We start from the raw sequence: 110,948 nt of genomic DNA on the forward strand, positions 1-110,948 counted from the left end.
GCTTATGTCAAATCAGACGTGGGAATTAGCTGAATTACCAGCAGACAAGAAAGCGCTACACAACAAGTGGATTTACAGGATCAAAGAAGAGCACGATGAGAGCAAACACTACAAAGCAAGATTGGTTGTCAAAGGTTTTCAGCAAAAACAAGGTATTGACTACAATGAAATTTTCTCTCCAGTCGTGAAATTATCTACAATCAGACTGATGTTGAAAATTGTAGCTACAGAGAATTTACATCTTGAACAGTTAGATGTGAAGACAACTTTCCTTCATGGTGATTTGGAGGAAGAAATCTATATGAGGCAACCAGAAGGCTTCATAGAGGCATGCAAGAAAAACCTGGTATGCAGGTTGAAGAAGAGCTTGTATGGTTTAAAACAAGCTCCTAGACAGTGGTACAAGAAGTTCGATAGTTTCATGAGTAGCAGTGGTTTTACCAGATGCCAAGCAGATTATTGTTGCTACATCAAGAGGTTCGACAATAGCTTTATTATTTTATTGTTGTACGTTGATGACATGCTCGTTGCAGGCTCAGACATGCAAGAGATTATAAACTTGAAGCAAAAATTGTCAAAGCAGTTTGCTATGAAGGATCTGGGCGCTGCAAAGCAGATTCTTGGGATGAGGATCAAGAGAGACACAAAGTCGGGGACTTTGATATTATTACAGGCTGAGTACATCAACAAAGTACTCTCCAGGTTCAACATGCAAGATGCTAAACTAGTAAGTACACCTTTAGGTGTTCATTTCAGACTCTCCAAAGAACAATCACCAAAGACGGAGGAAGAACGTGAACACATGGTGAATGTGAGGTATGCCTCAGCAATTGGAAGTCTGATGTATGTCATGGTTTGTACCAGACCAGATATTGCTCAAGCAGTGGGAGCTGTTAGCAGGTACATGAATAATCCGGGCAAGGTACACTGGGAAGCAGTCAAATGGATCCTCAAATATTTGTGGGGTACTACAAACAAAGCACTTTGTTTCAAAGGTGGAGATACGATACTGACAGACTATGTAGATGTTGACTTAGCCGGAAATGTCGACATCAGAAGAAGCACTACAGAGTATGTCTATACTCTAGGAGAAACTGCAGTGAGTTGGGTTTCTCAACTATAGAAGATAGTTGCTCTCTCCACAACTGAAGCAGAATATGTCGCTGTTACGGAAGCCATCAAGGAGATGGTCTGGCTCCAAAGTTTCTTGGAAAAGTTTGGCAAGAAGCAAGAAAACAATGTCTTGTATTGCGAAAGTCAAAGTGTTATCCATCTAGCAAAGAATCCGTCTTTTCATTCCAGGACAAAGCACATACAACTGCTATATCATTTTATCCGGCAGACATGTTGAAAAAGACGGTGACTACGGACAAAATGAAGTTATGTTCAACTTCAGTTGGAATGCTAGAATAACAAGACCAGAAATGTTGCTGCATTGATCGAGGTGTGAAGACAGATTAAAACCAGTCTTCGAGTGGGAGATTGTTGAAATTAAACAATTAAAACATGGGCGGCTGAATATAATTCAACAATTTGGGCAGTTTTTGTTGAAAAATTATAAAGGGATAAACACCAAATTGAGTCATTGAACTTTATGGTATTTATAAGAATATTCCTCAAGCTTCAACTATAAATATCATATCCCATTTAACTTCAAAATCATCCCAAAATCCCAAAAATCATTTCTTTCTCCAATACTAGAGAGCTTTCTTGTGAGTAGTGAGTGTTTTGTAAACACCTGTAAATTTTATCTCTTAGTAAAAGATATGCAGCAGTCCGGAGACGTAAGCAAATTGGCTGAACTCTGTTATCAATTTCGGGTATTATTTTTCCGCTTTTATTTCACATTCTCACTAATCTGGTTATAGGAAAATTACTCGTTCTCGATTATAACCCAACACTATTGGTATTTGTGACAGCATTGGTGTTATCATTGGTTGTTCCATTTCCAGCTTTCTTCGGTAACTCACTTTCAGTTTTCTTCACCTCTCTCCTCGCCTTCCCAAACTACCTCAGTAACTTATATTAACATTAATGGAAAAAGATAATATGAGAAGATATTAGATTAGCAAGAATACTGTTTTTCATATTTCTCATAGAAAGATGTACAAAACTGTTCAAGTAATTTTACAGTGATTAAGTTTGGCGTATCCATGAGAAAAATTAATTGCATTAGAAAAAACCGTAGGCAATGAAGGAACTTCAGAAGAGTATACCCTCGATGAACAAATGTAGCATGATGATGGAAATGATAGAATGAATAAACAAGAGTCGAGATTAAACCCTTTTTTCGACATTTAAAATCCCCAGAGCTGGCGATGAAATTTTCTATATGGATTTACTAACAAAAAATTAACAGCAATCTTGGAGAGACGCTAGGGATTGAATTTACCTTCTCCTCCACGGGCATCAATACGTGTCTTCAACACTTTCCTCGTTTTAGGTGAATTTGGTGCACCATCAGTCACCTTATCCTTATTTAGATAAGTTTCAGGAAGCTGGCTTTCAAGCTTAACTGAAGAGGAATTCTTACCATTTGCATCTTTGCTGACAACTGAGATTTCTTCCCCCAATGATCTATTGGATTCTCCATTCGTAGTTCTCTCTTCCCTTTACTTCATCTTTGTTTGGCTTGTCTACAACCAAAATGGGCTTCTCTGGAGCCAATGTTTTAGAATTTTGTTCTGAATCTAAAAATTATTTCCTTTTAGGGGGATCAGGTCAAGCTATATTCACTGCATCTTCAGCTGAGAAATCAAAAACTACCCTCCGCTTCTTATTGCCTTCATTGTAAGTTTTCCTAACTTTAACTTCTTGAGCATCAATTTCACATAATGAGCACAAAGAAGTAACAAGTAATTCTATAAATATAAAAACACTGTCGTGGAAAAGCAAAATTTTAAATAGCACCACTAAAGTAACTCAAGCTCTAGACGGTGGAAAAAAATTTGCTTTCTAGATTATAGAATGCACTTAAAATTCAAATACGAATGTAACTCCAGCAACAGAACAAATGGAAACAAACCATTGGAGTTTTGGATGGAACCACTATTATCTGCTGGCGCGGTACAGGTCTTTGGTTTAGTAGACGCACGATCCCAGAAATTTGCTAATGAACCTCCATTTCCAGCAGAGCCTTTATCATTCTGGCCTTTCTTTTATTAGAAGGCAAGGAAGTATGTTTTCTTTATCAGAAGAAGTCTTGGTGGCAAGACCATGGACTCCATTGGTATTGTCGCTTTTGATATCTTTAGTCACAATGGGAGGCTGCTGAGCAAGCTTGGAGCTTGATTGCTGAACTTTATTTTGTTGAGATGGTAAAGTTGCATTGGTATCAGTAGAAGCATGTTTGGACAGTCCTGAGATTCCCACACTATTTGGCTTTGCAGTCACAACCCTTGCAGTAGTTCTATCAACATTGCACTTCACAAATGAAGTTGAAATCCCACAGAATCTGAAGAAAACATATAAGGAAAAACGATACAGGTTACAGACAGAACTTTCTTAATGTTTATCTGATCAAGGAACTGACATGTGAAATCCTGCCAAGACTCGATGATTAAAATGAGCTAAACTCTTGAACTCACACAATCACTCCAATCACCGGTAATAAGTATCATACACGAACTATTATTTATGTATTATTATGATATATGGATTAACATTATCAGTAAGTGCCATATCAACCAATAAAAATTCATATCTTCTATATAATACACAAAATGATAATTCAAGTACCATAGATATTTACAAAGTACAACATTAGATATTTTTATTAAAATATAACTACCACATTAAAATTTTTATTAAAGCACAAGTATCAAATGTAACATTACCCCCATTTATATTTAAGTTTGTACCGTTTTTTATATTAATTTTGTGTATTTCAACGACCCCAAGCTTGAAAATTTTGTGGCAACTTGGAATCCCAAAAATCAAATTTGTGATTTTTTAATTATTTAAAAGTTGATGCAATTTATTTTAATAGTTTTGACTAAGGATGATACGCAGCTTGCAAATGCTGATGTTCAAACTCAGAACTTTGGAGATAATAACATTCTCTTGAACTAGGCTATAAATAAGACGAAACAAATTGCGAGCTATTGGAGATCGACTCGGTTAAAGCTCGACCAACTCTCAAATCAAATAAATTCGACTTGAATTCTTAAAGAACAGAAGTAAGCTACTTTATACCTTACTTGAAAAACTCACTTGCAACTAGAAAAATATATTATTTATTTTTTTTGATTTTTTATTTAAATTATTAATATATTAACGATCATCTGTTGTTATTTTCTAAAAAATATATAATATAATATTTTCATTTACTTAACGCTCAAGTTTGAGTTTCAATCGAGTTAAGTATGAGAATATTTCAAGTTTAAATTTTTTCGAGCTCGAGCTTCAATTTTTGATTTCGAGTTTGAATCGAGCTTGACAATTTTAAACTCATGAATTTTCGAGTTGAGATGAGTTCAATTTTATACTTTTTAAGTCGAATCGAACTCATCAATACGAGTTCGACTCGACTTGTTTACAATCTTATCTTTAACTATTGAATTCACTTAATAAATACTTTACTAAGATTAATTTATCATATAAATATTTGGAGGTGTCAAAATTGTATATAACATGAAATATATTTAAAATTCATACACAGTTATAATTCGTTGGCTTGATAAAATTCGGAGGCTAAGTGATTTTTTTTTAAAAATTAAAAAAAAATTGAAATTAAAAAATTATTTATATAATATTAAAACTTTACAAGTAAAATTAAAGTATTGCCTAATTTTTTTACTTTTTAATTAGTACAAATACAAAAAATGATTTTCTAAAAGTAATTTCAACGAAAACAAAACCAATGGTTGAACGCTTAATATTAAAGAAACAAGGGACCGGGTCAAAAGTAAAACAAACATAACAGAAGGGCAACTATATCAAACACAAATACGTCACCACCAACCATATATTGACACGTTTCATGAAGTCCCCGATCTTATTCGGCCTTCTTTCCATTATGTCACCGGTCTGTTATTCATACAACTGTTTTTCCCTTAATTTTTTTCCTTTTTACTTTCCACCTCTTCAAACAAAATCGCCATCTCTCTCTGGATCTCTCTCCTCGAAAGAATTAGGCCAAAACAAAACCTTTCCAAGAACGATGTCGCGTTCGTCATCGTTCAGGAAGCCCTTGTTCCTTTCACGGAGGTTCTCGGGATCGTGGAGATCATCGTCGAAAACAGCGGCGTTAGCAACGGTCTCGCCCACGGTGGACCAGCCGGGGTTGTCTTCCCCGTCTTCTTCTCCGGAGGGGGAGGGATGGGATTCCTGGTCCACATTGCTGCCTGAGTTGTTAGGTGAAATCATGGAGCGCGTGGAGGCGAGTGAAGATCGGTGGCCTCAGAGGCAAAACGTTGTCGCATGCGGCTGCGTATGTAAGAAGTGGAGAGAAGCTATGAGAGAGATCGTTAGGGCTTCTTCCCTTGGTAGCGGCAAAATCACTTTTCCTTCATGTCTTAAACAGGTAATTTTGAGTTTTCCTTTATTTTTTTCTTCTTCCAATTTTTTGTTTTGTTTATTTTTAATTGAATTTGGGATATAATCTCATTAACATTTTAAAATTTTCCATATTAAAATTTGTAGGATTCTAAATGTTCCGCAGTTGGTGAAAATTTTGTTTATTTGTCTGGATCTTAAATTTTTGCATAAATTTATTTATTTTTGGATTATTGATTGATATATTTTGTTCTTATATCATTAATTTAGGGAATTGCATTTTCTTCTCTTTTGTATTGGCTAATTTAGGGAAATGAAGAGTCATAGAGGTACAATCTGCTGCAAATGTCATTTTTTTAACGTCTAAATTTCGGTGAAATTTTAGCCTTGTATTGTCAGCCTTTTGCTTTTAACATGATTTGCTTCTAATAGAAAGGAAGCTTATTTTTCTTGTTCTGGGAAAATTAGCCTATGAGGGTAAGGATTCTCTACTGGGCGATTCAGAAATATGGAATTCTCCCTCCCAATCATCATAAAGTTGCTTTTTGTTTTCATTTGCACAAATGAAATCTGAAAACAAAATAAAGCACATATAATTTATCTGTTTTGCAATCTTTAAATTTGTTTGTTGGCTTATTGGTATTAATTTGAGGTGTAGTTTTCAGAAATTAAGTTGCTCCTCTGGTTCTGGTTATGAAGCTAAAGTACTTTTGGGATTTAGCATTTTCAACCGATTAATTTGTTGCATGTATCGTGATTTGATGGTTATATTAACTTTTGCTAATGCAGCCTGGTCCAAGTGATATTCCAAACCAGTGTATTATAAAGCGGTGCAAAAAGAACTCGACATTCTACCTCTATCTTTCTCTTACACCATGTAAGTGATTTTTTTGGGGTTTCAAAAACAAAGCATGATGGCAAAATAAACTCGTTTGCTCACTTACATGCAAGTACTGAAGTTGAAAAAAAGGGATCAAAAGTTGAAAGGGATAATCGACTTTTTTAAGCTTCTAAATTACTTTTGATTTTTGACTGGATGGCAGATTTCTGTCTTCTGACCTAATATGTTTGCCTGAGTCAGGATGATTTGTTCTTAACCTTGAAAATATCCAGAACTTTAAACAAAGACCATCCATATTCCTAATGGTCATTGTTTTATTGCAGTGAATAAATAGAACTGGAGCTGAATAAACGAGTAAGAAAGAAAATGGAACTTCATAAAACTTAGGGTTATAAAAAACCTCTAGTTTTTCTATTAATTCAAAGAAAATAATAATAATAAGTGTGTTGTCTGTAAGCCTTCAACTTATTTATATAGGCTACCTTCTTGCAAGCAAAGTTTTAATCCTCACCCTAGATTTAAACCCTAATGATACCTAATAAACCTAAAAGTACTTAATAGCCCTAGCCTTAGCGAATATCATAAATCTAGTAATTAGTATATATTATAAAATTAAACTGAAATTATGAAATAAAATATTATAAAATTATGCTCCTGCATCAATGTGTCTTTGCCAAATTGAAATATGTTACATTAAGTCTTCAAGCAGTTATTTCCCTTGAAAATGTTGGCAGTCGGAAAACTACTTAAGTTTGTTACCTTGTGATTTCAGTTCTTGAGGGCATGTAGAAGGGTTTATTGTTCTTAGCCTATCTATTTCCTTGATTGTGATTACCATGCAACTAGATTATTTTGGTGGTCGAAATCTGCGTTATTGAATACATTTTCTTGATTTTTGGCAGCATTCACCGACAAGGGGAAGTTTCTATTGGCAGCAAAAAGATACCGACATGGTGCTAATATCGAGTATATTCTATCCCTTGATGCAGATGATATATCTCAAGGCAGCAATGCCTATGTTGGGAAGATAAGGTACGAGACTTGTATGATGTTTCAGTGATGTATTTTGTGTTATGATCCATCTCTTTCTGGATTTCTGTAGACAGTAGCTGCACTTGAATTTAGGCTATATTTTACGGTTCTTAAGAAAACAGTTTTTAAGTGTCACTGGAGTCATTTTAAAAATTATCTGAAGAGAAGCTGTAGCATTTGGTACATATGTGGGATATGGTTGAATTTGAGAGAGCATGTTATATGGTGGGAGGAGCAGTCTTTGTTTATTATGTCGTTACTATTTTATGTCATGTTATCCTAAAAATAGAGTACTTTGGAGTTCCTTTTATATCTTTTAGCTGACACACACATGTAAATTTAAAATCTTTGCAGTTCGGATTTTTTAGGCACCAACTTTACAATCTATGATAGTCATCCACCACACAGTGGTGCCAAGCCTTCGAGCGTAGATCAAGTCGCAGATTTGCTAGTAAGAGAATTAGCCCCCAAGTTCCAGCTGGCAATTTTGAGGTGGGTAAAGTGTCTTACAAGTTCAATCTCTTGAAATCAAGAGGTCCGAGGAGGATGGTCTGCTCTGTGAAATGCCCTTTGCCAGAAGAAAGGACTGACAAGCATTTAGATGACTCCGAAGCGAAAATGATTGAGAATGCTGTACCGGTCATGCAATTTTGAAGAACAAAGCTCCAAGATGGCATGAACATTTACAGTGCTGGTGTTTGAATTTCCATGGTCGGGTAACAGCATAGCATCTGTGAAAAACTTTCAACTGTCTGAGACTGTAGACCCAAGCCAAGCCAACCAGGAGGGAGAGGAGATGAGGAAACGGTTCTCCTCCAGTTTGGGAAAGTTGGGGAGGATACATTCACCATGGATTATAGGCATCCCTTGTCAGCCTTTCTTGCATTTGCCATCTGCCTGACAAGCTTTTGGTACGAAATTGGCTTGCGAATGATTTTCTTTTAAAGTGTTTATATTAATATTGAGTTGCATGTTTAATATAATTATTTCTACATAACAAGTTTTGGACAGCCTTTGGTTAATTGTACAAAGCAAATGATGTTCATGTTCCTGTTGTATCTATAAGGAAATATTGGCTGCAAAACATTTCTTATGTTAGTTTACATCAACGAGCGATTCATTGTCTTGAAATTTAAGGTCAGAACTTGAGGTCGACTGTTGGATGCAACCCCATGGTAAGATCTAGTTTGACGTATATATATATATATATATATATATATATATATATTGATAGAAGTTGGAGGTCTCATTAAAAACTCCTTTCTTATTCGTTTACATACTTAAAGTATGTTAACAAACATTGGAAGGAAGAAAAGAGTACCTCAAATTTTATTGATAATAATACCCGATACAAAAGACACCATGGAATATCCTCTCATGGTGATGAACACCATTACAACAAACACCTTAACCTCATATAACCTCATACAAAGCCACAGTCTAATCACCTTACTTCTAATTACACCACCAGCAGTAGGAATAAAATAGCGCAACTGAACATAATGCAAATTAAAAAGCAACACCAACAACCATATGAACTAAAACAAAACCACAATTGAAGAAACAAGATCTAATAAGACTTGTCTTCTTCAGGAGCCCAAGAGTTTGGTTTGAATGAAGGCTCTATCTCATGCACCATGACCTTGAAGAAGTTGTCACCAACCTTCAATTCCACCATCGTATCAATTCTCGCATCAGCCTTTGTGAGGACTTGAATTTTTGCCCGATCAAAGGATGATGGAGAATGACAACTTTCGTCGATAGCTAGTAATAAACCCACTTATCAGCAATGTTCTTGAAAGTATTCCAATTCCATGTGTGAAAAGGAACACCCTCGCAAACTAACCATACTCGACGACACTCCATTACCAAACTCTGACCAAGCTTCGACTAAGGAGAACCACTCTGCGAGAATCTTTGATTTATCGTTCTTTACACTTCTCAATGAAGCATTGTCTTCGAAAATCATTAAAATCGCATTACCAGCAGCTCTCATTAAGGTGAAGCCAGTGAGGCCCTTCGCTTGCATTTGTTTAGCGAGATGACCAATTTTGACAAAGTCCTTGCACCACCCCACTAGACAATTGCTCAACACCTGAAGTTTTTCTTCATCTAACACCTTCAACTTTATAATGATTCATCCTCGAATCATCTTCCATCCGGACTTGCGAAGAACACTGTCGAGGACTTTCTCCAATAGGAATGTCGAGGTTTGAATTTAGCGAAAGAAACACCAATTTTGTTGTCGTCGATACGAGAGCCATTCATTTTTGAGATTGCTCTCCCTGCTTCTTCGATTGATGCGAAGCGAATAAAACCAAAGCAAACTCCTTTTGAATTCCTTTTATTTGGAATAAAAGCATCTAGTACCCGACCATGAGAGCAAAAAAAAAGATCCAAACCTCTCCCAATGAATCTTCTCTGGTAAATTTTCAACAAATAACGTGAAGCATCCAGACTTGTCAACTCTGCACCCCTTTGTGATCGACTCCCTGGATCCCTCGTGTACACCATTTACTGCAGATTTTTCATCGCAGCAGACTTCTTTAACTGACACATGAAAACTAGGAGATGCTACAGAAGCTGGAATTGGCAATGGCAGTACTGGAGGAACAGGAAAACCTCCATACTTGTCAAAATTAGAATTTGTAACTACTCTTTTAACAACAAGATTCTTCCTTGCCATCTCGATGTGCAAGAAGGACTTTAACTTAGCGTCAAAAACTATTTTCTGAAGGGCATCCTTGGCAGCAACTGCAAATTTAACAGTTGACAAGAGTGCGAAACCCTTGGGCTTATCTCTCTTGAAGCTCAAATGTGAATCTTCAAAACCTGGAAGCCATCTCAGAAAATTCTGCAACTCTCTCTCTTTGACATCTTCAGGTAGACCCATAATGAAGATAGTACGAACCTCATCACGATGAGAAATATGAGATGACAGAGAATGCGCAGCTGCAGAGGGTGAAGGAACTTGAACCGGAGGTCTCATCTTGAGAGAAGGTAGGATTCCAGCACTTGGCATGATGACTGACTGTTGAAATAAAACACCTAGAGACTTGACAAACTGTCCTGGATTTTGAATGCAGATTTGAACGAAAAAATCAGAGAAATAAAATGCTAGGTAAGATATGCCTCCAAACGTGAAAATCCAGAGCCAATAACTACGATCTGGAAAAATAAGTTTTTCTCAAGAAGATCCGTTGACCAACAGTGATTATTCAAAGTAGACAACTTCGGTTTTTGTCACGAGCATCCGACGAGTACAGTGGAACGGTTAAAACGAAACTCGGGAAACTGGTGGTGGAAAAAAACGACGAAGAAAGGCAAGTAGATTTGCTCCGATTGAAAAGGAATCTAACAAAAATAACCAGGGAAAAAGGAAACGTTGTGGGTAGACGAATATCCTTGAGAAAAACTGCGTCAAAAGGATGTCGGAGTGCGGCGGCGGACGGTGGTCGAAAGACGACGAACGGTGGTTGGAGGACGATGGTCGGAGGATGGCGGACGACAAGCGACTGAAGGTGGAAGACTAATGATGGATGACGGTAGTGAGGGCTGTATAAACGACACCCATATTTTCTCTCTCCCTTGGAAATTTGAAATTTGAAAACGCCTTGTTAGAGAGAAGCTGGAGCTTCTCTCACTTCTTTTGTTTTTGTTTTGAATGATATGATGAAGGTATATATATATATATATTTCGAGATGATAATAATATAAGTGTCTACAGCAACAACAAAAGAATGTAACAAGTTCAAGTTTGTTATTTGTTAACTCTTCTTTTTGGCCGTTTGCTTTGAAGTTGGATATCTCAGTTATGTTTCTTGGCCAGTCGGGGCAAGAAATTAGAAGCATTTGGCCAAGTGCTTTCATAGATGAAATGACTGCATGGAATCCTGCTGTACTAATTTATGTATATTTTAAAGTTGTTTAAGTCATCCTTCCAACTAATTTTCGCCTGTAAGAGTGAATTTGATAAGCATAAATAGCAAAATTACAATCTCTCCTACCCATCAACTCAAGTGTTTATCTAATCATACCTTATTTTGCTTCACAAAAGGATGCAAAACATAAGATTCCAATTGCAACAAGTTCAAATGTCAAAACATATTTGACATTTGTTGGCGTTTTGAGCTGCTTAGACCAAAGGAGTGTCGATGCTAAACACAAACAGCACAGTTAATCCCAAGTTACAGTCAAGAACACACGCACTTCATTTCGTAGTCATGGACATTGTCATCACACAAACTGTTCTTATAAGCTAGCCATAATAACACGGTAGAAAAACATTCATTTAGATCACCAAGTTTTACGACTCAAGACGCTGGACGGAATTTGAGTTCAGGTTGTTCTTTCTTTCAACAAGACACTCTCACTTTTTACCTCGCAGCTTTGCCCCAAAAGCCTTTCCAGCTTACCGATTATCTGTTGATTAGGAATGGCTTTTCCAGATTCATACTCCTGTATGATCTGGGGCTTCTCATTGATCATCTGTGGGATGACCAAACATATTTCAGTTAAAGAACTTAACATATAAAAGACTCATCACACTCTTGGGGAATGCACATGAACACATGCAAGCAAGCATGGAGACGAGGGAGACCTGAGCAAGTTGAGCCTGGGTAAGTTTCTTATCCATTCGAGCTTGCATGATGGCTTTCTTTAGTTCAGTTGGCACTCGCTCATCTGTTCATGAGTTTAAACATCAATGAAAATTCACAATGGAATCATCCATGAGAACTAAGGTACAAGACTTGAGAACTGGTGAAAACATATGCAGTATGGGCGGCAGCTAGGATATACATTAAAGATACAAGTTTTATAAGAAACGATTGATGATGACCAGGTTTGAGATCATATCATAATAGCCAATTACGTAAACCCAAATGTATCTCGCTTGTTGTGGAGGAGATCACTGAAATGTGTAATCAGATAAACCAAGGATGCCATAGAGGAAAATTACAAAAGCAATATGTAGATACATTATAGAAGTATAGTTGATCTTCCAAAACTAATGGAGATATAGAGCATAAGTGATTCAACATGCATAGGACCAAAACAACCCAACTCACTCAAACAATATAAGAAAGAATGAATTAAAAAAAAAAATTCTCGTTGATGAAAAGAATATATATGTACCAAAAAGCTCCTAACCTCACAAAAGAAAGAGGAAATCAAAACACAAATAGACATACGCAATAAAAAAAATTCATAAAACAACTCTATTCATATTGCAAAATCATTTGTTAAATCCCTTATACTAACTAGTACTATGCTAGTTCTACAAGATTACACAATCTAAAACTCACTTTAAATCAATAATCAGTTCGCATTGAGAACATACATATCAATTAAATCAATCCCAACATATGCATTACTACAGAAATTATTGTATTACTTTTATGCATAAAAGTATTACCAATACATTCATTCGAAACTATTATTCTCTTTTGAGCAAAAAAATTGGGAAGTTCATACATAAATTAAACCATATATAATTCATATAACTGGATAAACAGAAAGCAACAGAATAAATTTCTTACGAGCGAGATTTTCAGTGTCTTCATCGAGCTTCCTCGTCTTCAAAGAAGTACTACTTGATGCCGCCCTGTTAGTCCCAGCATTCGCTGCAAATTCCCGTTCACAAAAGTAAGATTAATTTCACACAAAAAATAAATAAAAAGATCCCGTTAGTAAATCTGTGGATTTTGCAAAACAAAATTACATATTTTTTGATGGATTCAATCTCGGCACCAGCACGGCGGGCGGCGTTAACGACTTTCTCATCCTTCTTGAGGGCGGCGCTTGGGGCCTTTTTCCGAATGACGATGGGCTCCCAGTCTTGAGTCAAAGGTCCGGTCCCGGCCATTGTTGAGTTTGGCTATTTGGATGACAGAAAGAAAGGATCTTTTGATGTTAATAAATGGATCGATGAAAGCGAAGGCCTTCCTCAATTTATAGTAAGTATGATGCGGCAGTACAATCCCTAAAATTAGATGGATTCGTAGTAGGGCTTCCCCTCAATCCCCATATGGACTACCCCCGGGGAAGTTTCTGTTTATAATTTGTAATTCATATATATATATTCAAATATGAAATATAAACATTAATCAAAAGATTTCGATAGTAAAAGAATTATTTTATTCTTTGAGGTTTTAAGTTCGAGTACTATAAATATCAGGAGTATGAATATTCAATATCAAATAATTAAAAATTATCTTTGAACTGATATTATTTTGTACTAATTTTAGACTAAATAATAAAATTAAAATATAATAATATGATTTTTTAATTATTTATATATATTTAAGTTTACCGTACCATCTTTGGGATATTAAGATATTTGAAAAATATAATGTAACTAATTAGGGGACGTTAAATTTTATGTTTTTTCTCACCAAGTTGAACTTTAATATTAAATTATAAATATTTGAATAAAAATTCATAGAAATATTTTAATTGTTACATTATTTAATTTTTGAGGAAAAAATAAATTTAGCATATAATAATATATTAGTATATCAAACTTATATTTTTAAATAATTTTAATAACTATCATATTTATTTATATGAAATATAACAATATGAAAAAAATAATATTATGATCTCGAGTGGTCAAATATATTATTTTTTAATGTATAAGATCTATTTTTTTATAACTCAAAATTAGATATTATTTTAAATGATTACAAACTTTACAATAATATCATTTATAAACGATTAATATATTAAATACTAAAAATGCTTAAGGTAAAAATAAGTGTCTAAAATATACACAAAACATTTTCTTCGTTTCATTTTAGGTGTCTAACGTTTTTTCTGTTACATTTTTAGGTGTCTAACATTTTTGACGTTATATTTTAGGTGTCTGAGCTGTAACAGTCGTTAAAAAAATATTGTTATCTGACATGTGACAGACTTGTAAAATTTTAAAAATTTATTTTTAAAAAATAAATTTATTTAGAATTAAAAAAACCTCAAAACTTTAAAATTCTTAATTTCAAATCCATTTACAGCCATCATCAGTCATCTCTGACCATCATCTTTCGTCGAAAGATCACCTACCCGTCCTCGCTCATCTATTAACCGATCATTGCTCTTTCCTTTATCCTAAACTCTAAACCTTAAATCTCTAACCCTAAATTCAATGTGTAGAGGATTTAATTGAAATTTAATCTTAATAATCCAAGATATTGGGAGGGATGGGGGAGGGCGGAGGAGGGGAGGGAATTGAGAGGAAGGCTTGGGGCGGGTGGGGACGAAGGGGGAGGGGAGATGGTTTTTTTTTTAAAAAAGATATATGATTTTTTTAAAAAGTATTTAAAAAAAATATGATTTTTTAAAAAAGTATTATTTTTTATTAAAAGCAAAACAAAAAAAAATATAATAATGACACTTGTCACTTAACGATTAAACTTGACGGTGTTACAATCTAGACACCTAAAAACATAACATTAAAAATGTTAGATACTTATTTTTAATGAAAAATTCTTTAGAGGCCAAAAGTTAATTTTAGATATACTTTGAACCCTTATTTTTGCATTAAGTATATTAAAAATATAAAATAATTTTAACTACTCAAATTTATTAATATTTTACTAAAGCGAACTTTTTATATATCATTATTATTATGTTTGTAATTTTGAGTAAAGCATACATAATAGAATTGTGAAGCATCGGTATGAAAATAATTCATTATTCTAAGAGTATTATTGTATAAAATGACGGGAATTGTGTAATACCTAAAAGTTTAAAGATAATAACATTTTCACCATTAAAAAAAAAAACAGCTACTATTGAAAGAGGTAAATTAAAAGAGAGGTAAATTATTCACAGCCGATATAACCAAATTATTCCCATTAACAAAGTATATATTTTCTACGCTAAATAAATAGATGAGTGATTTTTCCCACAACAACACTCAAATAGCTGGGATAAAATCTGCAAGAACCATTGCAAATTGAAGTACCGAAAGTACTCGATAGGTGCGAAAGCATGTCCATTTCAATAGCTGGGTTAAAATCTACAAGAACCATTACACATGTAATTTCAATACAGGATACAATAAACATTTGCAAACACTAACCTCAAGACTCTCAACTCAAACACTAAGCTAGTTTTCTTCTCATGGATATTGCTTCCTTAATCTTTCCTACCAATCTCACCTTCCAATATTGCATGCCTTGTCAAGACAATCTCCTTCACAAGATTCCTATAAGTAAACGGTCGAACCGCTGCTCGCAGAAACAGCTCCGGCGGGATTTTACTCTTCTTAATCCTCTTCCTCCATCGACCGATCCCGGCCTGCTTCCACTCTTCGGGTCTCACTTTTGCCCATTTACCTCTCAGTTCAGTTTCATCTCCATCTTCCATAACCTTTTCCTTTCTGTCAGCTTGCATTGCCCCCAATTGCTGCTTGTAGAATTCTGTAGATATCTCAACACTTCGTTTTGCAAGCTTTTCCATCCTATCAGAGCTACTTAATGCCTTCTGAAATTCTTCCTCCCAGTACTTTTCATCCTCTTCTTCCTCAGATTCCTCTTCGGTCCCAAATTCTTCATCTCCGTCATCTTCAATGTCCACTACCACATCATCTTGATCCTCTGCGGCACCTTCATCTTCATCCTCATCATCCTCAATCCAATCTGTGAACTGCACCTCACCGGAATCTCGATGTCCACTGTAGTCCTCATCGTCATCTGGTGCATCACAACCCAACTCCATCTCCTCCAACTTAGCCTTCCATTCCTTAGTATAGGGATGCAAAAGACGCACAGGATGATTCTCCAACAAAAACCCCAAACACCTGGACTTTCCTTCTTCACTCAAATTCTCAAACCTTTCACCACATCATCCACAAAAGCCTTTTGACTCACCTTCACAATCTTACACAACCCTTCGAAATAACAACACATATCCACACTCCCATCCTCGTTTTCAACCTCAAACAAGTAATCCCTTTCCGTTTTCGGATCGAGAAACGGTACCAATGCGTTAAAGAACTCATCTTGGCCCTCAAATCTACACTGGTAAACAGGCTTCTTGACATAAATGATATCTGGTCTCATCCAAGCTGCACATTGGGTAATCAATGATCTAGCTTTGTTTCCTAATCTTCCCATCAAACTCCACTTATCTAACCTCTCAGTTTTCTTTGCTTCAATCACAACTTCACTAACTAAAGTCCATTGTTCCCAAGGCAATTCATTTAATCTCCATTTTGGGTGTCTAACAAAACCCAGAAATACCTAAAACCAACATTTTTATCCATCGTTTCCAATCTTTTCCCAAACTCTGAAGCCATCTCGAACTGCTCAATCTTCTCCCATTCCTCATGGTTCTTCACTTCCCCGATCATTGTCACCCTTTCATCCGAAAACCGCCCTCTAATTGGTTCCCCGACAACAACCCCACGCCATGAATACGGACCAAATTCGCCATACTTGTACCAATCAAAGGATGTTTCAAATTCGGGTCGTCTTTTTCCATGAACCGGACCATCCGGTCATACCCGAGCCCGATTGCTTCCAGCTCATCTTCGGTGAAGTTATCAGCATAGTTACCTTTTCCCGGTTTTTTTGACCGGTAAAATAGGGATTCGGCTCGCTTTTCCGATCTTCGACGCGCGTTTTGCTTCGCGGCGCGCCTTATCTCTCCATTTCCTTCGAGTCTACCCGATGATTGGCCAACCGATTTCTTCTTGCTCCGGCCAGCAAATGCACGGATGTCTCGGTGGTGAACCGAAAGAATGGGCGGGTATTGGCGCAAAAATGGGTGGCATTGTCGGGGAAACGAAGCGAAGAGACAGGGCTTAGGGGAAGGAAAGAGAAAGAAAGGAGGGCTTAGGGTTTTAGAGAAGGACAGATTCTGAGGATACATTTCTTTTTTTTGCGGCGAAAATCGCTGGAAATTTTTGGATCATTTTTTAGGTAATAAAGACAGAAATACGCTGCGTTTTAGGCAATAATTCCTTTGAGATGGTTTAAGGCCCATTTAGTTTTCCCCCTAATAACAAAATAAAGCTCAATTTGTTTTTAGGAAAATGGACATTTTTACTGCAGTATCACAAATTTAGAAATTATTTACAGATTTAACATCCGTTTTAGATTATTTTTTGAATTGACATCATATTATGATTTTATGAATATGGGATCAAAATGAAAGGAAAACAAAATACGTGTAAAAAATATGAAAATATCATACGATATTTGATCCAAAAAAGAGAAGGATGTGTGATAGTGTCAAAAATAAGTATTTGCTCATGCTAGTTGAGTTAGATGACAACAACACATGTCTACGAGTATTGTCTTCAACCCCTCAATGTGTGTAAGTTTAAAATCTATATTTAAGCACTTTAAAAAAATTAACATTTAAACAATGTTAGATTTGAGAATCTTATGGTCAAACATGTTGATATTGAGTTGTCAAAGATACGCTTCTTAAATTAATCAACCTAGGTCTTAAACTTTGTCAGTTGTTTTCTTTTTAAATAATAGGGATTCGAGTATCCAAAATTGTCTTTGACTATCGTACTAACGTAAGTATGATCAAGATTTATAACATTTTTGTACTAATATGCATAATTATATAAATACGCTTATAAGGTTATTTGATTGTTTCTTTTGCTCTTCTCTGCGTTCTACGCGTATGAAGAATGTGAATTTGATTTGGAAACAAGGATAAATTCCGTATTTGAAGTATAAAGATTAACTTTTGCGAATAAGATGAATGCATTTTTATTAGAATTATTATTGTGTGTCAATGTTGGTTATGTTTTAAGTATTTGTTCATTGTTAAATCAACGTGACTTGTGCATTTTTGCCAAAAGTAAATCTAAAAGAAAAGCAGTAAAAGTAACTATTAAAGGGCATCTTAAATTTTTGGGTTGGGGTTGTTAAGCATTGTTTGGTGAGGGAGGAAGTGATGGAAAATGAGGAATTAGGAATGGATTTCTTTGGGAATTTTAGCTCTATTATTACCATTTAAATTCAGTCTTTGAAGTGTATAGTTAGACACTGCTAGGTGATACATAAAAGACATACTTATGGTCTATGCATCAAATGCATATATGTCTATGAGTGTGCTAAACATGTTATGTCCGTAATAGGCCTGATGGATATCAAAGAAGTTTGCGGGATTGCATGTGTGCTGGAACCAATGTATTCTGAAATGTAGGTCGTTTGAATTTGTAGGGATCTAATTCCATACGCATGACATGGTTACAATTAGTTTTTAAGTGAGGCGGAAGGGTTTCTTTTCCATTACCAAGTAGTTGCAGATGGTCCTTGTCTTGATTTGGATTCAGTTCCTTCTCCTCTAAATGCTTTTTTATTTTATAGGAACATGATACTTTCATACTGTTACTTGAAAAATGGTTTGTGCTGGTGATTAGATGACTCTAAGGCTCCCTTTGGACGGACTATGAGATTAGTCACTACAGTGGTGAGATTGAGTACTGTTACCTCCAGTTGAGAAGGGCCCAGTTGACAAAACTCACCATTTTGTTGTTTTATTAAAACACCAAAGTATTGATGAGAGTTGAACACATTTAAAATGCATATAGCTCTTATGGGTCCATTTGCCAAACTCACCATTGTGTTGTTATCCAAACACCAGAGTATGGGGAGTTATTGTAGGCATGTAAATGAACTGAACGTTCAGCGAACCGTTCATGAACAGTGCGGCGGGAAGTTCGTTTATGTGCGTTTATTTATTAAATGAACGAACATGAACAAGATTTTGTGTTCGTTTAATTAAATGAACGAACACCAACATAGGTCTCGTTCGTTCATTTACGTTCGTGAACGTTCGGTTATGTTCGTTTATGTTCGTTCGGTTATCTTCGTTCATTTATGTTTAACCCAATCTTCTTAAATCAATTTTGGTGACTAATTTGTAAGTATCTTAAAAATATTAATTAATCTGATATTCTGATGACCAACTCCATAATTAACCCAATTTTATTTGGAGATTAAATCCAATATGTTAACTCGTGAGGCACCTCGCACCTATATTCATTTTCTCCCTTTTTCCCAAATCCTAGTGTTCATTGGAGAGTGGAGACGATCGGTGAAAGCTTCAAAACAAGTTATATTATAGTGCAATCTGAAGTTTTACATGTCTGTTTTCATCTCTTTCTCTGTTTTATTTGGCTTAATAGTTAATATGTAAAGTTATTGAGGGTATCTTTACATCTAAAACTCAAGAAAACATCATATTTTTTTCTAGAAATAGATGGGAAGATAAAGGTAACAATCAGAAGTATATGAGCATCAGTAAAGAGAAAAATATATAGAATTTGCCAGAAAACAAAACAAAGGTTTCTATGCAATTTCTGTAAAAGAGTAATAGCGGAAGTAATGGGTTTTCCAGGAAGAACCCATTAATAAGTAGAAAATACACTTTGACAATGAACTTTTGTTTTCATAGTTCTTGTGTGACATTTAGTTGTGGAGTAGACTTTAGGTACGTTAAAATTTTGAATGGTGGTTTAGCAATAATATCAGTTAGATATGTAGCATCGGAGGGATTTCGGATCTATGTTATTGCCTTATAGTCCAATTTGTACCGTTCAAAATCTTCATGCTGTTAAATTTTCTACTCTGCCAATGGAAATGACCATTATTAACAAATCTCACTAAAGTCTGACATTGATGTCACAAAACTTTTAGTCGGCGAATTTATTAGAATAGCGTAGTGAAAAATGATTGTTCATATATAATCATGGACCACTAAGATAAATGTTATAGTGTTAAATTAAAGTCGTGTGAATCATTTAATATCTTTAAAAGATCGATCGAAATATCTGATATCTTTAAACATTTCATCACTGCTAATCAGCTCTTACGCTATTTATCACTGTAGATTTGGTTGATTTGCATTGTCGACTATTTTTCATGAAAGAATGATGGAAGGTATGGTCTCCAACGTTTATGTTCGTATTCATTTATGTTCGTGTTCTTTTATTTTCGTGAACGAACATGAACAAAAAAAATTTTGTTCGTTTATGTTCGTGTTTGTTTATGTTCGTTTATTTATTAAATGAACGAACATGAACATACCTCCGTTCTTGTGCGTTCGGTTCGTTTACAGGCCTAGGAGTTAGGAGCGAAAATTATCTTGAAAGCTGTGCATTAGGTTTCAGTGGAATCCAAATGGAGCCTAAGCTGTTAAGAAATGATTTGCTAAGGCAGTTATCTGTTTTCTATGTCTACTGCAGTTCTCAGTTTGCTCTCCAATCATATTTGTAAATTATTTTCCAAGATGTTGTTGGTCGACCTGCTTCCTGGCTCTTTGCATATGAGAAAGTAAGTTTGAATAAGTTGTTAAGAAGTGTTCTGCTAAGGCAGTTATCTGTTTTGTATGTCTACTGCAGTTCTCATTTTGCTCTCCGATCATATTTATACATTATTTTCCACGAAGTAGTTGATCAACCTGCTTCCTGGCTCTTTGCCTATGAAAAGTAAGTTTAAATCTTTCTAAGATGTTAACTTTCTGATTTTTTTAAGTTCTGAACAATCTTTATATTTCTATCTATCTTACAGGTGAGAGTCTTCTATGCAGCGAGACTCTTTCTTGGTCTTCTATCTGTGATTTCAGATGCCACTTTAGTGATAGCAGTTTCCAGAATGTATGGAAAACATCTTGCTTTTTATGCACTTGCAATGCTTTGCTTGGCTAGTGGTTGTTTCTTTGCCAGCACAAGTGAGTGATTCCTCTAACCCATCTTTGTCAATTTCCAGAATACAGATACAAGTACTACGATCATGCTTTACCGTCCATGTTTCAAGCCATATGAGAATGCATAACAAATTCAATTTTCCTTTGTTACTGTGAGCTTTCTTTTCCCCAGGTTTTATGCCTAGTTTATTTTCTATGTATTCCATGAGCCTCTCATCAGGGCTATTTCTTCTTGATAAACCGGCACAGGCCGTAGCAGTTGCAGCTGTGGGAGTAATCCTAGGTTGGCCATTTTCAATTTTGGCATTTCTTCCAGTCACGTTATTTTCTTTATCTAAACAATTCAAACAAGCATTTCTTTATGGAACGGTCACCTCAATTGCTCTTCTTGTAAGCATATTTATACCCAATTTCGGTTAATATCTGTAAATATTCTGGATATATTATTTTAATAACTCAATTAGTTATTTACATAATTTGTAATCAGTTCATATTTAGTTTTTCCATATGTTTGTGAATGATTGAAGTTCTTTCTCCAGGCACTCCCCATACTTGTTGATTATTACTACTATCAGCGATGGACATCATCTGTTTTTAATCTCCTAATGTATAATGTCTTGGGAGGTGGTGAGAATCATTTGTATGGGACGCCACTTTTTTATCTAAGGAACGGGTTTAACAATTTCAACTTCTGTTTCATCTTTGCTCTGCTTTTCCTTGCTATTCTGCCAATTGTAAGGAAAAAGTATGCCCCAGACCTGCTTATCGTGGTCTCTCCACTTTATATTTGGTTGACATTAATGTCTCTGCAGTTGCACAAAGAAGAAAGGTATGGTTAATCTCTATTATCATAACCATCCTTACCATTCATTTTTAGTGTTTGTTGAAGATCAACTGCAAGATTAATATAACTAGCCAGTTGAACCAGGAACTAAAAGCTCCACTGATTCAACGTCCAACTACTTCATTAAAAGCTTGGCGCTAGTAGTGAGGAAACAAATGTAGCATATCTGTTATCGCCTCTTTGCATGTCCTGTCTCCTGAATTAGTACAATCTTTAATTTCTCCTTTTGAATAGTTAATCTGTTCTTGAAAGAAATTCGTACCTTGTTTGTTCTTTCGTTGGATTGTCATTTCATCCTCCATCTTTCATGGTTTGAGATGTAACAGTCCATTATATTTACTTGGCAGTGCAGATTCCATTATCCAGTGTTCCCTCTTGTTTGTCTTGCTGCTTCAGCAATCATCGAGAGCTTACCTGATATTGTCCGAGACAAATAGTCCCTATGATAAATCTACTATAGTTGTGGTGGGAATCTTCTACATCTATTTGTTTTCCCCACACCTACGACACTAACCCTGATTTAAGTGTTCTTGAAATGTTTATTCAGATAGCTAAAGTTCTAAGACCAGGGGCTCTCTGCCTCATATTATGTGCCTCGCATGCACGTACGTTTTCATTGATCAATGGTTATGCTGCTTCTTTCAAGGTTTACAAGATCTTGGATCACTATGATGATGCAGGAACTGGTAATGATTAATCTTTATATGATTCAGTAAATCAAAGTTTTTGTGTCGTATTGCATGTCAGATAGAAGTTTGTGTGTATTTTTTAGATTCATCAGGTTCTGTACTTTGTGTTGGAAGCGAGTGGCACCGGTTCCCATCATCGTTTTTTGTTCCGGATTACGTCGGTGAGGTGAGATGGATTAATGACGGATTCCAGGGTCTTCTTCCTTTCCCTTTCAATGCAACGCCGGGTGGGACTTCAGCAGCACCGCCATACTTCAACAATAAAAACAAGGCATCATATGAACAATACGTAACTCCTTCCACTGAACTAGCCAGTTTACATAGAATAGCCTTAATCTTCATGCTTTTAGATTCACATATTATATGCAGCTTGAGGATCTTCAAGCTTGTTCATTCCTGGTCGAGCTTCAACTTGACCGGCCTTACCATCATCGTGGAAATGACCTATCGACATGGGCACCAGTATTTGTATCTCTTCATTTTTCTTCGTTTTTATGTTGTTTTTGTCACGTGATTTATTGAAATTGCACCTTTTCAGGCTGTTGCAGCATTGCCTTACTTGGACAGGGAACTATCACCCGCCAAGTATCGGTCATTTTTCATCCCATACTTGTGGGAGCACAAGAATGTATTTGGCCTGTACAAACTTCTGAAAAGAATATCCAAACCCAAATGATAAATCGCGTGTTACTTACTAAAACACTTCATACTTCTTAAAGGTATTCGTATTTTACGCCAAAGGTGCATTTAAATACGAGTAAAGAGATGTCATCCTCCAAAATCCAAATACATGAAATCTTAAGAAGATTAACATATACCTTTCCGACTCAGCAAAATCAAACATAGTTTTAGGAGTATCCTCACCGGCCAAAATTGCTCCAATAACGTCTTAGAAAAAACTGATCATATACAGTGCCAAAGATTTATTTTTTCAACTAGAGTGTTCGTTACTATACCTTTGGAAGTTGCTTGGATCATACGATCACTTTCGGAAGATGCTTGGATCACCCAGTGACTTTCGGAGTGTTACCAACTATCCATGTTGTTGTGCATGCATGAAGTCTGAAGAAGATGTCTTGCAGTCCAAACGACTTTTAGAAGTCGTCGTGTGTTTCAGGTGACTTTTAAAAATCATCGTGTATTCCATGCAATTTTCAGAAGTTGTCATATATTCCAGACGAATTCTAACAGGTACCTAATAAATATCCTAATTAAAAAAAATAACTTCTCATGCACTATATATGGATATATTTTCTCAATACATTATTAAAAAAAATTTATCCCATTAATCGCTTCGAATTGCATTTATTTTCCGTCCTCTCATTTATACCGGGTGTACGAACATCCATGAAATAGACTTTACACCATTTTTCTTTTATTTTTTGAGTTCTCTTTATCACTTCATTTGTTTGTCAATTTGACTTGAATTATGGAGTGAGAAAATAAAATAGTTCGAATAAGATGCAATAAAATTTATTTTTAAAGTAAAGTTTTTATTATAGTACTTTATGATAAAAGTTGTCAAAATTATATGATGACTTTCAGAAATCGACATAATTTTTATTCAAAATCATGTTTCTCTACATCATCTCTATAAGAAAGTTGATAAGTAAATTATACACTTTTCAAAATTATATAATCCTGATGATTTCCACTAAATTATAACAAACATTTTATTTCAAAAAGTAATTTCTACTAAACCTTGTATAAGTGTTTTTTTTTCTTACTCCATTATTCAAAAAAAATTTCTCGGTTTGTTTAAATGAATAGTTCACAACTCTTTCATTTATCATTTTTAGATGTTTTTGTAATCCGGTTATCGTTTGACTATTTTTTTTTAAAGTAGAAATATAATATTTTCTTCCGTTGAACAAAAAATCATCAGCAACGTATTGCCACATACATACATGATAAATACATTTATGTCTATCATAAGCAAAACATAGTGGTGATTGACTAGTGACAGCCTAATGAGCGATAGCGTAAACAATTGATGCAACGACGGACAGAGATGGATCATTCTGACGTCCCAAAACATCTGACATAGAAGAAGAAAGCCGAAGTGAACAAATGAAAACGAATCCTCATTTAATTGTAGTATCGTCTGACACATATATTCAATAACCAACATAATGTCATATGCAAATGAACAAAAGAATCAGACATAGGAAAAACAAACAACCATGAAATCTCGAAGAACCATAGGCCATGAAAAATACTAATTGAAGAAACTTGCACCGAAAATCTAAAAACATCGATAGTTATGATACACTTTACTAGAATAAAGGTCAAGAAAAAATATTATTTTAAATACATAAAAATATCACTGTAAACTAATAAAATCAAACCAATCAATTAAAGAAAATAAAATGATAAGGTAGCTGCTGGAAACTACCACCGCTGCCTGCGATGAAAAACTTATAATAACCGCCAATAAATGTTGTAACTGCAGCAGAGGTTTTTAGGATTTTAGATACTATTCCTGACAAAAAAAAACATCCTTATACTTACACTTATACTTTAAATAGTAATTTACATCTAACAGTATAAATAGTAATCTATATCTAATTGTATAAATAGTAGTGTAGATATACAGGTATAATTAGGATCAAATTTACACTTCTACAGAACTTCCAAATTTTTTTGAAAGATTTTTAAATAAACGTGCATATATTAATTACATATTTGTAGGTGCCGTTAACATCTTAATTCAAGTGATACAGTTGAGTGATTGAAAGTTTTTACTCAAACATCACATATACAATAATTTATTCTAAAGCGTAGATCCCATTTGGACCATCGAGAATTTTTTTTTAATTATATAAAGTTATAAGATGATCATCTAATTATTTATATATTTTAATCTTATTTATTTTTATTAAAAGTTTTATGTATATTATCTCCTATATTTAAAAGATCATTTTATAATTTTTAATAATCGAAAAACTCAATAAAATAATATCTTATAATTGATAGATGATTTATGTACTTATTCTATTTTCTATTAATACTATGATTTCATCTCTCTATAAATTTATAAATTTATATTTTTTAAAATTTTTAAAAATCCATCATTTTATCATAATATTATTCGTTCATCTCACATCATGTCACACAAATAATTTCTTGTATTTTCCTCCCACTTTCTCAATACCCAAACAACCTTTATCGCTCTAGTCCAATATTTATAACAAATGGGTCCCCCCTAAAATCTTTTCTCTTCCATGTTACCTTATCTTAGAAACACACTTGGGACTTCAAAGTCCATACAAAGATTAGAAGAAAAAAAAATATAATTGAAGAAATTGTAAAACAGAAAAACAATGTCGGACACCGAATCCGAAATACGTGATCATAATCAACAACAAAATAAACCCACAAAACCACCTTCTTCTTCTTCTTCTATCGTCCTTGCACTCTTTTCCGGTTCCTTGAGAATTTTGTTTCAAAACAAGCACATTTTCTTCTCAATCCTCCTTTTCTTGGCCCTCCCTCTTTCCTTCCTCCTCTTCTCCCTTTCCTACACTTCGCGCCCTCTCAAACGCCACATCCTCCACCTCGAATCTGCCGCTTTGCTTACCGCCTCCAACTTCGAATCCGGTCACCTCTTGAAAGAGTCCCGTGAAGAATCCATCTCCCTCCTCCGTCTCAAACTGCTCTATTCCTTTCCTTCATCCGTTTTCTCTCTTCTATCCTTCATATCCGCCGTCCATGTCGCCTCCGTCTCCCCTCCCCACCGTCCTTCCTTCCTCTCCACCGCCGCTGCCATCAGACTCGCTTGGAAGCGCGTAGTTGTCACCTCCCTATGTTCCTACTCCCTCTTCTTCCTCTACATCCAATTCCCGCAGCTCTTCGCAGCCGTATTGCGGAACTACCCTCGGGCCAGCCTACTCATCTTGGTGGCCGGATCGGGTCTCGAAGTTTACTTAATGGGATTATTGGGTTTAGGCCTGGTGGTATCGACGTTAGAGGAAAAATTCGGGTGGGAAGCAATTCGGATCGGATCGGTTTTAATGGCGGGGCGGAAGTTCTACTGGTGGTTCGTTACTTGCATGTTGGTGGGTGTGTCGGGATGGATTGGGAATCGGTTTGAGAAGCTAACGGACGGTGATGATTACGTCATGTCCGGGGTTTGGACGGTGTTCATGGGGTGGAAAACGGCGGCTTTGTTGTGGTTTTACGGCGTGCTGGTTATCTGGAGTTGTATTGCTACCACAATTTTTTACAGCGACGGTAAAAAGGGACTCAATACGAGGTCAAATGATACAGATTGTACGGAGTAAATTTTGTTTTCCTTTTCTCTTTTCCTTTATCATCTCAGTAATTTTTTTTATCTTTGGCAATTACAAATAGTTTCCTACTATATATATATTTGAATGGTTCGTTCTTATTTTGAGCTAGGAATTTTGCTATGCTTTTTGCGAATTATTAAGATGCTACTTCCACAGCCAACCAATACCTTTACCATTTATTCCAGGCAAAATGTCAAAATTAGTTCTTAACATTATTAAAATTATCATTTTTGTCCCCTATTCAATTTTTAAAACATGTTAATCCGCAATGTCTTATTTTAAGGTAAAAAAATACCTAACATTTTCAGAGACCAATCTTGATATTTCAGTTGGGTATAACTGTAGTTGAGGGAGGACCAGTCATGATGTTCCACAGATAAAAAGCCTGAAAACGTAGTGTTTTTCATTCATCTTTCCAAAAACATTAAATATTCTTATCGACTTTCAACGTCCACTCCAACAATTATCTTAAATAAAAAAATTATTTATTCTAAACAACATAATTTTTTTTTCACCATCTCATCAGTTTTGCAACATAAGTCGTTAAGAATAGAGCTCGAAAATTTAAAATTTGTATGAAAAGAAAATTTAAAATTTGTGACAATGATAGAAATGAGGTGAAGAATATTAAAAAGACGAGGGAGAACATATGATGTTGGCGTCTGCATATCAGCGGAGTTCAGACGCTACCTTTCACTTGTGCCCTTCCGGGTGAAGCCAGTAATGTTAATAAGGGAGAGTGAGGCATTTATGTAAAGCAGATATATCTTAAATAGGTTTTGTTGTATTTAAGTAAGGGATCAATTATTAAAATAGCCACCTTTGTTTTGTTTTCGTTTATATGTAGTCATCAATTTAATAATATTAATATTTCGGTCACTTACATTAACGATTTATAATATTTTGACCATTGACACATTAAATATCATTAATTTGATGATATGATATGTTAATAAATAACTAATTTTTAATTTATTTTATAAACTTTAGATAAAATATTAAGACATAATGCTAAAATCAATCTCACAATATTTGTTCGAATGATAATTTTAACTCATATTTTTTTAGAGTACTTAAACCCTCAACATTTTAATTTTGGCCAAAGTAGCTCCTGTTGGACGAAAACCATTAGTTGATTATCGATTAACATATGTTGTTGATATGACAATTTTTTCATGTGATAAATTGATGATATGTCACATGTCATGTTATTTAATGTTAAAGTGATGATGTGATATGTGTCATACTATTAAAGTTGATTTTATATATATCACATCAATAAAAGTTATGACGTGATATATGTCACGTTATCTAAATTAATGATATGTCATATGCTAAATCACTTAAGATGATAAAGTGATAAGTATCACATCATTTAAGATAATGATATGATATGTAATACATCACTTAAGGTAATGAGGTAGTACGTGACATGTCAACAATTAAACACATATGAAAATATCAAATCAATAACATAAATTGATCGTTCGCCAACTAACTGTTTTTATTTAATAGAGACCATTTTGCCCAAAAATTAAAACTTTGGAGACTAAAATATTTTAAAAAATAGGTGATCAAGTGAATATTTGGGTTAAATATTAGGAGGTTAATTTTAATATTATATCAAATACTAATTTAACTCTTAAATTTTAGATGAAATATCAATTAACCCTTAAATTTTAGATAAATTATTAATTATCGTCCACTGCTCATCACCGTAATTGGTCATTATCTCAGCTATCATCGACTAATATTACCGATGACTTTTAGACCCTAAAATTTTTAATTAACTATTTTTTTTGTTTCATGGTCGTGAATTCTATATTTTCATAAACAAATCTCAAAATCCACAATATAGCATAAAATCTTTAATTGATTTTAAAAGTATATAAATTAGTTTATCCTATTCTCATATGTAATGGGGTGAGGAGGAGGTAAGATCGTAGGCTGCCCCCAACGTCAGGTTGAAAGCAGCTTCCACGGAAGACCTCTGACAGTCAGAATTATGAATTGCCCACTGTAGGACTCGATCCCACGACCATAAGATTAAGAGCCTTGTGCTCTACCACAAGGTTAAAAATATATCATAATATTAAATTTATCAATAATATATATTTTTTTAAAAATAGTATAATAATAAAATCCTTAAAAATATATCATTAATTTTAAAATATTGATACCTTGCTAATAGTATCGATCCTGTGAGTAACAATATCAATACTCACAATTAAATTTTCTCAGATTTCTTCGCCCATTCAACCAATATTAATACTAAAGTCTAAAAAATGTCATTTTAGATAATAAAAAAGTACCTTCAAATCTCTTCTACACATACCATTAAGGCCCTACTTTATTTGTAAAGTCTAGTGGGGCCCTATATGTCTATTTAGAAACAAGAAACAAGACTGAAGATTAAACAATATTTATTATTATAACATTTTAAAAATAATATTATTAAATTTTTAATAATGAGTAATATTAATTTATGTATTTAATATTACTATAATATTAGAATTTATGAGAAAGGTTATGCAAATTTACGAGAAAAATAGTATGATTGTTATTTATTTTAAGCTTTAAAATATTCATATTCTCATGTCATAGCAACATGTGTTCACATGTTAGTATCAATTATAAAAGATACATTAATCTTGCATACCAACTTTGTTTTCAAAGTATACAAATATAAGTTTCTCTTATAAATAATGAAAAATAATGTAATTGAAAAGAATGGAATGAAGTACAAACTTGGCTCTAATTTATTAGATCCAAAATTTTGTTGGGACTCTTCGGATTGCCCAAAATTCACACAAATTTGAAATTATGTGGATATTAGAGAGAAGTCTAGAGAATCTAAACGTTGTGGATATTGTAGAAACCCATGTTACAATAGAAAAAATACATATCTTTTATGATCTCTTAATCGTCAACTATAATTTTGTGCTATTATATTTCATATTATTGTATTTTGTGCTATTTTATTTTATATTTTGTCATTTACTATATTATAAATTTTATGTATTTTTTAGCCTTTTTTTTATTCTTTTAACATTTCACTATCACAAACTCTAAACCTATATATTATTATATATTTTTCAATAATCTATAAAATTAATATATATGTTCTTATATTTTTATTATAATTAAAATATAATTATAAATCTTTAAACTGTAACATTTTAACCCAGTCCCATAATGGACATAACAACAATGGTAAAGTTACATGAGAACCTTGAATCAGGCCCGACCCAATACATGAGTGAGATGGATCTTAGCACAGGACAACATATTTGAGGGGAGCATAATTTTTCTAGTGCTTATAGTGTGTATATATATTTGGCCCAAAAAAATTAGCCCAAAACACCTGATCGTTTTAGGTAATATTTGTAACCTTATAGGTTTAGGGTTTATTAGTGTTGATATTGTTTAACTATAATTTCTATTACATTTTTGTTTTAAAAAAATATTTATGTTTTGTCTATTATACGATACAAGTATAGGGGCATAAAATTATTATCTCGCCCAGGGCATTAAAACTCATTTGATCGGCCTTGCCTTGATTTTTTATTCTTTAAAATAATATTGGGAAGAGCTTGTGTCTAGGGCATTAAAGCAATTATTTATTTAGAGGCTAATTTATTCTTTCAAGCGAATGAAGTCGATAAATAGATTAGGTTATACATTTCATTGCATCTTTTCATTCATTATTTCTATTTTTTTCTCATTTAATTATCATTTTTTGTTTGGCAAGATAAATTTTATTAATTAAATAAACCTAAATTAAGAGTCTCGTTAAAAACCTCTCTAAATCTAATTGAAGGAAAAGAGTACTCTTAACAAGGTACAAAGTACAAGTCCACTTATGCTTACAAAACGAAAACACCAAAGCATGCACGGCCCCTCCACGACAATCCCAAGAGCTAATTTCACAGCATATCCGAACATAGAGCAAGACTAAGCAGACACCAAAAATAGTGTACTAGCAACAACCCTGTGTGAGGAGAAACCATTTGATGGCACTGAAATAATCGAGCATCATCCAATAATCACAAAATAAGAAATCACCCGAACTAGTCTAAATAAAAGCAAAACATAACAAAAACAAACAACATCCTGAGTGATGGATCAACTCTGTAGAACTCTTCAACCTTGCTACTGACCAGCCCACTCGGACAGTATTAACACAGCAGCATACAATATTAACACAACAGCATACAGTATTAACACAGCAGCATTCCTGCAAAAAAGGGTTAAAAAGCCACCCAAGGCACACCCTAGAACAAAACAGCATGCTTTGTACAAATGTGGTTTGCTCATTCCAGCCTTTGCCAAATGATCCACCATAGTATTACAATCCTTTGTAGAATAAAAACGATTTGAATCCTCCCAATTAATCGAATCTTCTGGTCAATCTCTTTAAAAAAAAACTCCTCATTTCCAGTCTAAATTCCAAATTATACACTGCCTGCAATCTTCTCTTTTTGCTGCTGAAATGAGTGCAAAAAAATTGATTACTATCATTTTTTTTTGCTTTGAAGTTTGACTGCACTACGAAAGAAAGCAGAGTTCTCATCCCCATTTTTCATCCAGATTATAATGATGGTATTTCATTTGGAAGTATCTCTTAAAGTTACTTTTTATAGATAATGAATTGTTTTATAGTTCAAACAATTAAAACGAGAATGAAGGAGTCTTGGTCTCTCTCAACAAACCCTTAAAAATAGATAATTTGAATAGCACCTGTTTCCCATAATAATTGAATCTGTCCCTATAAATCTATCCTCTCTTACAAGCTTTAATAACCCAGAAAAAAGAAAAAAAGCAAAAGACACGAAGAAAGAAATGACAGAAGCTTGTATGATCGCCCTTGTTTCCTTAGCAATTTGCATATCATCCTCGTTCAATTTTGCCTATGCGACAGATGCAGCTGCGCCTGGCGCAGCTGAATCAAACAAGTTCAAAGTCGTAGGTCACGTATACTGTGACACTTGTCGTGTTGAATTTGAGACCAAGATCAGCCAACCCATAAGTGGTATATAATGAAGTCGCTCCATTTTTAACATTTTTTTTCTTTTTTTCTTTTTTACTTGAAATACAAGAAAATGTAAAGAGGTAGGTTTTGGAAAATTATAATTTGGCAGGAGCGGTAGTGAAGCTGGAATGCAGGAACCGTACCGATGGAGCCGTCACCTTTCAGAGCCCGGAAATAACGACGACACAATCGGGAGACTACAGAATCCATGTGGAAGGAGATTACGAGGATTCAGACTGCCACGTCACATTGGTGAAGAGTTCTAGGCCGGATTGTAGTGATCTGACGGAAGACTGGAGAAAAGCCAGGGTTGTTCTCACCTCGCTTGCCGGTGTCAGCGGCGACATTCGGTTTGCGAACAATCTTGGGTTCAAGAAGAAGGAAGCTGTCCCTGAGTGTAAGAAAGTTCTTACGGAGTTGGGATATTATGAGCTTCAGGATGAACTTGGACACGAAGTAGTCCCCTGAACACAACACTGAGGGGAAACTATATTATGAATTTTCACTATAATTTTCCTTCAAAGTTGCCTTTTTTATTCAACTTTCTATTAGTAAGATTACGAGAAAAATGAGTTTCATTCCCTCGCTATTATTCTTCGATATACGTGTTGTTAACAAGTACAAAAGAAATACAAGAGTTCAAATTAACACAAAAATCACAATTATTTTTCTAATAATTAGTTAATCATTCACATAAATCAACATGATTGCTATCTTGTCACCTTGGTTCTCTGTAAATGTAGAATAGTTTGTTTGTCTTACTCTATTTGTAACACTCCTTTCCGGTATAGAAGTAAGACGCGAAATGAAGATGTCACGTGCATAAATTGAAACAAAAGTAACAACTTAATATCACATAAGAATTATATAAGGAAATATTAAAATATAATCAAGAAAATTCGAACAAAGATAGATACAAACATATTTGATCGCATCGGCAAACGAACCACAAAAAGAGATCAAACTATTGAAAAACCACCGACAAACCAAAAATCATATTAGAGCAACGTGAAATGTTATCCATGAATGCATAACAGGTATCCAAATCCAATCCGAAGGTTCAGAGTAGGAAAGATCAACAACATAGCAGATAAAAACAATCTTAATCAGTCGTGACGGTGTCTAATCATCCCTTAGAAAAAAATATATAAGTGAACTCAACGACCAAATGACCGAAAAAATACCAAAAGACAGAAGTAAATGTGTCATAAAGGCAGATGATCCACTACATCAAAACATGTATTTTGCAGCGTTTTTAAGCGCCGTTAAAAACACATGCGGCGTTATGACAAACGCCGCAAAAAGCGCCGCTGAAAATAGCGCCGTTAAAGTTAGCGGCGTTTTTTTAACAAACGCCGCAAATAGGATTTGTTATTTAGCGGCGTTTGTCAGAAAAACGCCGCAATAGGCGTTGATGTTTAACGGCGTTTTTAGGAAAAAAAACGCCGTAAATGGTTTTGAGATGTAGCGGCGTTTTACTTAAAACTGCCGTAATAGGTTTTGATATTTTGCGACGTTTTTCCCATAAACGCTGCAGTAAGTTATGTTTTTAGCGGCGTTTTTATCGAAAATGATGCAATAAGGGTTGAGAATTAGCGGCGTTTCTAGTGCAAAAACGCCGCTAAATGCATGGTATATTGCGACGTTTGTAGTATACAAGCGCCGCTAAATGTTTGGTATATTGCGACATTTCTAGTTTGCAAACGCCGCTAAATAACACAGGATTTTTCAATTCTAAAAATAATGCTTGATTACCCCAAATCTATTTTTTCAACTTGTTCCATTATCCAACAAACAAAACAACTATAACATTAAACTCTATATCCATAACAAACAACATCAAATCCAATATAATAAATATAAATTTTCATTAACATAATATAAGTTCAGTTAAACAAGTTTCAATAACATTAACAGAATGCTCATAACATACATAAATGAGACTACGATGGTGGATTCTGAGGTTGCGTTTTCTGTATCATTAGCATCATATCATTGAGTCGTTTTTTCAAATTCTTCACATCTCTACTGATATGTTGCTTCTCTCTGTGCTGCCGCTGTTTCTTTCTATGCTTCCACTGCTGCTCTCTCTGCTTCCCTTGCTTCATTTTCCGCTTTCAAGTTAGCCATTTGTTGATCCATCTCAGCCAACTTTTCTTTTAAACGACTAACTTCGTGGTTGGAAGATCGAGAATCTGATGACATGTACTGTGATGAGTTGGATCCAAAATATTTGGTCGGAGTAACGAATGATCCTTGACAGCGCACCCGACCATATCTTTCAGGACCTAAAACGTCATTAATAGCTTGGTTTTCAATGTCATCATCATTAACAAGACCTTGACTCAAAGCAGTAGCATGATGCTCCGCATTTTTCTCTCTCAATTTTTCCTAATAATAAAGTGAATAATTAATTAAAATAAAAAATGTCATGATACAAATATAAATAAAGTCAGGTAAATTTAAAACATCTACCTAATAAACGTACCATAATTTCTGCAGCGTCAGCAGTCATAGGAGTGCCATCCTTCTTCGTATGTGTCATGTCGAAGAGTTGGATTCGACCAACTTTAGAACCGGATGTATTTTCCTACGTTGTACCATAATATAATTACTATGAGTTAATATGTACATGAAATAAAAAAGCTATTTCAATAATCTATAATACCTCCTCATGAGCTATACAAGCAAAGCTCTTTGATCCAGCCGTGTGCGTAAACTTTTGTTGTTGCCTGCTAGCAACACCAACATGCTCTCGGTCCTACAACGTCAAACAATCACTTTTAATGATGATTTACACATAGTTATAATTATTTCTGAAAAATACATCATACCTGTCCTTTTTTTGAACTCCAAAATCTGACTGCATCTTCCCATTGGTACCTGAGCATTCCTGGTGGGACTGTTTGCAACTTCTCTTTAAGGCTAAGATCATTCTTGAAGTATTTCTTCTTTAAGGAGCTCTTGTGGTCCCTCCATCTCTTCCCTAACGCTTGCTTCACATAATCGTCAGAGACCTCTAAAGAAAATTTCTCCTATACAGCAAATAAGTGTGCACCGTAAGTATAAATTAGTATTGAATTTCTATAGAGTATCTATTATAATGACATTATTACCTTAACAAAATCCAACGCTTGATTTTTGTTACTATTAGACATTTCGCGCCATGAATAGTAATTGATCGGTAACAGAATCGCATTACGTCCAACTATGCCTAAGTAACCTGCTAGAAGGCGTGATTCTGGGCCAATAGGTTGACCGACATCATTTCTTAAAACTTTGACACGATGTCCAGGAGGAAGTTGGTATAATTCCTTCAAAGTTGTACGTCCTCGAGTCTTGCGCGTTCCAGCATTTTCAACTATATAATAAATTATTAAATGCCAGTTTTGAAAATGAACAAAGTAGTAAATAATGTTTCAAAGATTACTTTGAACTTCTACTTCTCCTTCAACAGTTTCAGGAACTTCGGAAGACTCAGGTGCATTCGATTCCTCGTTATTTATTTGGTCATGGTTTTCAGAAGCTCGAACAACCCGTAAATCAGTTATTTTTCTCCTCGGCATGATATCTATAATAAACAAACACCTATAAATTCATATACGATCTAGGGTTTTGACATGCAGGAATAGGCTGTTATTTAAAAAAAAAATTAGGATGAATATACTGTAGGATTTGTTCATAGACTTTTAATTATTTGACAATGAATATATTGTACGATCTATGTTTTAATATTTTATTTCAAGGCAATAGTAAATTATGTTGTAATATTTATATTTATATGTAGTATTCACTGGTTAGGAGAAATAAAAATCTTGAATTAACAAACACAGATGCAAACCAAACATCAGTACAAGAATAACATTAACAAATTTAAAATAAAACAAGACTTCTAAAAGCAGACACATTCAAACAAGATCTAAACACCGAAATATTCATTTATGTTCAAAATGTGCATGCATAATCTTGCATAAAGAATAACTTATAAATTGGTCTTAGTGATAAAACATGATATTATTCTTTCTAGAGATTATAGGTTTGAATAACTGCGTTTGTAATGTGTGTGATTAATAAGTTAAGAAATTCTGGACATATAATATCTTATAATTATATCAGATTATTTAAAAAAAATAACCCCTGTTTTTTTATTATATCTCTTTTAATCATTTACTTGTAGTATTGATACTCGGCAGTGGCAAAGCTCTGTAATGAAAACCACAAACTCTTTCCTCTTTTTGTTTTCCTTTTTAGTGCCATTATTCCATTGTTTCAACCATAAAGATTAGGATTTATCGATATTTGTCTATCTTGGGAGGACTTGATTTGTAATTTCATGAAACAAATTAAGAAATCGTGAGAAACCAGAGTATAAATACATATAAACAACCAATATAAAAAGTATAAGATTAAACCCTAAAAATATTTCAAAGCTAAGGTTCAAATTATTCAAAGAAAGAAGGTTCAAAGAAACAAACCTGGTTAATGTTCCCTAAAACTCTCTTAATGGCAACAACTCAAGAAAAAAACAGTAGAGAAATGTCAAACAAAGGGTCCACAAATGTAGTATTCACTGGTTAGGAGAAATAAAAATCCTGAATTAACAAACACAAATGCAAATCAAACATAAGTACAAGACTAACATTAACAAATTTAAAATAAAACAACTGTGTATATCTATACAAATTTAAGATCTTCTTGCTCAACAACTGTGTATATATATATAAATACCACAATAAAAATCTCTTGCAGGTTAGTTTGTATTTTTTCTTTAAAAATTAAAAATAAATTATGGTTAAGTTATAACGCTTCTGTTATAGCGAAAAGTAGCTTCAAGCTCTAACATTATGGGTGTTCTGGATGAAGCCTTTACATCAACTTATTCATTCAGTTGTTAACTAAGTATAAGCAGTGTAGGTTCACATCTTCATTAAAATCAGTGTTGCAATAAACCTTTTTGCAGAATCAGCTTCTAGATATTGCATTTAGCTTTACAGTTTCTATCAGTCGGAAATCATAGAATATATTGAGAAAGTGAAAACATGTATATGGGAATCAAAAACAGTGAAAACTGGTAACCATCTTTATCATGGTATGAAAAAGTGAAAACATGTATATGAGAATCAAAAACAGTGAAAGAAAGAATAATCCTCATTCTTCAAGAAACATTTACAACATTAAGCACTATCATAATTAAATTAACACAACGGATTAAAAGCTGCCACTGAAAGTTAATTCCTTACCTAACATGTAATATTAAGAGACAAGAAATCACATCAATATGATATCAACGATCATCCAATAAAAGTAAACAAATGATATATGTAGCCTACACCACAAGTTCAAAATTTTTGAAGCTTCAAGTTGATTTTGAAACCTGAAATCGAAGCAAAATCCAAGCTTCGTTTCTCATTGTGTATCCATGTTTTTTTCTTGTTTAAAGAAAAGCCGTGTGATTTAAATTTGATATGTTCTCTCTTCAGTTCCAAAATTATGCCTCATCAATCTCATTGAATTTAAAGCCAAAACTCAATTCTGTAAAAACTCAACATAACCCCTTTTAACCAAAAAAAATTAAAGAAAAAACAGCTGATAAAGCTTAACCAAGACCCTACCTTCTCCAAGCTATTCGATAAAAACATATATTAAAATTTTTAATAAGCTCTAAACAGGTTTATTAACTTGAAACAATAGCACCTAAGCCAGATCAATTTTCCAACGAAAAGTCAACGATAAAGGACAAACTTAAAAGGTTATCTTCAAATTGTGTTCAAGAAAATAATTTTAAAAAAAAAGTTAATTTCTTTTACACTTATAGCCATGAATTAGTATGTGTGGAACATAGGTGATCGATAGATGTACTTTATGAAAAAATGACGAGTTGGATAGCATAGCTATTTACTGAGTTATGTCAATATATATGCAAATGAACTGAATGAAATTTGTATGTCAAAATGCCTATACCGGACACTTCAAACAATGCCATTTTAAAATTAAATTTGTTCAAGTGTATATGAACTGAATGATTCTCTCTATGATGATTAAGCTACCTATTTTTGATTTACACATAGTGTATAACTTTTGAATCTTCCTTCTTAGAACAATTAAATCTAAAACCCCTCAATAATATCTTTCAATAGCTGATCATGAGCAAAAACAAGCAGCAAAGTTAACGATGGCAGACTATTGTAAACGAGTAAAACCAACATTTTGCTCAGTATTAGTAAAACCAACATTTTGCTATCATTTTTCAACAAAAACAAGTTATTCAGCTGAACAGTGGAGAAAAATGAACATCTTCTCTTTTTCCAATAACTCAAAACCATCAAATGACACAACACATGCATGCATTTATACAAGCACTTCATGAACGAAAAAAAAACAAATATTACGATATCCAGAAAAGAAAATGTAACTATAGCTTCATTCAGAACAAGAAACCATCATGTGAAACTACTCTTTGTCTTTGAAATTCCCATGGAAGAACACATTGGAAAAGGTGGGTATTCTTACTTACCATATGGAGTCTGAATAGCGCAAAAGAAGTGGAGGTCCCTGCGAAGAAAAAAAATATGGCGATTAGAACAAGAAAACACTTGAGTGGAATTCCATTTGATAAAGAAACAAAAAATCCGTAACTTATAACATTTGACCTTTAAATGCCCCCTTCTTCTTTTTTTACAATAATATGTTTTTTATGCGTTCCTAGATTTTCACCTTGTCTTGGCATCATTATCAAAATCTTTTTCTTGAGTTCTTCTATAAATAATGAGACCCTTTCCTACAATGTCAAATTCATCTATAAGGTGCTTCTCATACGAGGATAAAGAGTTCTAAACTTTATCAATTGTGAGATACTTACGATGTTAAAGTATGCACAGAGATGAATTATTAGATAATTATAATAAGGTAATAAATAATATCAGGAGCAGTAAGGGAGCAATTGGAATAATATTTCTCCCTGAATTAGCAAATAGCCCGAAACTGATTAGGGAAAAAAATATGGCTCGATTCAGAAAATCCAAGATAAGAACAGAAGAAAAGAGACAGGGCTCAGAGAAGACAGAAGAAAAAGAAGAAGATATCGGACTCCCCAGAACTAGAGGGACGATCACTTTCAGATTCTAATATGCAGGCGAGGTGGAAGAGCTACACAAAAGAGGCAAAGAAGGCACTCCTTCTAGGTAAAGAGCTCGGCATTGAAATTAGGGGAGACGAAGAGGAGGCAATAGAAGAAATTGCAAGGTTAGTGGAATTATATCAAGGAAGCAAGAAATTTGACTGAAATAGATTCGACAAAAATTTACAGCGATGAAAATCATAAGTTGGAACAGTAGAGTTTCGACAGAGTTAAAATTTTCCAGGGCAGCAACGGTTCAAGCGACAGAGTTGAGGTTGAATATGACGAGCATCAGCAGGAAATGACCCTTCAAGCAACGACGAGCAGAAGCAGTTGAGTACCGGCCAGCGACGATGTAGGTGGTGACGGATTCGAATGGCAACGGGGAGTATTTGTTTTCGATGAAATTAGGTTTAGAATGAGATTTGAAGGGGGGAAATGCTCGCGCAGGATTTAAGTAACAATTGCGGCGTTTGTAATACAAACGCAGCTAGAGTTATACTCTATTGGGGCTTTTTTTAATAAACGCAGCTAATGTCCATATATATTGCGGTGTTTGTGTCTAGAAACGCCGTAACAATTCAAATATATTACGGCGTTTGGTTAAAAACGCCTCTATATAGTACACCTATTGCGGCGATTGTTATAAACGCCATTAATAAACAATTTTATTGGCGCTTTTATTTAAAAACGCCAATAAAATACAAATATTTTACGGCGTTTGTTATAAGAACGCGACTATATAATACACCTATTGCGGCGTTTGTAAAAAACCGCCGCTATTATACTACTCATTAGCGGCGTTTATATCTAAAAACGCCGCAAAATGTGTAATATAGCGGCATTTTGGATACAAACACCGCTAAATACCTTATTATATAAGATTAACATATTTAAATATTCATTTCTTCTATACATAACCTAAAGTTACAACCATACATTTTAATTAAGACAGAAGTACTTATGCATAAAACTACTTAACAACAAACATTATAATTTAGAAACATTAAAGTACTTATGCATAAACAGTATTCACCATACATTATAATTTAGAAACATTAAAGTACTTATGCATAAACAGTCTTCAACATACATTATAATTTAGAAACATTAAAGTACCATAAACAGTCTTCACCATATTGTTCAGTACAATTTAGTCTTCATTGCCCTTCGTGAGAAAAGGACGTAGGAAAGTTGTTTTCCTTGTTTGACGACGCATCGTTAAGTTTTTCCTCCGTGTAAATTCTATATGGAGAAACTCTTCATCCATTTCACCAAATAAATCTCCTACTTCCGGTTCACCAAGAAGACTCATTGCGCGCTTCAGTGCTTCACTTGAAATAATGACCTCCACCTACAATATAAAACTTGATGGAGGTGCTTGGGAATTGAATCAAACATTAAAATATATTTAAATAGATGATAAATGTTTACTTGGAGTAACAGTAGAGGCAACATCGTCTTCATGAGGATCGATACTGCTTTTGCAATTGAAGATTCTTTCACGCCACAGAGTTACCAAATTCGTTTCTAAACATAGGGTATTTATCCATTTCTCTATCATCATTCTCAATAAGCTTCGAAGGTCCTACATGCGTACGATCTATGAAATTTGAGTGACCGTACAAAAAGGGAAATATAGCGGCATAAAGATTCATAGAATTTTACCTTCAAGTAGGAGATCGGCCATGGAAGGGTATGGAGCAATATGAGTTCCTGTCGAGTCATCATCGAGTTTCGACGGTGAAATCGGACCGATAGCCTCCCAGCGATAATTTGATCCATCGTCAGAGCAAAGACGCACGTACATTCCGACGATAATTTCTCTTACTCAGGCAAGACCTGTTCTTTTTTTCTCAAATATGTTAGCTTTCTGGGTTTTCCCCATTTTCAGAATACCAACCAAAACAAAATTGAAAAAGATCATTAGTGATAAGAGTGATCAAACCGTGGAATTGTGTTATAGTTCGTCGGTGAGAGGGCCGATTTGGTCGCCGGGATAGACAAAAGACGACGTCGCTTGGAATCGTGTGAGGGTCGTTGTTGTACCAGAGAAGAAACTATGAGGGAAGAAGAGTTGAAATGATTTTAGGGTTTGGGTGGGAGAAAAGGGAGGACAATATATTTAACATTTTGTGGCGTTTTTAACAAATGCCACTGTATCACATGTTTTTTACGGCGTTTATACAAAAAACGCCGCTAAATTAACACTATATTGCGGCGTAGCTAAAACGCCGCTACATGTCTACTATGTTGCGGCGTTTTTACTATAAATGCCGCTATTGTTTAACCTTTCTGTGGCGTTTGTCTAAAAACGACGCAAAAACTATTATTAATTGCGGCGTTTGTTGAAAAAACGCCACTATATACCATCCTATGGCGGCGTTTTTAATAAAAACGCCGCTATATTTATACTCTATTGCAGCGTTTTCACAAAAAACGCCGCTAAAGTCTCAATTTGTGGCGTTTGGATTGAAAACGCTGCTATATGTAATACTTTTGTGGCGTTTTATCAACAAACGCCGCTACAGAACAATTTTGTTGTAGTGTGAAAACGTGTCATACAAACAGACTTATTAAAAATTAAAAAACAAAAGAAAATAAAGATGTAATATAATAAAATAAAAGCATAATAAATAATATCAATGATCGACAACTAACATTAAAGTTGGTGTCGACGTCGATCAATGAAAAGGCGCAAAACAATTTAATCCTTCGCATTAATGTACTGTCAAAATTCAGATAATTTTATATTTTTTTACTAGAAAAGGTTGGGAAAGAGTTGCATCAGAGTCACAAGCACAACCTGTAGCAAATACGACCTATATGACATGTACTTTTATCTTGACTCATAATTATATCATTTTAGTCCTATAATCTACTGAACTCTAGCTTTATTGCTGAATATAACATCTCTTCTTAAATTTAGAAGTAGGACACGAGTTAGAGATATCACGTGCATGAACCAAAATTATTTTGGACTTCTAACATCCAACATTGAGTATTCATGAATCATTACAATCAAAATTAGACAAATTTTATTGCAAGTAAATTCAAATCATGAGGAATTTAGAACGTTGATGAGAAAGAAAATGAAAACATTTGGGGTCATATTATAAATACTTAAAACACAAAGATTGAATCGCTAAATTTATGAAAGTTGAATCTTCTGGGGAAAATCAGGGTACTCTATAATTCATCTAGGCTCAAGTGATCAAAAATATTATTTAAAGGACCAACAAATGTCATTTTGTTATTTAATTATCTTAATATTTCATAGATTCATATTGGTTTTAACTAATTTCCTTTATTGACAATGAATTGTTTTACGGTTCAAAGAATTGAAAAATGAGAATGAAGCACGAGTCATGCTCTCCCTCAACAAACCCTTAAAAATATAAAAATTGAATAACAACCATTGACCAAAATAAAGTGAATCTCTCCCTATAAATTTACCCTCTTTTACAAGCTTTAATAACCTAGAAAAAAATGGCAAAAGCTTGTGTGATCGCTCTTGTTTCCTTGGCAATTTACACATCGTCGTCCTTCAATTTTGCCTATGCGACAGGTGCAGCTGAATCAAACAAGTTCAAAGTCGTAGGTCATGTATACTGCGACACTTGCCGTGTTGAATTTGAGACCAAGATCAGTCAACCTATAAGTGGTGCGGTAGTGAAATTGGAATGCAGGAACCGCACCGACGGAGCCCTTACCTTTCAGAGCCCGGAAATAACGACGACACAATCCGGAGATTACAGCATCGATGTGGAAGGAGATTTCCAGGATTCAGACTGCGACGTCACATTGGTGAAGAGTCCCAGGCCGGATTGTAGTGATCTGACGGAAGACTGGAGAAAAGCCAGGGTTGTTATCACCTCGCTTGACGGTGTCAGCGGCGACATTCGGTTTGCAAACAGTCTCGGGTTCAAGAAGAAGGAAGCTCTCCCTGAGTGTAAGAAAGTTCTTACGGAGTTGGGCTATTATGAGCTTCAGGATGAACTTGGACAGGAAGTAGTCTCTTGAACAGTAATGTCTAAGAAACAAAATCTAATTTAAGTAAATATGCAATCGAAAATGTTAAACTTTTTTTAACATTATAATTTTCTTTGAAAGTTGCACCTTTTCCAATGTAATAAAATTTGAGTAATTTTGATTTTCACCATTGTCGATCACGCCAAACCTCCGTCAAGCACATTGAAACACATTTTGATCACGTCGAATTTAATTGTACAAAAATTAAAAATCATCAAAAAAATTTAAGCAATCGAAAATCTCACCAGGTGAATATTATTTTTTATCTCTGAAGTACATAGTGGGAACAAGTCTCATAGTAACAAATGACCCTTCAATTTGTGTGATGACATTTTTAGTCAAATGATCAAGTAAAATATGCTTAGTGTTAATCTACTCAATGATTACTTTCTTTTTTAACACGTCCTTTTATTGCAAGATATAATGTCGATATGTTTACTTTAACTTCTACTTTTGTTGTTCTTATCCATAAATACAACTGAATTATTACAGTACATCATTAATAGTTTAGAAACGGAATCCCTAAATCTAAGCCAAAAAAATAAAAAAAATTCAACCATATTTCATATAAGTTAGCCTCAAAATATGAAAAAAAAAACTTCAACATCCATATTGAAAGTATAAATTAAGGTTTACTTGATTTTCCTCCATGATATAGCTCTATCATAACACATAACTATGTAACATGATGATGATTTGCGTACTCAACACAAGTAGAAAATTCTAAATTAGAGTAGTCAATCACCTTCAAATGGTCTGATTGTTTGTATATAAACGTATAATTCTTTGTCTCTTTTGATATCTCTAAATTTTTTTGATTTAATACAAAAATAAGTGTCTAAACTATACTTTGAAAAATGTTTTAGTGCCTAAAATATTACTTGATATCCCCCAAACATCTCAAATGCATATACAATGTCAGGTCTTATGATGATCGGAGCATACATCACGCATCCAATGGTAGAAACTATATGTAATGGGTTTTTTCTTCTTTTTGCTCTCTCTCAAAATCATTCTTCAAGCATTAGTTTAAATTAAATTTATCATTCTTCACGATAAGAGCAACACTAGGGGAACAACATTTTATTTAAATTTTTTTAAAGCTTTGTTGATACAGGTTTCTTATGATAGATCTTAGATAATTTGATGTCTATTATGATAAATCTTAATGTAAATGACGAGATATGTATCAATCATATATTTTATATCAATTTTTTTTAAATGCATTATCTCGTGGTGCATATATTTATCTTTTATTATAAGTAAAATGTCATCCACTGAATTTATAATATATAAATTGAAATAAATCTTACACCTGCTAAACTTATGATATATACATTGATCTTAATATTTTCAAAAATATTAAATAAAGATAGAAATTCAGTACGAGTAGATTTTTGTTTTCTTGATTTCTTATAGTGCGATAGAAACTCTAAAGTGTTCGACTCCGATTAAAATCCTAATTTTATGAATGAAAAATATTTGCCAAAACAAAGACTTGGAGAAATATTAGAATACTAAAACATAAGATTTTATATATGAAAATCATGCAAATATCTTATTTATCAAACTGCATGAGTGAAACTATTCTACCTAAGGGTGAGCAAAGCTTGATTCGACTGAAAAAAAATTGAAGTTATTTCAATTTCGAGTTGATTTATTCGAATTATTTGATTCAACTCGAATTATTGAGTTGGGTTTTCGAGTTCAATTCAGGTTAGAATTTAATTTTTTTTATTTAGTTGAAGGTTACTTTTGCGATTTGGTCCCTATTTTCCTTATTGATTCGGTTCCTTCCTCTTTTTGAGTCAATTTTTACCAAATTTAAAATGCATGCTCTTAAAATATTTTAGAATACCTATAGATCTTCAATTTTATTTTTTGATAACATATTTTCTATTTTTTAATTTTAGTCACTCAATTTTGCATGATTTCCTCATTCTTTCAATTTCTCTCTCATTTTAAGTTCATTATTTTTACAAAATTTTAGCCACGTGCTCCTAAACCATTTTAGAATATATATATATCTTAATTTTTTATATAAAAAATTTTCTATTTTTAAAATTTCCCCTAAAGCTTGCATGATTTTCTCGTTTCTTCAATTAAGTTATCGCTATAAAATACATATCTAACTTCAGTTCTTATTTCTAATTACAAATTTTTAAAATACCTATATAACTTCAATTTTTATATAACATCCTTGTGCTCGAACATGGGACCTCTTCCTTAAGGTAGCTTGGTTCATGAAATTTTAGTAAATTTAATTTAAAAAAATTAAAAAATTTATAAGTTATACACCTTTCATTTCAAGAATGATAATTATGTTTACATAATATTAAAAGATCAAATATATCTTTTCTGCATATTTAAAGGTAAGATTGAGGTGACAGTACAATTAATCAGGTATTAATTTAGTTGAAAATAACTCTTTTATAGATGATAATTAATATTAAAATACCATAATTTCAAAGATTTGAGTGTCATGCGATACCATTGATATGATTAATTTCTTTTGAAACCATATAATTAATTTTTAAAATATTTACACAAAGTATAAAAATATAATTACAAAAGTGCAGTCTTAGTTTAAAAACCAAATACATAATTAAAATATTATAAGTTGACTCATTTTCAAAACATAACCTTTGCATACCCACTCAATCGTCATATACTCTAATAATTCGTTGAGATTCTTATAATGATATCATTGTCTCATTGTTCCGTAACTTGCAAACATAAATACATTTCAAACTCTAAACTAATAAGCTCAATGCCATACAATAATTGTACTATACTACATGCGCTCATAACATAAATATATTGGTAATTTTAGTCAAAGGAACAATATTGTTTATCCAATGCATAATTACATATATCACAATAAATCACCAAGAAAAAGGCTCAGGTCACATAGCTCAAACAACCACAATACAATAATTAAGGATGAGGATCGAACCACGAAACTCAAACACTCATCCATACACACAAGTAGACATCATGGTATAATTTGAGGCCACATGCGTATCATATGAGTTATATATGTCTAGTCCACTAGCTTAGATATTTTGTATGAACTTGTCTCATACTCGCACCAGAACGTATTTATTGCCCTCACATGACTAACTTTGGATGAGATATAATCACTTTCGCATTAAAAATATACAGTCAGCTAATTTATTCTTCTAAAATAAATGGATAAGTCTACGTCAAAAAGCATCTTGCACTGCATCAAAACAAATTTTTAGCGGCTTTTTTTTAGTTCTATAGCGGCGTTTCTAAACGCCGCTAAAATCTTTTCGGGCACCAGTAAAAGATCCACAACAGTTAGCGGCGTTTATGAACAGAAAACGAAACAAAAGATCAAGCTCTATAGTGTCGTTTTTCTTAGAAACGCTGCTAATTCCTTGTCTTTAGCGTCGATCCTTTTCTCAAACACCGCTAATGTTATGATATTTAGCGGCGTTTATGTTTAAAACGCCACTATTAAATATGTACATGGTAGCGTTTTCTTTACAAACGCCGCTATTTCGTACATCATAGTGGCGTTCCTTAAAAAACGCCGCAAAAGAACCTGACTCTGGTGGCTTTTATTTACAAACGCCATTATGGTTAACTGATTTCGCATATATCATTTTCTACTCTATATTACCCAAATTTAATATCATGTAACATTATCTAATAACAGTAAACCTAAAATTTAATTTTGACACAAATTATGTAGAAAACACTTAGCAACGTCCAAGAAAAAATAAATAGTAAACATAGTTGCACACTTGCACTTAATAGTGTCCAACACAAACCAAAGATTAAAACATAGGTTCCACTCCCTAATGTTCAAGACAAACAAAATATTAAATAAAACTGACAGTTATCAAGAGAAATTTGGAGTTGCATATCTCAAGGACAACTCTCCTCCATATGCCTAAGCAACAAAGCTCTAATTTCAGGAGGAATTAATAAGAAAACAACCCGTCTCTTCTTATCCATAAGTACTTCAAGGGCAAAAAAGTATAATTTGATTGCTTTTGGCACCTCCTCTGATAACTCATCAAGTTCTTTTATAGCTTTAGGAATGCCATATGGTTCAAGAGTCAACACTTACATACACAATATAAATTCATGCTTACAAACTAATGTTTTTCAAGCACTGTAACACTTACACACACAATATAAAATGAAGCACTGCAGCAATATATTTATAAAAATGAATTTCCATTAAATACACTCAATATGAATTCCTACGTAGTTTCCTCAACATGCAGCACATTCAAAACATTTCAATCACTAATTAGTTTTATATTCAAAACACTCAATATGTTGATATGAATATTCAAGGAATCTAAGTAAGCTGCTAATATGAATATTAGCTTAAAAAAGCATTCATACTAGGAATTGAGAGAAATAGTACTACACAAGTAAAATGGAATCGTTGAATACCATGTAATAGATCAAGTTCAAAACTGGATGGTTCAAAGCATCAAGTGACACGACATCATCAAAGACAGATAAAACCACCTGCATGTAGAGAAAGTAGTTTAAAGAAAGCACATAAAGCACAAGAAAAATGTTTTGCAACAAAATCAAGAAATCAGCAACTCGATGTTAATGTTTCTAAAGGTTGATGGAAAGAGTTTTATTGTTCAACAGTTGTCAAGCTAAAAGGGTCTGGGTCAAAGATTGGCATCTGATGTAACTTGTTCTATGAGAACCAGAATTTTCTCATACCATTCAGCTTGGCCAATTTCTATTTCTCTATTGCAAGGAAAATCTATGTTGAAGGCTTGGAAGACAGAACTAAGGAAAATCACCAACGCCGACATCTATAATACCAAAAAATCAAGAATGACATAGGATCGAATGCACTCCGAGGCAAGCGAATCCACCTGGGTTGCAGTCTCCCTTGTTCCAAAATGCAGAAGCAACCAAATGACAAAGCAAACTTTGGGCAAAGGTAAGATTACTCCTCCCGCAGCATGCAGCCAAAGTTTCCTTTGCATATGGAAAACCGAGAGACAAATCTTGCTTATGGAAAACAGAGAAAAGCCCAAAAGAAAATGCCCAACTTTCGTTTGGCCGATCGTTATATAAAAAAAGTAGGGTGCGGTGAAGAAGAAAGACATACCTGCAGGTGGTTGGCCGGAAGAGTGCGACGACGACGATATTAGCTTATGCTAGTGGCTGCACTACGGTGGTTGTGTTGGGTTAGGGATTGAAAATCTGTTTGAAACAAAAAGAGAGTTGAATGATCGATATTTAGGTATTTTATTAAAATTTACAGCATTTATTTTAAGTGCGCCACTAAAGTACCAAACTATTGTGGCATTTTCAAAAAATGCCACCTTTTATCAGTCAATCGCGGCATTTGTAATGAAAACACTACTAATGTACGACGTTTAGCGGCATTTCTCCAAAAACGCCACCTTTTAATAGTCTATCGCGGTGTTTATATAAAAACGCCACTAAAATTATAGTATTAGTAGCATTTTATAATAAAACGCCGTTAAAAATGCCGCTACATGTCAATGTTAGTACCTTGACACGACTAAAAAGGGTGGGGTTTCATAGTTCTTTTTTATCAGCTTCATAGTATCTTGTTAATAGAACATTGAACAAATAGTGCATATGTATTGTAATAATAATAATTAATAAGTTCTTATTAGAGGGGAGAAATTACAAGTCTTAATAGAAGTGGAAACGAAAATACATAATTTTGCGTTTAGGGATTTGTTGCTTCGTTTCCAAGTTCATCTCTAAGCTCAAAATAACCCATCTCTGTAAGAACTTGTTTACACTGAGGCAGAGCTTCCTTGATTTTGAACCCAAGGTTGTTGGTAAAGCGAATATCACCGCTGATGCCGTCGAGCGTGGTGAGGACAACCCTGGCTTTCCTCCACTCTTCGGTTGGATCACTGCAATCTGCCCTGGGACTCTTCACCAGCATGACGTCGCAGTCTGAATCACCATAATCACCCTCCACTTCGATTTTGTAGTCTCCCTTTTCGTCAGTTAATGTGTCTAGGCTGCGATAGGTAAAGGATCCGGTGGTACGGTTCCTGCATTCCAGCCTCACAATTGCACCTGCATAATTTTTTCATGTTAATTATTTCCATGCATTTGAAATATAAAGAAGTGTTTAAAATGATTATGTACCAGTTATGGGTTGGCTGAGCTTGGTCTCGAATTCAACACGGCAAGTGTCGCAGTAAACATGGCCTACGACACTGAACTTACCTGCTAAGCTAGGGAGGAGGAAATATAAACAGCAAAGAAAAAGAGGGCGATTACATAAGCTTTCGCCATTTCTTTTTTTCTATTTATTGGATTTGGGTTATCGATGCTTTACCAAAATGATGAATTTATATGGAGGGATTCACTTTGTTTAGGCTATGGTTGCTATTCAAATTTTCTATTTTTAAGGGTTTGGTTTGTTGAGAAAGGAAGACTCCTTCATCCTCCTTTAATTGTTTGAATTTATCAAATAAAACAACTAATTATATAAAAAAAAAACTTAATAATATGGATTTTTCATGCTAAAAATAATATTTTCCTTTAAATTTTTGGGTAAAGCACACAAATGGTTCCTGACTATTAAAAGTTACGAAATGATTCTCTGATTATATGACGTTACTTTGTTGAGTCTTTTGACTATTAAAAATTACAAATGATCTATGATTGTTCATATATTCCAAACTTTTTCTTTTTTGGTAAAAAAAATTGATGGTCATCTGAGCTGGAAGTTAACATGTTGTCTAAGATATGATAGTTGTTTGAAAGTTTGGGATTAGATTTTAACATATCTCAATCAGTAAGCTAGCGTACAACTCAGACTACCGTCAATTTTTTAACGGAAAATGACAAGTTTGGAACATATGAATAGTTGAGTGATCATTTTGTAACTTATAATAATCAAGGGACTTAACAAAGCGACAACCTATAATAAAATAATTATTTTATAACTTTTAATACTCAAAAGACTCAATAAAACAATATCCTCTAGTTAAGAGACCATTTGTACTCTCCACCCTAAATTTTTATCCAATGAACACATGATTGTAATTATGAAATAAGAGAAAAAAAAATGAGCACCCTAACCTATATATATATATAAAAACTTATACAAAAATTATATTTATAGATTAAATAAAGTGATTTGCAAACCAATCAATCTATTATCTTAATTTTATCAACATTCATCGATAATTATAATGTAATATTTATTTTAAAAAATTAATTATTGACAATGTATATATATATTCCTAATTCTACTGGTCAAATTTAAAACATCTAAAAAATAATTTTCCTTTTTACCAATAAAATTAACGAATAAATTCTACTTTTATTGATTTAATTATACTATAGTCATACATAAAAAAATTGTATTTTGGGTTTTTTTCTTTTTTATTTACAAATGTCTTTTGGAGATGTTTCGATATTTAAAGGGGGTTAGATATAAAGGTAAACAAAACTCAACTTGAAAATTTGTAATTTTTTTCAATTTTGATTTATTTGAGTCAAGTTACTCGAGTTATTCAAGTCAATTCAAGTTATAAATTTGGTTTTCGAGTTGAGTTGAAATTTCAAAATTTTGAGTAAATCGAAAAATCAAAAATTTGGATGAGTATTTTAATAAATTTATGATTTGATCCATGATTTCCTATTCATTTAATTCCTCCTCCATTTTAAGTCAAATTTTTATCAAATTTGAACCACATGTTCCTAAACTATCTTAGAATACATATATACTTCACATTCTAGTTTTTATAACAAATTTCTATTTTTTCAATTTAGTCCTTCATTTTTGTATGATTTTTGTATTCCTTCAATTCATCATTCATTTTAAGTATGTTTTTAACCAAATTTAAACCACTTGCTCCCCTACCACTGTATAATATCTATGTAACTTATGTTCTTATTTTTTTTCTTCTAAAAATGTACTGTCTCTTTTAATTTAGTCCTTTAACTTTGTATTTTACCCAATTTAGTCTTTTGACTACAATTGTTTACAAATTCTTTCTTCACATCAATTCTTCAACTACTTTATACTCTCGCCAATCTTTTATCCTCAAAATACCTTCTTTAAAATATAACAATATAAATATATTTTATAATTTTAGATTGTTTGTGATATATTAAATAATATTATAATATGAAAAGAATATGAAGAAATGTACAAACAACTTATATGGTTAGAGAAAGTTAAAAAAACAAAATAAATTTGTACGATAGTATTATAAATAATTACAATTAAGTTTGTATAGAAACTCGAACAACTTAACTCATATTTCTTAAACTCGAACAACTTAACTCATATTTCTTAAACTCGACTAGATTCAAAAATATTTTAAGTTAAATATGAGTCATAAAATATGAACCCTTGTTAAATATGCTTCATAAACCATTCTAAATACCAATATTTCAAGTTGACAACAAGCACGTGCCAGGCTGTACGTGCCGCGTCATGGCATATAGAGAGTTGAGATCTGTATAGCGTGGATCTAAAATTATTCTAAATGAACACGTATATATATTAATAATATAAATTTTTAAATAAAATGTATACAAATAAAATTTAAAGATAAATATTATTATTAAAATAATAACTAATAAAAAATTATACATAGGATTTGTCTCTGATTGAAACAAAAAAACTAAAAATGTATTAAAATAAATAATTTAATCATCAATTTACATTCATAACCTTTGAATATCATGAAAGTAATTATAAGTTATTATATGTTCAAAATAATTTTAAATTTTTAATAATGCATAGACATAACCTATTAAATTTAAATCTTCTAAAAAATAATATTTTTATTATTTAGACTACTTAATATATTCACCGTTTATTAAAATTTTGAATTAAAGTAAAAAAATTTTTTATAGTAAAAGTGCATGTAATTCATTAGAATATTAATATTTAATTCAATGATTTAATTTTAATATTATTTCTTAATTATATTAACTTCAAAAGACAGTACAGCAGGTCAAAATACAAATTTGGAGAAATAGTATATATAAAACAGAAAAACACTAAAATAATTGGCAAGACTTAAAGCGTCCGTTATCGTTTACCTTTATTCTCAATTTTCTCTCTAAATTCCCAGAAACCGCTTTCCCTCTGCTTCACCAATCGATCCTAGCCAATGGCCAATAGTAATCTCCCTCGAAGAATCATTAAGGTTCCTCTTCGATCTCACTCGATCCTTCTTGATTTCTTCGATTGGTTTGTTTAAAGAAAAACCTCCAGAAAATCTTCAACATTTCTTTCTTTTTCTTTTCCTTTTCTGGGTTCTACAGTTCCGGTTTATAGTTGAATTGTTTATGCTTGATGAATTAAAAGCTTCGTCTAGTTATTTTCGGCCGTATACTTACATTGAATAAAGTTCTTTTTGGTGAAGTTGGTTAATTTTATGCTTTAATTTTGGTCTCTTTTACCTTTTCATCTAAACAGGAAACTCAGCGTCTCCTCAGTGAACCAGGTAAATATTTGCTTTCTTTTCCATAAATTTTTGTTAAATTTTGTGTAATATGGTGCTTTTATTTAGTATTTTAAATGTTATAAGAAAACAATTAACTTTATGGTTTCTTTTTCCTGTTAATTTTTATTGCTTCCAGCACCTGGAATTAGTGCTTCGCCGTCGGAGGATAATATGCGAATTTCAATGTGATGATCCTTGGCCCACTCAGTCTCCGTATGAAGGTAGTTGATCTTTTCATCAGATGGTTTCGAATAGTTTTGCTGTGTTTTAGAAATGTCAAATTTCTGTTGATTGCTCAATAGTTATGGCTGATTTAAGTCATTAAGAGTGATACCACCGCCTATTTTCAGTCATCAAAACATCACAATACGCATTAAGTAGGATTTAATTGAAGAGAAAATGCTTACGCAGTGTTTTTTTACTTCATCCCCCCCCCCCCCACATCATGTTTTCTATCCTTTGTATTGGGCCCATTTTTTCGATATTATGATCAGTTCCAATCAGCATGCTTGTTCAGTCTTACAGGCTTAGTCTGGTTTTTGGAAGTTGTTTTGGTGATATTTCATTGCTTCCTTTGTTGTTGTTTCTGTAATTAATTTTGCAATTAAGGATATGATGCATTTTCTTGTTTGGAATTATTGTTTAGGAGGAGTTTTCAAGTTGGAATATTTTTGCCAGAAGAATATCCCATGGCTGCTCCCAAAGTACTCAACTTTTCTGCATCGGTTCTTAATATTTAGCATAACCTTGTTTGTATCCATTGCTATATGCTGGATGTTGTTGTTCCTTTGATATCCAATATTACTTGGCTTCATCATGAACTCATCTGAAAATGTTTGCATTTAGAAACTATCTTCACTTAGTTGCACATTTTTCTCTGGCATGTTTTACTACTGTATCTAGTTTCTCTCACTCTCCGCGGTCTTCTTGGTGATTACAAAATATAGTTACCTTTGGATTTTTAAATTGTTATTCAGTTGAAGCAAAGCCTGAATTGATTAATATTGATACTTAGTGTACTATTACTGTATCTAGTTTCCGTCACTCTCTGAATTTTATTTGTATTGATATTCAGTGTATTTTTGGATGCTCTCTCTTTCCCTCATAGGCACTACATTTATGACCTTTTTACTAATGAACTGAAAATTCATATTAATAACCCTACTATCTGTCTATTAAAAGCCTAATTTCCTTGAGCAATCATATCTCTTAGCTTCTTTGATCACTAATAGAAAATTCTCCCAGCTCTTCAACTTGTTGGAGAAATTTATCTATAGTACGAATCTCCGTAATTGTAGTTGGCTTGTAATGTCAGTTTCAGCAGAATGTAATTGTAGTTCTCTCTTTTGGTATGGCCGAATTAAATATCAAATATGCTTTAATGACATTAATTTAAAGGAAAATGTTGATTGGTATTCAATGTTTAATACTATGCATTATGCATTGGCTTTCCAAAATCATTACTGTGACATTATTACTGCCTTAGCCTCTTAGCCTCTACCTAGGTAGCTGATGCATTTTTGGGTTTTGAAGTCTTACTTCTACTGGGGAAGAACTATTTTTTTTCTGTTGCTTTTGCGTGTGATAAGCTGTGCTGAACAAATTGCACTTGATGTTAATGATCTAATTTCTGCTTGCTTCCCTAATTGGTCCCTGTATGGCTGATGATATAGTTGAGAGTTGAGACTTGTTGTTTTTCTCCGCTTTGTGCTTTGATTGTCGTTTCCCGAGATTGGGCTTCTTTGTCCTGTTTCTGGCCGTTGGACTTAATTGTTGAAATCTCTTAGCACTTCATGAGTGTTGTATATTGAATAGAATTGTTAACTGATAGTAGTTGGCATTTCAGCTCAAGTTGTTGTTTGCCTCTTTTCTTGGGATTTTTCTGCCATTGTCCTTATGTTTTCGATTTTTATCAACCTAAACAATTATGGTGAGCAGGTTCGATTTCTTACAAAGATATCATCCGAATATTGATAAGGTTGGGTCCACCTGTTCCATCTTTGGTCCATATTTATGGTTTAAAATATGTGTTTCTTGGCTCTCAAGGTTGAGTTTTCTTGCAGCTTGGAAGAATATGCCTTGATATTCTCAAAGACAAATGGAGTCCAGCTCTCCAGATCCGAACTGTACTTTTGAGGTATTACAAGTGTTTGTGAAATGACGGTCGATATTTTATAGGGTGAACATATCGCTCATCGGAAATGACATATGCATATCATCAGAAGATTTTCTTGAAAATTTGGTATTACAATTAAGCTAATAACGACACTGTTATCTTTATTTAGCATTCAAGCACTCTTGAGTGCTCCAAATCCCGATGATCCACTCTCTGAGAACATTGCTAAGCACTGGAAAACAAATGAGGCTGAAGCCGTTGAGACAGGTAAAATCTGTGGCCCCAATCTTAAGAACATTGGGGATTGATCAAACACTACAATACAAATTTAAAGGATGGTATGCTGCCATTCTTATGATCGACTGTTCTTGATTTTCTTTTGGCAATTTTGCAGCTAAGGAATGGACCCGTTTATATGCGAGCGGCACATAATATGGAGTGGCAGAAACATTTACCCTGTTAAAAATAGCATTTCGTGCAATGTAAACGATTCAATATGGAAGATTATGTGTTTGGTAAAGTTGATATTCACAAAAAGCTTCCTTGTTGCTGCCTGGTAGTTTAAATGGTTGACCCATTGGAAGCTCTCTGGATTTGTATGATAACATGACATATTCTCTAAAACTCTCAAATTGTTGGGATTAGCATTATTCATGCGCCTTTTTCATCCAGTGGAACTTACTTAGAAACCAAAGAATCTTTAACTGGGAAATCAAAGAACCAAGATGGATTCATTCATTTACTTGTATATTATTTGCTCCCTTAGTTGTTAGTAAAAGAGGGTTACTTTTTATTTTATCCATAAACTTAGATAGAATATTAATTTGACCTCTAAACTTAGATAAAGTATTAATTTGACCACTGAATTTTAGATAAAATATCAAATTGACCCTTGAATCTAGTCAATATCTCTTGTCATTAGCTGTCATAAGTTTACCGCTAGGGCAACCTAGGCAAACGTGTAGTTTATATTACACACGACAAAGTGTCGTATCTTGCGTTCATCGCCAGAATTTGAAGGGTAAAGCCTTAAATCCGTCTTCATTTCATACTAGAAAACAAATTAATGGCTTGAATGGGCAAAGCTGGTCTCTACTTATAGCGTTCCTCGATGTTCCTTTTCCTTCAAATCAGGAAAAGAAAAAACAAGGAAAAAGCAATGAAGAAAAAAACCCATTCGACTGTTTTAATTCTGGTTGCTTTCTTTTTCTTTTCTTTGCCAAGTATCCAATCTCAAACTTGCAAGCCTAGTGGCAAGATAAGAGCCCCAAAGCCACGAACAGGGCAATGCACCATTGAAGACGACCCCGGTTGTTGCAAACAAGGCAAGCTTTACACTACATAAATGTTCACCCCCGGTGTCTAACCATACGAAAGCAACATTGACACTTGACAGCTTCGAAGCCGGTGGAGATGGCAGCGCCCCATCGAAATGCGATAATCGGTACCATTCAGATGATAACCAGTGTTGGCTCTTTCAACAGGATGGTTCAGTGAGAGGAAAAGGTGTCTCAAGTATATCGATATTCACGGCAATGGAAAGATCGTTAAGGCTAAAGTCGATGAATGTGATTCGACGACAGGGTGTGATGCTCAGCATGATTATTATCCCCCTTGTCGTAACAACATTGTGGTTGCCTCAAAAGCAGTTTGGAAAGCATTGAACGTGCCTTTAAACCAATGGGGTGAAATGGATATACACTGGTGATATAAAATGATATACAGTTCATAGATATTGAAACAGTTTAAATACGAGAACGAAGAATTAAAAGTATTTATAAAGTTGTCTTGTGAGTTGTATTATGATGGGTGTCCTTGAAGCCAAATAATTACTCCTACATTTTTCTCTGTCAGAGGTATTTCAAGCTCACAATTTGTAGCAGAGTACATTCGACTATGGGATCAAGTGTATCCACCCCTATAATATACTCATAAAATCATAAATGATATATAAGATGGTCTTTGATATACAAGCAAGTACAAATCAATAATGAACAAAAAGCAACAATATATAAGTATTATTCCATTTATAAGTGAAAGTAGCTGTCCAATAAATCAAATATAGAAATAAAATCTTTTCGAATAAAAAGAAGTTAAAGTGGATGGTCGAAGGATGTCAATGTGACAAACATAACAAATTAGCCACACTCAACGTGTCACATTAAACTTTTATGATAAGATAACGATTGTTAATGGTTGAATGACCGATTTATTAAAGCTAGTGAGCTTGCTAAAGATGTGGTTGAATCAAACAACCCTATGTAGCAATTTGTTCATCTCCAGCTTTGGCTTAGTCAAGGTATGATTTTAATCAATTTGCATGGAGAGAATACTTATTTCATCTTTCATGTCGAAAAAACAAATTTACTTCACACTCTTGAGGGTTCATCTTGTTACATTTTGGTCCAATTGAAGATATCTAAGTTGGCGATGGAGAAAGTGTCCTCGTTTCAGACATTTCAATGTCTACTGGTAAATGTCTACTGGTAGTAGAGCGAGAATTTGCTCTCCCTGCTCTCTAGATTTCTCTTTGGAGTTGGGTACGATTGGTCTTAGCGGTTTCTTCCATGTCTTTCCATGGATTCCTGGTTGTCGAGATCCATTTATGGAGCTCAAAACGGTTATGTTTACACAAAGTCCGGTTGTTTCTTATCAAGTTCCTAGATATTAGGATTGGATCGTTGTTCAGTTGTCAAAAGTCTTCTCGGTGTTCATTCTCAGTGGAGGAAGTTGAAGGTAAGAGTTGTCTTTATTATCATTATAGTCTCTTACTCGTGATTTATGTTTTGCAGGATCTTCTTAAGGGTCGTTGGCAATGGAATGAATTAGAGAGAGGAATTGTAGCTTATGGGAACACTCGAAATGGTTTGTGGGAATGGATGAGGAGGATTTCGGAGTAGAAGTGATCGGGGAAACTTGGCAACATATCAAGGAGTTTGGTGGAGTTTTGTGTCGGAAAAATCAGTAGGTTCCGGTAAGGGAAAAGAAGAAGATGATCGGAGTTAGTTTACCAAAAGTAGAAGGGGATAGATTGAAAAGATTAGAGGTTGTGACACGTTTGCAACTGTTGATGTACGGACTGGCAAGTGGTTATGGGTTTGGTTTGTTAAAGTAAAGTTGTCCATTAAGGGAGAAAGCGTGTGGTGTTGTGATTTTGGGGTGAATTATTTTAGAGGGAATTATCAAACAAGGAAAGTTGGGGGATTTTTGATTGAAGAGACGAGTCAAGAGCCCATTATTGAAATGATATTAGGTTGCTTTCGGGGATTTTATTGGAAGTATTTTAAATGGAAGTATCTAAGGATGTTTAAGTATGATTTGTGGTCTTGGTAAGTGGGAGAACAACTTATTTATTTGTTTCGATGGCAGCAGTTTGTACAGCAGGAAGTATATTTTCAATGCAGTATGGGGATGGTCTACTCGATGTACTACCTTGTGTAGTCAGCAGGTGAGATCGGCTGGGATCAAGCGTGGGGCGGGAGATTAAAGTCCCGTCAGGCAGAGCAGGTAGGCAGTTTCTGTGGTCACTGTACGGACAAGTTTATAGGCTGGAAAATCTATGAGAGATTGCTTCTTTTCGGGGAAATAGAATATTCAAATAATTTTATTTTGGTTGGTATTATGAAGAGATATTTTATTGTAAAGAATTTATTAAGGGTTGGCAGAGGTTGTAAATGGGGAAATTCACATCGAAAATCTCCTAGTCAATTTGGTGGGATTGCTAGCCGGGATTGGGAAAGGAGACTAAGGGGTGAGGAGGTTGATCTTACCTATCACACTCTCAAAAGAAGAGGTTGTGGATCTTATGAAGCAACTGAGATTCACTGAGGATGAGTCGAAGGATATCTCTCCACCAAGGGTCATTACTGAAGATGATGTGGTGGAAATGGATAAGTGGATCGTTGCAAAGATAATTGGTTACAAGAGTAGATAGCGAGGTGGTGTTGCGGGTCTTTCGCTCTATTTGGGGTTATGCTAGACTCATGGATTCAAGCATTTTAAAAGATAATATGTTCCTGTTTAAGTTCAAAACGCTCTCGGATAAGCAAGCGATTTTGAAACGCACCCCATGGAGTTTTGAAGGAACTATTTTGGCAATAGCACACTTTGACCCTATATTAAGTCTTGAAGAATTTGACTTCAGGCCTCTAGCTGTGTGGATGAGAATTATGAGCTCCCTTTGAGGCTATGCGATTGAGACAGCGAAAAATATTGGCAATAATAGGGAAGACCATGCTACTGATACAAGGTCCAAGAAGGAAGAATGGGTGACTATCTTCGGGTTAGAGTGGAGATTGATTGCACCAAACCGTTGCGCAGATGTGCCAAGATGGGACAACTTGCGAATGGGCAACCGAGGAAGTGATTGCTCAAATATGAACGTCTGTCTTGTTTGTCATAGTGTGATATTATGACCATGTGTTACGAATGTCCGGTTTCTCAGAACAATTGTAGCAACCTCTCCAGTTCAGGGAATAAGAGTATCGCCTATTAAGCGGACAGAAAGAGTAGAATAAGAAGAGAATGGATTATTTATGTTGAAGGTGAGAACAATGGACAGTCAATGACAAGTTCGGCGAACAGTCCGCTTTCGGAACGGGTTGCAAGGATTCCCCAAGGTAGACCGTGGATCCTGGGAAGATATCTTTTGCACTCATCAAACTCTAATCAGAGGATGATTCAGATCCGTCAGATCCCAATGGGTCGGATAGCTCCCTGCCTCAAACTTTTCCGAAAATCTTCCTCGTTCGTGATCGTGCTGTGGAGGAGCAACAACCCGATCGAGACCCAAGTGTGAGGGCCGAGGTTGGTTCTTCTAGTTCGGGGAAGAGAAAGAGTGGGGAACCGAGTAAGGGAAAGAGGAAGGTTAAACGAGTGAATCGCCAGGTGGTGCATATTTCTGACTCTACTCTGAATTCTAAGGTGGGTATGAGCAAGAAGGAGGGCCCAAGTGAAATACCGGAGGAACGTACCGGGGATATTATGTTAACGACGGTGGCTGAGGTTCAGCCCCGCCAGTCGCCGTGACGATCTTGTGCTGGAACTGTCGAGGACTTGGGAACCCTACGACAATTCGAGATCTTAGGAGGATGATCTCCGAAAAGGACCAAGTGTTGGTTTTTGTTTCTGAAACTAAGTTGCGGAAAAATAAGGCTGAGGCTATAAGACTGGCTACAAAGATGCTCGGATGTTTCTCAGTTGAAAGAGCGGACGATTGCGTGGGCCTAATGATGCTTTGGAAGGAGGGTATTGATGTCTTCCTTCAGACCTTTTCGAATCTTCATATAGATGTGGAAGTCCATAAGAAAGAGCAGAGATTCAAATTTACTGGATTTTACGGTCGAAGTGCGTGGTCGAATAATAAGCATAATTGGGAGTTGATTACTCATTTGGCTTCTATCTTCTTTCTCCCTTGGTGTATGGGAGGAGATTTTAATGAAATTATCCATCCGGATGAGAAGAGAGGAGGTCGAAAACCAGTGATGGTGCATATGGAGGAGTTCCAACGATGTCTTCGTGGGGCGGATTTGTGGGACATTCGGCCTAAGATAGGATGGTTTCTTGGGCTAGTGGAACTCGTGCAAGGTCATCTGTGTGCGAAAGAATTGATAGGTTTGTGGCGAGAAATGACTGGAGGCTCTTGTTCCCGGAGTGTACCGTGGTTACGATCCCGATGGCTACTTCTAACCATTCTGCGATTTCCTTGAGCTTGGAGAGTGCCAACATGTCTTGCTCTCCTAGGAGGGACTATTTTAAATTTGATGCGTGTTGGGCTAATGAAGATCAATGCCGGTAAATTGTTCAAAATACTTGGGAGAATAATAAAGATCATTTCTCGGTTAAAATGGGGAAGTTAGGGGAAAAACTTGGTATTTGGCAACGGGCGAGAAGAGGTAAAGCCAAGTGGGATGAGAGGCACATTAAAAGCCGTATTCTTCAGCTTGATTCAGGTCCGGTTTTGGATGAGAGTTGTGAGCAGCGTCGGAAAGCATTAGTGGAGCTGAAGGACATTATGGATAAGGATGAGAGGTATTGGCTTCAGATATCCCGAGTTGCTTGGCTTAAGGATGGGGATCGAAATTCAACTTTCTTCCATGCTAGAGCAAATGGGCGCAAAAAAAAGAATTGGGTTGAGGGGTTGGAGAGTGATGGGGGAGTTTGGTGTGACAAACTGGAGGAAATTTTTGGTGTTGCCACTAGTTACTTCTCATCTCTCTTCCGATCTTCCGAACCAGCACCTAACGATGAGATCCTTCAAGCCACTGTTCGATGTATCTCGCCTAGTGATAATGAGATGCTTTGACGTAACTTTACAGCAGAGGAAGTCATCATTGCCTTCTCGTAAGTAAATCCTTCAAAAGCTCCAGGTTTTGATGGCATTTCTAGTCAATTTTTTTTCCACTCTTTTTGGGATATTTGGAAGTGATTTTGTAGATCTTTGTTTAAGCCTCTGAATGGCTTGTCTGACTTTCATTTTGTGAATCGTGTGGTTATTGTGTTAGTTCCCAAGGTTACCAGTCCAAAATTAATGAAAAACTTTAGACCGATTAGCCTTTGTTCGGTCATGTAAGGTTGTGTCCAAAGTTATCGTTAATCGCTTAAAGCCTTTAATGCATGTGTATTGCCGAAAACCAATGTGCCTTTGTCCCAGGCAGACGAATCTCGGATAATTTTTTAGTGGCTCATGAACTTATTCACTATCTTAAGGGGTCTAAAAATGGCCCTAATAAGGGAGCGGCTATTAAATTAGATATAGAGAAAGCATATGATAGAGTTGAATGTGATTTCTTTTGGATGTTATGTTAGAATGGGGTTTAATGATTCCTTTGTTAATCTTATTCGAAAGTGTATTCCATGTGCGTATTAATGGGTATTATCTGATTCTTTCATTCCTCAGAGGGGACTCTGTCAAGGAGATCCTCTATCTCCATATTTGTTTCTATTTTGCGCTCAGGCTCTCTGCGTTACTCTTGAAGGCTCAAATGAGGAATGAGATCAAGGGCATTAGAGCCAGTTTGAGAGGGCCGAGAATTTCTCATTTGTTGTATGCAGATGATAGTATTATGTTTGTTAAAAATTCTATTGCGGAGCTGCTCAGGGTTAAAAGCATTTTGAATCAATATGAAGAGGCTTCTGGACAGAAGGTAAATTTTGAAAAGTCAAGCATCTATTTCAGCTCTAATACTCCCGCTGCGGATAGATCGACCTTTTTTAGCGTATTAGGGGTCGTGGAGGCTTTGGATCCAGGGAGTTACATCGGTTCACCTCTTGTTGTTGGAAAAGTTAAACGTGCGACTTTCAATTTCATCAAAGACAAGACTGAGAAAAGCATCCAGGGGTGGACTAAGCGACTCCTATCTTTCGGAGGTATGAAAGTCTTCATCAAATCGGTGGTACAGGCTCTTCCAGCTTATGCGATGTCATGTTATCTTCTTCCGGATGGGGTTATTGATGACATTAAATCTCAAGCAAGGTCTTATTGGTGGTATGGCAAACAAAATTCCAGAGGATGGTCGATGGTCGCTTGGGACAAGGTTTGTCAATCAAAAAAAATTGGAGGAATTAGTTTTAGGGATCTTAGCCTATTTAATATTACGCTTCTTAGTAATCAGATTTGGAGGCTTATCCAAGATAAGAATTCTTTGGCGTTTAAGGCCCTTAAAGCTAAATACTTTCCAAACTCTTCGTTTTTTTAGGCAAAACTTAGGGATCGTCATTCTTATGTTTGAGCGAGTCTTATGAAGGCTAAAGAGACCCTTAAGGATGGTTTTTTTCTGGAGAGTGGGAGTGGAAAGATATATGGATCGGAGTGAGCAGTTGGTTAGAGTGGCAGAATTTATGATTCCAGGGAGCGCAAGATGGGATGAGCAAAAAGTTAACAGGGTGTTTTCAAGGGAGGATGCTTCTCAGATCCTTAATACTTTGATTGCACTGGTTCAAGGTGATATGATGTTGTGGAGCCATCATAGTTCGGGTTATTACTATGCTAAATCGGGGTACAATTGGCTTTTATTTCAGAACAGTCCGACGTTGCGTGTGGAATGTATTTGGAATGATGTGGCTAAGGCGAATGTCCTCCCTAAAATCAGGATCTTCGGATGGCGTCTTTGTCATGAAGCTCTTCCTTCGGGGTCAAAAATTAAGCAAGTTAATCTTGGTGATGGTATCTGTCCACTTTGCAATAGTGAGCTGGAATCGGTGTTGCATGTGATTAAAGACTGCCCCAACTCGAAGTCGGTCCTTGAGATGTCCGTCTCCTCAAGCTTGTCGATTGGGATGGAAGTTCTTGTCCTATGGCTTTCGTGTGTTCGGTCTAAGTGAGTAGTGAAGTTTTGATTTGTTTCTTGATTTACTATGGAATACTGGAACCGGCGTAACAATCTTTTCATATTGGGGACTTACAATCGGATAGAGACATCATTTTAAATTCTCGAATCTGATTGGGGAGTTAAGCTAGCCTCGACACCATTTATTGTTCATCTAAACCATTTATTGTTATAATGTGCAGCATCCAAGTAGCCCCGTAAATGCAAACCAAATCAGGATGAGGTTAAGATTTATAGATAAGGCGTATTGTAAGCACTCGGGTTGCAGCTGTGGGCATTGTGGCTTGGATAATCATGGTATGGTCCTTGGAGGAGTGGCAAAGAAAATTAATTCTCTGTTTACGGCTGAATCCACTGAAGTAACAGCTTTCTCTCAAGGCATTCGCTTTGCACAGGAAATGGTGGCACGATGTTATCATTGAAGGTGATGCCATATCGATGTGTACAGGTTGTCGAACAAGAATTCTAACAAGACCCAGGATATTTCTACAGTTGGATTGTTGCTCAATGAGGCAAGATTGAGCTTAGCTGACCATCCTCTATTTAAATTGCATTATGTGTGTAGGGAAGCTAACAGAGTTGTCCACTTCTTAGCTCAATGGGCCTTATCGAACTAATCCAGTTTGGTTTTTCCTGAATGAACCTGATTGTATCAAACAACTTGTAATTGATGCTATTGGAATAAGTTATTATTCCTTAAAAAAAGATATCTAAGTTGAACAATGCTATAGTTATGACATAGCCGTTTGACATTTCAGTTGCCGAGAACAAACAAGGGTCCATTACATTTTGGTCACTTTCACTTTGTCTACAACATCCTACCTTTAATTCTTTATTAGGCCCACACTTTTTAATTGACATATAATAAATGCACACTTTGTTGATTTGAAATTCAACAAATTAATCTGATGTATAATATACATTATTTAAAATGATATGAAGTTTAAAACATGTAAGTATTTTTTCAAAAAAAAATTAAAAAATTAAAACAAAATATTAAAAAAAATACACGAAAGACAAATAATTTGTAATTGATATTGCTTAATTAAATCCATTATTATTACATGTAAACAGGTTGCACCAATATTCTTAAACTATGGTCACTATGTATAATATCACATCTCTTTTAAAAAATAAACTATGGTCAATTTAAACTAATTACATATTTGGATGAATTTGGGGATGAAATTGGAACATTCAAAATTTGGGGACTAATTTAGAAAGAGGGTCATAGTTTAAGGATGAAATTAGAATGTTCAAAAATTTAAGAATTAATTCAGAATGAGAGACATGATTTAGGGATGAAATTAAAATATTTAAAAGTTTAAGGGCTAATTTAAAATAAGAGCTAAATTGGGTTCTTGATGAATTAACCGGGGGAAAAAGTCAAAGCAGTAATAGGTAAGGGTTGCCCTAGGTTGGCAAAGACTACTGTTTTAGTCGTCCTAAGTCTTGATTTTATTCACATATACACCGGAATCTTAGACCCCCTATGTGAACTTGGGAATAATAAAAAAATAAGCGACAATAGAACAAAACAAAACAAGCTTGCTTTTGATTTGTATTTTATAAATTTTAGAATTTATTCAACAAATTATAAAGTCCAAATATTTAAAATAAAATGAATAAAATTGTATTTCCACAGGCTGGTTGTGTCAAGAGAGAGAAAGAAGCCCTAATTGAATTGACTTTTCGGAAAACCCAAATCATCAGCTTCAGGTGGGAATTGTAATCAAATTGCTATCTTAAAATATTTGAGCAAAAAAATGTAATTTTTAAATATTTTTGCACGAAATGATTACGTTGACAAATCATTTTAAAGAGGAAAAGGTACGATAATATAGTTAAAATATCAATTAATTGACGTCATAAGTTGAAAATGATAAAAGATTGAAAGATGTTTTAGCGACGAATATTTATATGTAAAAAATTGGGATTTGTTAGAAAATTATACATTTATGTATCTTTTTGTTTTTCTATTTGTAGTTTGTTGTTGTATCTATTATACTCGTCAATGTCGTTATTTCCTCAAAAAATTATCTACTCTTCGATGAACCAAAAAAGAGTAATCATCTGATCGTCCCCTTAAACCATTATTAACGACCTGAGAGTTCTTCTACTACACGATTTTAAGGTTGTTGGGGTCTTTTTGCAACTTGGAAGAGAATTTGAGGTTACTTCCAAACCTGGGTTGTTTTGTTTTCAAGAAAATATAGGAAATGAATAAAACAGAGAAAGAAAGGAGAAAGTATTGTTATTTAGATCTTTGTTTAGTATTTATTTGCTTGGATATGCTCAAATGTGATGCTTGGTCTTTATGGCTCGTTTTTGTTCCTTGTTGATTCTAAGTGCCAGCAAGAAATGGTTAAAAAATTCAAAAGTTTTTAGTGTTCTTAGCAGAACAGGAGGAAAAGGATGTTGCTTTTGTTTTTTGGGCTAATCTATAATGTTTTAGCTTTGAATTTGAACTTTCAAATTGGTATAGTTGAAGATTTTACAAAGGTTTTCAATGTTTTTGTTTTTGCCCCTTCAAAATATTAAGGTTTTTTTTTCTTTTTCCTTTTTTTTTTATAGTAGTGGTTCCATAGATCAGATCATATAATTTCTTGATGTGATAAAAAACTATGGAGATTGAGAACATTATTACCTGTTTTGTGAGTTTGAATTCCAGGTGACTGTCAAGGGTATCTACAAGACTTCCCCTTGACCTTTCAATTTTCAGGCAAATTGGCATGTTTCTAAAATTAGTAGGTTAACATTTGGAAGTTCAATTTGAGATCTAGTTGAAGTGATTGCATGCACAATCCTCTTTGGTTCTATTCTGGATTATGATCTCTATATTGTTCTGTACCATGCTGTACATGTTAACTAGGATATGGTAAATATACTCTTGATGTTTCTATTCGATGCTTACGATGTCCGGGCAGGGTTTCCATCTGTCTGAAGGCAATTCAATTTGAACAGTTGCTAGTGATGAGTTGTTTCTCATTTTTATTTTCGAGAAAGAAGAGAACTTTCTCTGGTGAACATACCTTAGAGATCGATGAAGGTATGCTGCTAACCTGATTTAATGTTCTGTCTAGTTTTGGGACTAACAATCCTAAGAAAACAGCATACGGCCTGTAAAGTTCTGTGGCTTGGCTAAAATCCTCCTCCCATCCTAGAAAATGCTTGCTAATATCCAATATCTTCTTGCAAAAGTTCCTAATGCATGCTTATTGTCACAGAGGTTTCGGGAATTCAGAACACCAAAATGTTACTTACAAGGAGCTGAAAATGGCAACCGGAAATTTCCATTATTCCAATAAAATTGGATCGGGAGGTTTTGGTGTTGTCTACAAGGTGATCGCAAACTTCGTTTGTTCAGATATTTTCAAACAATGCTTCGATAAATGCTTGAATTTGAAACTAATCTTGTTTTATTATTTAAGATTTGATTCCAATTTCTTACCTTATTTTCTGCAATGGACAGGGAACTCTCCGAGATGGTGCCATGGTTGCTATAAAGGTGCTATCAGCAGACTCGAACCAAGGAGTGCGAGAGTTCTTGACGGAAATAAATGTGATTGCGGATATAGCGCATGCAAACCTGGTTGAGTTGTATGGCTGTTGCGTGGAAGGAAAACATAGGATTTTGGTCTACAGCTATCTTGAGAATAACAGCCTAGCACAAACACTCCTTGGTAATTACTGTTATTTAAGATTCGTGTTATTATATGCTTGAACAATAATAAACTAAGGTCTTTTTACCTTTCAGGTGGAAGAGATAGCAGTATGCAATTCAGCTGGCAAGCAAGGCGTAACATTTGCATTGGTGTGCAAAGGGGCTTGCGTTTCTTCACGAGGAAGTTCAACCACATATTGTTCACAGAGACATCAAAGCAAGCAATATTCTCCTTGAAAATATCTAAATCCCAAAATTTCGGATTTCGGTCTGGCAAAGCTTTTCCCAGACAACATGACCCACATAAGTACACGTGTTGCTGGAACAAAGTAAGTTTTTAAATAGCTTCATATACTTGTCAGTTCTTCTTAGTGAATGAAGCGAGTATTATGGAGTACATGATGGTTTTATAATATCAATAAAATATAGTTTTGAATTTTGATATAATATTATAGAATGGTCATTTGAACCAGTTTTAACGAATGGTATACATTTTTCTGTGAGGGATGGTTGGCGTTGAAATGCCGGGTAATCCGGCTTTACAGACGGTTTTTTTTTTTACTTGATTATGCTTGTTGTCACTTATTTTTTTGGTAAACTGTTAGCCTTGGTACGAGCTTTGCAGAATTTGTTTAATGATCTATGTATGTTCCTTTCTGTATTGCCAATTTATTTGTGTATCCTTATGTGGTTTATATAGAGGTTATCTCGCTCCTGAGTATGCTATAAGAGGTCGGTTGACGAGGAAAGCAGATATTTACAGTTTTGGCGTTTGCTGTTGGAAATTGTATGCGGTAGATGCAACACAAACAGAAGACTGTCAGTGTCAGAGCAATTCTTCTTGAAACGGTACGAATTTCTCTATGTTCTTGTCTTACTGTTCCCTTCATAACTACCGTAATTCAAGTCTCTATGCATTTTTGACATAACTAATGGCCGAATAGTCTCTCAGTATCTGACGTACCTACTCAATCCATTGGTCTACAGCTTTAACCTTAAACAAACTTTATAAATACTCTAGATAATATAAAAACAGAAAAAAGTTTCATGCATCTGCAATGAGAAAATTGCTGAAACTGCTAAAAGCCAAAGTAGATTTTGCCTATGTTTCATATAATGTTGATGCCATATTTATCAATGCCGTTGGTTGGGGAGGTTTGATATATGAGTGTATCCTACTTTTTTCACAAAAGCTTAAACCTTTATGGTTCTTGAATTCCTTATTTTGTTCTGTACTTATTCCATGTCATTTGATGTCAAATGGCAGAGTCACATCAGGTGTTGCCTTCGGGTCATATGACGTTCCATGGTGAAATTCTCCAGACTCAGTAGAAACCAACTGAAGTCATTAACCATATTGCTACAACTCGATAAGATTAGGCTTTTATACGGGATATCTAATCCTAGAAATATTTTTGTGTAGATAAATTGCATGACTGTTGCCTCGATATCTCCAGTCTGTGTTCTGTACTTTGGTATTACACCGAGCTTCTTATGTTTTGATTGGGTTCTACGGTGTTAAGACTTATGATTTGAGATTCGTTGCTAATGGATTTATTAATGCAGGTATGGAACATGTATGGGTGTGGACAGCTACTGGAATTAGTTGATCCATCTTTGAACGGAGACTTCAATGATGAAGAAGCACAAAAGTTCTTAAAGATTGGTTACTTTGCACCCAAGACATGTCGAAACTCCGACCACCCATGTCTCAAGTAGTGAAGATGCTAATGGGAGAGGAAGCTGTGAATGACCAGAATATATCGAAGCCTGGCCTTCTTTCGGATATTACGACCCTCAGAGACCAAAAAGATAAATTTAGCAATGCTTCTGGAGTCACAGGCAAAGGAGGCACTTCGTCTTCATCGTCAGGGAACATTCCTACATCGCATGCTACAATGACATTCAATTCAATATTTGACCGAAGCGATTAGGTCGATCTATTCTTGTTTTGTTACTCGATAGCTAGAGTTTTGAACAAATCTGCCTCATTCTTTTGAAGTAAAAGTCTGGGTTTCAGGTTTTGCTTGGCGAAAGTTATACATTGTTCCTTTTTCTGTTTTTTGAGAGTGGCGATGCTGTAAATTTATGTAAATTGTAATCATTTCGCCTTAATAGTTTGATTCTTTTTGTTTACTCTTTGCTCATACTCGTTTCATTGTTCAGAACATTTGTAAGGATCAATCTCTTCACTGCTAAAGCAAAGAGTTGCTTGGTTCTGAATTTGTTGATATTTCATTGACACGACGAGCGATCTGATGATCAGAAAACCTGGTAGGTGGATGGTTAAAACTATAGTTTCACCTTGATTGGTTGTCATTGATTTCAGAAGGGTCGCTGCATATGCAGAATCCAACCCTGAAGTTGGTTCATCAATCATGATAACAGCAGCGATATGAATGAGATCGATTACAGTCTATACTCAGCGCATCTTTCTCCACCAGAAATGCCGTCTTTTGATCCCTTCCTATCCAGGAACCTGCTGCAACTTGATCCGATCCAAGCTCCTTCATTATCCCATTCACTCAAGAACTTGCTTCCTTCCTCCCCTCCCTCCTGGTAGCCGGAAAGAGTGTTTCTTCGACTGTAAGCATTAAAATTAGAGCATCATCTTGAGTTTCATATCCCGAAACTCTCCGAAAATGTTCAACATCAACAGGCCTACCATTGACAAGAGCTTCCCCTGGTGACACTTTACAAGCTGGTGTCCTTCCGGCAAGAATCTCTAGCAGTGTAGTTTTAAATGGCCTTACCCAATCTTCCCTGCTTTGACACCTAAAATGAAGGTTGGTGGGAGAAAGCTGAAATAACTGGTTATATACTAACAAATTTCATTTTGAACATTCAATGAAATAACACAATTAATCCCAATTTGGTCATCAAATTAAGAATTCACTAAAAAAAACCTAAAGATTGAATTTTCAGTGTGTAAATATAGAAATGATGCAATTCTTTCCAAAAGAAAAAATCTTCTAGTAGATTTGAAGTTAAAAAAAACACATTAATATAAATTGGACATGAAATTGGGTTTCTATTTGACTTATTATTTGTATAAATTTTTACATTGACGCTTTGTTAAGAACCCTTAAAATATAAATATAAATAATTTAACATCTCATTTTATTATATAAGTATTAATATAAAAAAGTTAGTAATATAACATAAGTATTAATATAAGTTTGCTTCATACAAGTATAAATTAAAATTCGGAATTAAAATACGAGAAACATTTAAATAAAAAGAAAAACTTCTTCGAAATTCGTAAAATTTATTCATTGAAAATCATTAATTGGTTGATTGGTTAAGAATGTTCATATTTTCTTATTTTACGTGAGTTTGAACTCTAATTATTACCTTAGAAATGAAATTTCTCTCCACTAAATCAAAAAATATATTTATTTATTTTTATTCAAAACAAATCAAATGAGTTTCTAAAAATTACCAAGTGAAATTAACTTTTTATTGATTTATACACTTGAAAATGAGAAAAATATAATACTCTCGGTAAACTTCTTTTTAAACAATACTCTTAGTAAACTTGTAAGTAAATTTAATAACAATAAAAAAAAGAATTCACTCACGATATATTAAACACATTTTTTAGATAAAAAAATAGAAACAAAATTCTTCTTCTATTGTTAAAAAAAATTATAAAACTACCTGGAATCTTAAATAAAATATAATTACATTGTATTTAGTCGAACAATGAAGAGTCTAAAATACAACTTGTTAAAGTAAGGCTGAAAAAAGAGAGGCTAAAATCTGTTTGCAAACAAATATGTTATCAAAATCGTAACTTTTTAGGTTGAATCGAAAATGTTATCAAGAGCGTAACCTTTTAGGCTGAACCGAAAATATTACCATCTTCATAGCATTTTTTATTGCAAATGAAAATGTTATAAATTCGTATAATTTTTTAGGTTGAACTGAAAATGTTACCTCGTAACATTTTCGGGTGCAATCGAAAATGTTATAAATTTGTATAATTTTTTCAATTGTAAACCTTAAAACCACCATACTATAATATTTTTTTTGTTACAACCGAAAATATTATAAATCTATATAATTTTTTAAGTTAAATTGAAAAATATAATATATTAAAACTGTCTTAAATTAAACTCATATTACGTTGTCGCACAGTACAACTATCCAACGAGCTTAATAGTTACCACAACAATAATACCAATCCAAAAATTTATCAACATATATCACAAACAATTATAAATCTTCACAGATTTTCAATGATTTTCTCTAACAAAAAAAGAACCCCTTACAACTAAAGGTATATAACAATTCATAAATGATTAGACAAATACGCATTTAAACAGAGGCGAATCCATGATAAAAATTTAGGGGTTGCAAGAGCCTCAAGGGTGGTACTTTTGAGGGTGACACTTGTATTAGAGGTGGCACTTGTGGAGGGGTTGCCAGGGATACCCCGGGCACCATAGAGGTCTGCCTCTAGATGAGGGGTTGCCTGGGATACCCTGGGCACCATGAGGTCCGCCCCTGCATTTAAAGTTATTATTTTGTTATTTTATTTTATATTAAAATAATATCATTTTGGATCTATCAATATATTATTTTACTTTTTCTTGTTATTCTCCATCTTTTTTTTCCTTTTGTCGCAATCTATTGTCGTTTTGAATATTACTGACTGTCATCTTTAGTGGCCGATGAGTTTCAAGTTTTTTAATTAAATTTGTTTTACTCTTCTAAACGCAAATCAAGTCTTCGTTTAATCAGAAAACACTCCAAATTTCACAAACCTAACTTTGGATGTTTTAGTGGTGAATTTTCGTGGGAGCCAAGGGGACCTTAGCCCCTGCCAATTTTTTTAATTATTAATTAATATTAAAAATAAATAAATAAATTATTCAGCCCTCCTCAATTAAAAAATATTTTAACCATGCCTTAATAAATTCCTGGTTTTGCTTCTGTAGACCCCAGATTTTATCCGGGCCCAGCATCCAACACCTATTAAAACCAAAAAACAAATCATGACCCACTACCCCATTTCCATTGAAATTTTCCCACGAACAAACTACCCACTCGATTGTTTTCCCTTTCCATCATGCCATCCACTACCCCCACTAACTAACAAACAAATCCCATTTCTTTCTGCTTTTTAGGGGGCTAACAGAAATTGAAAAGGGGGACGCTCTGGGGCCTATAAAGATGAAATAACGCGAATCATTTTGGAGGGGGGGAGACCAAGTGCAGTTTCGTTGAGTGGGGGTGGTAGTATAATTTTACTTGATGTTGGGGACATCTATCCCGAGAATTTTTCTTCTCTCTGCCATTTTTATTTGCTTAAAATTTCCCAAATATCATGAACCAAAAGCCTTGGGGCTAGACCAGGCCATCAATCAATGGCCTCAAAGGGGTCGAGTAGTGGCTATAAACGATCGAGTCGAGACCAGTGGCTCGTTCGTCCTTCGCCATCTACTTAAACGCTTTCTTTCTCCAAATTCCTCAAAGGTTTCCATCCTCATCGCTTTCTCTCATCCTTTCTCTCATTACGATCGTATTCTTCGAAAGCTAGGATGCAACTTGGTGTCACAAAGGGATAATGATGAAGGAATAACTCCTCTGGAGGTGGACTCATTGCATTGTAGCTGCTCGTTGGGAAATGCAGGCAGCTCGTCTTGAAGCTGAGTGTTGCGATGTTTACGGCTTGGATGATGAACTCTTAGCAATGGTTCCCCAGCCTGTTCTTGCTGTGCTTTTTCTTTTCCCAATAACTTCTCAGACTGAAGAAGAGAGATTACAACAAGACAATGAGAAAAGAGTAAGTGCAATTATGTATTCTAGCTCTGTGTTTTGCATCAGACTACTTTCGAATTGATGGAAATGTTTAACCATAACACTGCTGTAACTGAAATTGTGTAGACTTGTGTGGTTATGCCTTGTGTTTGTAGATGATAATGATCTGTTTCGTTCTATATATATCCACATTGTCAACCACATATTTGTATACGTGTGTGGATAGTATTCTGATTTTTTAATTTATTTCATTGATGATAGTAAACACTCTATTTTATGATGAAGTTCATTAAATAACCAAGAGATAGGAATAGAGTTGAAAAGGGGATAGGAATGGTGCTCGTGCTGCTAGGCGACCCCCGGGACAAGCCAAAAGAAATTCAACTAGGGGACTAATGGCATTGAAGATGCTCAGAAATTCCATAGGCACGTGGAAGCAATGGACATTGCTAATTTACAAAGAACATCACGTGAAAGCATTAGTCAAAATGCATGTGGGACCCTCCATAATTGCATCCACAGTACAAAGAGCGGTCAATGACTTATCAAGACTGGTATTCGGTTAAATCCATTGTTTTGAAAACCGGACCTGCCGGTTCAACCGGGAATCGTTGCCTAGTCCGGTTCAAACTAAACCGATTAAACCGCTATTAGTGAACCGGCCGAAAATGTTGAACTGTTCGAACCGAACCGGCTGAAAATCGGAAAAAACGCCAATTTTGTTTTTTTTAAATTAAATCAAACGACGTCGTTTGTTAAACGAGCCAAGTCGAACTCGAGTATTGCTGAGCTCGACTCAAACTTTAAAAGTAAGCTCAACTCGACTCAAACTCACGAATTAAAAATTATCAATTTTAACTCGAACTCGAAATATAATATTAAAACTTGAACTCGAAAAGGCTTGAACTCAAAAAAATAGAAGCTCGATTGAAGCCTAAAATTCGAGCTTAATTGAAGTGAAAGAATAGTTCACTCTATGCTCACCAAAAGGCTCCATGATTTTGAATGTCAAATTACCTCTATTATTTATAGAAGTTAGTTGGGATGCTCTTCTATGTTTCTTAGCCATGTGAGATTGTTTTGTTCTCATATTTTTACTCTTTAGACTTTTTGGATGTTCTTCTATGTTTCTTAGCCATGTGAGATTGTTTTTTTTAAATTAAATCAAATAATATCATTTTGTTATGATTTTTAGCCCCAAATTTATTTTTTAATTATAGTTATATATAATTATATTTATTATTTAATATGTTTTATCTTAAATATTATGTTGTAGTTAATTTGAATAATTTTGTTTCACTTGATTTTATGGTTTTTAACTCATATATGTTATGACTTGCTTTGAATATGACTTGTGATATATAAAATTATTTTTTATTAAATATTTTTGGTATTTTTATTTAATTTTTTAAATAATTATGACGTCATCCGGTTCTTCCAACTGGTCGGACCAATTCGACCGGTTGAACCAATGAACTGATAGCATGATCGGTTCGCTAACCGGTCCGATTCTGAAAACCATGGTTAAATCTCTTTACTTGAACATTTTTCAATGCAGTAAATTACCTGGATCGCTTCGTATCAAATGGTTTCTTTTTTATTTTCATTTATCTTATTACTTTCAAAGTTTAATATTCTTTTATTTTTTATTTTATTTTATTAATTTTTTCCTTTGATTTATTTAATATTTATTTATTATTTCTCATCTAACATTTTTGACTTTTTAGAGGAATTTTTTTAATAGGTCAAAGGTAAGTAATTTGAATCGAGTTTTTAAATTTTAATTTTTGCAATTAAAGACAATCGATAAATTAATTGGTACCAAAAGAGCGGTTCAAGGGTGTTAATCCTTCCTTGACCGTAACCGACTCCCAAACTTAACACATTTATGGTAAAACGCAGATCATGAAAGATGGTGTCCGATCAGCCTAAAATTCGTTTTAAAATGATCGGTGGTGACTCTAACCTAATTATTCAAGTCAAAGCCCGATTCTGGGGTCAAACCAAAAGACGGTCGCGACAGCTTGGCGACTCTGCTGGGGACAGGTAAGTGAGTTAGGTCGAAATTAATTTCTGGTTGTATTTTTTAGCGAAAATTACAAGTTTAAATTTTAATTTATTTATTTGATTCTTATTATTTATCTTTGATTATTTTTTTCAAATAAATAGTTGTACTAACGTTTTTTAATGATTTCAGATTTTTCAAAATTGTCATCTCTAGCTCAATACCCGAGCTCCGAACCCTTTTAAGTGGGGGCGAAAGCGACGCATTCGTAGGAATTTATTCTACGTATGGGCCTAGCAAGTAACCTTCGGAATTCATATATCTTATGTCTTCGTGTGAATTTATTCTCCGTATGGGCATAAGAGAATGTATCCTCTCGAGTTTAACTTAGTCCACATAAGCTTGTAATGGGCTTAGGACTGAGGGTCTGGAAAGCCCAAGGAGGCACCAGCAAGGAGAACTCGAGTACCCTTTTAGAACCTAAACAGTGAGAGTACATAGAATTAGAGCCCACCCCAGAACCTCATTCCAAACCCTAGGTTGCTTGAATTATTTCCTGCTTTACCTTATGTTCAAAGCATGCGAACTAGACAAATATGCGGTTAGGATTTGTTTAAAATTAGCATGCGGGATAGAGATCATGTCTAGGTAGGAATAATAAGCACGTATGGTAGATATCATGTAGGGTAAGACTTTTATTTTCATGATTGTTTTTTATTTTTACCTCACTAACTCTTTTTATTTTTTTCTATTTCATTTTTATCATTTGCATCATTCGAAAGAGGTGTTGATCCACCAAAAACGTGTTTGTTAAACGTGAATAATCTGCATTGATGGGCAAAGGGGTTGTAATACAAGAGATGAAAAACGCAGGGGTCCGGCTATGGTCAGAAAAGACTCAGAGAGAAAATGAGGACAATCTGTAAGGCAAATATGTGTCACATTTGATCAAGAAGATGTGGTGCCCACAATCAAGTATATCAAAAGTCAACTTTTCAAAAATGGGTTGACAAAGGTGACAGGGGAAAGACGATAAAAAGGTTACTATCCTGGAGAGTCTGTTCAAAGACAACAAGAGCAAGATGACAAAACGATAACTGAATTGGAAGTCATTATCGACAAATTCAAGAAACAATCAAATGAACTTCAAATAATCTCTTTGATGGAGGATTTCAATAGTGTTTCTGTTATAGAACAGGTTCAACAAATGATGAAAGTCAGAGATACAATCATTCGATATTTCTGGGAACAAGTACAAAAAGCAGCTCAACACTTGCATGGTTCAGCCAGAGAAGCAAGAGCGGTTCGACAGGGTATTCAACCAGTGACAGATGAAGGCAAAGGACTAGTCAACCTGTTAGAAGTCGTTCGAGGTCTAGAGGATTTAGCCAGAATATACCTTTGATATTTTTGTCTCTTAAAAGATAAAATACTTTTGTCCCAATAAAGATTATTTATAATAACATACATGTTTTCGAATCAATGCTTCGAACATTTCATACATTTTTACATTTTGCATCTACATTTCATTTTTAAGTATTTTCATAAACATGAAATTAAGTCAGGGAGGATTTGATGAAGTGGTCATAATCACGTGACACCACATGAAAGTAAGATTTTAACAATTAAATAAAAAACTGAAATCAGTACAGTGGGGGCCTGATCAGTTGATTGTAGGACTAAGTCTGCCAGGATGATCTGAGAAAAAAATCCCCATATCCTAAGGGCTACGGTGTTGAAGCTGTGTGCAGTTGTCACATAGGAAGCTCCAGACATTCCTTTAAGAATTGTAAGGCACTGAAGCGCGAGATCCAAAACATGATGGGTTCAGGGGCATGGAAAATCGAAGAAGGGGGCATTGCATCTACCATTTGCACTGAGAGCATTGCTTTGTTTGAACACGTTTTTATCTTTTATGTTTGCTAAATTTTTTAAACGAGCTTTAATCTTTAGTTCTTCGAATATTAAATGAATTAAATATTCTTTTAATTCTTCAAGAATTAGAGATTTTTGACATATGACAAGATTATATCTCTCTTATCCTGTCTCAAACCCTAAAATAAAATACATTAATTCTTTACCCAAAATAACTCATGGTCATTACCAAAGACCATATTTTGACATTACTACCTTTTGAAACTTTTGAACCTTTGTTTGAGTCAATAAAATTACACCATTGTCTTTTTAGACTCAAAATTGACATTTTTATACCATTAAAACCTAAGGCATTGAGTTGTTCATTTGAACATGAGCATTCTTCTAAGACACAACTTGGGGCATCTCGCAGGGAGCCTGAACAATGGGACTTGTTGAGAGCAAGAAGAAGAAAAAGAATTCATTCTAAATAATTCTATCATGCATTAATTACACTATTTTCATGTGAATAAAATTAATCCTAAAAATCTATCCTCATAGGGATAACTCTTATGTGAAGACTTTCATGTATGAAATGATGAACAACTTTATTTTTTTTATCCCTTCACAACAGGAGAAAATATATATCCCTTGTGTCCCCTTTTGAGGCTATAGTATTTTCTTCTGATTCAACCCTAACCAAGGATCACCCTCCACCCTGGGGGGCAAGGTGGAAGAAATCTGCTTATATGAGTAACGACATCAATCTAAAGGAAATACCAAAAGGCGAACCAAATGCCAAGTGCGAAGATCCAATCAGAACAAAAAGAAAAAATAAAGAAAATAATAAAGAAAAAGGAAAAAGTGAAAAAAGAAGACAAGATGCATATGCGAAGATTCTCTCGATTCAAATTACGCATCGAGATTCAGATTGATCAAGCACAATCATTTCAGAATCACTTCACTCGAAGATCATGGAGTATCCAGAGAAAATCAAGAGAAACACATACGAGCAGATTCAAATTGAGCAAGACAGGATTGAAGGCATCAGAATGAATTGATCCTTGGTTCAATACCCTGAAACACTTGTTTGGGCCTATTTAACCTTTTCTTTCATAACCATGAACCATGACCTACATTATGTGCCTTAAAAGTCCCTTCTAATCATACATGGATTTCTAAACAGAATAGACTATCTTCGGATTTCATCCCACCCATCAGGATTAATTTTTATTTGCAAAAAGTTTTCTAAAATCTTTAATGCATGATAGAGAAAAATAACAAAGGGGGGTTCAAGACGTAAATTCTGAATGATGTCTTGAAACCAAAGGAGGATTCGAGTTAAAAACCTAACAATGCAACTCAAATATATAAATGGTGCAGCTGAGGCGATCGCACAAATTTCTTGATGAGGCATCGCACAATCCAAGCGTAACCATGAAAGCTGGGAGTCGGAGAACACTTCCAGTAGAGAAGCATACAGTCTACCCCATCAAACCTTTGGGCATCAAATAAACAAAAATGCCAAACCTTTGACCAAACACAATAACCTGAGACTTTTTTTTACTTAACCATTTCCCAAATATAGCTTTGATCTTGACACTTGTCAAATAACTACAATTTATTGAATGATTAACCATGCAATTAATTCTTTGGTATCAAATGAACTCTGGTTTTATGATTCGTCTCAATTATAAAATCGAGAAAGGGGTAATATTTTCAAAACTTTTGGTCAAACATTTTTCAAAACTCTTCTAATTGATATTTTCAAATCTCGAAAAAAGAAGAAGAAAAACACTTTTCAAATAAGACAATCTCTCTAGAGTGGATCTTGGTAAATGACATGTGGCTCTCAGACATAAAACTCATGCTTAGGATAAAATGAGGAACAATGAGGGCATCTTTGAATATTCAACATCAAATATTGAGGCATTTTCGGAGATTTAACATCGAATATTGGGGCATCTTTGGGGATTCCACATTCTGATGCGAATTATCATATCTTCTGAAGGCCTTTCCTCCACATGCAGGAACCAACAGACAAAAATGAGGCTCCATCCAAGAGATAAAATGGCATTAATTCATGTTGCATGCATCGTAGACATACTTAAGAGCATCACATTTATCGTTTTTAGCATACATAAATTTTTGCAGTTGTTAGAGTCAAGTTTCAACTTCAAGACGAAAGATACTCGATTCAAAAACACATTCAGAAATTGATGGTGGTTGCTCAACTTCATAGCGAAGAGGCAAATGTCTGTCGACAAACAACTTTCCAATTCCATTCAGAGTCAATTTCAACTTCACAGTGAAGGGTATTGGACTCAAAGCGAAACAATTTGCTCGAGATTGGATTTCAACTTCATGACGAAGGATATCCAACTCCAAGCAACATACAATACTTGGATTTCAACTTCACGACGAAGGATATTCAAGTCAAGGCTCAACTTCACGACGAAGGGGCCACTCACAATTTCAATTCCACGACGGAGGATATCATGCCCACAAATCCACGATTTCAACTTCGCGGCGAAGGATATCATGCCAACTCTAGATTGGATTTTAACTTCACGACGAATGATATCCAATTCAAAGCTCAACTTCACGGCGAATGGGCTTCCCAGTTTCATTCAAAGCCAATTTCAACTTCACGGTGAAATATATTGGACTAGAAACAATGCAAGCTTGGATTTCAACTTTACGGCGAAGGATATTCAAGTTAAGGCTCAACTTCACAACGAATGGGCCATCCACGGTTTCAACTTTACGACGAAAAGAATCATGCTCACCAGCAACATTCATTGGATTTCAACTTCACGACGAAGGATATCCAATTCAAGGCTCAATTTCACGACGAATAGGCCAGCCACGGTTTCAACTTCACGACAAAGGGAATCATGCTCACCAGCAACATTCATTGGATTTCAACTTCACGACGAATGATATCCAATTCAAGGCTCAACTTCACGACGAAGGGGTCATCCACGGTTTCAACTTCACGACAAAGGGAATCGTACCACCTAGCAACATTCATCTTCAGGAACAAGCATATTATCGATCGCGTTTGAGATTGTTTCTCTCGACACAAAGGGTCGTCTCACTTGAGACTAATTTACCTAAAACAAAGTTGTCTCTCTTGAAGCAAATTTTGTCTCTCTTGAGACAGTTTTCATTGAAACAAAGTTTTGTCTCTCTTGAGACAGTTTCTCTTGAAACACCAATTTTTTAATATGTTTCTCTTGAAACAAAATTTTGCCTCCCTTGAGACAGTTTCTCTTGAAACACAAAAAAAAAAACCTTTGAAAATGTTTCTATTGAAACACCAAACCATCGAGTTCAATTATATTCAGCTCCAAGGCACATCATTTGCAACATAGCTCAAGTTGAGAAGGGTTATTTGCCAACAAAAGACCTTCGAGTTCAACTATGCTCAGCTCCAAGGCACATCATTTGCAACATAGCTCAAGGCAAGAAGGGTTATTTGCCAACCAAATACCTTCGAGTTCGATTACATTCAACTCAGAGGTAAACCAAATTTATAGCATAGCTCAAGGCGAGAAGGGCTATCTGTCAACAAAAACTGACGAGTTCGATTTGATGACAGCGATGAACTACTTTCTGGAAGAATTTTCAAGCCGAAATCTTTAAACCGAGAAGAAGACAAAGGCCCAATTTCAGGAAGCACCGGACAAAAACTTGTTGTCTTTTTCATCTTTGCCCTATTCTTGTTAACATAAAAATGTGTAAAATGAGTAGCTGCAGACCCCAATTTTTATCTGGGCCAGCATCCAACACCCATTAAAACCAAAAAACAAATCATGACCCACTACCCCATTTCCATTGAAATTTTCCCACGAACAAACTACCCACTCCATTGTTTTCCCTTTCCATCATGCCATCCACTACCCCCACTAACTAACAAACAAATCCCATTTCTTTCTACTTTTTAGGGGGCTACCAGAAATTGAAAAGGGGGACACTCTGGGGCCTATAAAGATGAAATGACGCGAATCATTTTGGGGGATACCAAGTGCAGTTTCGTTGAGTGGGGATGGTAGTATAATTTTACTTGATGTTGGGGACCTCTATCCCGGGAATTTGTCTTCTCTCTGCCATTTTTATTTGCTCAAAATTTCCCAAATATCAGGAACCAGAAGCCTTGGGGCTAGACCAGGCCATCAATCCATGGCCTCTAAGGGGTCGAGTAGTGGCTATAAACGATCGAGTCGAGACCAGTGGCTCGTTCGTCCTTCGCCATCTACTTAAACGCTTTCTTTCTCCAAATTCCTCAAAGGTTTCCATCCTCATCGCTTTCTCTCATCCTTTCTCTCATTACGATCGTATTCTTTGAAAGCTATGATGCAACTTGGTGTCACAAAGGGATAATGATGAAGGAATAACTTCTGGAGGTGGACTCATTGCATTGTAGCTGCTCGTTGGGAAATGCAGGCAGCTCGTCTTAAAGCTGAGTGTTGCGATGTTTACGACTTGGATGATGAACTCTTAGCAATGGTTCCCCAGCCTGTTCTTTCTGTGCTTTTTCTTTTCCCAATAACTTCTCAGAATGAAGAAGAGAGATTACAGTAAGACAATGAGAAAAGAGTAAGTGCGATTAGGTATTCTAGCTCTGTGTTTTGCATCAGACTGCTTTCGGATTGATGGAAATGTTTAAACCAAAACACTGTTGTAACTGAAATTGTGCAGACTTGTGTGGTTATGCCTTGTGTTTGTAGATGATAATGATCTGTTTCGTTCTATAGATATCCACATTGTCAACCACATATTTGTATACGTGTGTGGATAGTATTCTGATTTTTGAATTTATTTCATTGATGGGAATAAACACTCTATTTTATGATGAAGTTCATTAAATAACCAAGAGAAAGGAATAGAGTTGAAAAGGGGATAGAAATGGTGCTCGTGCTGCTAGGCGACCCCCGGGACAAGCCAAAATGAATTCAACTAGGGGACTAATGGCATTGAAGATGTTCAGAAATTCCATAGGCACGTGGAAGCAATGGACATTGTTAATTTACAAAGAACATCACGTGAAAGCATTAGTCAAAATGCATGTGGGACCCTCCATGATTTTCTGCTTGGTTTTCCCTTTAATTTTGGTAGTGCCATAATGCATGCACAGTACAAAGAGCGGTCAATGACTTATCAAGACTGATATTCGGTTAAATCTCTTTACTTGAACATCTTCATATCAAAAGATTTCTTTTTTATTTTTGTTTATCTTATTACTTCCAAAGTTTAATATTCTTTTATTTTTTATTTTATTATAATTTTTTCTTTGATTTATTTAATATTTATTTATTATTTCTCATCTAACGTTTTTGACTTTTTAGATGAATTTTTTTAATCGGTCAAAGGTAAGTAATTTGAGTCGAATTTTTAAATTTTAATTTTTGCAATTAAAGACAATCGGTAAATTAATTGGTACCGAAAGGGCGGCTCAAGGGTGCTAATCCTTCCTTGACCGTAACCGACTCCCGAACTCGACACATTTATGGTAAAACGCAGATCAGATAAGATGGTGTCCGATCAGCCTAAAATTCGTTTTAAAATGATCGGTGGCGACTCTAACCCAATTATTCAAGTCGAAACCCGATTTTGGGGCCCAACCGAAAGACGGTCGCGACAGCTCCAACTTCTACATTAATAAAAAATAATTAATGTTAACAAAAAAAAAGCCATGTTATTACGTAATTACAAAGATAATGGTAGAGCAAAAAATCAATTTTCAAAAATTGAGTAATCAAATTAAAATATTTAATAGTGTAGTTACCGAATTAGGAGTGAGGTTAAAGTAGAGTAATGGAATTGTACTTTAACCTTTAATTATTTTAAAGCAGAGTAAACTACAAATTTAATCACTCAACTTTTTTCTAGCTCTTATTTTGATTGCTAAAGTTTACAATTTTTTAATATTTACTAACTTTTGAATTTTTTTTTTATTTTGATCATTTTACCGTTAAACAGTTAATAATGTTATAACATAGCAAACGATATTGAAACTCCATTTTGAAGAGACATAATTTACATCAAAATAATATCATTTGTATCCTTATAAAATTTATTTTCTCTTCATTTGTCCTAATTGTTTCCTCTCATTTTTTTCGTTCTTGAAAATTTTAGACTTTAATGAGTCGACGACTACTATCGTTAGTGGTGGCAGGTCATGACGAATAGTGGTCAATATTTGAATTAGCTCTTACTAACTCAAACATTGATAAAATAACCAAGTTAGCACAAAGTTTCAGCGATAAAAGGTCAAGTGTCTAAAATAAGAGTAATTCAAAAGTTTAGTGATAAAATTAAAAAAATTAAACTTTAATGATCCAAATATGAGTTAATAGAAAGAGGAATGATGCAATTTACAATTTAACATTTTGTAAAGCACAAAGTTTCAGCGATAAATGGTCAAGTTTTGTGCTCCTCCTTTCAGAAACCCTTCAAAAACCCTTGTCAACAATATCTAGTGTTTCTCGCACTCTCATCGTTTTGGTTGCCTTCACATGGCAACCCAAACCCTATCTCACTTTCTCATCACGAAACCCAAACCCCTTACATCCTTCCTCTTCCCTTCCTGCCGCCCTTTCTCTTCCTTTTGCCCTGCCTCCGCCGCTTCATCCGCTAAAACCCTAATCACTCCATCGCCACCCCCTTCCCTATCCTTCATCCGTCGCCTACGTGCCCCACCTTGCTGCTCCGTCCTCCTCGATTCATTTTCTCCCACCGTCAAATCGTTCTCCACTCGAGCAGCCAGGTCCTCCCTCAAATGACCCCAACCCTAACTACTCGAACCAGCCCCCTAAAGAGACGATCTTGTTTGACGGCTGTGATTTCGAGCATTGGCTCGTTGTGATGGAGCCCCCTCAAGAGGATGCTACTAGGGATGATATTATTGATAGCTATATCAAAACCCTAGCTCAAGTAGTGGGCAGGTAACTTCTTGGGCCTTGTTCCGTTGATTTTACTACGAGTTTCTTTTTGATTGTTAGTCTTAGACAATGCTCAGAAGTTTAATTGTGTTATTGAACAAACCAGCAAAATTAAAGGTAAATGACTGATGGTATGTTTATATGGCATTGGAATTTATGTTTTGTTTCAATCAATTATTGACTTTGGAGGAACAGGAACATTAATATTCATGTTTTTCTCGTCTGATAATGAATTATGAGGAAATTATTCGAATGATTATTGATTGCTATGTTTTACGATAGCTTTTCATGGAAAAAAATTAAAGTACTTTGACTGTGAGACTAATGGCGGCTGGTAAGATGTTAGTCGGGGTTTATTGCTTTATTATAAGATCTTAAGTGGTATAGTATTCAAAAAAAAAATAAGAGGTATAGTTTTCTTGGAATTTGAGAAGAAAATTAATGTATGGAATTCAATGTTCTGCAATTTTTGTTTTTTGTTTTCCCCTTTGGCTCTTAATTTATAAGTTCCATTGACAAAACCTTTAGGTTTTAGTGAATTAAACAGTTATTGTGATCTCTTTTAATAAAAGTGGATGTGTAAAAGACAACTGATTTTTAGTTGTTTTGATTTTTGATTTTTGTAATTTTTCAGTTACAGATTATTTTTGTTTCTTATGAAGTGTGAAATTTTCTGAAAGTGGTGTTATTAGAATATTTTTTTGATGCACAAATAGATAATTATCATTGTAACAAGTTTCTGTATTAGCTTGTCACGGTTTATGATATAATTATGATATAACCCGATTGAAGTATCTTTGCCTATTGACTACTGTCTTAGAAACAATTATGTTTTGTCTTTGTTTCTGAAATATGCGATGCTTATTTTACAAGGGCACTGAAGTCTGTTATGTATGCATGCTGATGTTATATTATTATTAGTGCTCAAAGCTTCACTTGTCAACATGATGATTGTAACCTATTCTCATTTAACTGTTGGGATTTCATTATGTTTAGGAATGTTTTCCGGTTTTGCCATAATAAGTACACAGTTTTTTAATTACGGATTATTTCTTGTGTCTTGTGTATAGTGAGGAGGAAGCAAGAATGAAGATTTATTCAGTTTCTACCCAACACTATTATGCATTTGGAGCCCTTGTGTCTGAAGAGCTCTCATATAAGATCAAAGGTGCAATATTATCTTATGTTATCTAGTTTACTTGTCACTGCGATGCTGTTTTGATTAAAGCTTTTTATGAATTTCCGCATAAGTTTTTATTTTCTCCTCAGACCTTTCTGGAGTTCGGTGGGTTCTTCCAGATTCTTATTTGGATGTCAAGAATAAGGATTATGGAGGTAAATATGGATTCTTTTTTAACTGTTTTTATCGAATATTTTTTTAGTTTTAAGCTATTGTTACTTAGATAAGCTATTGTTTTTCAGGGGAACCTTTCATTAATGGGCAAGCAGTTCCATATGATCCAAAGTACCATGAGTAATGGGTGAGGAACAACGCCCGAGCTAATGAAAGAAATAGATGCAATGACAGACCTCGCAATTATGATAGATCAAGAAATTACGAGAGAAGAAGGGAGAACATGCCACCTAGAGATTTTCAGAATAGGGAGATGCCTTCTCCTAATCAGGGCATGCCACCCGACAACATGGGAGGGATGCCGCCGAACAACATGGGAGATATGCCGCCGAACCAAGGGTACTCAGGTAACATGGCTGGAAATGCACAAAATTTTCAAAATGGCCCCACCAACTTTGGAAATAATCCTTATCAAGGTAATACCCAAACTGCACAATACCCGAATAACTATCCTCCAAACATGGGTGGAGAAAACCTGCCTGGCAGGAATTACCAGTCTTGATGATTTGTTTAAGATGAATTCAATCACAAGTTTAGGCAATATTGTAAAAATTAAAGAGGATATCTCTAGGACTTGTGGCCAGCTAAAAAGAATTGGTGTTCTAGTGTTGATGTTTGCTAAGTGCATCAACATACCATTGACTGCATCCTGGAATTTGTTGGTAGTTTAACCAGTTGTTAAGATTGCATTACATGTTATTTCGCTTGATTGAAGTTTCTGCTTCTCTTCTATTCATTACAAGCTGTTACAGATCATAGACCACGTGACTCCATCTATTATCCCTTGAATGTCTTAATTGGTTAAACAAATGCATATAGATGCATGCACGATCTCTGCATTGCACTTGTTACTGCAACAAAATAAACTAATAAATTATAATTAAATATTTTTAAACTTGATAATAATGGAGTTTGAATTCTAATATTGAATTAATGAAGATAATTGATGATAGTAAAGGATATTGTTAGTAATTAAACAAGCGGTTATTGATTAATCAAACCCAAGTGTTGAAGTTGGTGTTTAATTCTTTTCTTTACCATTGGATTTCATCAAATTTCTTGGATGATGAAATGTGAGTTGTCTGATGATATCTATTTGTAGTTCATCTGCTTCCTAATGTATCCCCACCTTGGTGATTCATATTACAATATTTACTAGAACTTTAAATCGATCTCCTTTCTTGAAGTTGTACTTGAGGCTGCTCTTGGTTTTTGTTTATACCTCTGGCAAAGCAAAAGTGAGCACAGATGTCTCTGGCAAAACAAAAGTGAGCACAGATAAAATTTAGTGGGTAGAATCAGAATCAATAAAATAAGTGTTTGATAAAATGGTTGAATTAGATTGTTGGTTGGAAGATGTATTGTTATGAAATTCCTAGCATCGTTGATAGCGGTAACGATGATCAACATCGATGAATCACTATTGATTTTATTGGGACCTTACTGGATTCTAGGCTTGGTAAAACATAGGGAGAGAAGAAAAAGAAAAAAAAAAGAAATTGAGGGAAAAAATGAGAAAATATTTATATAATCCTTCATAACGATGCCATTTTGAAAATCAATATAACTATACCAAATGTCATTATTTTAGCTACATCATATTAGCGAAACTATCTTTTTGTTTCCAATGCTATAACTAAAGCATAAACTAAAATTTAATATTATAACTGAATCAATTGAGAATTCATTGGTATAATAACATACCGCTTAATCATCAAGAGAAACTAAAATCCACCAGGAAGCTCCAAGAAATCAAGATTCCTGAAAGGAAGTCCTAAGCGTTGGTTCCCATGCAGGATGTTACCCATAGGCGGTGGAGAAAAAAGGAAGCGTTGAACGTAGAAACAAAAGGATTCGACTGGATGAAGGTAATGATACTACAGGAAAAGATTCCCCAAAGAGGTTTTGGCGAGACAGTTGCAGGTTCACCTCTCTTCACAGGTATGCTCCTAAGCTCGACAAAATTCGATGAGGAAAATTTAGTTTCTGTTGAAGACGAAGAAAGTGATGTCGAAGACATCTCATCCCGACTGTCAAGATCTCCCCTGAATTAAAAGAGAAAATTAGAGAACCTTGGAGGAAGGCCCTAATAATCAAGATTCTGTGGAAGACCGTAGCTCACAAGGTGCTAATCAGCAGCGTGACGAATCTTTGGAAACCAGAGGGAGAGTTTGAATGCATTGATCTGGGTAACGGGTTTTACGCAGTCAAGTTCCGAAGCATGGAAGACAGGGCAAAGGTTCTAACGGAGGGCCTTTGGAAGTCAATGGATCAATATATTACTGTTCAAAGATGGCGACCAAATTTTGTTGCGGCCAAAGCTAACTATTTTTTTTCCAGCTTTGTTTTGAGTTCTGCTACTTATGTGTGTGCTATATTGCATAGCTGTCTGTATGCAGTGGTTTTGCTTTTGTTTGAGATACTATATGTTGCTACATTTTGTAGTGTTTTGAAATGGTTGGAAATTAGTTTATTCTATCTTCTACCATATGCCCAAAATTTTAAAATTGTATGCCCATATATTGAGACATGTATAAATAAACTTATTTTCGCGTGGGCCTGTGGCAGATGGTATATATCTATGATATTAGTAAAGCCTCCCATTGTTTTCTGTCATGAATCTGGTGACTGACACCCCTTGTTAGTGAAACCATTAAGAAAAATGCTAGATCTTAGCAAATATGAGAAATAATTTATTTACCTTTTGACTTCAGGTGTTGAAGAGCATATTATTATCTTATGTTTAATCATTTGTGGAATGTGGAGAACTGTCTTTCTGCAGATTGTGGGTTTTACTAGTTTTTAGCCTAAAGTGAATTGGTTATTGTGCTGACAAGAACAAGCGTTCATCTAAATTTTGTGAGATTTACATGTTACTGACAGTGATAGTGCATACAAATCTTTTGGGTACACTTTTTAATCAAGATGGATGCAAGCCGTTTGTGTAGACATTTTTTACTGTCTTGGTTGATTTTATTTTAATGATTTCAATTATATAACTTGCATTGACGGAAGATAAGATGTCCATTTGTTTTTCTTTTTTTCCAAATACAATAGCAGCTTTCTTATGTGTTCAGTTTTCTGTCCCCTTTTATGTTTATGGAATTTTGTAATCTTTCCCTTGGTAGTATTATTTGATATTTAGTTATCTACTCCATGAATGCACAGTTATTTGATTTGCTGCAAGGGGGAATAATTGAATAGTGAATGCTGCCTCATATTTAGCCTGTATTTTCTGTTCAATTTACCATAATGTGGCTTTTTGCATTGTATGTTATAACTTCGACATCCATCTTTCTTGCAAATTTGTTTCTTACGATGTATTGTCTTTTCTGTTGATTACTTGATTTCCGTTTTAACTACTTTGATGGAATAGTACCCTTATTGAATTAAAATGAACATAGCTTTGCATTGTTTGGTGTTCCAAAAAGTTGTATGACTTTTTTTTTTAATTGTATAGCATGATGGTTTGTGCCAATGTTTATTTGATTGGATATGATTGTTGCAATTGCTCTGCTCTAATTTAATCTTTTGTTTGTTTGATTAGTGATGGAAGTTAAGCTGATCCCTTCAAGTAAGTGCATTGTTTTTAAGCCCACTTCTCTTTATCTGCACCTTTACAATGTTTATTTCTGTGTGCCGGTTGGCAAAAACTTCTGATATAGACTAGTTTTTCCATGTTCCCTTAGTAACTTTTGTTCCAGTTGCCTTTTTAACCATTAGTGTAGTTTTTTTAATAATAAATGTAGTGAGTTCATATCCCCCCCCCCAATTTTTGCTAGGATAGCGTCTAATTTACTTGGGACTTTGTTTCTTTATTGGTTGATGTTTCCATAATGTTGACTATTCTATCATGTATGCTGCTTAATAATTGAAATGTATTTTCTTTTTTTTTTCCATTTAAATTAATGGGGTGTAGGAAACCTGCACCAGAAAGCTGTTACTATGTTTGTTGTTAAATAAGTGTTTTTTTAGCACTTAACTAAAACAAAGCCATTTTCTAATAGAATTTCTTGTTACAACATCAATGTGCCCAGTATATTGTGTCCATGATGGCTTCAAGACTTCAATATCCTAATTCAATTGTTTAGTTGCTAGAGTTTTGGTTGCCCTCTGATAATTTTTTTTGATAGGAATAGAAGGCCTCAATAAAACCCCCTTCGTGATTAACGGAACTTAAAAATAGTTCCTTAATCATCACAAGGAGGAAAAGAGTTCCCTAGGATTCATTAAACTCATATATGACAAAGTAATACAAACTAATCTCCCTCAAGAGATACAAAACCAGAAAGAAACAGCCCTTAACAGAACATAATTCAACCAATACCAGCCTTAGCTAGGACATCCGCCTCTATATTGGCTGTCCTACCAACCCAACTAATAAAACCTTCAAAAACACTAAGCTTTTGAATAATGTCTTTAACAATTTGAACATAAACAACAGGACAAGAGACCACATCCTTAACCCAGCCAACTGCTACCTTATTATCACTCTCAATAATCAATCTATCTTTAAACCTATGACACATAGATTCATAAAAATCTAAGCCCTTTAGGATAGCCTTCAATTCCATTAAAGTTGGGGGCCCCGGACCAGCAGGCTCTTTGAAGGAGCCAAGGATCGAACCAGACATGTCTTTCAAAATACCACTAAGCCACTCCTCTTCCAATCACTCGAGGTAGCCGCATCCACATTAAGTTTAATAAAACCTTTTGGAGGAGGGGACCAAGGAAACACGGTTGAAATCCGATTAGAATGGGACGAGTAGGAATCCACTAAGGACGGGTCGGCAATAAGATCATCCTCGGAAATAGTAATATGAGTTTCCTTAGCTAGAAACCATGAAGCAAGCCTGCACCTAGCTAGAAAGAAAATCTCTGCTCGATCAAGCTTCCCTCCTTCAAACACTATAAAGTTCATGGTCTTCCAAATTGTCCATAGAACAGCTCCAGGTATAAATGGCCAGATAAGAGAGTTGGTCTTCAAGTCATTCCAAGCCAATAGGAATCTTTTAGCATCTGCATGAAAAACAGACTGAAAATTCCAATAGCCCAAGAATTTCATCCAAATTGGCCAAACAACCGAACAGGAAAAAAAAATGCGATGAAGACTCTTCTAGATTACAAAAAGAACACAAAGTATCATTTATACCCTGAACACCTCTCTTAACCAGAGCTGTCTTCACTGCCAACTTCTTTAAGATAACTTGCCAAAGAAAAGTCTCTACTCTTGGAGGCAACAGACCCCTCCAAACATTAGACTTCCAAAATTTAGCTTCCTCCGAATCGGGAGAACCCGAATAAGATAGATTGACACATGATTTCACAGTGAAAACCCCTTCTCCATTCCCCTTCCAAAACAGTCCATCAACGACATCAGCAGAAATAGAAAAATCAGAGATAACAGCCATCAAATTTGCCCATTGCTCAAATTCCCAGTCATTCAACTCTCTCCTCAGCTGAACATTCTAAATCCAACCCCCTGAACTGAACTCCCCAAACTGAAATAATCTTCCTGCTTTATTCACTGCAATAGAAAATATTCTAGGGAACAATACCATCAAAGGATGATCCATTGTCCAATTGTCTTGCCAAAACCGAATGTTCCTCACATTGCCAATTTTATAGCTATATTTGATGCAGAGCATTTCCCTCCAATTCGCCTCCCTCTCAATAGCAAACCTCCAAGCCCACTTTTCCAAAAGTGCCCTATTCACCACATTTAAATTAGGAACCCCCAAGCCTCCTTCAATTTTTGGTTTACAAACGTCGGACCAGCTTACCCAATGTATCTTCTTTTTCCCATCACCACCACCCCATAAAAAACTTGACATAATAGAATTTAGAGTCTTGTAAACTGAAGCTGGAACCTTGAACATTGACAAAAAGTATATAGGGAGTGAGCTTAGAACTGATTTAATTAGAACTAGCCTGCCTGCCAGTGACAGAGAGGAGCCTTCCAGCCCGCTAACCTCTTATTAAAGCTTTGAACCACTGGATCCCATAGAATGTTGGAGTTCCTATGTGGACCTAGAGGGAGTCCCAAATATTCTTAGGGAAAAGAGCCCACTGAACATCCAATCATAGCTGCCCAATCCTTAATTTCCTCTTCCTTTAAGTTCACCCCAAATAATTTACACTTCTTTAAATTTAGCTGAAGACCAGAAATAATCTCAAACACCCGAAGCACCCTCTTTACATTCAAGATCTGTTTTTTCGACGCCCCACAGAACATAATAAGGTCGTCAGCAAATTGCAAATGAGTTAAATTAAAATTCCTCTCCTCTTTTCTAATGACCAATCCCGAAAAAAGCCCTCCTGAAACAGCCTTCAGTATTAATAGATTCAAGAGTTCCCCAACTATATTGAACAACAATGGAGACAAGGAACAGCCCTGCCGAAGACTCCTCGCCATTGGAATTTCCTCGGTAGGAACCCCGTTCACCAAAACTGAAACAGTTGCTGATGTGATACATTTCAAAATCCAACCTATCCATCTAGAACCAAAGCCCATTTCCTTCATTATTCTGAACAAAATAGGTCAGTCAAGAGTATCATATGCCTTCTTGAAATCAGCCTTAAAAACACCCTTTTAAACCATTCTTCGTCCAAAAGTCAATCCCTTCATTTGCTATAAGAGAACAGTCCAGGATTTGCCGACCGGGGATAAAAGCGAATTGACTTGGACTGATCAAATCTGAAATGCAGCTCCTAAGTCTTCTTGACAGACATTTAGAGAGTATCTTATACAATCCACCAACTAGGCTTATAGGTCTAAAATCGTCCTGACCACCAATGTTTGAAATCTTAGGAATAAGAGTGATAAATGTGTGATTTACTCCATGTTCCCATTCCTTCCCCAAGTAAAAATTATGAAAGAATTTCATAATATCTACCTTAAGGACCTGCCAAAACCTCTTGAAAAATCCCATATTAAAGCCATCTGGACCCGGAGCTTTGTTGCTGCCACAAGAGTTCACCACATCCCAAACTTCCTTCTCAGAAAACTCCTGCTCTAAGAACTGATTCTGCTCCAAATAAATTCTGGGAAAATCCAGATTCAAATCATCAATTTCTAAAGTAGTTCGTTCATTATAGATCTTAAAAAAATACTCTTTAACTATGGCCTTAATTGCAGTTGGATCTTCAACTGTTTACCCTTTGAAGTTTAAAGCAAGTAGAGCATTCCTTTTATTCCTAATCGTAGCACAAGTATGGAAGTATTTAGTATTGCGATCCCCATCTACAATCCAATTAGTTCTCGAGTACTGAAACCAGATCTGCTCCTGAATCTTGTGAAGCTTCCACAATTCTGCTCTAAGATTTTTCAATTCAGTTAGTACCTCACTGTCAACAACTCCTTGCTTCTGTTGAATATCATCCTCTATCAACGAAATTTTCTTCTCTAACTCATAAATCAAAGCTCCTGGATACTTATCTCTGTTCCCAGACCACTTCTTAATTGCATGTTTGGTGTTCCTCATCAGACTAAAAACGCCTGCCTTCTTCTGACTATCCTTACCACTCTGAATAGAAGAAACAACCAGATCCTCAAAACCCTCCTCATCCATCAAATAATTGAATAATCTAAACGGTTTTCTACCCCATTCCACTCCTTTATTCTCCAGAACTATAGCATTATGATCTGACAAAGATCTTGGTAGAAGAGACTACAAAATGCCCGGAAACAGCTCCTAGAAAGCGACAATCGACCAAAAAACGGTCTAATCTTACAAAAGTGGGATTCTCTTGGTTATTACACCAAGTGAACCTACCCCCATTCATAGGGAGATCAATCAAGCCCGTATGAAGAATGAACTCATTAAAGATCTCCATTGAACTCCTACTTTGACCCCTTCCCATTTTCTCATCTTCTTGTAAATAGACATTAAAATCCCCTCCCACACAAACGGGATAATTCTGTCCACTAAGAAAATTGTTTAATTCTTCAGAAAAACCAAATTTCTCCTCCTCCACTGCTGGACCGTAAACATTGATGAAACCATACCTGGAATCAATACTCCGAAATTTACCGAAAGTAGTTATAAATCTCCTGCTAATAAACTGACTCTCCAGCTCAAAAACATTGTCATCCCAACAACACATCAGGCCCCCCGCTGATCCAACTGAAGGAGATTCCAAAATTCCTTTTAGCTTATAAATTCCACTTCTCCTAAAAAAAGACTTTCTAAATTTCTCAGTCTTAGTTTCTTGCAGCCAAAGAAAAGTACGATTAAAGTTGGTGACTAAATTCTGAACAGCCCTCTTTTTTTCGTTTTTCCCCAAGCCCCTAACATTCCATGAACATATTACTAACTTTGTCATCTTCAAAAAGGAAATAGGTACAAACACAACCCTCAATCAACCAAACCTTTATTAACCCCATTCACGCCTTTCTCTAAAGCTATGATTTTATCCAAAAAGGCTTCTTTCCCTTCCTTAAAAGACACACCCAAAAGCTTGCTAACCTCCCAAGTTTATACCGCTTCTTTCAATAGAATCGAAAAAGCTGAGGAGGATGCTGTATCAATGCTCACCTGGTCAAGGGCTTTTCGATACAGGATCCTTTTAGTTCTTCTCTTCCTTCTGATCAGCAAACCAGATTTGGACTTTAAGCAATCACCTTCTGAAAAGTAACCTTCAATCTCCCTCTCTACACTCCCACCCCCAGATCCATTGTCAAGATAAGGAAAAAGACTCCCATCAGCAATGTTCTCTGCTGATAAACAGAGCTGATTTTTAGTACTGGAATCAACATCTAGCTCCCTCTGCTTAACTACGGTACCCCCTGTTTCAGACGAGATGTTCAACAAATCCACATACCAGTATCTTCTTTCCCTCGACCTGTTATATACCCTTTTGCAACTGCTCAGACTTCTAGTTTCCAGCATATTACTCTCTGTTGTAAACTCTCTTTTAGAGCGATGTAACTGCCTCCCCCTTGAGTTGTTATTTGAAACCAATTCCATCGGTCTTAAATTTTCTTCTTCGTGCTCTATTTCTGCACTAAATGGCTTCTCTATAACTGGGCTCGTCTCCAATACATTGGACACTCCCCTGTTTTTTCCTGATAAATGAAGGTTTTCAACCAATTCCCCAAACTTGTTAATTGTAAATGCTGGCCCAGAAATAAAACCCGAAAGTATTTTGACCCAGACTGCCCAGAGTCTTCAGAATGGGCCTGAGATCCATCAGCCGAATAAATTTGACTTCTAATCCCCAAACCTGCATACTCACCAACTTTAAAATTTCCAACAGTCTGACTTTCTGACAGACCACATTTAATATCTTTCCTATCTAAGAAAAGTCTTGCTAGCTGTCTGTCCTCACTAGCTCCTCCAGAAACACGAAACACTCCCTGGTCAATCCAATTGTCCACTGACAGACGATTTTCCCCTGCTGCGCAAGTCTCACCTTCCCCATGAACTGACAACAATCTGTCTTCATCCTTCTCAGACATACTCTCTTCAAAAAATATCTCACTAGCTGATCCAATCTTGATACTTACTTTGAATGATCTTCCATACGATCCAAGAGTAATCACCTCTGGAACATCAAAGGGACTTTCCACCTTCAATAAGATTCTTGCCATTGTGAGGTCTTCTCTTTTCCTTGTACTATCATGGATATCTACCACACTGCCCCATCTACCAGCCAACTTCTCGAAGAAGGGTTCATTCCAGCATAACAAAGGAACCCCTTTTAATTCTGCCATGCAAAAGGCCATTGGTACCCCGGTTTCATTCAGTAAAGGTTCCACTCGCTCAAACCACTGTTTTAAAACTTCTTCCTTTTTACTCCATAACTCCAGCATCTCCTCATGAGATTTAAGAACTATCACACAAGAATTCCAGACATAGCCCCATCTCGCAATTTGAACATCATAGCCTTCTTTTAATAATGCCTTCCGAATGAACTCAACTTGAAAAGAGTATTTGATAATCCCTGTTAACGACCTCTTCACCCAGTTGGCACTTTCTGTTGGGATATGCATCTCAAATATATTTTCCTTGACATTCCTCCTCTGGATATCCTCAGACAATCGATCATTGTTCCCCCTTCTATTCCCATTAGACAACAGAGCATCCCTATAAGATCTATCATCCCTTCTACTTCTATTAATATTATCTCTTTCTCTTGATTTGTAAGATTCTGCATTAATCTGACCAGCAACATTGTTTGAAGAAGAAAGCACCACCCTTGACCTTCCATCCTAAATCTGGCAGACTAACTGAGATCTTCCTTCCATCAATCACAATCCCGTTAAATTCATCAACAACCTTCTTCAGATCTTCCTCCCGCTTAAAATGAACAAAAGCAAAAGTGGAAAATCTGTATTTTGGATTTCTAGTTTGACTGGGAATAAAGACTCTCATAACAGGACCATGGACTAAGAATAATTCCCTAAGCGTACGATGGGAGACCCTTTTACTAAGATTGTCGATAAACGCCGACCAACACTCATCCGGACCTGACTTTCCTTTCAAATTCTCTCTCTCTACGTTTTTCTCTCTCTCACATCTTTTAAAAGTTTTGTAATAGCTACTGTTGAATGATTGTTTTTCTAAACAATGTTGTGCATATTTTGCCCTCTGATAATACTTGTTGTTCCTTTTATAGAGAAGCATTCTGGTTTCCTGAATGCCTAAATTTGTAGGATTCCCACATCACATGGACTTTTTGAGTGGGTTCATGTTTAGTGGAGAGTCTAATGATGTGAGAGCAGCAAGTATTTCATCAAGTGTATGTGGTTCTGCTTGTATAATCTGTGTGACCATTGGGTTCTGTTGGATTTCTAAATGAGCTCCTGCCGTGTACCAATTCATTGGTGGCTTAAACTGAGTCTCTCTTCATGTGCTGCAAATGTATTTGGTGGCTGTCTTTGTTCGTTTTGTATTTTTATGCAGAGGAATTATGGAATGCGATCTGTATGCATTGGAGCTAGTCATCTTATAGATTCTGCAGGAGACTGTTTGGAAGGCTAGCCTTTAGTTTCTCTTTATCCTTGATGTCTTTCCTAGTGGTGGGTGTTCCATCGGCTGTAAACTAGATTCTATGCATCATGAAAAATTTTAGTCTACTTGCTGAAACCAAGGTTGATATTCTGTTGGAATAGAGTTAACTCATTCCATGAATTTAAAAGACGCCTCTCCGAAAAAATAATTTTCTTAGTGCTATGTTGGTTAATAGAGTGAGATTTTGAAGATTTTTCCATAGTCTTTCTTTCCATCAAAAGAAGCACGAGACTGAATGCAGAAGACCTAAAGGAACTATTCCTGCTTAGTCAAATTTTAAGGCATTCTTTCATTGCTGTATATTGAGCTTTAATTGGCCACGTTTCACTTTAATATATGCTCGATTTATTCATGGATGCATAACATGCAGATTTCTGACCAGATGAATCTTTTGAAAGAATTACCTGTGTTTTGCTTGTTGTAGCCGATTTTGAAATCTGCACATATTCAATTCCTCTAAAAAAATTGTGTTTGATAGAAAAAGAGTTGTAGTGAATGACATGTATTGTTTGTCGGGGTCACATGGAAATCTATTATCGTAATTTTTTTTGAGCTTTGCGAAATTTGCAAACTGAATGGTTTAAGGTCCAACTATGATTTTTCATTTCCTTGATTCTCCCTTGACCTTGAATGTCTTGGATTCAAAATTTGGCTTTTGGTAATTAGGATCGTTTTGCATGGCGTCATAAACTAATGAAAACGAGACCAATTTGGTCAAAAGATTTAAACTAACCATATAGGTAGCTACATCGTCTTGTTGGATACTATGCATTTGTTGCTATATTGGTTGCTTTCAAGAATGCACCTACACATTTATGTCTATTCTGTTGAGGAACCAGGAGCATATATTCTCTTTTTTTCCCCTATTAGCTAGAAAGGTGGTATATGTGATGTCTTTTTATGGTGTCTTTCTCACTTTGTTTTTATGCTAACTGGCATTGGTATCTTCTTTTGCTGCTCATCATTTTACCCTTTGTTGGCCATTTCCTGTGGAACACTGAGCATAAAACCAACCTCAAAGATGAAGATGGAAAGCCCGGATGAGGCAGCACTCGAATGAAGGAAGAAGTGTGCATTCGTTCCGTCCCAATCGGAGATCAAATAATACTGCAACCTGGACCATTTTAGCTTGCTGGAGACCGGATGAAATGGTGGTGAAGAAGATACGTTTTTGTGGAATTTCCTCGGCTCCAAGGTCTTTGTATTTACGGTAAAAAGCAACAGTTTTGTTTTTTATTTAATAATAACAAATGGTCTCATGTTTCCATTTCTTTTCAATTTTCCAATCTTTTTTTTATAGAATACAGGCCTCATTAAAACCCCTTCATATCCTACATGTTATATAAGTAACATGAAGGATATAGAAAGGAGGAAAAGAGCGCCTCTGAATTATATTAATTTGGAACATAACATACAACCAATCCATAACCATAGTCTGCTAAAAACATAAGACTTAACAACCTAAACACAAACTGCAGCACTAAAACCATACTCCTTAAAAAACTGAATAAACACCACATCCTAAAAACAATAACTCATAACCACAGATCATCCTATACCAACTTTTGCTAACTCATCTGCTTCCCAGTTAGCAGCTCTCACAATATGTATTAAAATGATGCCCTTTCCTTCCACATAATTAGCTACGCCTCTTACCAACGACTGAAACAACGGGGTACATAAGTTGGATTTTTAATCCACTTTAGGGTCGTAGTCGAGTCTGACTCTAAAATAATCCTCTGAGTTGGAAAAGATCCTAACTCCTCAATGAGACTACAACCTATTTTGATCGCCAACATCTCTGCAAGAATAGGCGGACCTCCTCCAATTTTTTCAGAGAATATTCCTAGTTTCAAACCTCTGTCATCCCTAATCAAACCTCCAATTCCTCCTTTGTCCCATCCCTTTACCATTGCCCCATCAATATTAAGTTTAATGAAACCTTCTGGTGGAGGTATCCACCTAGAAGTAGGATCACACCTCTGATTCTGTCTTCCAATCGAGTCTGCCAATTTTAAATCCCCAACTAGAGTGTCAAAAGGAATATTAATATCCTTGAATCTCACCCCAAACCAAGAAGCAATTCTCAATCTAGAAAGAAAGAACAGCAGAGCAGAATCCACTTTCCCTTTCTGGAAAATAATCTCGTTCCTACATTTCCAAACCGACCACAACACCGCCCTTGGAATGAATTTCCAAATAGTAGATCTCAGGATTAACTCATCCCACAAAATTAAGAAGTCAATCACCTTCTTAGGAACCACAAAAGAAACATTTCAGCCCCTAAAAAATCTAGACCACGGAACCCAAACCACCTCACAATGCAAAAACAGATGTGAGATCGACTCCTCCCCCTTCCCACACATCGGACATAAAAGGTCCTCAATCCCAGCCACTCCTCTCTTCGTCAGCTCCTCCTTCACTGTTACTCTTTGATGTGCAACTTGCCAAACAAAAGCTTCTACATGTGGAAGAGCAACCCCTGCCCAAACATGCCTATGCCAATTACCCTCCTCTCCCTCATTACCCTCCTGATCATAAAACTTTGTGATACACGATTTAGCTGAAAAACAACCCTCACCATTACCTAACCATATCCAACAATCTTCCTCTAATAATGAGAGAGTGGTACTATTCAACAATGTAATAAGCTGCAATCATTGGTCATCCTCCTAGTCCACCAAATTCCTTCTCACTTGTATATCCCACACCCATCCTGAGTAACTGTGCATCCTGAAATCTGCCACCTTACCCCTTTTGTTATTCGATAATGCAAATAGTCTCGGAAACCTTTCCTTGAGAGGAACAATGCCCATCCATGTATCATTCCAAAACTCCACTAATTCTCCATTTCCAGCTCTCAAACACATGTTTTTTCTAAGGCAATCCCCAAATTCATATGTAGAAAAGAAATTTTGAATAACTCCTCTCCAAATCCAAGAAACTCTAACTGTCCAATTATTCCCAATCATCATAGCATTTGTATCCAAATTGTTCACACTACAGACCATTTTTTTCCACCAAGAATTCTTTTCCGAAGTAAATTTCCAAACCCATTTCCCCAAAAGAGCCCTATTAAAGAGTAGCTAATTCAGAATCCCTAAACCTCCCAATTTATTTGGCTTACACACCGACTTCCAATTCAACCAATGAATGTTCTTTTTTTCTGTCGAATTTCCCCATAAAAAACATGCCATAATAGAGTTTAACTTGTTGAAAACACTAATTGGGGGGATGGGGAGGGGGAAATGGTTCAAAGAAGATTCATTGGGTTAAATGGGATGATGTATGTAAACCTAAGAACAAGGGTGGTCTGGGAGTCCGGAATCTGACTAGTATGAATAGAGCATTGCTAGGGAAATGGTCTTGGAGATTTGCAAATGAGAGACACTCTGTTTGGAGGAATTTTATTTGTAGCAAATACAACATTGATTCTTCAAGGTTACTGTTTGATAGCAAGGTTTCTCCTCAATCTTCTTGGCTTTGGAGATCGGTGGTTAACAATCATTACAAACAAGACTCCTTTGGCTCTAAGTTTCGAAGTTTGTGTAGTTTTTATGTTGGAAATGGTAAGCTTATTCGTTTTTGGTAAGATAGTTGGGATGCAGATTATCCGCTTCAGTTTTTTTTTCCTAGATTATTTTCGGTTTCTTCTAATAGATCTGGTAAACTTTGTGAGTTTGGGGAATTCCTTCCATCTGGCTGGGTTTGGGATGTTCAAGTTAGAAGAAATTTAAATGATTGGGAGGTTGAACAATGGTGTAACTTGGTGAGCTTCATCTCTCCCTATTCTTTGTCTAAAGATTCCAGTGATATTTTACTTTGGAAAGGCAATGGGGATGGTGTTTTTTCAGTCAGTTCTTGTATTAAAAGTTGTGCTTCAGGATCAGATGATGTTTGCTTCTGGAATAACATTATTTGGAGAGGTTTGGTACCCCCTAGAGTTGAATCTTTAATGTGGCAGGTTGTGCTTTGCAAGCTAGCTGTTAAATCCGAACTGATTAAAAGAGGTGTTCAAGGTATTTAGGATGATTTATGCCCTCTTTGTAAATTTGTTGAGGAAACTTCCACGCACTTATCTTTACATGTTCGGTTGCATGGGCTTTGTGGTACAAATTTTATAAATTTTGGAGATTTAGTTCTGTGTTTCCTGCTGATGCAAAAACCTTTCTTACTGCTTGGGATGAGTTGAAATCAAATTCTTCTATTTGGACTTTCATTCCTGGGGCTATTATTTGGACCATTTGGAAGGCCAGAAATTTTATTGTCTTTGAAGGGGGAAAGCTTGATCAGTTAGAGTTATTTTTCTTATCACGAGTTAGGCTGGCTTCTTGGTTTCTAGCTAAGCACAAGGACGTTTCTATTCATAAGGATTCCTTGATTATGGATCCTTCATTAGCAAATTCCTACTCGCCCTACAGTTCTATGAAGTCTTCTTCATTCCCTTGGGTACCTCCCCTTTCTGGTTTTTTTTAAATTGAATGTGGTCGCAGCCGTTAGTAGTGACAGGAATAAATCGGGTATAGGAGGTATTTGGAGGGATCATTCAGGTTCAGTCCTAGGTTCTTTTCAAGAGTCAGCTGGTCTGGGACCTCCGACTATGATCAAACTTAAAGCTATTCAGAGGGGTATTTCATTATATGCTTATGCTCAAGGGAGGGTTAAAGATAGGCTGATTGTTGAGAGTGATAGCAAGGTTGCAGTAGACTGGATCAACAATGTCAATTCATGCCCAATTGTTTATGCATTCGTTGTTAGTGATATAGTTGACAATCTTAGATTTGGGGGGGGGGTTATAAGTTGGGTTGCAAGGTCAGCTAATATAGACGTCGATGCTTTAGCAAAGGCTGGAATAGGCTAATTTTTATGTTGTTTGTTGTTTCAGTTTAGCATTTGATTCCTGTTCGGGTGGGATTTATAGACTATTGTAAGGGTTATTTCGAAGAGATCTATCGAGGTTGTAATCTTATTTTCTTTACTGAAAATCTAAGGCGCTCTTTTCCTCCTTCCAATGATTAAGGAGCTTCTTTTCAAGCTCCATTAATCAAGAATGAGGTTTTTAATAAGGCCTTCTAATCTTATCAAAAAAAAGAAAACACTAATTGGTATCCGAAAAATAGATAGGAAGTAAATGGGGAGAGAACACAAAACGAATTTAACCAAAACAACCCTTCCAGCCAACGATAGGGTGTTAGCCTTCCAACCAGCCAATGTACTGTAGAATTTATGCACAACAGGCTCCCACAAGGCAAAAGAGTTTCTCTTGACTCCCAATGGTAGCCCAAGGTATCCCGAAGGAAAAGAACCCATTGAACATCCAATCTCCTTAGCCCATGAATCTAGGACCTCATCCTCAACATTAATTCCAAATATTCTGCCTTTTTGTAAAATTCAGCTTCAATCCCACCAATATCTCAAAAATGAACAGCACCCTCCTAACATTCAACAAATCGCGAATTGTTGCTTTGCTGAAAATTATAAGATCGTCTGCGAATTGTAAATGTGATAGCATGAATGATCGATCTAGAGTACCTAGCTCGAAACCCGAAAACAACCCCTTGTCCGCTGCTTTTACCAACAGTAAATGCAGCAACTCCCCCCCCCCCAATTAAACAACATCGAAGATAGTGAACAGTCCTGCCTTAGACCTCTTGAAGGCTGAATTTTCTCTGTAGGATTTTCGTTTACTAAAATAAAAATAGAAGCAGTTGACACACATTTAAGTATCCATGAGCACCATCTAGCTCCAAATCCCATTTTACCCATTATTTTCATCAAAATCTCCCAATTCACCGAGTCATAAGCTCTTTTAAAGTCCACTTTAAATACCGCCCCCTTCAATCATTTCTTCCTCCAAAAGTCAATACCTTCATTTGCAATAAAGGAGCAATCCATAATGTGTCTCCCCGGGATGAATGCAAATTGAGACAGACTTATAACTTCAATAATACATGAACTCAACATTCTAGCTAGAACCTTTGAAAGAATTTTATAAAACCCTATAACAAGGCTAATTGGCCTAAAATCAACAAGTCCCTCCGGATTGACCTTCTTTCGAATAAGAGAAATGAAAGAGTGATTAATCTCCATATCCCAATCCTTCCCCTCATAAAACTCCCTAAAAAACAGCAGCAACACCTCCTTCAAACTTGACCAGAATTTCTTAAAAAAGACTAAATTTAGGCCATCAGGACCAGGCGCTTTGTTACAATCCGAATTGGCAATTACTTCCCATATTTCCTCTTTAGAAAATGGCTTTTCAAGAGCCAAACTTTGCTCATTCGAAAGATTAAGAAATTCCATATCCAAATCGTCAACCTCCAGAGTATTTCCCTGCTGAAACAAAGCCTTAAAAAAATCCACCACTGAGGCTTTTATCCTGCTAGGATCCGAAATGACTTCATTCTCCACTTTAAGGGACTTTATAAGGTTCCTCCTACCTCTACCTCTAGCACATAGATGAAAAAATATTGTGTTCTTATCCCCTTCCAAACTCCACTTCACTCTTGACTTTTGTAACCAAATCGATTTTTCAATTTTATAGAGATCCCACAATTGTTTTTTCGCCTCCAATAGTTGTTGCATGGACACCATAGGAGAGCCTTGTTGCATATCAATTTCTAACTTCTGAATTTCTTTTTCCAAGCAACTAATTTTTCTAGGAAGCTCTAAATAACCCTTATTAGACCATTTCTTCACAGCTTTCTCCACCCCTTTTAACACAGTGGAAATTGGTAAGTTATTTTCTACTCTACACAACTTAAACAGTTCATTTTCCATCATCTCCCCAAACCCATCATCCTCCATAACATAGTTGAACAGTTTGAATGGTTTAGGACCCCAATTGCAGCCCCTATTTTCTAGCAAAATCATGTTGTGATCCGAAACAAACCTAGGAATAAGACTTTGGCTTATCATTGGGAAAAAAGATAAAAAGTTATGATCCACAAGAAAACATTCCAATCTCACATAGGTTGGAACATCTCTATTGCTACACCATGTAAATCTACCTCCAGCCAAAGGTAAATCTACCAAATTAGCATTGCTCACAAAGTGTAAAAACATTCATTGTACCCAAATTCACTTCACCACCAGCCTTCTCGTCCTGTGATAGAACGGCATTAAAATCCCCTCCAAGGCACACTGGGCAGCCTGCATTTTCCAAAAAAGAAAGCAACTCCCGAAAAAACAACTCTTTTTCAGACTCCACACTCGGTCTATACACATTAATAAACCAACAAGGCACGGAGAACTCTTCAATAATTCCCCTTATTGCCAGAAATCTCTTATGAATGACATGTTCCTTGACTTCACATTCATTTTCACTCCACAACGTAATTAAGCCTCCAGCAGTTCCTTCAGCTGCAGAAACTGCCGAACCCGTCAAGAAATTCCCTCCCATTTTCCTCAATAAGGAAGGGCTCCCTAACTCCAATTTCGATTCTTGAATAAATAAAATTGTGGGCTTCTTATCAACAACGAACCTCTTTACTGCTCTAGCTTTAACTCTGCTACCTAGACCCCTAACATTCCAAGACAACACTTTCCAATTTGACATCAATATCAATCGAGAACCTTACAACCAATACCCCTTAACTACTCCCATTTACTACTCTTTCCTTAACCAATTTAGTTGCTCTATCCATAAAAGCTTGCTTTCCCCCTCTAAAGTTCACCCCTAGTAGTTTGCTTACATTTCAGCACTCAAGTGCCTCTGCCCCCCCTGTCGTCTCCATTGGATTAACATGATCTGATCTTGTCCCCTCACAGCTCTTAGCTCCTCCCCTTTTTGATCTGGAATAGACACGCTTACATAAACCTCTCCCTGCTTTACTTCCAGCCTCACTCTTCCCAGACATTCTTTGTTGAGACATCATTGCAGGCCCACATTGCAGAGGAGCCCGAAACTGCTCCTCAATATTATCTGTTATTGGAATTTTGCAGCCCATGTTTATTCTTCCATTTTCTTGATCCAGTCCATTCAACAAATGTTTTCCCAGGCCTTCCTGAAGCCCAATATCCTAGTCAACTTTGTCATGCCCATAAGAAACATCCCCATACTTTTCCCAACTTCTCTCCCTTCAATAAAACCTTTTGACTTTTCATGCTGGATGGAGACATCGCCTGCAGCTTCCACTCCTATACACGTGATTTTCCAATCATTGATTTGCTAAACATAACTCGTATGCAATTGCTTGTATTTTATCTCTGTATTAAGTGGCGTTAATCGAATTTCTATATTTGCAATTATTTTCTATTTTTATCTTGCACATGCAGCTGAGACAACGTTATTCAAATATATTTTCATTCATAATCACTCTGCTTACTCTCTCAACCAATGTTGAGAAATCATGTGTTTTATTTTTAATGGAAGTTGTACATAGCGATTCTTATTGAGAAAGTTGAGCAATGCTCGACTTGTGTTTGTTAAAAAAATTTATTGTTTGACTGTTGCTTGTTAAGCTTGATAACAATTTGCTCGATTGTTAGAAAAAATTGTTCAACTCGTTAAGTTCATTAGAATTTTCACTTTGTTTTTTTAACTATATATAATATAAAGTAAATCAATCATTATTAATTAATAATTTACTATTTTTATTGTTGTTTTTTAGAAAATTAAATAAATCAGTGGTACTTAGTAATTTAGTGTCTTTCTTATTATTTAGTAAATTAGTATTTATTAATTAGATTTTTTCCAAATGAAATAATTTTTAAGGTAGCTACTAACAAACATCAATTTATCGAGTCGATTTGCATCTTGTTTGACTTAATTAGTGATTCTCCTTGAAATTTGGTATTTTTAGATGGAGGATAATATTGTGAGTTGTAAATTTATGCAAGTAAAATTCATTTTCATTATTCTGAGTACCACAGCTTGTTTCATAATCTTGTAATTGGGTTTCTTTGCAGGAATATGTTGTAAACCGAAAGAAGATTTACAAGTGATTATTGCTCCATTGTTTGGGATAATCTTGTTGCATGGAAAACCAAAATACACATTTTCTAACTATTGTCTCAAGAATTTTCCAATAAAAGTGACACTCAATGAGTATTTTGATTATTTGTTTCAAATTTCAACAGTGTGTATCTAGTTTTCTATGTTTTTCTTATACATATCCATTGGACATGAGCCATCATCGTAGATGATGTTCATCTCCATTCTTTTTCTATATGCAATAGTGTTTTGGAGTTTACAAAGAATTTTGATAAGCTTGCAACAAATATGCATACAAAATCTCATTCCACGTATCAGGTACTCCCGGTAAGCACCAATGGATGCAATCAGCAAAATTCATTGGGTCAGCTCTTTGTTCCTTTGTCAAGAGCTTGCCTCTTCGTTCTCCGAAAACCGTCGTATGAGCATCTTTCCTATATTCTGATAACTGGGTAATGTTCAAAAACGTGACATTGATTTTAAGGTCTTGTAAAACTTCATGCATTATCTCCATGATATCTAGGTTAGACCCTGTGCCCCAGTATGAACCTTCAACGGGATATGACTCATTGAAGCAGTTCCCATGGCTGCCCGGCTTCCATTCCCAACTCCTACAAAAGTAAATTTCACAACAAATTATTACCTTTTTTTTCCTTTATCGAGTGAAAGATTAGTGCATCAGAGACTCACCACAAGTGTGTTGGGGACATACTCATGAAGAAGACCTTTTGCAGATGAGGATTAATGGCGGATTCTAACCAGTCTGCCCAAGTTTCCATTGCTAATCTGTAAGCAGTGGTGACATTGTATTCTTGAACATCCTCCATGGACCCGTAGCTGAAACCAATAGCCATGATTTCGATTTCGGAATCGTATTGTTACAGTCTAGTATACAATATTCATATATAAATCTTACAAGGTACCGACTACTTACGTAGCATTGATCTGAGGCTTGTACATCCACCATACGTAGCTCTCGAATACCAGCACATCCACTCCCTCCCAGCTCTTGCCATGTTTAGATATGGAGTCAAGGTTCACCAGCCGTTTAAGTACAGTATGATTTGTTGCATGATCTGAGATAGATTCTACAATGAACGGAGCCCAATAGTACTCAATTGTTGCATTGTACTCCTAAATCCAAATCAAATCAGCTAAACTAAGTTTATCATATAAAAGAAAACAATGCAAAACCTCACACTGCAATCATGAGTTCATTATGATCAATGGAAATGCAGGTCGAGTACCTTAGCTTTGAAGATCTTCCTAGGAGGAACTCTTTCTAAAGATTTCTTCCCTTTGGGAATCACAGATTGTAACAGACACACCATTGATTCAAACTGTGCTCTTTGAACTGAATCTCCTATAAACATCAATCTTTTGTCCCTCAAAATGTCCAATAGCTTCAACGGATCAAACCTGGAAGATCACCAACACATTATATACTATATGTATATGTATATGCATATGCATATGTATACCTAGGTAGATTGCATGCATGAGGCTGCCATCTCCAGTTCTGGTAAATAGAATCAGGTCTGCCATTTTTTAGACAAGTCGTTTGTTTAACCAAGTAAGGGCAGCTATCTTCTTCATAAAGAGGATAGGAGGCATTGTCCCAAACCCATTGCCCTTCAAAAAGATTGCAACTTTCATCCATCCGATCTTCTGGTAATACAAAAACTGATTTTCTTGGCTTCTCTGGATTGCCGTAGAACTGAAAAACATAGCTTTTGCTGCTTTTCAAGCCATCAAAGACCAACTGTGCTGTTCCTAAAACAAGAAGGGAAGCCAATAAAACAGGAAACAGAGATTGGATCCTCACTGCAGATTGTGTCTTCATTGAGCTCGTGAGGATTAGAAGTTTTCTTTTCTTTTAGTTCATCCTGTGTTACAGTTTTTTCTATGTATTTGAAGATTTATCTTCAAACTTAAGCATCATAAAAAAAATAAAACACCCATGCAACTACCAGCTGTTACCAACAAATTTAGATAGCAAGTTAAAGGTTTTCAGTGTAGTACCTGAAAGAAGTTTGTCATCATAGATGAAACTGGCTTACTAAAAATTCAGTTTAGACCAGTTTTTAAAGAAAAACAATTAGGGTAAACTATGTATTTAGTCACCTACCTATTTGTGTGGTTCCGTTTTGGTTACTCAACTATTTTATTTTTCAAAATCATACCTAAAGTTATTTTTTGATTTCATTCTGTTCACTCATCATTAAAAAATTAATGGAATTACTGATGTGGTTTTTTCCCCAATGATTATGTAACATTATCTTACGGTGGTACGTCAATATCACTTGTAGATGCTTAATTTGTCTGGGTAGTTTAGAAACCAGAAAAAAAGAGAGGTAGTGGGGAAATAACTACAAAAAACGTGGGACATTTAACCACTAAAAAACTGTAAATGGTCAGTTTTGAGGGGGGGAGAGAACAAAAAGAGGAAAATGAACCGAGAGAAAGGGAGGAGGAGAAAAAAAAAAAGAAAAACGGCTCCCATTTCGGTTTTGGAGAGAACAGAACAACAAATTTGTAAAACATTGAAAGTTTGAAGCAATCAAAGACTCATCAAGGGTATTCTCCATTTCTCATCTTCATGTTTTTCTCTGCGTTTTTACTTCTGTTATGTGTATGCATGTGTATTCCAAATAGGTAAGGCATAAGAATAGAAAGGGGTTTAGATATTTACCTGGGTTGTGTGGAATCGGTGGGATCATCGGGTATTCTGACCCTCACATGCTCGATCCAGGGCCCGATTTGAGTGCTAGAATATAACTTAGAGTCCTTGTTGGCTTTGGTTCAGTGGTTCCCTCAGTTGCTTTGGAAGTCAATCGAAGTCATAGAGCGTAGGTGTTGAGTTTTAGGTGAGGGGATTTGTTTTGTCGTTGGTTTGGGAAAGTAGTCGAGGATTTAACGGCCACCGATCTGTGGTGGCCGGCGTAGAGCGAGCCTTTAGGGCTCTCGGTCGAGCGCCGTTCGGTGAGGAAGAAAGGGATGGTTGGGAGTGAGAGAGAACGGTGAGGGATCTGTTGGGTTTAGATATTAGGGTTTTGTTTTTTAGGTTAGATTTTATTAGAGTATTAGCTAAAACGCCGTCGTTTCAATCGATACTTTCCTAGTTTCTATTTCTGACCCAGTATTAGGCGCGCATTCCATTTCAGTCCCCAAAATCAGGCATTTCGAGATTTGTTGTTATTTTAATATGGTCTCTTAATTTTAAAAGTCTTATATCTTAGCCCAGAATCATGTTAGAGCCATTTTCGTACTGTTTTTACCTTGGTTGTGTAATTTACGGAACTTTTATTTTGGTCCTTAAACGAATCTTTTGCACCTTATTAATTTTGTCTTCATATTTATGAGTGCTTTTCATTTTAATCCTGAAATGTTTTTATGTTTATTTTTGAAATGTAATTTGTAATTTTGGTTGTTTGACCATTTAGTCACTTAGCATGTTTTTTTTATTTAATAGTTAATTTCTATTTTGCATGCTTAGTTTAATTTTATTTTATTCTGGTCCTTTATGGTAATTTTGAATATGAAATCGAGTTACTAATAGTATTTTTATTGTATATATTTGTTTTATTATAATGTATGCCAATGTCGTTGTATTCATGTATATACCATATCACCATACTTTATTTTAGACTTAGGTGTTCATTTGAATATAGGATACTATTTAATTAGTTTTTACCTGATATTATTTTGCATAATATGCATGGTAGCCTCACGTGCATCACTCGACCGTATTCATAATTGGACTAAGGGTAATATCCTCTCAGTTTAAAATTATCGAAGTGGGCAGTCATAACTGATTTGAGGTCCGCTTTTAATAATTTTAAAATGAAAGTATATCTCGAAAGTGAAACAAAAATTGACTCGTCACCTAAAATTTGGGAACGAGAGAAAAAGAAATGTTCGTTTATTTAAATTTATCGAGAAAAGGTTGTTATAACTTTTAAGATCTGGTCTCGACATTTGTAAATAATCGAACATTCTTTATCTTTCTAAAATGACTTGGTAATTTTAATTTAATTTGTTTGAGTGTTTTTGAATATTTTAAATTTACATTTTTGTTTTATGGGATCAAAAATTAAAATAAATTCGAATTTGTAAAGTTCATTGCAAAGACGTTAATTAATCGACTAGGTACCGATTTAGGGCGTTGTGGGGGTGCTAATCCTTCCCCACACGTAACCGACTCCCGAACTCGGATTTTGGTAACGCAGACCTCAATTTGTTGTTTTAATTAAAATTAATTTTTATTTAAAATGACAAAGCATTTTTGGGTGCCCAATCACACCCTAATCAAAGATTGGTGGCGACTCTTTGAACCGTTATTTTTATCATAAAGGAAATCCAAAAATTTTCGAAACGAGAGGTTTTTAAATCACATTTGTTTTTAAATTAAAAATCAATTGAAAAAGGTAAAGAAAAAATAATGTGGTTTTCAAATTCTCACCTCTTTTCACCCATTTAAGAAAAAATCGTTTCGACAGCTTGGCGACTCCGCTGGGGACTTTTTTTAGAGAGTCAAGCCGATAGTCGATTAATTAATTGTCTTTGCAATTGAAAATTACAAATTCGTTTTAATTTGATTTTTGATCCCTTGTTTGGTTTTTAATAAGTTTTGTTTGTATTTTGATTTCTTTAATTTAATTTGATTGACAATTAAATAGTTGTACTGATCTGTTTGTTAATGATTTCAGATTAATTGTGTGAATTTAGGAAATTTTTGAGTGTTTTTATTGGTTGTTTCTTTTTTTTCCGCTTTTCCTCACACACTGCACAGCTGCATTGTCATAACATGAGCTAAAACCCCGCTCCGTCCTATTTAAGTAGGAGTGAGAGACTATGCCCTCGTGTGGTTTTCACCTCCGCATGGGATAGTGAATCGCTCCTGGAGCTCACGCCTTATGGTCCTCGTGATGGTAATCACCTCCGCATGGACATAAGGAGGTGTGTTCCCTCGAAATTGAACTCGATCCCCTAAAGCCTGTGATGGGCCAGGATTGAGGGTTCGGCAGCCCAATGGGGCACCGGCAAGGACAATTCGAGAACCTATTACTTTAGAACTTAACCCAGCATATAGTGAACGTAGAGCCTGAACTTAGGTTGAACCAAACCCGAGCCTTAAGAATCCCGTGAGGAGGGTACACAAGGAAAAGCTTTTCTGAGTCATTTATTTTCGTTTTTCCGAATAAATGCATGCGAACTAGATATCATGCGGTTAGGTTTATTTTTTGAATAAGCATGCGAATTAGATATCATGAGGTTAGGATTTCTTTTTGTGGATAACAAAGCATGGGGGTAGATATCATGTTGGGTAGGATCTGATAAAGCATGATGGGGTAGTCAACATATGTGGGTAGGATTTTTGAACAAATTATTATCTTGAATTAATTGCTTCATATTTACTAACTGATCTTTTGTTGTTTTTGCCTTGTTTCTTTTCTGTTTTGCATTGCATTGTCCATTACATGGTGTTGATTTGGGGTCGATGTCCATATAGAAGGCCAGTAATATGGAACGAACGGTTCAGAAAGAGGTTGAGGACAATGCAGATGTTCTGAGGTGGTCAGAACAGTCCCAATTGACCAATGGAGACAGCGTGATGCCTGGATATGTGTCAGAGTTATTTGGTTACACTCACATCAACGTACGTCAGAATGATCCGAGTGAGCTAAGAGAGATATGGGGAAGATGGGAAGCAGTCGATAAAGAGATGTTTTATCAGTTGTACGGTGATATTCCCTATCTTCTGGATGTTCCTATTGACCGAAATCTGTTTAGAGCATTGGCGCAGTTCTGGAATCCAGCTTATAGCTGTTTCACATTTGGTAGAGTAGACCTGACACCAACAATAGAGGAGTATCAAGCATTGGTCCGTTGTCCGAGGTCCCAGATAGATAGAATATATACCAAGCTGACAGTCACTCCTTCATTTAAGAAGAAATTGCTATTGATGACCGGAATGAGTGAAGATTGGGTAGTCAGAAACATTAAGAAGAAAGGAGACATCGAGTGCATTTCTTGGGCTGCTCTGAAAGAAGTAATTGCTCATCATCCTGATAAGAGAAAGAAGTTCGACTTGTTTGCTTTAGGGATTTATGGGCTCGTTATTTTTCCAAAAGTGTTAGGATATGTAGACGTATCAGTTGTTGACCTGTTTGAAAGATTAGACAAGCGCGTGGATCCTGTTCCAGCTATTCTAGCTGAGACGTTCCGGTCTTTGAGTTCTTGTAGGCGCGAGGGAGAAGGACGCTTTATAGGATGTGCGCCTTTGCTGCTAGTGTGGATTCTGAGTCATTTCAAACATGTTGAAAGAGCACCAGGACGAGTATTTCTAGACGGTTTTTCACCTTTGAAGGATTTTCTTGCTAAAGAGTGGCCTGGGGGTTTTACTGAAGAAAAATGGATGGTCATCTTCAAGG

At 35.3% G+C, this 110,948-nt stretch overlaps 7 protein-coding genes and 7 pseudogenes across 10 annotated transcripts; 9 read left to right on the forward strand and 5 right to left on the reverse strand.

Annotated features, from left to right (window-relative positions):
* The first annotated feature begins 5,105 nt into the window (after positions 1-5,105).
* Positions 5,106-8,472, forward strand: LOC120198060 (annotated as a pseudogene).
* A 1,241-nt stretch (positions 8,473-9,713) lies between these two features.
* On the reverse strand, positions 9,714-10,391 carry LOC120198134 (RNA-binding protein with multiple splicing-like). Its single transcript, XM_039199510.1, has one exon. It carries the CDS (start codon positions 10,389-10,391, stop codon positions 9,714-9,716), a length of 678 nt encoding a protein of 225 aa, XP_039055441.1.
* Positions 10,392-11,527: 1,136 nt separating this feature from the next.
* LOC120197802 lies at positions 11,528-13,279 on the reverse strand (annotated as a pseudogene).
* A 2,152-nt stretch (positions 13,280-15,431) lies between these two features.
* On the reverse strand, positions 15,432-17,253 carry LOC120198366 (annotated as a pseudogene).
* A 3,224-nt stretch (positions 17,254-20,477) lies between these two features.
* LOC120198367 (dol-P-Man:Man(6)GlcNAc(2)-PP-Dol alpha-1,2-mannosyltransferase-like) lies at positions 20,478-23,297 on the forward strand. Of its 4 annotated transcripts, none has more exons than XM_039199717.1 (9): positions 20,478-20,673; positions 20,911-21,070; positions 21,219-21,436; positions 21,586-21,875; positions 22,238-22,355; positions 22,438-22,576; positions 22,672-22,868; positions 22,949-23,036; positions 23,116-23,297. In XM_039199717.1, the coding sequence occupies exons 2-9, from the start codon at positions 20,995-20,997 to the stop codon at positions 23,253-23,255; spliced, it is 1,266 nt and encodes a 421-aa protein (XP_039055648.1). In that variant the 5' UTR covers positions 20,478-20,673; positions 20,911-20,994; the 3' UTR covers positions 23,256-23,297. The 4 variants fall into 4 exon arrangements, with proteins under 4 accessions (XP_039055648.1, XP_039055651.1, XP_039055647.1 ...); XM_039199720.1 differs by having other exon boundaries at positions 20,479-20,673; positions 21,296-21,436; XM_039199716.1 differs by lacking the exon at positions 20,478-20,673 and adding an exon at positions 20,734-20,832.
* Positions 23,298-25,902: 2,605 nt separating this feature from the next.
* On the forward strand, positions 25,903-26,862 carry LOC120198135. The gene has a single exon (XM_039199511.1). It carries the CDS (start codon positions 25,903-25,905, stop codon positions 26,860-26,862), a length of 960 nt encoding a protein of 319 aa, XP_039055442.1.
* A 4,848-nt stretch (positions 26,863-31,710) lies between these two features.
* LOC120198293 (anther-specific protein LAT52-like) lies at positions 31,711-32,411 on the forward strand. Its single transcript, XM_039199630.1, has 2 exons — positions 31,711-31,903; positions 32,013-32,411. The coding sequence occupies exons 1-2, from the start codon at positions 31,714-31,716 to the stop codon at positions 32,369-32,371; spliced, it is 549 nt and encodes a 182-aa protein (XP_039055561.1). The 5' UTR covers positions 31,711-31,713; the 3' UTR covers positions 32,372-32,411.
* Positions 32,412-42,502: 10,091 nt separating this feature from the next.
* On the forward strand, positions 42,503-43,043 carry LOC120198045 (pollen allergen Che a 1-like). Its single transcript, XM_039199438.1, has one exon. The coding sequence runs from the start codon at positions 42,510-42,512 to the stop codon at positions 43,041-43,043; it is 534 nt and encodes a 177-aa protein (XP_039055369.1). The 5' UTR covers positions 42,503-42,509.
* A 5,636-nt stretch (positions 43,044-48,679) lies between these two features.
* LOC120198136 (anther-specific protein LAT52-like) lies at positions 48,680-49,732 on the reverse strand. The gene is made up of 3 exons (XM_039199513.1): positions 49,712-49,732; positions 49,203-49,362; positions 48,680-49,130 (listed from the first exon to the last, which is right to left on the reverse strand). The coding sequence occupies exons 1-3, from the start codon at positions 49,730-49,732 to the stop codon at positions 48,769-48,771; spliced, it is 543 nt and encodes a 180-aa protein (XP_039055444.1). The 3' UTR covers positions 48,680-48,768.
* A 2,374-nt stretch (positions 49,733-52,106) lies between these two features.
* On the forward strand, positions 52,107-55,107 carry LOC120197839 (annotated as a pseudogene).
* A 699-nt stretch (positions 55,108-55,806) lies between these two features.
* On the forward strand, positions 55,807-56,355 carry LOC120198137 (annotated as a pseudogene).
* Positions 56,356-65,053: 8,698 nt separating this feature from the next.
* Positions 65,054-68,773, forward strand: LOC120197840 (annotated as a pseudogene).
* A 13,990-nt stretch (positions 68,774-82,763) lies between these two features.
* On the forward strand, positions 82,764-85,200 carry LOC120198656 (annotated as a pseudogene).
* A 19,505-nt stretch (positions 85,201-104,705) lies between these two features.
* LOC120198155 (protein trichome birefringence-like 31) lies at positions 104,706-106,399 on the reverse strand. Its single transcript, XM_039199529.1, has 5 exons — positions 105,996-106,399; positions 105,762-105,933; positions 105,449-105,648; positions 105,205-105,351; positions 104,706-105,125 (listed from the first exon to the last, which is right to left on the reverse strand). Exons 1-5 carry the CDS (start codon positions 106,355-106,357, stop codon positions 104,771-104,773), a joined length of 1,236 nt encoding a protein of 411 aa, XP_039055460.1. The 5' UTR covers positions 106,358-106,399; the 3' UTR covers positions 104,706-104,770.
* Between the last annotated feature and the right edge of the window lie 4,549 nt (positions 106,400-110,948).

The sequence above is a fragment of the Hibiscus syriacus genome, unplaced genomic scaffold (assembly GCF_006381635.1).
Source record: "Hibiscus syriacus cultivar Baekdansim isolate YM2019G1 unplaced genomic scaffold, ASM638163v2 tig00117056_pilon, whole genome shotgun sequence".
Taxonomy (NCBI): Eukaryota; Viridiplantae; Streptophyta; class Magnoliopsida; order Malvales; family Malvaceae; genus Hibiscus; species Hibiscus syriacus.

Coding starts and splice junctions, on each gene's coding strand:
- LOC120198134 (XM_039199510.1), bottom strand. CDS start 10,391: ATGCCAAGTGCTGGAATCCTACCTTCTCTCAAGATGAGACCTCCGGTT.
- LOC120198367 (XM_039199717.1), top strand. CDS start 20,995: ATGTATGGAAAACATCTTGCTTTTTATGCACTTGCAATGCTTTGCTTG. Junction 21,071..21,218: donor TTGTTTCTTTGCCAGCACAA/GTGAGTGATTCC, acceptor TCTTTTCCCCAG/GTTTTATGCCTAGTTTATTT. Junction 23,037..23,115: donor AAATGACCTATCGACATGGG/CACCAGTATTTG, acceptor TTGCACCTTTTC/AGGCTGTTGCAGCATTGCCT.
- LOC120198135 (XM_039199511.1), top strand. CDS start 25,903: ATGTCGGACACCGAATCCGAAATACGTGATCATAATCAACAACAAAAT.
- LOC120198293 (XM_039199630.1), top strand. CDS start 31,714: ATGACAGAAGCTTGTATGATCGCCCTTGTTTCCTTAGCAATTTGCATA. Junction 31,904..32,012: donor GATCAGCCAACCCATAAGTG/GTATATAATGAA, acceptor ATAATTTGGCAG/GAGCGGTAGTGAAGCTGGAA.
- LOC120198045 (XM_039199438.1), top strand. CDS start 42,510: ATGGCAAAAGCTTGTGTGATCGCTCTTGTTTCCTTGGCAATTTACACA.
- LOC120198136 (XM_039199513.1), bottom strand. CDS start 49,732: ATGAACAATCATAGATCATTT. Junction 49,363..49,711: donor TGAACAATCATAGATCATTT/GTAATTTTTAAT, acceptor TCCAATAAATAG/AAAAAAAGAAATGGCGAAAG. Junction 49,131..49,202: donor GCTCAGCCAACCCATAACTG/GTACATAATCAT, acceptor AAAATTATGCAG/GTGCAATTGTGAGGCTGGAA.
- LOC120198155 (XM_039199529.1), bottom strand. CDS start 106,357: ATGAAGACACAATCTGCAGTGAGGATCCAATCTCTGTTTCCTGTTTTA. Junction 105,934..105,995: donor CATGCATGCAATCTACCTAG/GTATACATATGC, acceptor GTGATCTTCCAG/GTTTGATCCGTTGAAGCTAT. Junction 105,126..105,204: donor ATGTCCCCAACACACTTGTG/GTGAGTCTCTGA, acceptor TTACTTTTGTAG/GAGTTGGGAATGGAAGCCGG.